Source organism: Haemaphysalis longicornis, unplaced genomic scaffold (assembly GCF_048455015.1).
Source record: "Haemaphysalis longicornis isolate Haplotype H1 unplaced genomic scaffold, Haemaphysalis longicornis Haplotype H1 scaffold_28, whole genome shotgun sequence".
Classification (NCBI taxonomy): domain Eukaryota; kingdom Metazoa; phylum Arthropoda; class Arachnida; order Ixodida; family Ixodidae; genus Haemaphysalis; species Haemaphysalis longicornis.
In genome coordinates this window covers 335344-472684 of record NW_027526329.1, presented here as the reverse complement: position 1 = coordinate 472684, position 137341 = coordinate 335344, and the positions used below count along the sequence as shown (strand labels likewise).

At 48.5% G+C, this 137341-nt stretch overlaps 6 protein-coding genes, 47 non-coding genes and 1 pseudogene across 53 annotated transcripts; all 54 read left to right on the top strand.

The window, feature by feature from the left end:
* The first annotated feature begins 59479 nt into the window (after nt 1-59479).
* Nucleotides 59480-59563, top strand: Trnal-cag (transfer RNA leucine (anticodon CAG)). Its single transcript has one exon. It is a non-coding gene; the product is annotated as a tRNA-Leu (tRNA).
* A 158-nt stretch (nt 59564-59721) lies between these two features.
* On the top strand, nt 59722-59805 carry Trnal-cag (transfer RNA leucine (anticodon CAG)). The gene has a single exon. It is a non-coding gene; the product is annotated as a tRNA-Leu (tRNA).
* A 159-nt stretch (nt 59806-59964) lies between these two features.
* Trnal-cag (transfer RNA leucine (anticodon CAG)) lies at nt 59965-60048 on the top strand. The gene has a single exon. It is a non-coding gene; the product is annotated as a tRNA-Leu (tRNA).
* A 159-nt stretch (nt 60049-60207) lies between these two features.
* Nucleotides 60208-60290, top strand: Trnal-cag (transfer RNA leucine (anticodon CAG)). Its single transcript has one exon. It is a non-coding gene; the product is annotated as a tRNA-Leu (tRNA).
* A 158-nt stretch (nt 60291-60448) lies between these two features.
* Nucleotides 60449-60532, top strand: Trnal-cag (transfer RNA leucine (anticodon CAG)). Its single transcript has one exon. It is a non-coding gene; the product is annotated as a tRNA-Leu (tRNA).
* Nucleotides 60533-60690: 158 nt separating this feature from the next.
* On the top strand, nt 60691-60774 carry Trnal-cag (transfer RNA leucine (anticodon CAG)). The gene has a single exon. It is a non-coding gene; the product is annotated as a tRNA-Leu (tRNA).
* A 158-nt stretch (nt 60775-60932) lies between these two features.
* Trnal-cag (transfer RNA leucine (anticodon CAG)) lies at nt 60933-61016 on the top strand. The gene has a single exon. It is a non-coding gene; the product is annotated as a tRNA-Leu (tRNA).
* Nucleotides 61017-61175: 159 nt separating this feature from the next.
* Nucleotides 61176-61258, top strand: Trnal-cag (transfer RNA leucine (anticodon CAG)). The gene has a single exon. It is a non-coding gene; the product is annotated as a tRNA-Leu (tRNA).
* A 214-nt stretch (nt 61259-61472) lies between these two features.
* LOC144172984 (uncharacterized) lies at nt 61473-66246 on the top strand. Its single transcript, XM_077701579.1, has one exon. It carries the CDS (start codon nt 61473-61475, stop codon nt 62700-62702), a length of 1230 nt encoding a protein of 409 aa, XP_077557705.1. The 3' UTR covers nt 62703-66246.
* A 29-nt stretch (nt 66247-66275) lies between these two features.
* Nucleotides 66276-66359, top strand: Trnal-cag (transfer RNA leucine (anticodon CAG)). The gene has a single exon. It is a non-coding gene; the product is annotated as a tRNA-Leu (tRNA).
* Nucleotides 66360-66518: 159 nt separating this feature from the next.
* On the top strand, nt 66519-66601 carry Trnal-cag (transfer RNA leucine (anticodon CAG)). Its single transcript has one exon. It is a non-coding gene; the product is annotated as a tRNA-Leu (tRNA).
* A 158-nt stretch (nt 66602-66759) lies between these two features.
* Nucleotides 66760-66843, top strand: Trnal-cag (transfer RNA leucine (anticodon CAG)). Its single transcript has one exon. It is a non-coding gene; the product is annotated as a tRNA-Leu (tRNA).
* A 159-nt stretch (nt 66844-67002) lies between these two features.
* Trnal-cag (transfer RNA leucine (anticodon CAG)) lies at nt 67003-67085 on the top strand. The gene has a single exon. It is a non-coding gene; the product is annotated as a tRNA-Leu (tRNA).
* A 159-nt stretch (nt 67086-67244) lies between these two features.
* Nucleotides 67245-67327, top strand: Trnal-cag (transfer RNA leucine (anticodon CAG)). The gene has a single exon. It is a non-coding gene; the product is annotated as a tRNA-Leu (tRNA).
* Nucleotides 67328-67486: 159 nt separating this feature from the next.
* Trnal-cag (transfer RNA leucine (anticodon CAG)) lies at nt 67487-67569 on the top strand. Its single transcript has one exon. It is a non-coding gene; the product is annotated as a tRNA-Leu (tRNA).
* A 159-nt stretch (nt 67570-67728) lies between these two features.
* On the top strand, nt 67729-67811 carry Trnal-cag (transfer RNA leucine (anticodon CAG)). Its single transcript has one exon. It is a non-coding gene; the product is annotated as a tRNA-Leu (tRNA).
* Nucleotides 67812-67970: 159 nt separating this feature from the next.
* Trnal-cag (transfer RNA leucine (anticodon CAG)) lies at nt 67971-68053 on the top strand. Its single transcript has one exon. It is a non-coding gene; the product is annotated as a tRNA-Leu (tRNA).
* Nucleotides 68054-68212: 159 nt separating this feature from the next.
* Nucleotides 68213-68295, top strand: Trnal-cag (transfer RNA leucine (anticodon CAG)). Its single transcript has one exon. It is a non-coding gene; the product is annotated as a tRNA-Leu (tRNA).
* A 159-nt stretch (nt 68296-68454) lies between these two features.
* On the top strand, nt 68455-68537 carry Trnal-cag (transfer RNA leucine (anticodon CAG)). The gene has a single exon. It is a non-coding gene; the product is annotated as a tRNA-Leu (tRNA).
* A 201-nt stretch (nt 68538-68738) lies between these two features.
* On the top strand, nt 68739-69951 carry LOC144172957 (uncharacterized). Its single transcript, XM_077701551.1, has one exon. It carries the CDS (start codon nt 68746-68748, stop codon nt 69949-69951), a length of 1206 nt encoding a protein of 401 aa, XP_077557677.1. The 5' UTR covers nt 68739-68745.
* Nucleotides 69952-73806: 3855 nt separating this feature from the next.
* On the top strand, nt 73807-75162 carry LOC144172955 (uncharacterized). Its single transcript, XM_077701550.1, has one exon. It carries the CDS (start codon nt 73807-73809, stop codon nt 75160-75162), a length of 1356 nt encoding a protein of 451 aa, XP_077557676.1.
* Nucleotides 75163-78661: 3499 nt separating this feature from the next.
* Nucleotides 78662-78745, top strand: Trnal-cag (transfer RNA leucine (anticodon CAG)). Its single transcript has one exon. It is a non-coding gene; the product is annotated as a tRNA-Leu (tRNA).
* A 159-nt stretch (nt 78746-78904) lies between these two features.
* Nucleotides 78905-78988, top strand: Trnal-cag (transfer RNA leucine (anticodon CAG)). Its single transcript has one exon. It is a non-coding gene; the product is annotated as a tRNA-Leu (tRNA).
* Nucleotides 78989-79197: 209 nt separating this feature from the next.
* LOC144172954 (uncharacterized) lies at nt 79198-80409 on the top strand. The gene has a single exon (XM_077701549.1). The coding sequence runs from the start codon at nt 79198-79200 to the stop codon at nt 80407-80409; it is 1212 nt and encodes a 403-aa protein (XP_077557675.1).
* A 3727-nt stretch (nt 80410-84136) lies between these two features.
* Nucleotides 84137-84220, top strand: Trnal-cag (transfer RNA leucine (anticodon CAG)). Its single transcript has one exon. It is a non-coding gene; the product is annotated as a tRNA-Leu (tRNA).
* Nucleotides 84221-84378: 158 nt separating this feature from the next.
* Nucleotides 84379-84462, top strand: Trnal-cag (transfer RNA leucine (anticodon CAG)). Its single transcript has one exon. It is a non-coding gene; the product is annotated as a tRNA-Leu (tRNA).
* Nucleotides 84463-87423: 2961 nt separating this feature from the next.
* On the top strand, nt 87424-88379 carry LOC144172953 (uncharacterized). Its single transcript, XM_077701548.1, has one exon. The coding sequence runs from the start codon at nt 87438-87440 to the stop codon at nt 88377-88379; it is 942 nt and encodes a 313-aa protein (XP_077557674.1). The 5' UTR covers nt 87424-87437.
* A 3858-nt stretch (nt 88380-92237) lies between these two features.
* On the top strand, nt 92238-92321 carry Trnal-cag (transfer RNA leucine (anticodon CAG)). The gene has a single exon. It is a non-coding gene; the product is annotated as a tRNA-Leu (tRNA).
* Nucleotides 92322-92478: 157 nt separating this feature from the next.
* Nucleotides 92479-92562, top strand: Trnal-cag (transfer RNA leucine (anticodon CAG)). The gene has a single exon. It is a non-coding gene; the product is annotated as a tRNA-Leu (tRNA).
* Nucleotides 92563-92962: 400 nt separating this feature from the next.
* Trnal-cag (transfer RNA leucine (anticodon CAG)) lies at nt 92963-93046 on the top strand. Its single transcript has one exon. It is a non-coding gene; the product is annotated as a tRNA-Leu (tRNA).
* Nucleotides 93047-93203: 157 nt separating this feature from the next.
* On the top strand, nt 93204-93287 carry Trnal-cag (transfer RNA leucine (anticodon CAG)). Its single transcript has one exon. It is a non-coding gene; the product is annotated as a tRNA-Leu (tRNA).
* A 158-nt stretch (nt 93288-93445) lies between these two features.
* Nucleotides 93446-93529, top strand: Trnal-cag (transfer RNA leucine (anticodon CAG)). The gene has a single exon. It is a non-coding gene; the product is annotated as a tRNA-Leu (tRNA).
* A 158-nt stretch (nt 93530-93687) lies between these two features.
* Trnal-cag (transfer RNA leucine (anticodon CAG)) lies at nt 93688-93771 on the top strand. The gene has a single exon. It is a non-coding gene; the product is annotated as a tRNA-Leu (tRNA).
* A 157-nt stretch (nt 93772-93928) lies between these two features.
* On the top strand, nt 93929-94012 carry Trnal-cag (transfer RNA leucine (anticodon CAG)). Its single transcript has one exon. It is a non-coding gene; the product is annotated as a tRNA-Leu (tRNA).
* Nucleotides 94013-94169: 157 nt separating this feature from the next.
* On the top strand, nt 94170-94253 carry Trnal-cag (transfer RNA leucine (anticodon CAG)). The gene has a single exon. It is a non-coding gene; the product is annotated as a tRNA-Leu (tRNA).
* A 157-nt stretch (nt 94254-94410) lies between these two features.
* On the top strand, nt 94411-94494 carry Trnal-cag (transfer RNA leucine (anticodon CAG)). Its single transcript has one exon. It is a non-coding gene; the product is annotated as a tRNA-Leu (tRNA).
* Nucleotides 94495-94652: 158 nt separating this feature from the next.
* Nucleotides 94653-94736, top strand: Trnal-cag (transfer RNA leucine (anticodon CAG)). The gene has a single exon. It is a non-coding gene; the product is annotated as a tRNA-Leu (tRNA).
* A 158-nt stretch (nt 94737-94894) lies between these two features.
* Trnal-cag (transfer RNA leucine (anticodon CAG)) lies at nt 94895-94978 on the top strand. Its single transcript has one exon. It is a non-coding gene; the product is annotated as a tRNA-Leu (tRNA).
* Nucleotides 94979-95135: 157 nt separating this feature from the next.
* On the top strand, nt 95136-95219 carry Trnal-cag (transfer RNA leucine (anticodon CAG)). Its single transcript has one exon. It is a non-coding gene; the product is annotated as a tRNA-Leu (tRNA).
* Nucleotides 95220-95377: 158 nt separating this feature from the next.
* On the top strand, nt 95378-95461 carry Trnal-cag (transfer RNA leucine (anticodon CAG)). The gene has a single exon. It is a non-coding gene; the product is annotated as a tRNA-Leu (tRNA).
* A 195-nt stretch (nt 95462-95656) lies between these two features.
* Nucleotides 95657-100621, top strand: LOC144172983 (uncharacterized). Its single transcript, XM_077701578.1, has one exon. The coding sequence runs from the start codon at nt 95689-95691 to the stop codon at nt 96880-96882; it is 1194 nt and encodes a 397-aa protein (XP_077557704.1). The 5' UTR covers nt 95657-95688; the 3' UTR covers nt 96883-100621.
* A 40-nt stretch (nt 100622-100661) lies between these two features.
* Nucleotides 100662-100745, top strand: Trnal-cag (transfer RNA leucine (anticodon CAG)). Its single transcript has one exon. It is a non-coding gene; the product is annotated as a tRNA-Leu (tRNA).
* A 158-nt stretch (nt 100746-100903) lies between these two features.
* Nucleotides 100904-100987, top strand: Trnal-cag (transfer RNA leucine (anticodon CAG)). The gene has a single exon. It is a non-coding gene; the product is annotated as a tRNA-Leu (tRNA).
* Nucleotides 100988-101144: 157 nt separating this feature from the next.
* On the top strand, nt 101145-101228 carry Trnal-cag (transfer RNA leucine (anticodon CAG)). Its single transcript has one exon. It is a non-coding gene; the product is annotated as a tRNA-Leu (tRNA).
* Nucleotides 101229-101386: 158 nt separating this feature from the next.
* Trnal-cag (transfer RNA leucine (anticodon CAG)) lies at nt 101387-101470 on the top strand. The gene has a single exon. It is a non-coding gene; the product is annotated as a tRNA-Leu (tRNA).
* Nucleotides 101471-101627: 157 nt separating this feature from the next.
* Nucleotides 101628-101711, top strand: Trnal-cag (transfer RNA leucine (anticodon CAG)). The gene has a single exon. It is a non-coding gene; the product is annotated as a tRNA-Leu (tRNA).
* Nucleotides 101712-101868: 157 nt separating this feature from the next.
* On the top strand, nt 101869-101952 carry Trnal-cag (transfer RNA leucine (anticodon CAG)). Its single transcript has one exon. It is a non-coding gene; the product is annotated as a tRNA-Leu (tRNA).
* A 1275-nt stretch (nt 101953-103227) lies between these two features.
* Trnal-cag (transfer RNA leucine (anticodon CAG)) lies at nt 103228-103311 on the top strand. The gene has a single exon. It is a non-coding gene; the product is annotated as a tRNA-Leu (tRNA).
* A 157-nt stretch (nt 103312-103468) lies between these two features.
* On the top strand, nt 103469-103552 carry Trnal-cag (transfer RNA leucine (anticodon CAG)). The gene has a single exon. It is a non-coding gene; the product is annotated as a tRNA-Leu (tRNA).
* A 157-nt stretch (nt 103553-103709) lies between these two features.
* Trnal-cag (transfer RNA leucine (anticodon CAG)) lies at nt 103710-103793 on the top strand. The gene has a single exon. It is a non-coding gene; the product is annotated as a tRNA-Leu (tRNA).
* A 157-nt stretch (nt 103794-103950) lies between these two features.
* Trnal-cag (transfer RNA leucine (anticodon CAG)) lies at nt 103951-104034 on the top strand. The gene has a single exon. It is a non-coding gene; the product is annotated as a tRNA-Leu (tRNA).
* A 158-nt stretch (nt 104035-104192) lies between these two features.
* Trnal-cag (transfer RNA leucine (anticodon CAG)) lies at nt 104193-104276 on the top strand. Its single transcript has one exon. It is a non-coding gene; the product is annotated as a tRNA-Leu (tRNA).
* A 2537-nt stretch (nt 104277-106813) lies between these two features.
* Trnal-uag (transfer RNA leucine (anticodon UAG)) lies at nt 106814-106897 on the top strand. The gene has a single exon. It is a non-coding gene; the product is annotated as a tRNA-Leu (tRNA).
* Nucleotides 106898-115943: 9046 nt separating this feature from the next.
* On the top strand, nt 115944-116503 carry LOC144172972 (uncharacterized; annotated as a pseudogene).
* Nucleotides 116504-137341: the final 20838 nt, after the last annotated feature.

Sequence of the window (137341 nt, the reverse complement as noted above, 5' to 3'; positions counted from 1 at the left end):
CTTAGCTTCGATACCCCACCAAGTAAATGAGTATCGGCAAAGAAGATAGTACTAATAATACCAGAATGGGCGACTCGAGCTAAATTTACGATTAAGTAGGTTCAAGGGAAGCCAGACTGTCCATGGTGGGAGGAGAAATATACGAGGGACGTCTGCCGAAGAAAAGCAGCGTGGAAAAAATTACGGTACAGGTGATATTCACTTAAACGTTTAGCGGCCGATTTGTTGACTTCGCAACACTGAAAACCGCCATAACCTTTACAACTGTGCCCGTGATTGCGATTTGCAGGCCGCATCCCGCAGAAAAATTCCCCAGCGTGCATCGTGTACCATGCAATGCAATACCCGCTGGCTCCGTAATCGAATACGCGTGGTAGAACGACGTTAGAGCTGAGGGTGTATTTCGAGGCGGAAACGAATACTTGTTGTATGTACGTGGTTTGGAGTGGAAGGACTAAACCCATGTTTCTCCAGAAGGTAATGCTTTTGATCTCGGTTTGACGGCCTCATGCCTGTGCCGCCATGATGGTGGCAGCGCGTCCCCGTTGCTAAGGCGACACATATGGTTGCCGGCATTCGCGCCATTCCAGTGAATGCAGCCTGTAAACGATGTCCCGAGAATTTGTGCAATTTTAATTATTTTCGCGCTTTGTTTAAACGTACCCGTGTGCTTTGCCTTTGTGTTTAAAACAGAATGGCAAACGAGATAGCTAACACAAGCTGCTTCTCTTTCCTCTCGATAACTTGGAATAGGCGTGCACTCTTTAGCTTCTTGCGGATCAGGAAAAACAGCCTCATTTTACGAAATCTTTATTCCTTCATATACACACAAACAGCCTTGAAAACTCTTTTTGATCAATTGGTGGTATGTCTGCAGGCTCGTTTCGTTTCTCGTTACGAGGTGCTGGCCGCTCTGGCCCCTGTCTCCCCTTTACTAAGCCCGGCTGTAAACATTGAGGAGGTAACAAGTGGTGAGTTATACTACGTGTTGCACCGTGTACCCCATACAGCCCCGGACCCAGATAGAATTATTGTCCCAATGATAAATAAAGATGATGTTCACTGAGTCGCCGGAGGACCTTGTCACGTGATGGAAGGTGAGGTTGTCTCAGAGGTTGAGGTCAGAGAAATGGACGCAGGAGAGCCGTTGATAGGTTTAACAAAACATACATTTATTACACTGTTGTAAAAGAGTTACCCAAATCACTCAAGAATTCAACTGCACACGGTCGCGGGTTCGATTTCAGGCCGCGGCGGCCGCTTTTCGTATGGACGCGAAAAGCAAAAACGCCCGTGTGTACGAGATTGTGGCACACGTTAAAGATTCCCAGGTTGTCAAAATCCGGAGCCCTCCATTAGGCGCGCCTCATCGCCTACGTTGCATCGTTGCGTTGAACCCTACAATCAATCAATCAATCAATCAATCAATCAATCAATCAATCAATCAATCAATCAATCAATCAATCAATCAATCAATCAATCAATCAAATCAACTGCATGCAACCGATAAAGAATCAGACCGCTAACTAAATATCCCAAAATATAATTCAAATCGAATCCCAGAAGTATCTACCACAACGATCTAAACAATTAGTCCAGATACTCATTACATCAAGTCTTAGTTAAATCCTTTCGCACCACAACTCCCCAGTTGTGTCCTACGACTGCATCCCCATTGGATTGGCCTACCCCGGTCGTCGGCGCCGACCTGTCGCACCCTTGCGTGGCCGCGACTCGGTGGCAGCCGTCGTTGTCTCTTGTTGATGCCGGCGTTCGATCAGGGCGGTCGTTTTTTGGACGGCGGGGCCTCCGCGCGTCCCGACGTGTCTCCTCGGTGGCTACCCCCTTGTATCCGCTCCCACTGGATATCACATGTGTGTTACTCACGAACGTAGCCCTTCAAGGCCGTCGAAGCGAAGGTCAACGGAGCGTGGACGCTAAACAGCCGAAGCCGCTCGGGCCACCAAAACACAGGTTGGTGGAGCGCATACGACGCCGAAGCTGATGCGAAGTCGTCCCACGCCTCCCCAGGCTCGAAGGGCATTATGGACGGCCTCGCAGCGTACCCCTGGTTCTTCCCTCACGCGCTTTTTCCGCCTCCTGGTTCCATGTCTCCTCCCTTATCCTCGTGCGGCCCGGTTTTAACCCCTCTGAGCTTGATTGCGGCACACTCTGATTGCCGCCTTGCCTTTCGTGTCAATATTATGTCGTCCCGCCACTGTCTCCTGCGCGGCGTTCTATGACTGGCTGTCCAGTGCGCTACTGTACTTGGCCATGATGCGTCGGTGGTTAGGCGCGGCGTTCGTTCATTGGGGCGTTCCTGGCGCGCTCTTTAAATTTCCGTTTTGTTGTTCTGTTCTTTTCTTTCTCGGGATGTATTGATTTCTCTGTTCTCCGGCGGTGCTCTTGATACATTACAGACCTTTTGCATATTGCAAACCATTCTCTGCGCACCTCTTGTGTTCCTTTTGATTGGCGTCTGTCCGAAGTTGTTCCATTGCCTAAAAACCCTGCGTTATGTTTATAAAGACGATAGTCTTCCTTGGGCTGCTTAAACCCAGAAATTTTGGTCTGTCTGTATGTATGTATGTATGTCTGTCTGTCCGTCTGTCTGTCTGTGACTCGGTTCAGCCACCCGGCCAAAGTAAAACAATGCCTGCGCAATAGTCTTGTATATTCACAGCTAAACGTGCCCGTCTAAGTCCGGTGTAATATTCATACTTTTCAATATTGTTGAAGAACAACAAGACATTACGCATATATAAGACAACAAATTAATACAGAAGTGATATTTGCAGGGTTCCTTTATAAAAAATCGTACATGTTTTGTTTTGGCGAGAATAAATACTTCATCAACTGAAGAAAAAAATATGGCAAAAATTACGAAAGGTTCCACTAGATAGGTTCCACGTTCTGCTTGAAACGCACGTGGACTAGGGAAGCGCGGTTCTGTAAAGGTTGAAGTAGGGCGAATCGAATCCCACGCGTCTTCGCCGTACGGCAGCTTTGGCATCGGGACACCCGGTTTCAAGCAGTGCAACGCGGGAAATTTCAAAATGATTTAAGCAAACCTTTGGCGTCTTTACCTTGGGAGGAGCGCGACGCAACAGGAACAACATGAGAGGTGAGCGGGAAAGTGAAGGGAGAAATTTACTTTGCAAAAGTCGAGAAAGACTATCGTCTTTTGACGACATTTGCAACGAAAGGAGCAGGGTTGGTATTCTCGTAACTGTCCCTTTTGAAAACGTCCTTTTTGCGTCCCTTTCATCGTGACGTACTTCCGGTTATGCAGTAAGTGTTGGCAGTAGGTTTGTTGCGCTTGAGTTTGTCACTTCAGGTTGTTTGCTTTTAGCCAATCAGGGCTCGCCAAAAGGGGCACCTTTAAAAGGGACGCAAAAGGGACAAAACTCGAGAATACCGCCCCAGATACGAGGCCAATTTTTTTCATTGGATTACATTAGGTCGATAAGCTTAACGTCTAACCTTGTAAATATCATTGAGATGATTTTATTGGACAGATTCAAGAAGTTCTTACATAGTGCTAAGGTTATGAGTCCTCGGCAGGTGGACTTAATGCCAGGAGGTTCCATATGTTCTTCTCACATACACCTAGAGAATCGCATTCATCTGGCTCGTCATTCTATGGAGATCGCAGGAGTTGACACGTTGGAAGCAGCAAAAGCATATGATTACGACGAACGTCCTTTTCTGTTAAGAAAAAAATTCTAAGATTATCTTTTTCCAGAACAAATTACTTCCTGGGTTAGGATTTTTTTAATCGGTGCCAACTTCTTCATTGGACAGCACAAAGATTCTTCTTCAAATTACATTAACCCCGAGGCGTATCTCAAGGATCCGTGCTGTTTGCTGTTTTTTTTAATCCGCCAGCGAGGTTCCCGTTGCTTCAGGAATACAGTCATACTTGTATGTGGGCGATCTGGCATTTTATAGCTCGTCAAGTAATGTACATACCTTGTTCCAGTTACTGCAGCGTTATCTGTTAACCTTAGAATTGTGGCTGGACGGCCTCTGCGTAACCTTAAATGTCGACAAGTGTGCCCTCTTGGCATTCCCGGTGAATTTTTAAAGAGCGTAAACCCACTATTAACCCAATTTCACTGAACGACTGCGTGATAGTGAACCCGGGCGCTATTTCAGAAAAATTTAATGAATGTTTCCATAGTGTTTTTTCATCTTCTTCCTTCCTCCAAACCACTGGAGTTGGCTTTCCATCTGCAGACGTTAGTTTTATTTCCCAGGATGGTGTCCTCAATTTGCTCCTGCGACTTAAAGTCAAATCCTCACCTGGTCCAGACAGCATACCAAATGCCTTTTTGCAGTGCTATGCAGAAACTGTGGAAATTTTCTAGTCGGGATATTTCAATGTTCTATCAAATCAGCATCCTTGAAAATTTATTGCAAATTGGGCCGTTTTGCCGATTTTAAAAAAAGGGTGACCTCAACTTATTTCGAACTATCGACCGATTGCTTTGACCTCCCCCTGCTGTAAAATTCTCGAACATATAATGGCAACATGCATTACTAACTTTCTTGATGAACATCACATCTTATCGCCATTTCAGCATGGCTAAAGAAAAGGGTTTTCTGCAGTCACTCAACTTGTTTCTGTTGTTCATTTCTTTGCATCTGTGCTTGATAAGGCTGGCCAGGTTGACGTCATCTTTTTAGATTTCCGCAGTGCTTTCGACCGTGTTCCCACTTATAAATTGATTCACAAACTGCAGCTCACCGGACTTCCAAATTACCTATAATTTAATGGCAAGCGGCTTACTTTTTATTTATTTATTTATTTTACCCTCAGGGCATACAAGCGTAGACAATATGTTGACGTAAACGGGTGATCTTCCGACCTTGTTCCTGTAAATTCCGGAGTCCCACAGGGTAGTGTACTGGGGCGCTTGCTTTTTTAAAATTTATTATAATGATATAGTAGATGTTATGCATGACACAGTCCAAATCCGCCTTTTTGCTGACGATAGCATTCCTTTTTCTAACATTCAGTCCCAAAACAATCAGCTCGCTCTAAACACGGCGCTTAGCAATGTTTTTGCGTGGTGTAGTAAATGGGGTATGGAACTTAACTTCGACAAATCGGTCTTTCTTATAATTTCAAACGAAAACAGACCCTTCTGTTTCAATATTCCGTTTCAAATAATCTTTTAATTGAAGCTAAGCAATATAAATACATTGGGATAACAATACCAAACACCCTAAGCTGGAATACGCAGATTGCTAATGTAGCATCGTCCGCTTTTCGCAAAATGTGCCTTTTAAGGCATAAACTTCGAGAAGCTCCACCTCAGGTCAAGCTGTTAGCGTACAACACAATCATACGGCCGAAAATGAAATACGCGTGCGTTGTCTGGGACTCCCATAAAAAAAGAACATTAACTCACTTGAGAAAATTCAGAGACGTGAAGTGCGCTTCATATATTCCTTATATGATGTAAATTTCTCAGTTACAAAAACAATGCAAGACCATGGGATTGTAACCTTGGAATCACGACGAAAGTTTATTCGCCTTAAGTTTCTTTATTCTCTTACTAACCGCAGGCTTGGTCTTGACCCCTCCCACTTCGTAACCCCTCTATCAACGCGGCGAACTCGTCATTCACACGCGTTATCTCTCACGCCGTTTTTAAAGCAGAGTTTTTTACCTCTACCCCCCATGGGTTCTTTCGCGACCGTTGGTGTCACCAGAAAACTCCAGCAAACAAATAAAAGAATTTACTGGCACTGCCGGGAATCGAACTTGGAGCTAATAGACTAACAAAGCGAGAGCCCGTTGTCTTACCGATTTAGCTTCGAGCCCACGCGAAGACTCGGAAGACAGGTGGTGTACTCACCAAGCACATCTACGGGTTTACCCCCTGCGTTCTCGCCTAATGCCACGTGAAAGCGTCACGCGACCACTCACGCCCGTGTAGCGGCCCTGTGTGCACCTTGCTCATGTTCTAAGAGTTACAAAATTTAAAGGAAGCTCACAGCAATGCATGGCATCTCAGTTCTAGTACGCCAATGTGCTAAAGCCTGTGGCCTCCAGTGCTCACGTAAACAATCACAGCACCTTGTCGTCAAACCACGCCAAACCAAGGAATACGTTCAAATACTCCTTGATGGCCAAGCCATTACTCCAAGCCCCAGCATCAAGATCCTCGGCCTACATCTCCAGGCTAACACCAAGACTGACCTCTCCTTGCAGCGCTTCAAAAACAGCATTATTCAAATCATACACATGATCAGGCGAGTTGCCACCAAGAAGCGAGGCCTAAAGGAATCCGGTACCTTTCGATTAATTGAAGCTTTTGTCGTCTCGAGAGTTACTTACGTCAACCCCCTGTCTTCTTCTCGACAAGGAAGACATAAAGATGTTTTATATAATGATTAGAAAGGCGGTCGAGCAGGCTATTTATCTTCTCATGAGTGCGTCCACACAGAGGCTGCTTAGCACGGGGCTCCACAGCACGGTGGAAGAGCTGATAGAAGGCCATCTTTCTAACCAGAAGGTCCGACTGAGAACTGCGATGGGCAACCGCATGCTTCACCAGATTGGCTGGGTAGCCCAGAATGTCACTCCGCTTGACGTACTCCCAGACTCTTGGCGACTAAAGCTAAAGATGCTCCCTTTGCTTAGAAATATGAACCCCTCACATGACGAGGGTCACCGAAAAGCACGGGCTCAGGCGCTAAACACCACCCTCGGTGGGGATCATGCATTTATCCACACAGACGCCTCCAAACATCGAGGGCAGCAATGCGCCATCATCGCGGCTACCTCCAGAACCAACCTCCTTGAGTGTACCTCAGTTAGGACCCAAGAAATGACCGCAGCAGAATAGGCACCCATCACCTTGGCTCTCGCTCAACCAGGGATTCCGAGGGTAGTCATCGATTTCCAGCAAGCCTACTGGAATTACCAGTAAAGTTGGGTGTCCTGACCTGCACTGCGCGTGCTAAAAAACCACTCCCAAAACGGTTCCATTCAGCTAATCTGGACACCCCCTCACGCTTCAATGGAGGGCTACAAATACGCCAACCCAACAAGCCTGCACTTTTACCTCCCGTGCTATGGAGCTGCACCAGGACAGTCACCCGCTTGTTACGTTCAGGGAGATAACCCAGAATTACTGCCTTCTGAGACAGACCGTACCTACGCCTTACCCTGAACTTTCCAGAGAACAACAAACTACCCTATGACTCATACCATACAAGCTCCTTACCACAGCCTACGCGTCTTCACTTAATGTATCCGAATCGCTACGACACTGAATGTATATTTTGCTCAGAAGTAGGAACCCTCCGCCCTGTAATCCGGGTGTGCGACTTTAGCCCTGAGCACCCTCCTCTCTTTTCGTCAAGTACCCAACAAGAGCAATGGGATATACTACTGCTGTCCCCGGCCGTCTCTACCTACCTAGCTTCAGCGGGTGGACAGAACACAGGCCGCGCGGACTGCATAAGGGCCCCACAGAAGAAGGAATCACTCCCCAGGGCTGCATTCTGGGCCGTTCAGAAATCTGAACAGAAGTATTTCTTGCTCCTCCTCCTTCTCTGCCGGAAATCTCGTCGCATCCGTCCGCGGCGCAGAGACGGAGAAGACAGATCGTCGAACAACGGGTTGGAGCTTACTTATTTTATAAAAAAGTTTCCACTCTTGTGCTACACCAATACAACTCAACCAAACACCGTTCATGCTTCATGCATTGATTTAACCTTAACAAGAATATCTCTTTGAAGTAATAAATGGTGTGGTTAAGAGCATTTCACTTCTCTCTGGTTTTGCTATTTGTAGAGCGATGTGAGTGAATTTAAGTGACATCGCATGGGTAATCGTTATTGGTTCCGTTTACAGCTTTGCTTTCCATCCACATTCACGGGGTGGATTGGCGCGATTTTTTTGCTGGACCGATTTGTTCAAATTTTTCTTCTTCCCGTGAACAGTCAACGACTGGAATAGCACTTCTGTAGAGGACCTGCTATCAGGAAAGCGTTTTTAACCCAATGTTTAAAATGGATACCTGTCATGCTTTAATCGTCATAGCCACTTTTCTGCGTATTGTTTTGCTGACCGCTTTGTTGCATTTCTTCACTATTCTGACCCAGTGTTTTCCTGTTGTTTTGTCAATGAGTTACTGATACTATCGATGTTTTGGCTCGTGTGTATTTTTCAGTATGTACGCAAGATGCTTTGGTTGTTTTTTTGTGTGTGCGATGTATGTACCCCTCGTGCTCGGGCTTTGGCCTGCAGCATTTCTTAAATAAATAAATAAAGACCCTGTTTCGAATTTTGGTATACCGAAAGAAACTAATGCCACAGGTTACACCTCATAGATGTCTATGAGTGACGTTTGAGAGCACTCTGAGTTGGCCTCCTCGTATTGACTTCATTGCGGCCAAAGGGGGGAGAGCGACTTCGTTGTTAAAAGATATTTGCAAAGACAATGCCCTAAGACATCCTCCTAATGCTCTTCAGCCTGTACGTCCGCCCGATTCTAGAATTTCACTGCATCCTGTTTTCCCGTTATCTTTTTCACAATATCCGCCTATTAATTACTTGAGCAAGACAAGCTTTGCGATTGTGTTACGGATTGCCCAAGTACACCCCCGTTCGCCCTCTTTTTCTGATTTCTCACTGCAAGACGTGGACAGTACAGGCATACCTTCGTGCAATGGAATCGCCTATACCACAATCCCTAATGGTTATAGAACTTACCTCAGCGTGCTTTTATGCCCAGCCATGGCCAACGTACAAGCGTCCGCAGGTGATGTCGTCCAGTATTTCCTCCAATCCACGCTGTTAACGTGTTTGGAAAGCAAAGATGTAAACGACACCCACAACAATTACCTTTGTGATGTCAATTGAATTCACACACGGGGCATACAGAGAGTGAAATCAGAGATTCTGCAACCCGTTACCTGGAATTCGGAAGGCCGGCGTCCCAAATGCAGCAGCGTCGCCCACGGCCTCTGAAGCCCGGCCGTGCGTTGGCGGAAAGAAAACGGATAGAAGCGCCTTTCGAAGGGTGAGACAGCGGAACCTAGCCAACCTTATGTTCTTGCTCGGGGCGATATCACCGCGCGACGCAAGCGCAGACACAGAAACAATTCGGCATGTCAGCTTAGTAATTCCCATTGATACCGATGTAAACTAGTTTCTTTCGTAAGTATGAGAATTGCGAGAAAGCTGAGGGAACATTTAAAAACGCTATTTATCAGAACCCGCTGCTCCTTTCGCATTTTGTAATACCGGTTAAAACACAATAGAATTGGTATTCACCGATTTGACAAACCAAGCCCCATTCGTGGTGAACACTCTGCACGAGGTACCGTTTCTTCAGCGGCCAGGTGTCTGTACGCGGTCTCAACATTTTGTTTTCCTACCCCGGCAACCAATCGTTAACGTATCTTTGCCGTGCGACCACTGCATTCCGTCATGTCCGGGTACGCAGGAGGTGATGCCGAACAAGTTAATCCACCCTTACGAAGGAAACGTGCAGTGAACACGAAGCTGCACCAAAACAGGCCCAAAACAACCGTCGCTAAAGCAGACGACAAAGCCGACGGAGTGGTTCCCGCCGACGCGCCGGCCGGGGGGAGCAGGCGTGGCGCCCGGAGAACTCTGTGTAATTATGATAATAATGATTAGAGGCCCTCCCTCTGTATTGGAACGTCTGTTGACACCAACCGACTTGAATGGGTTATTCTAATTATTTGCCTTACTCTTAACTAGCCTATTGGGTAAGCTGCCCTCCCCCGTTTTTAAACTCCAATGGCTCTCTTCTCCTCCTCTTGCACCCCTGTTTACCTCCACCTATTTTGTTCTAAATTCTAATTCGGTATATTACTCCTCCCACGTCCCACTCTATTCCGTACTTTTCTTACACCACCACTCCAGCCGCCTCTTCGTCACCTCTATGAACCTGAAGTTGAGGCTGCCCCTCACACCAAATCTCACAGCTTCCGTCAACATCACTTCCCCATCGTCACGCCGTGGTCGTATTTCTGTGCAGTGTATGACAATATGCTCTAGGGTTTCCAGATCTCTGCCGCAGCACACACAAGTTTCGTCCTGTTGCCTGTAGTTAGCCGTGTATGAGCGTGCTCTCACACTCCCCGCCGTGCTTCAAAGAGCAATGCATCGCCTCGCGTATTGCTATAAAAATATTCCTTCCTAATTTCTAATTTCTCTGTTCGTTATATCTGCAGGTTTTGTTTCACTTCCATTCTCTGCACCCAATTCGTCGTCTCTGTTGCTTTTACCTGCTTTTAAAATAATTTTGATACCCCACCTTCCCCTACCGCATTTCCGCGCCGCCTGGTGAGTTGTCTGGGCCTCCGTCTTCACGGAGTGTCCATGCTTCTCGTATAGAGGTACCTAAACACGTTCGCTGCCAATTTTTCCTCCTCCATGTCAAGTAGTCTCCCGTCAAATTTTATATTTCTCTGAGCCTCTCTTGTCTCAAAGAACGACCAGCACAAATCCCCGTGTATCGCGCCGATTCGCCGCGCCATCTACGCTGCACTCCGTGAGTAAAAAGCACCCTCCCACTCTCCCCAAGCCGCGTAGGGAGTTTCTTGTGTCGCGTGCCACGGTGAAACCGTTGTCTTGCAGAGCTATAAAGCTTTGCTTAAAACATCCCGTTGGCGCCCAATTGTGCGGGTGGATTTCTCCAGACAACCGTTTCATTTACAGGAGGCTGAATCACTGAGATACGACTTTGATCCGCTGCGTTTTTCGACATGAGTAGCTAATTTTAAATGCGGAGCATTTCTTAGGCTCGCCTGGTCCTGCGTCGTTGATGGCGGCGCCGTCCACACGCTCACTGCGCATGCGCAACTCTCCTCCTTATACCCACAGCTCCGCGATACTACACTATAAAAAAATAAATAGTTAGCGGCGCCCGGCTTCGATCCCACAACTCTCTGGCCGCAACGGGAGGTACGCGGTGCTCTTCCCACTACGCTACAAATCCGGGACAGAAGCAAGTGCTACGAACGCGCCTTATGTCCTTGACTCATTCAACCTACGTCAAGAAGCTACTGATACAGCGAAGGCACGCGAAGCTGAACGTCAACGGAAACGACGAACTGAAAACTTTAGAGGGGGATGCTGAATTTCCCGTGGGAAAGCTGTGGCGGGAAGCGCCACGCGCCTTGCAGCCCTACCAGCCCCGTCCGCAGCGCCTCTGATGCTGATTGTGGCAGGATGCCCCTAGGGATTGGCCAACCAAAGAATCCATCACGAGATAGGTTCGCGTTCAACCACCGTCGTCATCTTCCCGTACGGGAACCGCCGAATAAGAAGAAGAACGAGAAGACGAAGCTGCGAAGAGGAGTGCGTGTACAATGCTCTCAGCCGGTGCACCAATGTCAACCTTTACCTCACCAAAGCTGACGGAGACTACCGATTCTACCACAGAGACAACATCGACAAGAACGTGATGGGCGAGTTTCGGCGCCTCGAGAACCACCGCCTACTCACCGTAACACAAGAGCTCTTGCGTGCCTTTGCCACCGGTGTGGACCCGGACGCGGAATTCCCTCTGGCGCTAGTAAAAACCAGATCACTCAACATAACGGCAACACAATGGAAACACACGGAACCGCCAGGATGCTTCGCATCCTCATCAGGGTTCCCCACGGGAAGATGGTGTAATTTTTTCAAGCATACAGCGCACTGACACCTCCGGCATTTAAAGTGTCCGTGTGTCAATTTCTAAGCTGATTGAATAATTTTGTCGAGTCATACCTTAGTTACACGGTGGAAGTAACCGCAGTACGTTTAACTGTGGTTAGTAAATTTTAACCGCGGTTATCGCAAACTGCAGTTTTGGCTGTTACACGCGAAATTCCAAGTGTGTCGACAACGGTCACTTGGTTGTGAGCGCAACAAAAATAAATTAACAAACTTTTATCCTCACGATAAAAAACAAAAGAGAAGCAGTCTATACATAACGAAACATCAAAAAGAAAAGGTGCCAAACGTGACGCTCTCGCGCGCGACGAGAGCGGGCTTCCCCAACAGCTCGCAACCGGCTTGATTTTATCGAGTCGGTCGGTGTTGGGAACTTTTCGCTCAGCATCGCGCTGGATATTGAACCGCCGCTATCTCTACAACTGCGAATTACAATACATAGCACAATTTCTCAGCAAACTAACCTCCAGTTTCTCCCATGTGGAAGTTCTTTTCAGTGATTACATTGATTTCGAAGAGCGGCGACAGACGTTATTGATGTCCCTACAAAAGTTGTATTGTTTTTATTTTCATTTTTTCTTTCTTTTTCTCCAGTGTATAGCCCTGTCTTTGACTGTGTTATTCTTTGTATAATAAATGATATTATAATATTCGTATAATACATGATATTATATTCTTTGTTATTCTTTGTATAATACATGATAGCATGTGCAGTTTGTGTGCCGTAGTACGTGTAGTACCACAGTACGGCTTCTGTGTATTTACTGTGTTGATAGTTAATTTTTGGGGTGTAGACCGAAAGAACCCATTCCCGTTTGACCCCTTCCCGTTTGAACCCATTCCCGAAACGCCCTTCCCGCTTGACCCGTCCCGTGTGCGCCCGTTCTCGAAACGACCTTCCCGCTTGGGCGCTTCCTGTTTCAGCCTGTTCCCAAAACGCCCTTCCCGTTACAACCCGCTCCCAAAGCGCCCTTCTCATTTGAACCCGCATCGTTCCAACCCATTTGAATTTCTGAAAATATGCGTTACCGTCTTCGAAACTGTTCCCCAGAATGTGCTTACAAGCAACGGGTCATGCACTAAAAACTTGTATGCACCAAATTTTCGAGAATCGACCGATATTTTAGGCCGATAAAAGTTTCTGAATGCCTTAGGCCGATACTGCCCTTTTGACACAAAATTTGTAGCGGCGAAAGTGTACTAGAAAGATACCCAATATCTTGTGTAATGCACGCATTGGATTTTTCTGTAGTTGGTGTTCGTACGTGCGGCAGAAATTTATTTATCAGCCCCTCGTATGCTCATTGTTTGGAGCGTAGCTTTGTCTTCGTGTTCGAGAGATCTATAGATCCAAGATGTCCGTACGGGAAACTTTAAAAAAGGCAAAAAAATGTGCAGAAATCTGAGAATTGGCTACTAATGCCTTTCCTACGTGAGTAATGGGCAGATTTTTTATTTATTTACCGATACTTTACGGCCTGGTCGGGCTCATGCAGGAGTGAACATAAAAACACATCAGTATTGGTTGGCGTAGTTTAAAAACGCCCAACACAAACAAATAAGTAAAAGACATAAATATGTAATAGACGCAAAGAGGTCCACCCGCCGCGGTGGCTCAGTGGCTAAGGTGTTGCGCTGCTGAGCACGAGGTCGCGGGTTCGATTCCCGGCCGCGGCGGCCGCTTTTCTGATGGAGGCGAAAAGCAAAAACGCCCATGTGTTCGAGATTTCGGCGCACGTTAAAGATCCCCAGGTGGTCAAAATTAATCCGGAGCCCTCCACTACGGCGCGCCTCATCGCCTGCGTTGCGTCGGCGCGTTAAACCCTAGAATCAATCAATCAATGAATCAGCAAAGAGGTCCGTACGCAGAGGGGTCCGAACAACGATGTGCATTCGCAATGTATTCCAATTTTAAACCACGACGATTCAACCAGAACACACATTTCCAATACGTGGGGAAAATTCTTCTAACGATACCGAGTTCACTGTTCGTTCAGTTAACTTATTCCCGTAAGAAATTGCACGAGGAAACGAAGAGAAGTTTCGAATAGTAATTCAGCTGATTGGCTGCCTAATATTCTTACTAAGATGTCTTCTCGCTAAACGTCTGAAAGGCCCGTGGAGGTAGTATTCCCGCGACAATTTTAAGTTACTGTAGTAAAAAAAATTTAGGCTAGAGACGACCCTGCGCTGCTTAAGTTTCTGAAGGTTTGCTCTATTATGCAAATTGAGTACACTAGAGTGACGGGGATAAACAGAATCAATAAAACGCAAAGCTAAGTTTATAATTTTCGTCGCTTGTAATGACTGCGGTTTTTTATAGCCAGATGCGGAAAATGTATCCAGATACATAGGGTTACTTTATTTATATACATCTTTTTATCTTTTATACTTTTCATCTGTTTCTTTTCGAAATTGATGTACACTTGCGCTATTATAACGATTAAATGTGTTAGTCCGCCAAATACGATTTCTTTCAAAGTGAGGGTGTTTTTGCAATTGTTTATTTGTGCTTCCTCGGCGCTATTCTGCGCTTTTTGATTTTATCATTTTTGTTAACGGAGTATCAGATAGTTTTGATTTATTTAGTTCACTTTTAACATTTGTTGTCTTTTCTGCGGGGGGATTTCAAATATTGGTTTTTATTAGTTATTTACTCGGCCTTTGAGGAATATCTTGAAGCTTGAGTTAAAGTTTGCTCTAGAGTGTGAATAAAATATATGTTTGTGTATAAACCTTTGGTTGATTGTGTGTGTTAGTAGTTCCTCCTCACACTCTTTCGGGACACGGCCATGATGGCTCCATTTTAATGTCATAAAACTTAAGTCCCTGGTGTTTTGGGGGTGGATCTAAAGAAGCTAGAGACGAGAGTGAGTCGACCGAACAAGTGCAAACGAGGGCCGACGCAGGGCGACCCTCGCGAGCGACCTAACTACATTTAGTTAATTAAGTGCATTTAGGTATTTCGCTGTTTTCGTTTTCATAAGGGACGTGTTTGTTAATTTCTCAATTTGTTGTTAATTTGTTAATTGGTTTGTTAATTTAAAAGATTTGTTTGATAATTTGTTAATTGTTCATTTATTTGTTAGGCTTCGTTAATTTAAAAGATTCAAGATTTGTTAATTTGTACGACTTGAATTGTAACCTAATGTAAAAAAATATGAAAATGTTTTTATAATGTTTCATAAACTGGGTACGTTATTCTGGGAATGGGCTAAATAAGAAAATACGAAAAGGGAAGGTTCTTTCGCCCCGGGTTGAAATGGGAAGGAACAAACGGGAAGGTTTAAATGGGCATGGGTTCAAACGGGAACGGGCCAAGTGGGAAAGGGCGAAACGGGAGGGTCGTGTTGCACCGGGTTGAAACGGGAGGGAACAAGCGGGAAGGGTGAAATGGGAATGGGTTCAAACGGGAACCTCCCAATTTTTGGTCCATTTTCCTTAATTTTTTTTCTCTCTCTTTTGCTCTTCTTTTCTTTTCAATATACAAGTTGTATTTTATGTTGCCGCTACGCTGCCCAGTGTTTGGGGGCTTGCAGCTCTGTCAAGCTGTCGATTTTTGACAGCTTTTACTGCTCGCTCCCAGCGTCATGTATGTTGTGCAAGATGCGAATAAAGACAAACAGCGTTGCTGCCGTAGTCCGGGCCAGTTCGAGCCACAGGGCCGTGCGGGCAGGAGCGCTGGCGTGTTTGCAGTCACGGCCGACGTGCGCGAGTCGTTTTCGATTACTGAAAACGCTTCATGATTGCCTGCCTTATCCATTTTCTTGGTGAAGGACGCATGGAATTAACAAATTTGGCACGGTTTTTGTCATAGTTGATCGGGTGGATCGGGAAACGATCCACTGCTCACGGGCAGTCGCGCTGACTGCGAGAGCGACGCGGAGAGCGCAACCGCCTCTTGGGGGGCCGCTTTTGGTGCTGGTTATTTGATGGCCTTCGTCCCCTCCGTCCGCCAGGTGATTTCTTTTTGGCCTCCGCTAATGCGCGCCGCTGCTTGCGTCCGAACTGGCTTGGGCCTGCGGCAACTGCGCTTAGCGTGAGCGAACTGAAGTGGTAAGCTCAATTTGCTCAACCATGGTTATCCGGGTAACCGCAGTTTCGTCTGTCGTGTAACGCAGCAAACTGTGGTTTTGTCTAACCGCGGTTTGCTCAGTCGTGATTACCTGTGCACGTGTAACTAGGGTATCAATGTGATCATTTGAAAAAGGAACTTTATTCACCTAAGAAATATTTGAACGCAATCCTAGTCCCAATACACGGGTTCTCTATATTTTAAAGATGATGTATAGGAAGTAAAAACAAATGCAGGGTTAGTAAATACCGAACCCATTATTTGTTCCACCACGGTCTGTTCGCTGGGATCCCTCGGAAGTCTCTAGGAAGCACACTGCGAAAATGAATGAATAAATTACCTCTTGTTATGATAGGCTTGAGACATTTTGGGGTTATCGGGAGCCACGGAGAAAGGCGAATGCCTTAATCGTACGTGCGTAAACGTATTTCCGGTATTACACGGGCATCAGATCAGTTATGAGGATTCCGCTGGCAGCTGTACTGGCGTGCATTACTTCCGCTATCCAATTCAGAACAACAGTGTAAAAAACCACGCAGCTTTTAAATCTCGGATTGCTAAAAGATCGGATTGCTAAAAACAACGACTATGATTTAACGCGAACCTTTCTCGTGACAGACTCTTTGGTTGTAGTCTACGTTTTGCAAACCGCTTCGAGCTTGTGGATTGGGGGCAATGAGATAGACGCCGGCTTCATTACGCGGGGGACCGAGATTTGATTCCGGCCATGGGAAACTTTTTCAATGCTCAACCCTTTGTTGCCTCTCTCAGGGCTTACAGTGTCGGTGTCGTCGTGACGGAGCGCACGATTGGGAGACCGACGAGTGAAGGAAAAAGCGAACGATGGGAAGACCGACGAGCGAAAGAAAGCACAGGTGGAGAGTGTCGCGAAATTGGGAAGGCGGACGGGTTGCCGTGGCGGCGTTATCCAGCTCCCTCCGAAAGTGTGTGGTGGGGTAGGGAAGGGGGCAGTATGCTGTGCCCGCACGAGACGCTCTATAGCGTGACGTTAGGCGAAGAAATGAGGAGGGCGTCGGGGTGTCTATGAATTGCGTTCGCTTAAGACGCAGTTCGCGGTCTCTTCCTGAGACGAACTTAGCGCCGCCAACGCAGAGGCTCATCATCGCGGCCGACGAGAGAACCCACGATGCTCCCTCATTGCAACGTGATTGTCTGAACCAAACATATTTACCAGGCTTTTTACTTAAAATACATTAGATAAGCGGGCTGATGAACTCACACGTTTTATATACTAAGCGGAATATTTCAGGACTCTCCTACAATACACCTAGAAAGTGACATGCATTAAGCGATTCACGCAACGTTACAGGTATTTGGTGAGAGGTTCAGCAGTTGGGTGAACTTTCGTCGTTTAGGTTCGGAGGGTAGTCAGTTCAATATTACGCTGTTGGTGCCACCCTACAGGTGGTGCCTTCCTGGCGAAGGCCAGTGCAGCCGGGAACGACACAATGCAAGAAGAAATCCAGTGCAGCCACATGCCGGATATTTCGCAGGCACAAGAACTGACATCGCGCATCGCCCACTCAGAGAGCGACGCAGCGGGCAATAGCGGCGACGACACGGCACTGGGCAGTTCAGCACAGACCTTGCCAACTGCAGAGAAACCGGCTGACCCGGAATAAACCTCCTTGGACATGCCTAAGAAAGACGGTGGTGTTGTGGACATCACAGTGAGCCCTGCTGCAGCTACGACAGATAAAAACAAGGCAACGTCCGGGCATACACGGCAGGGTCACACAGCCAGAAAAGAATATCGGCGCCAAAATGGAGATTGCCGGGAAAACGTGGTGCAGTGGAGAAAGGGTAGACCCACACTTTCAAAAAAGAGTAGTGTGAAGGCTCCAGCAAAGGAGAGTGACAATTCACCTGCTGCCCGCATTCAGCGCAAGCAGCGGGGAACTCGCCGGACAAGTCAAGTGGAGTACCATGGCAGCCAGCCTACCAGGCAAGAGAGAGCCAGACAGAAAAGGAGGCAAAGGAGTCTACCCCTGCCCGGAACGCTGCCACAGAGGTGACCCTAGTAGGAGACGCCAACGTCGGCAACTTTGGTGCGGATTCTCAGGAGGCCATCGCCGCACCATGGACAGTTGGTCTGCTGTGAGGCAAGAAAGTGACAGCGGCAACAGCTATCAGGTATGTGGAGACCTACGAGTGCGAAGCTCAGCCTATTCGCCGCGGGTACATTCCCCATGTGGGCCTGGATGACGTCCTTCGTCGAGCACCTGACGAGGTTACGCTCCGCCTCGAAGCCAATTAGGCGGATCGCGGGGGTGACCGGATTGTGACCTCCATCCCTGAGCTAACGACCAGGGGTGGAGAAACACGAGCTGTCATCCTGATGGCCAGTGCAAGGCAAAAGAAGTGGTGAAACCGTACGCGGCCCACTTTTCTCAACCTTAGCAAGGACTAAGAGGCAGGAGTTACGGAAAGGAACGGCCTGCTGTACAGCACGGAGAGGGCTGCCTTCGTTGCGGCGAAGATTGCCCCCTAGGGATGCATAGTCCAAGCATACCCTAGTGGGTATGCTTGGCTTGTGGAACATGCGCCGGGGATGCTACGCGATCGCCGCGAGGTACGGACACATGAGCGGTCCGCTTCTTCTTGTTTTTTTTAACTGTCGGGGGGTCTGCGGAAAGCACAGGCTCACGTGCGCGTGCTTGATGTTTTCTCGATATTTTAACTGCGCACAAGTAAACTTAGGATATGCTAAATAGCTTCGCTGCTAAAGAAATCTTTGTTACCCCCACTACGCTGCAGAGCATTGATTCTGGCGGTGCTGTCACTTATGCAGTAATTCGTTCGAGCAATTTACCGTGTCTTGGGCGCTGCAAAAGCAGCTTTTCTTATGCAGTCGAACCGCCCCTGTAAAGTTGACACCGTTTAGAGTGTTACGGTGCTGTGGACTGTAAGGTTCCACTGAATATTTATGGGTACTGGCTATGTAATGATCGGCAAGTTTGGGGTCTTACTTATCCGCTCTCCTCGTACCGTGCTTGTGGAAAGAGGGGGCAGCGTCCTTTTGGATCTTCCCTACTTACGCCTGTGTGTGCATGTGTGTTTCTATGGGAAATATATGTTAATTATAAACCCTGAAATCACATTCTGCGAAAAACAATCGTTTTTCTTGATGTCTCCTCAAGAAAATGGCCGTCGCATTACAGAGTAAATAGAAATATATATGTGAATTGCTGCGATTTGAACATATGTCTAAACCGTGTACAGCCCAGTGCTCTACAAACCTTGCTTTCAAGAACCTTTTTTGCTGTGTCTATGAACACTTAGGCAACTTTCTTGACTAGTTTCAGTGTTGCGATCGCTGCCTATCAATGGCTGACTTTTAATGTGAGAGATTGGGATGTTACTACTTTTGTTGTAGCTGGGGTATTGTTATGTTTCTTTGTTGCTTGAATCAGTTGATATGCAAATGCGATTCACTTGCCTCTTTCTGGGGTTATTCCAACGGCATTTGCTTCGAAATAATAAAAAGGTGCTATAAAGCAGATTGTTTAGCAGGCTAGCGCAGACTTGCTTTTCAATATATCGCTATAAACACAATGACAAAAAAAAATGAGCACGAGGCATGCATTCGCAAACATAAATCCCGCCGGGGACCGCATCTTCATGTGGCACGTTTCAGGGCCGAAACCTGTCTGAAGCTGGAAAAAGCTACCTAAACAAAATATTAACACGCAATTCCGTCCAAACCAGGGAACACCAAGCCACTCATAACAAAACAACCATGCGCATACGTTTATAGAAGCTAGACTTTGTTCATCTAACTACGGGACAGTTGAAAAAGGCCTGAAACGGACAAAACCAATCAAGATAAAAAATATATGCTAATCAAAACCGTCCTAACCACGCATAAAATCCTACTAATGTGCAAAAAATGTTAACAGAAGTACGCGAAACCTACCTAAAAGTGAAGAAGTCACGGATAATAAAAGAAAACAAATGACAAGTGGCTAATGCCCTAAAGAAAAAAACACCACCCAAAACTTTGTTTTAATTTCCACATTTGTCATAAATAGATACGAAGCGTGATAAAATGAAATAGGTTTCTGGTAAACCAATTTTGTTTGTAATGCACCAATTTGACATAAACAGATACCGCTACGAAGAAAGGAAATCGCTTCACGTAAAACAAACAACTAAAACAAATAATGGGCTTCTGTGGGTTTTGAACCTGGTTCAAGCGAGTGATAGGCGGAAACAGAATCTCCTTGCCACAAAAGCTTTTTTTTTGTTTTCCACATGGTAGTTACTTCACTTCAAGTGAATGTAGGAAGTGGTATTCGCAACACATATTTACAACTATGCACAAATACAGAATAATTGAATACGAAATAACAAAATAAAAATACACATAATATATAATTATGTAATTTGGTTTAATCCAGGAGTAACTAATAAGTAGGGGATACCAGTAAGGCCAAAAATCCATTTGTTCGTAGACATATTTAGGAATAATTATCATTTGGCAAAAGAAAACATTTGTTCACAGTATCTGTCCAACATTGGTGTTTTCGTCAACTATGCAACGCGATTGAAAAGAAAAACATATGGGACATCCCAGAGTTCGTTTAAACAGATTATAATTAAAAAGCACATACGTATGTACTCAAATAGGCCTGTAGATAGCGCCTGGCGTCGTGGTCACGTGTGGGCGCCTACTGGATATTGTGTGTCAATGCCCGTCCCGGCAAGCGCTTGTCCCGTCCTGCTTTACGGGACATCCTAACGCTGGTTAGAGTTGCTCCACTCGCACGCAACGTGCACCCTGAGCATCATGCCCAACGCAGACAAGCTCGGGTACAATTCGTGCTCTGACCGCCTCCAAGTGCGATTCGATGACGCGCCCCACTAAGCTTTCCACCCGGTGACAGCAGTAACAGCAGTAAGCTTCATCGACGTCTCAGGCTATGTCGTTCGCACTGTGACCCTAAAAACCAGAGACATCGTTTAAGCCGAAGAAACGTCCATCACACTGGCGATGACGTCACTAACGTCAAAGAAACCACCTCACACCATCACAGACTACGGCAACGGTCGCATCTCTATATCCACCCTCTGACAATAAAAGCACCAGAATACCCTGAACCCTACGGTACACTAATATGGTACTAATATGGTCACGCAGGGCTCGACGGAAACAACCGAACACAGGCTACAGCCCGAGAATGCATCCGCTGTGCTCGCACCAGTCTCTCCGTCACCCAGAGCTTATCCAGCAGCAGTATCGTACACTTCTGCAACACCCCCGTCTTGCCAGATGTGCCTACCCACCACCCCAACAGAAGCTAACACGAGAGGAAGCTGTAGCCGGTTGGCAACTACAGACTAACTCATACCCCTCACCCCACCCCCACCCCCCAGCCCGCTTAGCTTCCTGCACATCATACAACCCACAGTGTATTCACCAACATGGCCACCCTGCAGCGAACATCCAACAGTGTACCACACCACGTTGGCCTGCCAAAACACACCACCGGCCCCCATTTTTCGCACCCCCACCCTCAAACGGTGAGAGGCCGCGCTGTGCAGTTCGGACCTTGACGACCAGCGACAGTTGGTGGGCGAGCATGCAGCCAATGACGACCTTTAATTACTGTTCTGCATCGCGTGAACACACACGCAAAGTGGGTGCTCTCAGCCGCGAAGCGTTTAGACAAACGCGACCGGGCCCGCAGGATCCCAACCGCCTGAGGGGCCATGGACTACGGGTTTCTCGCGCATTCAAGCGCGGATATTTTTAGTTTCAATAAATGTTTTCCCACCAACACCCTGCATTTCAGAACACCTCTGCTGTCTCTTCACAGGTTGACAGTGTATAACAGAAGTGGTCGTTATTGCTGTTCCCTCTTTGTGGTACATTCCCACTTGCGGGATTGGCCAGGAATAGGGCGCTTTGAGGCGAAATGGGCCGGCTTCACATAATTCACGAAGCTAAGAATTGGGAACTAAAAGTCGTACCGTTAAAATTGGATATAATGAAGTTGACGAAAATCCGGAATTTTTCGTTACATGCAGGTTTTTGTTCTATGCAGTTTTCGAGCTAAGGTTCGTGTGAATGAAGTAGAAACGAAAACAAAATGCTAGACATCGGTGGTGGCGAACTCTTAAAGGACCTATTTCACAGTGAAAGCCGGCGTGATTTGTGCCTGCTGCTTTCCCACGAACTTAGTCCCTACACGGCACTCCAACGCTGCAAAGTAATTTACCACCGTATCAACAAACGCAACTTAAGTATGGCTTTTGCCTTTTGACACTTTTCAGTGCCTAACCCATATCAAGGAACAAACTTATGCTGAAAGGGCGCCTTTTTCCGAACTCGGTGCTCCTTGCCGCAATAAAAAATGTTGAGAGGAGGCTAGCTAGACACTACCGGGAGGCGACGTTCTTGCTTGTCGCCGCCGGGGACAGCCTTGAAAATTGTGAGCTTATCTTGAAAAGACAAAACTTTTCGTTTTCTGGCCGCAGAACTCATCACCGACGCACCGACACCACCGATAGCAGTGGAGACTCGCGACTACATGCCGACAGGCAATTCTAGCACCTAACCGACACCTTATTGAGGCTGTAAACGCACCGTAGTTTGCTGTGCGGGTGAAGTTCGCTAAATTACTGCATTTCTACTGTCGAATTTTCATAAAAAGATAAAAAAAACAAGGGATCATCCCCGTAGCGATTTCGTTACATGAAGGTTAACCGTTGCAACGCCTTAGTTACTTAGAGGTCTCAAACACATGGGTTACAATAGAGTTCGCAAACGGGAATTGAAAAAGTTCGTTAAATTCAGTAATTCGTTGCATAGAGGTTCGTTACATCCAGGTTTAACTGTATAATATGCTCTTCCGCGCCGCACCGGAGTGCCATGGCCAGTGAGTAGAACTTCTGCACACCCCACACGCCAAACCCTATTTCCAAGGAAACTATGGCGTAGGCCACTCTAATTTTGATGTGCGGTTCACGCAGTATGACGAATAAAAGAAATTTTGGACAGAACCACAAACACTGTGTAGCCGAAAAGAAGACGGTTGATGTAACCTGGGCCCAGAGACAAAAAGCGCGAGTAAAGAAAGCCGTGCAAGTACGATGTAGAAAAATCTTAGTTTCAAAAGACTTTCATTAAAAGCGCACAAGCTGACCTCAATGATTCGCGGAAGTTTTGCTTGTTAGCAGAATGCAGGTTGCGCTTCCTTGAGGCAACGATGTCAAATACACCGAAGACTGTTTTCGATGCTACTCGTCCGCTATGTCTCTTACCTGCTCCACTTTGAAGTTTTACCTCAGACCTTCATTTCACAGGACTGTTCGCGCCGCTTTATAAGGAATATTCACTATCGCCGCCCTCATAATCTGCAAAATATAAAATTATGTATCGGATTCCTCTTTAATATGCTACCGCCTCCTAATAATATTCGTTTTTGCATCCGACAGCATAGCAGCGGTTCATTTCCTCAACTGGCTAAAAATAACGTCGTTTGAGGTGGCTGTCTCGGCATTTCTTCAGTTGTACCACACGACACTTTAAAAACCACCTTGAACCCACACGGCGATCCCGGAGGAGGCGATACGGAAGTGCCTGTCTAACGGCAGAGGTTTGTTTTATCGTTTGAGAAGGAGATGGAGCAATGCTGTTGAAAAACAGCGCGGTAGTAGCCAATATGCACTCCCGGTTTAGCTTTTTACATTCTTTCATGATGTCATAAGTTCGCTGGGCCAAAGGTTTATCGCAGAATAATACACCACATTTCTGGCAATAGCCTCTAAATTATAGCAACATATCCGCTACGCGAACAAATACCACGCTCGTAAAGGAGTTCGGAAACCTTGTAAGTTATATATTAGAACTAGAGCTGAAGGGGAGCGACAGCGGTTATACATTTACTCGATGAGTGCTTTGTTTGGTAGCACAGATTATATAATTGTTTTATCTCAGGTTTGTCTGTAGCACGAGTAAAGAAATCCATGCGACCTTCTCTAAATCCCCTCAAAGTACCCATCGCTAAGTTCGTCGGAGTGCAGCGGAACGACAAAGCGGAACGGCAAAAAACTATTGCTTGATCAAGAGCCACACATAGTCGCCATCACGGAAACGTGGTTGACGCCTGGTATCTCAAACGACGAATTCGCTCCCCCGGAGTACACTGTAATCCGGAATAATCGTCCCACACGTGGTGGGGGTGTGGCCCTACTGTTAAGCAAATTGATTCCTTTTGTCGTGCTTCCCTATGTTATGGGCGCAGAGGCGGTATTCTGTAAAATTCATTGCGATTGAATTAGCATAGTAACCGGGTGCGTTTACAGAAGCCCCTCATCAGGAAACGAATGTATTATAGCGATCCAAGAATATCTTCAAAGTCATGCCCATAATTCTCGACTAATCATCATGGGTGACTTTAACCTTCCCGACAGAAATTGGAACAACATGCAGTACACGTCACAGTGATCGGAGACACGTATTGATTTAATTTTAAATTTCAATCTACAACAAATCGCGCTAGACCCAACACGTATAAAAGATCAAACAAAAAGCATGCTCGCCCTTATATTGATTAGTGGCCACTTCCCGTTATATAAAACAGTCGTCAATGTTATTCCGGTGATTTCGGATCCCCGCATATCAGTCTGCCAGCTCCAACGAGGATATGACATAACACCACGTTCATCAGTAACTACTGTAAGAAATTTCTCTAAATGTAATTATGCTAGCATGGTAACTTAGCTCACGAATTTGAAAAGTTTTCAAACATTGCTATCCATCCAACGACTGATGTAAATCATCTATGGTCGTGCTTCAAGACTATTGTTGTGTTCTGCTTTACCCCCGTTGTACCACTGAAAACAAAAAGAAAAAAAACAACATAATCCTTGAGTGAAGATTGAAGTCCCCGAAGTCCGGTGTCGATCAGGAACCCAATCGCCCGGGCTCCGGTTGATTTGGCAGGAGGCTGGCTGGGCGATAGTGTTGAAGTGCTTGGAGGTGGCGGTCGAATTGACGAACTCGAGGCGTTGAAGTTGATTTAGTGAAACGGAAGTTTATGTACAGCTATTTACAGTACGAAAACTGGGTACATGAATAATAAAAAGAAAAACTTCAAACTTCGGCTAGACGCTAGCTCCGAGTGCGCACAAATCACTCGAGCTCCTCAACTTCGTCTAACTCTCCTACTCTCGGAGCGTACACAAACCGCTCGAGAAACAACGGCCGAGACCCTGTCTCGCCGCAAGATCCGTCTAGTTGCCCGGTGCGGCGCTGCACCCTTAACCTCCGACGCGATCTTAACCTCGACTAGGGGGCTCACAAATCCCAACCTAGCGTTAACGGTCGAGACTCCTTGTCTCGCCGGGAACTGCCAGCTCAGCGCTCAGACAAGAACGATTTCCAACGGCCAAGTTGGGTCTTATATAACCTCGAGATCACACTCTCTCGGGAACGCCCCTGTAGCGTTCGTACACGCGTATGGGCGTGCCCAAATACACGTAGACAGCTGTCACTCAGCACGCCACGGAATATTCATTGAGGCGCCGCCACCTTCGGGTCAACGGCACGCTCGTAGACGAGCAAGTTCGAGCGACCCCGCGGGGCGAAAACGAAAGACGGCGACAGTGCGTCATGCTGACCAGGACGCGACAACAATAGAGACACGCCGGTAATCCCAGCGGGTCCGGCAGGCGTTCCTGGAATCCGGCGCCGCCGTCTGCCCTCTCAATGGGGGATTATCCTTGAGGAATGCGAAGGGCCAGACAATCCGTCTCCCGCGCACGCCGCGACGAATTAGCGGTGGTTGCAGCGCAGTGTCGGCAGTGCTACGTCGCCAGACAGAGCGGCGCGTTCTCACGCGCAGCCCGGGCACCTGGCCGCTAATCTCATAAGTGGACCTTACACCTTGGATAACCAGCGAAGTTTTACACGCAAAGCGAAATGTTAAGAGGCTACGCCAAGCAATCAAAAGGAAAGGCAAAATTCTAGTAAGCGCATCTAACCTAGCACGTGCTGTTACAGACTTCAAACAAAAAGCAAACATAGCCAAAAAGCAATATTTTACTTCAACGCTTCCGGGTTACATAAAAAACAACCCTCACCGATTCTGGAAACACTTTCGTCCTGCCACCGAAACAAAGTCGTGTTTAAGCTCATAGCGATAAAACAAACCAGGCCAATATCTTCAACGATTATTTTCAATCTGTCTTTACTGATGACAATGGTACCACTTTTACGGCCATGCCTACAGCCCGAATGCCCATTGAACCATTAATTATAAGCGACACCGGGATTCTTAACCTTCTTTTGAACCTAGACCCGAAGAAAGCCAGTGGCCACGATGATATTGCAAACGAATTTCATTTCCGATACGCAGAACTGTTAAGTAAATACCTCGGCATAATTTATCGCAAATCTATCGAACCAGCTAAACTTTCATCGGAATGGAAAGTAGCAAAGGTGGTACCCATACACAAAACCGGAGATACCGCAGTTCCTTCTAACTTTAGACCTATATCCCTCACCAGTACGTCATGCAAGATACTCGAGCATATCATCTTAAAGCATTTAACTATTTTTCTAGAAAGCAACAATCTTCTGCCCTCCATGCTTCCGGAAAGGATTATCAACAATAATTCAGCTTACCGAGGTTGTCCACGACCTTGCACTTAGTATAAACAACCGTGGCCAAACATAATTCTGCTTGATTTATCAAAAGCGTTCGATCGAGTGTGTCATACCAAACTGATTTCGTAATTGCAGAACATTATCGGGGATAGGGAAATTACGAATTGGGTAAGAGACTTTCTTATAAACCGGTCACAGTTCATTGTTTTTGAAGGGGCATCGTCTTGGACGGCTCCAGTTAAGTCAGGTGTTTCCCACGGCTCCGTCCTAGGGCCATTATTATTTCTAATTTATATAAATGACATCACTGATAACATAGACTGCAAAATTAAACTTTTCGCAGATGACTGCACTATTTACAGAGTGATTAACAGCTCGGATGACCATTTAGCTTTAAATCTTTCATTGAGTAAGATTGCTCACTGGTGTGAGCAGTGGCAAATGTCAATTAACCTAACAAAAACAGTTTGCTTGACGGTAACAAACAAAAAAAAACCGCCGAATTTACCCATACAATTAACGGCGCACCTTTACAAAGAGTTACGCAGCAGAAATATCTCGGTGTTGCCTTGACTTCCGAATTGAGATTGGACGCGCACAATGTTACAGCATCGGCTTTGCGTAAACTGTTTTTTCTACGAAGACGTTTACCCTTCGCGCCGACAGATACTAGGTTCCTAACTTACACCACATTCGTGCGACCAATCTTGGAATACGCTAACACTGCGTGGTTCCCGCAATCTTTTACTAATATAGCAAAAGTTGAACGGGTTTAAAGGGAGGCCATTAGGTTTATACATAACAAGTAAAACGCACCGACTCGCCCACAAACCTTTTAGAAACCTGTGTTCTACCAACGCTTGCAACAAGAGCAAAAATCGCGCGTCTCAAATTTCTGCACCACATTCTGGATAACCACAGCCGGATCGGTGCGTCCAGGTACATATCTTTGGCAGAATCACGAACACTACGACATAAACATGCATACACTATCAAAGAATACGCTCTTAACAACGACTGTTTCAAGCATTCCTTTTCCCCCTGTCATTCAGCGAATGGAATAGGTTAGATCCCCTCCCTTACTAACGCACAATCACTGGCAGAATTTACTTCAAAACTTGAGACTATACTTAGTATATAACAACGGCGTACGCTAACCATGTACTTCATTTTTGTTTTCCAGATGTATTTATTTGGATGTATAAGGGTACACGACGCCTTCTCTGTATAAAACTGTATTGATTCTTTTTATGCAGCAAAAATTCAGTTCGCTGCTTCCGAAGTGTGTGTATTTGGGGTGCATAAATACCTATGTCTCTTGTTTCTATGTAACTAGCGTTGTTATTATCCATTTTAAAATAGATACAGTCTTGTATGCCACCTGTCAGAATGTACTTAGTATTCATTGTATTCTGAAACTCATGCCCTCCTGCTTTGGTGTCGTAAGAGACTGGCAGTATTGTAAATAATAATAATAATAATAATTCGATCAAAGTAAGTGCTTTTGCAATAGGGAGCCCTAAATGGTTTGGCTCATTGTGCTGGATCCTGTGACAATTTCATGCAAGCATGATATTTCCGTTGAGCGATATTTAATGTCCCATTTTTGAATCAATTATGTGCCGTGACTAATATTACGATAACAATTTTTCAGGGATAGATGCTCCCATAGGGACGCGGTGTAGCAGTGCTGACGCAGCTCTGCCATATCCCCTTAATTCCCCCTATGTGCGTAGGCGGGAATTAAGGTGATATGGCACAGCTGATGATGGCTTGGGAACAAAAGACAGAGGCGGCTTACCGGGGTATTATATGTAAATCGCGAAGTGCGCGCCATGAGAAGGGCGATGATTGCCTGTGACTCCATTTCGTCTTGCATAACTAAAAACACCCTCCCGTGCAATTCGCATCTTTATATACATATTTGTTCAAAGATAATGCATAGCCCCTGCGCCAACTGGAGTACAACATTTCTCTCCTTCACCCCACTCTACATGCCCAGGGAAGAAAGTCGCTGAGTTACCCTCAACTTTGAATTCAAGCAAGGAGCTGTCCACATTGTGCATAGTCCCTCCTGGGGCGCCGTTCCCGGAAGACCGGAAAACCGTCAGCGGCTTCCGATCCCATCGCCATCGCACAGGAAGAATTTACACGAACTGTTCACGGCTCGACAGGGTCCGGCGACATGGCAGTGAAGCATTACTCTTGTCCCCGTTCTTGCTCTTGCAGGAACTCGTTTCCAAACTGCACAGCGTCTTGGACACTGCCAACGAAGTTTTTCACGTGCTCCTGAACCTCCGCTATAAACTTCACGTCTTTCACTGTAGAGACTACCGAGGGAAGGCCAGGGTAGAAGTGAGGGCGAGCTGTTCTACGCACGGACCCTGTGGGGAAGCTGTGCAGTGGCCACCTCTTGAGCGTGCTCCTTGAGCAGCCTTGTTACGTCTTCTTCGGCTGGGCGTCGGGCCATTGAGGCGCTCTTGGAACACGTCGAGGAAGTGGGCCCACGTCGAACCGGTAGAGTGCTGGCGTTTGCGAGCTTCGCTGGATGACGACGTTCTGATGGCATCCACTCAGCAGGTGCTGATTCGTCCCAGAACCTACGAGGCGGCTCGGCATCGGACTACTCGTGCACAGAACGGGAGCCCTTAGAGAATCCATCCTACCGTCGGGGCAGGTTTTGGCTGGCGCTCCTGATGATGATAGGATGATGCACTCAATGTTTTCGCGCGTAACCACAATAAGGGATTGGCCAGCGCTAGTCGTATTCAAATTCTTGTTCAGATATTTTAGAAATTCTTATTCAGATACATATTTAAATTTGTGAGAGCCTGAAAATAATCATTTATTTCTGAAACAAGGAAGCCGTAAAATAGAAGTTCATTCTGATTAAAACCCCGATTACCCATTAATTAGTGCCCTTCAGCTATTCAGCGACCAGAAGAAGAAAGATGAACCATGCATTGTGTTTATTTGTGTTTTGCTTTTACCGCCCGGCTGCGCCGGTCTGTGTTATCTCTGTGCCAAGGGAAGCGCGTGTTCCATTTCTTCTTTCTGTGCCGCATGTGTTATCTGTTCTGATAGGGAGAGCATTCCGATATAACGTGAACAGCACAGAATAATCTTCTTGAATCTATAATGTCATAGATGTGAATCGACGGTTCGAGAACCACGCAAGCCGAAAGATAAAAAGACTGCAGAGCAGACACCGGGGTATTCGACTCGCCGTAGCTCGCATGCGTACGTCACTTTGTTGACTGCTGCTTCGCCGCCTCTGTATTCTTTGAGCTGTTAATGGAAAAAAGCTCCCTCCAATAAACGTGTTTTCCTCGAGGACAACTGCGTTGTCTGTGGCTTCGTGACAAAATGTTACCCGACCAACCGATCATGCAGCTGCAGGAAAGATAAATTGGCTGGCGATTGCGATGCGCCTAATGCGAAACTTGCGCGCAGCTGTTTCACTGTTTTGAGTGGACGAAATATGTTGAGGCGACGAGTTTTCGGCAGAATTACTTGTATGGTTACGGAAAAGTTTTATTCGCAGCGGCTGACGTTGCTTCCCTCATTGTTCCGCACTCACTCGGGGTTCTGGCGTCGGTTGTGCTCAGCCGCCGCTCGGGCAGCTTGTTTAGTTGCAGCGGCTGAACAAGCATATGACCGGTTGCCCCACCCGCAGTTCAGCACTCATTCCTGAGTTCTGCAGTGCGCTGAGGCAGCGCTCACTCCTGGGTTTTCTCCACTCGATGGCACCCATGATGAGCCTCGGCATAGGCGGCGCGAAGCGCGTCTCAGGAAGGGCCGCGGCCCGCGTTTTGGGAAGCGATTGATTGATTGATTGATTGATTGATTGTACGGTTTAACGCGCCGACGCAACTCAGGCGATGAGGCGCGCCGTAGTGGAGGGCTCCGGATTAGTTTTGACCACCTGGGGATCTTTAACGTGCGCCGAAATCTCGTACACACGGGCGTTTTTGCTTTTCGCCTCCATCAGAAAAGCGGCCGCCGCGGCCGGGAATCGAACCCGCGACCTCGTGCTCAGCAGCAGTGGGAAGCGAACGCACATCATCGACAAGCACACGCCTCCCTCACCGCCGAGCGTCGCGTGCAGACGAGCTTCTCTTGCGGGCACAGCGTACTGCCCCTCCCCCCCCCCCCCCCCCCCGCCCCCACCGGACACTTTCGGAGAGCGCTCGCGCAGCCACGGCTAACCGCCCTCCCCTCACAATTTCCAAGCAATCTCCTCTTTGATTTCTTTCACTCGTCGGTCTTCCCATCGTTCGCTAGCTTATACGAAGACGGCGCTCCTGGGCGTTGCACTGACTACTGCTGTTCGTGCAACATGAACTTCTAGCCTTGCGGTTACCTATGCAGCCTGCCCCTACTGCCCTGTTTCCGCTGCGGAAGTGACACTAAACCATCGCCTGGGCACATGTGTAGGACTGCTACCAGTCCGAACCCGGCACATGGTAGCCCCAGGACACCGACCAGGCCGCCCGCCCGATATTCGTCGGTGGAAGAATGGTCCTCTTTACAAGTAGCTCTTGGAATTTCTTGCTGAAACTGGCCGATACAGAATTCTGTAGTGCATGAAGCCGCTTTACTCCTGCAACTTTTGTGTTTTTTTTAAATTCCTTTGATGTCCTTGGGCAAAAAGGTGCAATAAAGAAACACTCCAAAAACGCCATCTAGCGGGAGCTCGTGTAAGAATATTCTTACACCGTGAGCGCGAGAGAGGTTTCCCGCGTTTGCTTGCGTGTTGCTTGCGCGTTATCGTCAATACCTGTTGGCCCCGGATACCTCTGCTCGCTGGCTGCATACTTGTCCGGAACTCAGCAGGAGACTTCGTTTCCAGCGGAACCTGAGAAGTCTCCGTCAAGCGCGTTCGTGCAAAGTATCACTGGCCTCTTTTCGCTATCGAGTACCCCCACTTATTCAGTACCTATATCGGGCAGATCTGACAACCTCTCCCTTGTGCAACTTTCGTAACAAAATCGAATCTGATGAGTATTTCTTCCTTTTTTGCCGCCGAGTTTGTAATCATGCAGGAAGGAATCTGGAAGCTCGCCTGCGGCGCCATAGACTGCGATTTACTATCCCAGGGCTTTTATTCTTTGGGTCGCAAAGCTATGTCACTGCCACGGAGCTGTTTGTGCCGCCATCCATTTATTCATTTCGGACACGGCTCGTCGGCCGGGCTAAAATTATTTCGATCAGTCTGCCTTTTGTTTTGCTTTCTCGTTCCCCTTTCCTTAGTTTTTCCCTTTCTCTCTTGAACCTACATGCTAAATCCTTTCTTCTGCTCTACTATTTTCCCTATTGTTATTCATTGCCACGAGGAAAAAAAACTTCTTTTTGGCCAATCTCCCAAAGTGGGTACACGCAGTTCTGGGCCACCACCACCATCACTACATCTGTGGCACTATCTCTGGCGCGAGGCCTTTCAGAACGCCACAGGACACGACACCACTCGCTGGAAACACTTAGGGTTAGACAGACAGGCGGAAACAGAATGAGACCTGACTGAGGACGGACGTTCCCGGAACCAGGGCACCGGGTCCAGCGACCGTGTTACGACCTTTGGATTCGTCGGGAGGAACACTGCCAACCGCAGTGACGCGGAATCAAGCTCTGTATTTAAACGCTGGCCTCCGTGCTAAGGTTAGTGAGAATATCTTTCCTGCCTCGTTTCTGTAGGAGAATCTAGCCACCACAAGTGTGTTTTAAAGAGCTTTTTTAGTTTGTTGGTTTGTCTTAAAACGTTTCTATTGTACGTATGTTTCACTGGGCAAAATTTCCAAAAGCAAGAATTTCATACTACACTCGTGTTCTGTTCCGCATTTCAGTTTCTAATGCGGTGCGCTAGTCAACTCCCGAACGGCGGTTCGATCCCAGCCATGACATAAGACTTCCAAAAAGAACGAAAAATCTTATTTTATTACCCGTTTAGGTACCGACAATAATCTCTAGACCTGCGCTACAGCGCGCCTCATAGCCCATGTATAGGTTCAGTGCGCTAATCCATGGAATACGCATTTGTTTTCTGTTTTACAAATTAGGTATCGAGAAACAGTGCACTGGTATGCAAAAACCACTTCCGGTACCAACAAATGTTTAGATGTCATGTGGGGTACTTGTCCCTTCGTATATATAAAAATAACTACCTCACTGCTTCCGTATTCGCATTTCAATTGCATTCACGTTTTGATAGCTGGGCTCATTGTATTCGAAGTGCATTGAATGAATGAGGCGCGGTTATGGTCTCCGCCATGCACGGAGCATTTTGTGCTCTGCGCCTCTCCATCACTTCCCGCGCGGTGAATGAACGGAAAGGCGTGAATTGTATTATTTCTTTGCGCACGGTTCGATGGGTCATTTTCGTTTCCTATTTACTGACATTTGAAGGAGGCTGCTGGTCTTAGCGGGAGAAGGGGTCCAAGCAGAAAAATATTACCGAGTTTTATCTGACCGTTTTTGACGCTCCACTTTGCTTCCCACGGCCCTCTAAGCACAACCGGAGCTTCGGCGGCAGAAAGGCTTTTAGCTAAGCGATAACCGAATCTCTCTCGACGGGGAATGATTCGCGTCACTGGTCGTGCCCTGCGCGTGGGCAAACTAAAACGTCATCGCAAGACACGAATTCAAATTTAGTCGCTCAAGTATTGTAAAGTGCCGTGTTTAGTGCCGACCTTTTAAAACGATAAATTATTTTAATGAAGCCGATAATCTTCGGAATAGCCACGACAAGGCTGTCTCTCTCGGCGCTGCAAAGAAGCAGCCCCGCGCTTCGGTCGACGTTTTTCGCTTCCGTACTAAAGCTTGTTGAGGAGTGTGGCACCTTTGCCTTTTCGGAAGAGCTTTCGCGAATTCGTCCCTCGCGTTTCAACTACAGAAACGGAGTTCGCGGGCGCGCGCTCCCATCGCGGGGCAACCATGCTGATATTCCGCACGGTAACGTAAGCAGCCGCGACGGTCCGCTAAGAGACCCCGGCTAGCGGGGCGGGGCCCCGCTCCGGTATCGCCGCTAGCACCTTTGCGCGCCACGCATGCGCAATGGCACTCCCGCTGGCTATCGGAGCGGAGCGGACCGTTTGAAACGATCAGCTAAAACTTTCTATTGGTGCGAACACGCTGACGAAAACATTCTTATCAACAGCCGTGTCTTATTATAAGAAGAATGTGTGGCCTCGTATCGTGTCCACCCTGAAGATACTTTCTTCGAGGGTGTCCACCCCCGAAGAAAAAAAAATAGAAAAGGTGAGGCGGAAAGAAAGAACCGCCCCCCCTCACTCTTGGGTACGCTTGAGCCCTTAGAGAGTTTTATAATAACGTACGCAGACGTACGCAAACTGTTAGGGAACGCTATTTTTTGCGTCGTTCGCACTGCGCATGCCCCCCCGTACGTTAAGCTGCTTCTGCGTTTAGCAGACGCTATTTCAACAAAATAGCGTGCGTACGTAAGCCGCTTGCGTTTCCAACATAATGACAAGTAGCGCGACACCCTTCCACGGCTCCGCTCTTCTTTCGACACCAATGTGCTTCGTGTGGACCAAGTTTTTTGCTCCTGTGTTTTTATATACGTGGAATGGTTAGCACGTCACCTTCGTGCAGCTCTGTATCGTCGAAACGTCGCGGACTGTCCGAATGAAGCTTGCAGCCAAGCCAGCGACCGAAGCTGTGTGTGTTTGTGTGTGTGTGTGTGTGTGTGTGTGTGTGTGTGTGTGTGTGTGTGTGTGTGTGTGTGTGTGTGTGTGTGTGTGTGTGTGTGTGTGTGTGTGTGTGTGTGTGTGTGTGTGTGTGTGTGCGCGTGTGTGTGTGCGTGTGTGTGCGTGCGTGTGTGTGTGTTTGCGTGCGTGTGCGTGTGTGCGTGTGCGTGCGTGTGCGTGTGTGCGTGTGCGCGTGTGCGTGTGTGCGCGTGTGCGCGTGTGCGTGTGTGCGTGTGTGCGTGTGTGCGCGCGTGTGTGAGTGTGTGTGTGCGTATGCGTGTTGTAAACGCGGTCTGGATTATCTTTCTCGGGTGACGTACGACTCATCCTCGCATCGGGTATGTGCAGTGAGCGTGGCTAAAAGCCTTCTCGGCTTCTCGGCTTCCTGTGCTTGGGGCTGGTAGCCAGCGCCACAGGTAGCCAGCGCCACAGCGCCACCCCTAAGCACAGGAAAAAATTACATTGATATAAATACCCCAGAAAGTGAAGGAGAAAAATACCCCCGCCGGTAGCGTAGTGGTTATCGCACCAGACCGGTATTTTAGAGGTTGTGGGTTCGGATCCCACCTTGCGGGCATTTTTCTCCACTTTCTTTTTTTCCAAATTCTTTATCTGTTTCAATGAGCCACCATATCCTCCCCTTTGCTTTCCGAGGTTTTCTTGACTGCCAAACTTTACTTTTGTCTTATGTATATATATATATATACGGCAAGTAGAGAAGACAGACACAAAGTAAGACATTAACAAGTCAAATAAAAATTTGCCTTGTTAATTTAACCTTGGGAATTACCTTGTTAATTTTCTTCTGGTTGTTTCTTTTCTTATTTGGCTTTTTTCTCATGTTCGTACCGCGTGACTGTGGGTTCTTGTGGTACTTTTTATTTATTTATTTTGAATTCTAATTTTTTCCCTCCCTCTTCCACTTCTCTCATTCCTTTGCTGCCCACCAACCATGATCCAACTGTACAAATTCTCCTTTCCCTTGCCCTGCCCTCACCCTTGCTACATTTTTTGTATATATATAACCCTGAAACCAACTTATTTTGTACTCTGAAGAAAGGAAGTCCTCTTCCTGAAACGTCAGTAGGCTTTTTATATGTTTAGTGTCTTTCTCGTGTGTTTCTGTGTCTACTTACCTTATTTTTTTCGCGCTCTATGAGAGCTTTCATGTTTCCAGACTATATATATATATATATATATATATATATATATATATATATATATATATATATATATTGAGAAAGGTCGGCATCCGACTGAAACGCCGACAAATAAACAGTTTTGTTAGAAGCTTTACCCATTTATTATTTTAATATATATTGGCTGCCAGTGCTTTTAGGAAATTCTGGTGCAGTAAGTATCCCCAGATTCAGGGTGTAATATTTTTCATAAGCGGAGCTTTTAACGGTTGAGCTTCGTCCGGTAGCGTTAGCAAAAAATACTAAAGAAATTGCGCTGCCTGTACAGGGTGCACCAGCGCACGTTGAATATTATAACAGTGAAACCGGCTTTGCCGTTCACTCGAGAGTTAACACAAGTGGTAAAGGCCCATCTGCAGCCCTTACTATACCATTTTAAAAGTGATAGTCTTTCTTCGGCTACTGCAACGCAAAGAATCGGCGCAGTTTGTGCATAGTGGTGTAACGTTGATGGCGGCGGAAGAACTGTAGGTTGAGCCTCATGATGTGGAAGTGGTCCCTCAGTGAAGGCGATCATGCGACGACTGAGCTGTATCAGCCCTATACACCACAAGTTGGTAGGCATCCAAACTCGCGGTGGTCAGAAACCACGGAGCTGGGGGGGTCGATCTTCATTTTTCCCGTCTGGGATCCGCTGTATGCGTCGAGAACCGACCGGAGCGGCCTTGTAAATTGAGGCTAATCTTGGCCTCACCCCTCAATACTTAGCCTTGCGTAGCCAAAAGATCGAGAAGCCTAACAGAACTTACCAAAGCTTAGGAAAACCTGCCAAGCCTTAGCAATAGCGGAATAAGTTAGGTCTAACTTTAGCTCCGCTGTTTCTCCAGTCTTGCACACCTGGTGCAAATTGCGCCATTTTTTTTAGTTTGTTACAGACCCAAATATTTTTCCCATTCTCAACCACCCGCAATTTACAGGTTGTTTTCATAGATTGGGCATACCGGATGGCTGTCACCAAATGCAAACGGTAATTACTCATTGCGCGACACCACACCAAGAGTTCCCGGACAAGCTCCCTCTCGGAAACAGCAGGAGTATACGGAGGCAGTGCTACTGAACGCATCATCTGGAACAGTTCGGCACTTGAAGAAAGAAGCTGTAAAAAAATTCAGCCCCGGTATTTGTGCGCAGTTATTCCCTCTACATCTCTAAACTCGCACGCGGCTTCCATGTCAGCAATGCCGGCGACCACGACCAATTTTTCTTTTGTTTATTGGTTCGCTTCTGAAGTTGAATGGCTCTAACATAAGTCGTAACAGCTCAAAATTGGTGTGAGGTCAGATATATGCAATACGGACCGCGAGAAGAATTGAGCGGTGTCGAATCGCGTGGTGTCGAACATGAATGCTTGATCTCTCATTGGCGGTATCCGAATCTGTAGTTGAAACCTAGCTGCAAGCAAAGCACATAAGGGTGCTGCAGCCTCCACCCAGTGCCATCGGTCCATATTTGTGGAGCATTTAGAGACGTATTTGCCTTACTATTTGCTCCGTTGTTACTCCAAGTACCTAACATTGTCAGGGCTGCAAGCGGAGGTCATCACCCGCACTACTTTTATAGAGGATGTGGTCGATTTATGTTTGCTTGAACCCGCTGGTCTTACACAACATCATATCGGGAATTATGATTTGCAATAGGCGTTGTCGAGGTAAATATTGCGAGTTTGTTGAAAACTTGTTGACATCATTGGTGAAAACTGTTTTAAGTTAATTTATTTGTTTTTTGTTGCATTCCCTGAAAAATCTATACACGTTTCGTTCTGTTTTAACATTTATAGGGATACCAGAGAGGCTGATTATTTGCACAGTCGGCGCGGCCTTTGAAGATCCGGCGATGCTGCCTTCTGATGACATCTGCAGATTCATCTTCTACACGGATGTATACTTCCGTGAAAGCAAGAAGGAAATATTACCTGTGAACGGCGAAAAATCCTTTAATGTTTTCAAAGATGCTGCTCGGGGAAAAACTAACTTCGGAACCTCCATGAAAATCAGGTGCGTTTTAGACCATCGATCTTTGCAAATATTGAGTTATGCCTAAAATAAAAAAATACAATAAAATGTTGTAGAGTAACCAATAGGCGACTCTTATACTTGTGGTTTTGAAAATGACACATCTGATCTGGAAAAAAGATTTATTTATTTAATCCCTTTTCGGTTCTTTAGGGTAATGCAGAAATATCGTCGCCAAATAGTACCAACAAACTAAAAAAAATAGTTCGAACCCAAGTTACAAACGTAAATCGCATTAGGCATTCAGCACTTCCGTTGCACGGTGTAACCTATTGTCGTTCTTAGAGGCTGCGATGTCCATCAACAACGCTGTTTGTTTTAAATCTGGTTAACCAAATTGTTCTAGTCACGTTAAAAATTTATTCCAAAAGTTGAAGGATACCAATGACAGAAACGACTGTAGATTTCACATAATCAAACACTATGGTGCATACAGCCGCCTAATACTGCCAAACTTGCTTTTATAACTGCTATGACGGCCACCACCCTTTAAGAGGATTTTTTTTAAGGAACCGCAACCGGCGCTAAGACCAAATCTGAGACAAAAAAACACCGCAGTGCTGGCTACAACTGATGCTAGAGCCTTCGTTGCTGTCTCATTTTTGGCGTTAACGCTTGTTTAATCATGCCTCACCAATTCACCCAAACGTCCTCGTTAGATATTTTGTTGACAGAGAACCGTCAAAGAGTGCGTTTTTCTGCGGTGGTATCTAACGTGCTAGGATAAAACACCTTCACCCAGTGCAATATTGATGTATTGCAAAAGACATTGGGCAGTCAATTGGGCACCTCCTATAAGTTCCGCAAGTTGAATCAATCACAACTGGCATCGTCCGCAAAAAGCGTGGCTTGTAAACATGCCGAGTTATTGATAAAACACGTGAGACAAGCTGTGAGTGGCTAAACAAGTGTTTGTACCTGACTTCTTTGAGTTGCGAACTCTTACATATTAGAGGGATGGAAAAACCGAAAGGGGCTTTTGTCTTCCGTTATCGTGGAGAGTTGAATAAGTTTATAGAGGTATCTCGGACAACTAGTCGAAATCTTGGGATAAATTCACAAAATAAAAATTTATCCGTCGCGCCCGGCTGCCTAAGTCAAATCACAGATCTTGTAGCGTATCGGTTATCGCCGAGGATGAATGTTTTCACCCCCCAAGAATTGCTCCGCAAAGGGGTGTTTGCATAATTGTAGGAGTTACCATCACAGTAACTTCTTACAGATGCACAAGGACGGTACAGGCGATAAACAACAAGAAATACAGGTTGCGAGGTTTGTTGTTTTGAGTGCCCAAAATTAATGTGTTGTCGAGGTTTCTAGTCAAAGTTATAGGCATAAAAAATATAGCCCTGTTAAAAAGCCGTCAATATATTCTATTTGCCTGTGCTAAAACTCAGAGATGGACGAGATGATTGTATAATGAAGAATTGACGATGGAAAATGGCAACCTATGAGGCAACCATCAAAACAGAGGTAGTGGAAACGTGAGTCACATCAAATTAGCAGAACTGTTTTATGCGCGAGTATATTGAGTAAACAGGAGAAGCAACTACTGTGGTCACCAACCAACAGTGTATGCCTAACTGAATGTATTGTCACATGTATGCGGATGAGCCGCTTGAATCCAGTTCAGAATGAAACCTCGTAGTGCAAAATGAAAATTCTCAACTGACGCGGCTTCCCCTCAGTGGGTTATTACGGCGAATTTCGCAGATCGCTGCGTTTCACGTTACGCGTTCTACGGTGCCAAAAATCGCCGAGCGCAGCGTAAACGAGTGGCCGTCGTGAAAGCGGCCGTCACACTACAGGCGGTTTCTCACTCCGTCGGCAGGGGTTGACTGTGTTTCATATTCAGGGGAATATTGCGAGGAGACCAATATTGATTACTGGCATCCCTTGTACTAGCACTAGTGCGGCTACCGCAACTCCCATTGCCGCATTTGCGTTTCTCCAGGTTTTTGTGGAAGTGAACCGGGGGAGGTGGGTACAAGATGCTCAATTGCACTTTGAATGCCCACTTTCCATTGCACGCGCAGCGGGTCGTGTCCGCTTTGCGAGGTTACACCATGGGTAGCGGCCAACCCGCAGCTGAGGGCGGCGAAAGGAGGTTTGCTGGAGCCCACCGCTCCGGCCACACCACCCGTCCTCCGCAAGGCATGCGACACGCAAAGCCATGCGTGTTCTCAAGGCGCGCCTCATCTCGGTGGCCTGTAGCATGGACGACATCCACCGGGAGAATCAGGTGTGTCGCTTTCCCAGTCATGTCTTTGATGAGAAACAGCTCCGTTTCCTCCTGTTTTTGGCGGCCTACAGTTAATTTTTAGAATTTTCGAATACGCGTTGTTTTGAAAAACAAGGCGCCCAAAAAACATTTGGCCGCCGTCACAATTGGGATCCGGGGACTGAGGAAACAGACGACGTGGTGGTGTTTGCTATATGTTTTTACCTTGGCTTATCTTAGGTGTCCCTTTTCATACAAGAAAAATGCTTATAAAGCGAGGCTTGCCTAATGCAAACTGAGTTACACCAAACTCTAGTATCCTTTTCTTAAAGTTCAAAATCCCAACTACCAAGTCTAAAGCCACAGTTAACTTCAACTGAGCTGTAGTCCAAATCGGACGCCCGCACTACGAACCCAAAGAAATGTTGTGCCCCCCGAATGTGATGGTAGCGTAATCGGAATTGTGATGGCGATGGGATTTGTGTGAACTCGCTTGTCAGTGCAGCACCTGGGTGATATTTCCCGTAGAAACTTGTGAACGGCGTTATGTCATAACCTTCTCGCTGGGTAACGATACAGAACATGGTATTCAGCCGGCTCTGGGCGAGATGTTAAGAGGGTGAAAAGGATGCGAGTTCAGGCGGGGGCAGTGTCTTTCTCCTTTAAACTCCATACGCAGACACTCACAGCGGAAACGCGGCCGCAACGTGAGTGGTTTGAAGTTATGAGGTGTACAGATGACACAATTTGCAAGCGAACGGATACAATAGAACACGTACTTATATGCTGCTGGATGCCAGTCGTCTCTGGGGGCGTCCTAAAGCGAACACTCCTAAATGAATTTCCATCCAACCCGCATAGCATTCGGTACCTCTCAAATAAAAATGAAGAGGGCGTGTCGCACAATATGCTAATGCTACTGGGCCTTTGCAGTATTTGGAGGGCGCGCATGGCATGGCTTCACGGTAATGTGGATGCTACGCCGGCGCGGCTTTTCTTTTGCGAGAGTATGACGCTTTATGTTGAAGGGCTTAAAGGGACACTGAAGTGAATTTGTCAAGCTCCCGTTTTTGCTTGCACTGCGTAGACTGACTCAAATTAGCACACTTTTCATCGTTTATCCGGTTGACAAATCGGTAATTATTTTTCAAAGCGCGAAAGAACAAAAACTACCATGCGCGGTTTGCGGCGGCCGCACCAACTAAGGCTGTGACGTTGGGAGGAGGGGGCAGCGTGATTGGACGATACTCAAGGTTAGCAATCAAACAAGTTTCGGTTTCGGTTCTGTAAAACACAACCGATGGCGTTGTTGGATGGGCATTCTCAATATCTTAGTAATCATCGTACCGCGCTTCTGCCATGTTGTCGGATGTAAAATGCATATGATAAGCCTCCCTGGACGGCTTGGAATCGTAGCATTCACTAGCCGAGGCCTACGCAGTGCATGAACGCCGTCCGAGTCCCCGCAGACGCTCAAATGCCATGCGCTTTTTCCGCATATTTGGAGCTTGCCTCACTCACGCCTGTATCGTAAAAAGTGTGTTCGCACCAGGCCAAGGGTCTGTTGATTCTGGCCTGTGCCCACTGCCCGAAAGCAGTCGGTGCTTATGGCAACAGCACGCCAACGAGAACTCGCTAGCGCGCCAGTGCCAGCCTGCGCGCGTTCTGTGAACTAGTTCGTGGAGCAGTGAACGTTACGGCACAAAAAAAGGTAAACTCAGTATCGAAAACATCGGCCGAAAACGAAAAAATCAACTTATATACAAAAAAAAACGAAGGTACCCCCGGGGATTCGAACTGGTGACTTGCAAAACAGTTGCGATGACATACATGGCGCTCCGAACCACTCGACCACAGGCGAGCGCTGCCGACCTTGGAAATATAAGGTATATAATGTATAACCAGTTTACAGTTTTATTTAGTTTTAGCATTCCAAGCAGCTTAGGTGACTATTTGTTGTTTTGCGTTCGTGCAGTAAGCATCCCCCAAGTTTCCACAATATCTCACGTCTAGCAATTGCATTTCTTAGACGGAAAAGCATTCGCAGATGCGTAGTCGTGGTGCTGGCCGCTGTGCTTGTTCACCCAGCGCAAAAAAGTGCTTCCCACACCCTAGTTTTACGCTGTAAGGTAAAAATATCAGTGGATTTTATTTCATTAGTATCCATATTGACTTCGCTGACTCTTCCCCGCCTTCAAGAGGCCTTATATTTTCGTACTGGCGTACCAGTCAGCGAAGCGTCGCATGTGCGCTTGTGCAGCGCTTGCGTGAGGCGACCTTGACTCGGAGTTAGATACAGTGTACAAACTAACCAAGTAAAGAAAGGTACATTCTTCCATTCACAAACGTGTTCTGGCTTCGTTTCAACTGAGCGAACGAATTGCGACGACCCGTCGGCTTCCGGCGGACGAAACGCTGGGCCGACTGACTCTGAAGGCCGGCGAGCCGTGCAGTAGCACAGCCAATTGCGAGCTCGTCTCCTCCCGACGTCACACGAAAACGCCACAGAAAATGGGCGAGCGTAAAGAGAGGAAGACAGCATTTTCCAATTAATTTTTCTACTAAATTAAATCGCGTAAATGCGCCCAGAGTGGTCGAACCATGGCCTGGTGACTCCGTACTACAATTTGCGCTAGTAATCCCGCAATGTTTACATATCACTTCAGTGTCCCTTTAAAGTGCAAGACCATGGGCGTGAATGGTTGGCACGCGCAAAACTACTGACCACACTGAAATAGGTTTTTAACGATACAGGCCTCCGAAAGAACCGAATGGCGGCATTGTATTAACTCGTGCTGTCTTGTGTTGTACCGTTTTGGTTCTTGTATATCGCCGTACGGTAATAAATAAAGAAAAGGTAGCGCAAATAGATACACATCGTTTATATGATGCGAAGGACCCAGTTTCGATTATAATCAGGGAAGCGTTTTTTTCTGTATTCAGTTTCTTCTCTTTTGTTTCTTGCGGAGGCGGTAAGGTTAGGCCCAATTTGGGGGTTACGTTATCGCTTTTTTGTTTTCTCATTATCTCTTCCCAATCTCTCAAACCGATGTGTGCATTTGCCTTTCCGTGTCGTGACCAGGTGGCCTGAAGGGGCGAGATAGAATTGCTTTTGTGCACTATGGCCACCTGTATTTATTTCTCAGTTTATTTCATTTTTTACGCTTGCAAATTAACCATTTTGGCTCGAATAATTGTGAAGATTTCTGTCTGGCGTATTTTCTGTGTATGTGTTGAGCACTGCATGCCACTACAGCTTCTTTCCTTTCCAACTGGCTGCACATGTCCCAGTCAAACCCGGTTACAACGAACCCCCTGGTTCAATTTGATTTATTCGCTATACGAAGTAATTCGAAATAACCAAACCCACTTATAACGAACTTCAGTATTAAATTTGTTATAAATATTGTGCCCAGTTGAATGGAAACGCGTTAGACAAAGATAATGTCACTCCCCGTGAATAGTATCCTACTCCAAAAATTATTGCAGAGAAATGTACACCTATTTGAAGTAGGCGGTGATTTTCGCCTTAAGTCTGCGTTCAGTACCATGTATGAGAATCGCAGTCTCAACACGCGATATCAAGTCGACAAACGCCCGCCCTCGTCACTGTATTTTTCTTTCTCTTACCTAAAGCCCGAAAGGTCCCGTGCTGCTTGCAGGTACTTGATCACGTGGCCGGCAGCTGCCGATTTGGAGTGCTTCAAAGCGAGGCAGGCAAAAGCCGTGCATTTCTCCCACTGCTGCGTTTCACGCAAGCGCGGCCGCGCAGGTCAGCGGTGCGGAGGCTAGGCGCAGTCCGGGAAGTCGGAGTGCGTTGGCGGGCGTTCGGGTACAAATCGCGCGCGCTTGGAGTTCGATATATCGAATGTATACAGTCAAAACCGACTGTAACGAACAGGGATAGAGCCAATTATGCTATATATTGAACAAAAATAAAGCAGTTACGGAAATACACCCGAAACATATTCCTTATAACGAACGTCACATCTGATATATTAAACTCGGCGTGCCTAGAATGGCCGCCAAAATGCATGGTCTCAGAGCGGCGATTGAGATGTTGATTGGCCGCGACCACTGAGCAAAGGCCGCGACTGAGACATTGCGCCTAGTATGGAGTGACATCACGCCCGACACTTTCCGTAACTCTTTCCGACGAGCGGAACTCACGACAACACCCGCCCACGCAGTGAGTCCGGACCAAAACGGCAGCTCTCCAACCTTCCCAATGCTGTGCCGAAATGAGTGTCCTTCGAAGATCTCCTTAGTGTCGACGACGACGTTGCCGTCACTGTAAGCCCCTCGGATGCGGGCACCGTCAGCAGCAGAATGCTGATGAAAAGCACCAAGGAGGCAGAGGATGTCCCGAGTGAAATCCGTCCGACGCTTTCGGCAGTCGATGTCTTCGCCAATATTTCTTGAATAATGAAGGACACGGACTCAAACTGGCGCAAACAATGTCTCGTGTAAGGAATCATGTGCTAGTTGACGCTGCCAAAACGAAAGGGAAAACAAAAATCACCGCTTTTTTTTGGAAGTAGGCAGTTAAGGTGTTAAGGCGGGAAGCAGCTTCACCATTTGCAATAAATCGACTGTTTTGTGTGAAGTAATGATATACTTTGTTTTGTTCGTTTCTGCGTTCGGGGATGGCAAGAGGATTTCCGCGTATTGCGAACTCGTAACAATAATCTCGTTATATGTGGGTTCGGCTATATCGAACTATTGGATATATCGAACTAATCGTGGCGCATATTGCAGTTCGCTATAACCAAGTTTGACTTTAATTCGTTAGAAAAATAAATTTTACATACGCAATGCAAGAAGAACCTTCAGTGTTCGCTATAAAGCATAAATCGCTCTATCTGAGTTCGGTACGTTTCGTTGGCTGTTGTCCCCGCCGTTCTTAACCCCGTACCTCTCGGGCGTTTTCGTGTGGCAAAGTTGCTGTTTCACGGCGTAAACATCCCGGGTACGATTCCTGCGACCTCCCTAACCGCGTTTTTTTTCTTGGGACGGACACTTCCAACGCTTGTTCGTGTGGCTCGCCTATCGCCACTTTCCCTCAGACTACGCGGCGTAAGATTTTCCTGTGGTCTACTTAAATATGTACTACCTACTTACACAAGTACTTATATCTTCATTTGATGGAAAGCTTGAAGACGAATGTTGGCACGAAAGTAATTTTTCCGCTTTGGACTGGAGCTATGGAGTTATCTGTGAAATTTGCTAACAGATGGTGTAAACTTTCCGCATCCTTGCATTTATGAACTCGCTATAGCCTTCCTTCGATGCTACAAGTGAAATAGGTACAAGTTCCCCCCCTGGCTCTGGTTCCTCCACCATACCTTTTCGCACACTCGCACACATTTAGTGGGGCGGGGGATACTGCGTGAGCGAAATCTACTGCTCTTCTCCTGCAGAGAGAAATGTCTGCTACCTCTAAAACCTCCGCTGTCATTCGTCGCATCCCAAGTGACCTTCACCTGTCTGCGTGCAAGCTGCGTCATTCTTTGTTAGGCCGGGTTCAGACTGTTGCCGCAGCTGTCATAATGACTTGAAAGAATGACGTCATTTCACGTCTCAGCCACGCAAACTGTGTGACACGCCTTTTTTTTACGTCCATACATCATGATGTTGCTTTTGCGTCGTTAGTCTGAACAGAGCTTTGTCCCTTCGCTAGCTCAGACTGTGGTACGACGTAACTAATCGCTCAACACAGGCTCGGCCGTATGTTAGCTGCTAGGAAACCTTGTGAAAAAGTGGAGAGGTTTTTTGAAAAAGAAAGTCCGAAAAGTGGAAAGCGTAAACTCTAAGTCGGCATTGAACAATAGTAGCGATTGGATAATGCACTTATAAAAAAATACGTAACCATGACGATAGTTTCAGTTACAGTTACTTCGTAAGAATGTAACACTCGTGCAGGTACAAGTTCCTCCAGCTTGAAATTAACTAGTTACAGTTAAAACAAGTTACTGAAAACGTAACTAGTTACCGTTAACGCGTCACAGTAACTAGTTACTGGCCACCACTGGTCACAGGACACCCATCTAAAGCAACGGAAGCACTCAAGGTCTCTAGAATCACCGCGTGCCACAGCTCCGGTTACACTAGGGGTACACTGCTTTGATTAGGAGGAAAAAAACTGCCCAATAGTGCCCTGATTGTCGCGCACTCATTAGTTTGTCATCCTAATTCGGGAATGGCAGTATTCTGTAGTTTAAGGATACTCAGCAAAAGCGACTTCATCAGTTACGTTGAGCCGCACGCTGCATAATTGTGCTGTAATTTTATTTCACATGCATACTTTGCGAACAGCGGGAGTGATACAATTAATTCTCAAGGGAATTCTCGTACAACCTAATCCTAATCATCAAGGCGGGCCTTAGAAACCGCCAGCTACCGCGTTAGCAGTTGTATTCTTATCTATGTTCGAATAAATGCAGCAGTCCGTATCATAGCACAGCCTCTAATCTAGGGCAAAGGGAACTAGCGTGACGCTGTACCATTTCTCGCCCCAACAGGCCATGTTGGCCTGGACCGCCTTCCCAAGAGGGACAGCGACTGGCTGCACGCGGCAACCGCGAAGCACAGGGCCGTGTTTGGAGGTGGCCAGTGCCCCAACGGCAGCGGCACATACCACTGGAGGCCCAAGTGATTCTGTGTCCAGCATCACCCCTGGAGCGGCCCCATCAGTGGCCAGCGTGCTGTGGGGCCTTGGCTTCGTCTACCCCCGCTGTGCTGCTTACCTGAAGCACCGGCTCTCAAACGGCCGTCCAGCCGGGCCCACAACTGCCGACATGGCTCAGTGGCCTAGGCGTCGTGTTGCTGAGCCGACGGTTGCGGGTTGGATTCCCGGCGCCAGCTGCGGCATTTGTGAACGAGGGGGAAAGAAAGAACGCCCTCGTACCGAGATTGAGGCGTGCTCTTGACATCCCAAGCTGGAGAAATTAATTCGCGGCCCATAAATACCGGGCTCCCTAGAGCCGAAATAAAGCTTGTCGCGTAAAACTTCACAATTTGAAGAAAGAAAATATATAGGTGGTGAACGCGAGATTTGTAATCTTCATCGGGCTTTCTTTTGTGTAAAAAAAGTTACCCTTCATATAGTTCTAGTAGGTCTGTATTCCTAAAAGCTGTAAGAAAAGTGTAGAGTTCATTCCTACCGAATAATGTCTATATGCATCCTATTGGGAAAGAATGTACCATAGCCGTTTGCAAAGATGCAGTCCAAGTGAATGGGTGCCTTTTTATTGATCGTGTATTTAAATCAATGTGAGAGGATCGGTACTCATACTATCGCTGATAATTCGCCATAATGGCTGAAAAACAGCCGTTGTCATCAACTATCCTGACTTTCCACAACAGCACAATTATTCATCCCAGCGGGAAACGCGAGGTTTTCAACACGTCACTGAGAAATTGTGTGGTTGTAAGTAACAACCCTGTACGGTCATGATGTCTCGTAACAGACAACAGGGATCATAAAAAAGCGGGAAGTGACCACAGCGAGTTGCTTCTTATTTGGTCCTGAGCTTCAGTTATGAATTTTGTGCGGTTCAAATCGAGATGCTGATCGGAATTGACTGGGTTGAAATGTGTTTCCGTTTTTCTGTTTTTTACCCCATCAAGTAGCTTGAATCAACTTCTTTTTGAAAGTCCCAGGCTTACACTCCATATAATACTTCTGGGAAATAACGTAACTTCATTATTGGCTGCGGGAATTGTTAATAAATGCATTCATTGCATTTCATGTGTGGCTGTGTGGTTAAAATGTAGGAACCCCAGGTATACTCTTTGCAACCCGTCCGAAGCACTGTGCGTTGCATATTACGTTTATGCTCTTTCTTCTCAGATGGGCGTGTTATTCTGGCCGCTTACCTTTTTCTTGCATTTTCGTAGATACGGCGCCAACCTCGGCGCGGCCGGAACGTCTGATGCCCAACCAAATAATTTCAGCTCTCTGGCCAGACGTTTGCCATACTCCCCACTGCCTCACACGTGCCTTGCTGAAGAGTCAGTGACAATGTTGTGCATGTGTGCTACGTTCTGTTTCAGTACAAACCACCGACGTTGCTTCCGTCTTCTCGTCCACTGCACTGCAACAGATATTCGATTCGATTACAGTAGTTCCTATGACCCCTTTGTTCACGGTATCTCACATCAACTAACGAAAATGAGAGCAGTTGATAGCCAAAGTATACCGCTACTTTCCGGCACCTCCTGTTGTTAGCGAATGCTAGTGTAAAGCTGTCATCGCGCCAGAAGTCAAATTATTAGCAAGTAATCATCAAGCGTGATGTTCAGAGAATGGAGTACAGCTCTACTCTTCATGCTTTCAGCTGTTATAAATATTGACAATAGTTTTCGTATTAACATATTACCATCTGAGAAAGGTTCGAAGACGAAAAAACGTACACAAGGTGCCGCTCATTCATACATTACCTTACAGCTTCAGAGTTTGCTTTCTGTTTTAGTTTTTCTTTAACGAGGGATCAGTCTAAATGGCAGCTTTAGGCCACGCTAACTCGTCCTCCTTGGGGAACCATGCAATGACACCTGTTATAGGTGGAGCTAATAGACCGGCGATAATGTGTTCAGTTATTCTTTCTTCCCGAACGACATTTGGACCGTGCAATGATCCTGCGTCGCGAGTGCACAGCCCTACAGAACATTGCTGACTTTCGAATGCTCTGGAAGTGTCCCAGTGTGCTTGCCAGTCGAGAGCCCGGGCAATTATTTTCCTGTTGAGGGTGAGAGCTTCATTTACATTTAACCGCCAAATGACGAGGGCTCCTTTCTAGGCATATGGGGTGGCTTCCGTAATGGATACCTTTCGGCCGGTGCCACGTTGTATGCGTCAAGAATAACGTAACAATGAAGACAGCCCCGTAGCATGTAGAAAACCAACAAATTTCACAAACTCCCTGAATCTCTCGGAAATGCGTGTCACTTCGTGGTATATAATGAACACCTATCATTACGAGTGTCCGAAGGCCCTACCTGTTGGAACATCATGATCGTCATCATCATCACCACCACCAACAACAACAGCAACCTACTCAGGCCCACTGCAGGATGAACATTCCTCGAATATCCTGCGGATTTTCAAGGGCTGGTAAACCCTGAAGGCGGGTGGTTAGTATTCGTAATTCTATAAAACATCGGTGCTCACTGAGAAAGGCACGTGAAACAGTGGAACTTGGCAACTGACGAAGGAAATCAAAACAATCCTGTGATTGATGAGGCAAGAATAATTTGTGACCGTCAGTCGAACGAGTAAAAAAAGAAATATATTATAAATACCTATAGCAGAATCTATGCCACGTATTATGCAGCATAGGTTGAATTTTCGTCATTTTCAATCTACCGACATTCTTACAGCTTCCAATATATCCGGCTACCGCGGGCATTCATAACAAAAAGCAAAGGGATAAAAACTACTCATTTTTCAGAGATCGGAGTTCACCAAGATGAATGTGGCTGTACACACTTGCTCTGAATTGTATTACTGAACTGGCGCACGTGGACACAGCTGCCATCCCACGCATTATCATTCCTGTTGCGCTGCTCCTGCAAGCCCTAACAGAGATCTCGTATCCAGATCGTAGTATCGACAAATAAATAAATAAATAAATAAATAAATAAATAAATAAATAAATAAATAAATAAATAAATAAATACAGAAATAAAACAATGAATACATGAATAAGTTATGAACTCTTCATTTCGTAGGCTACAACTGCGGGCCCCCTTGACATCACGGTCCTCCTGGAGCTTGCTTGGCCCACCTGTTCAGACGGAGCTGTAATAAATATTAGTTATTTATTGGAATCACCACGTCTGTCGCTTTGCTTGCCCCGGTCTTGATTCCGTTCTTTTCACAAAATAACTAACCGTAAAGGAAAGTTTAACATCCACCTTAATGCAGCCATACCGCTACACAGGAAAGCTAAACAGCTTTCTCGAAAACATCGCAATTTTTTCTCAACTGCGAAGTTTCCGAGAAAGCTGCATAGCTTTCCTGTGTAGTGGTTTGGCTGCATTTAGGTGGATGTCAAACTTTCCTTTACAGAAACTTACTCCACATTGGGGATTTCCCCTAAAATCTGGTCGATTAACACCTGTCCTTCGCTTCGAGTTGTTGATCAATTCGCTTTCGCGCTACTAACGAGTAGCCTCGTGGTTAGCTCAGTTGGGAAAGCGACTGCTCCGGTTAGGTAGTGGTCCTGGGTTGAAATTCTGGACCAGTACGAAGTTTTCTTCAACTGCGAAGTTTCCGGAAGCTGTTTAGCTTTCCTGTGTAGCGGTATGGCTGCATTTAGGTGGATGTCAAACTTTCCTTTACAGATACTTTTTCCACCTTGGGGATTTCCCCTAAATCTGGTCGAAAATAAGTAACCCTTCGAAACGGGCCTCGTATAGACTATCGATGGTTCTCACCAGGATTAAAAAGAGTGCCGTTTCCAAATGACGGTACTGACTCAATCAGGCGTTTCCCGCAAGCACAATTATGCTCTAATCGAAAAAACAAGTACGACATGATAATCGTTTAATAAGGAAATGGGACATTTTGCTGTTAGCACAAAAAGTCTATTATGCGACCGACATTCTGTAGTTCTACTGCAGAGATTCCTGTCGCATGACAGACGGTGCGGTAGTACCAACCGAAATCATTGCTCTATGGACGAAATCCTGTTGTACTACAGAAACGTCTGTTGAAAAGAGAAAATTTGTGTTTTTCGAGCCGGCAGTTACTTAACATCGAGCATATCAGTGAATGAAAGTGGTATTATAAGAGCTTATGGCTCTTCTGCAAGGATTTACTGCGAAATTCAAACAAACAGGGTTAGTGAGACGATGCTTTTTTTGCGTGTTGCTGGGAGACAGAGAGAGTAACATATTGGGAACTCGGAAATAGTCTTCATTTCAGCTGATCTCCTCACTCTATGGAGGAAAGAAAGCTTCGGAGAGCTGCGGTGGCGCCGGCGCATTTAGTGAGTTGTGAAGGAAATAAGAGGTTTTTTGACCCCTCAAGAGGACACCTACAACTAAGACGTAGGAGCACACGTATTGACGGCTGAGTTTGAACCCGACGTCGTACAGGTATTTGCGGACGTTAGGGTCACACGACTTGCTGAACAGCAAACTTCAATGTCTTCCTACCCTGCCAAACTTGCTTCTCCGAAATACGCCACGTCCTGCACTATGCTGGACGAGCTTACGTTTATCCGGGACGGCTTTCAAGCACTAAATACTGCTTTTCGTCAAGCACCTTGCGGAACTACTTTACGAATCTATACAAGCTACACGGTGGCCATACGTGATTTATGTGGAGGAAATCACTCGCCTCTTTCTAGGGACATTCATGAGATACTTGACACGTACCTTTGACCACTTCAGCTCTCATGATTCGGACGAAATACTCTCCCCGTTCACATTTCGGCGGATAGTGCATCCCACCAACCATTCGTTCCACGACCATTGCCACTACTGAAAAGCGATGCCCAGGAGCAATTTCTGCAGAGCTTGGAATGGGGCTGTTTGGTTTTTGAATCGAATCTTTGCTGGCACTAAGCTGGAGGAAAGGCGAGGGATTAAGGATTGCATGAACGAGTGGAGCACTCACTGCCAACTGATTTTTTATGCACAACACAGATTATAAGCAAACATTCAGATAACGTGCAAGCAGGGGTTCATCGTTCCGGATTAAACTCAATACAAGGTTCGTCATTGAACATGCGTCGCCTAGCACAGTAGAGTACGCCGCAGCTCTGCCCGCCGGACGCGCAAGTCTTCCAGTCCACTTCTGGAGCTAGCGGCGTCCAGACTAGCCTGAAAGGTCTGCAGCTCCTGGTGCAGATCCTCGCAGGCAGCGTCTCCCGCATCCCTCAGCGCTTGCAGTTTGTCCTCATTTCGGAAGGCAAGGATTGAACTTTGCGCCTGTTGGTAGGGGTTAATTGCATCATCGACTTGTGGTGATGGATTGACCTGCTCTCCTTTGCGCTCGTTGACCATGCAAGCAGCCATTTCAACTGCATCCACGTTTACACCGTCGGTTGAAAACGGCTCCCGCTGAAGTGAACCGCGCTAGAATCCACGGCCACCGGCTTCGCGAACTCAGCGTCGGTGCTCCCCACTTCAGGCGCGAGCGCACGTGAACTGGCGAAGAGTGTAGCACGTGAGAGATTCCGCCAGGAACGATTGACCGACTGTTCTCGAAGGGCGAGCTTGCCGACGCTGGGTGTTCCCCACAAGGCGCACGGTCAGGTGCGATGTCTGTCTTCGTTTGTTCGGGTAGCTCCTCGCTTAGCTCAAGCCCCCGATCACGTGCGCTTGGCTGAGCTGGGTTTTCTGGTAACGCACCACGGTGGAAGTGCAAATTAAACAACTCCGGTGTTGTACAGCAGAGCTAGATAGCAGCAGAAGGTTACGGTTAGAATCATCTGCAGTAGCTAATCATTTACTAACGCGCTCTATAGCGTTTGGCGCGTTTTGTACCGCGCGCACATCAGCAAGAATAAAACAAAAAGAATATCCGGCGCCTTTTTTCTCATAGCATGGATTCGAAAAAGGCCGTGTCTATAGTGCCGTTCGACGGTATTGTAATCACTCCACTATATCGACGTCCACCGGCGTTTTGTGGCAAAATTGGCGCGTCTGGCACTAGATCGCCTTATATAACGTAAATCCAGGCTACCTAACCTAAACATAACATACCATGACCTAACGCACACAAAGAAATAATTTGAAACACCAAAAGTAGCCTAAGGCATAAAAATTGTAGTTGAATTTTAAGATGAAAAAAACAAGGCAAGAGCCGCTCTCGAACCACCGTCCCTGGGTTCAGGAAGCTCAGACGGATCCTGTACACTACAAGGACAGACTTTGTTTTTCTTTAATGCATGGAAATTTTTGAAAACTTCAGAAGATAGGACACGTAACACAACATAAACACTAACAGAGAGCAAAGAGCAAGGACATCAGTCGAACAAAGAATAAAACTCATGCAAGCAAACACACGCATCCAAAAGAGGCAGCCACTCTGGTGGATCACTCTGCGCAGCATAAATGCTCCGCACTAACGCCGCCTGTTCACGAAAAACGCACTTGGTCGGCCTAGTGGGTTCCACATGCCGATAAGTCATGCGGCAATTCCACAAGCTAAACAATCCTACGAGAACGAAAACGTCATATGGCACCCAGATTAACATCTTCAAATGGCAGGAAGCGGATGGTGTACGGGGTTATGTCAATGTCCGTTTTTAGTGTCCGCTGCAAAACGTCCCAGAAGAACACAGCGTCCCGGCACAACACTAAACAATGATCAATTGTCTCTGGTTGATTACGCTTCGGCCGCTGCTAGCCTAGCCTTAAAAAATCGAATGTCTTCGGACGGAACTCTAGCCATGCCTGCAGCGAGCAGCTACAGTGCCGTCGGACGGCACTCTAGACACTGCGTTCGAAAACAGAAACATGACGAAGCGTTCGTCACAGACATTTCAAAAAGTCCACCAGAAGGATGAGAACAACAGGAAGAAGCACTCAGCGCTGGCCAAGTTCTCATTTTCTTATGACGCGTTTTATAGGACGAGTATAACCGAAAAGCACAAAAAGTCTGCAGAAATCCAGAGAATTATCTACTAATGCGCAGCATTCTTATGTCGCTTGTAATGAGTTTTAATTTTTTTTCAGACTATTTTCTGGTGGTTTATTTTCTGGTGGTAAATTGTTCATTTATGAAAATTCTGGCAGACCAATTATCTCCATTTATGGTATTATAAGTATTAGAAGTGGAGTTTACGCGAAATCGGCATTATTGTGGAAATAAAGGGCGTTTCACGGATCGCCAATTTCGGTCTTTTTTTAGCATTTTTCCTATTTTTAGTTTTTCAAAATTTTGCCCGACCAATTATCTCCGTTCACGTTATTACCACGATTACATTTGGAAGTTTCGCGAAATCTGCATAATTGTGGAAATGTAAAATGTTGCACGGTGCGCTATTTTTAGTAATTATTTTACAGTTTTGTTATTTTTTTAGTTTTTAAAAATTTCGTTCGAGCAATTGAGTTGAATCGAATTGAAGTTGAATTGTTTATTATTTCCAACGATTAGAGGTTCAACTTTCGCGAAATCTGCATTTTTGTGGAAATGAGACAGTTACACGGTTCTGGCTGAGGGGGGGGGGTTACTCGGCAAAAAATCCTACGCATTTAAAATCATGCACCCCTCCGCCTAACGACGACGATTGTTGAACACAAAGCTTTCTTGTAATGGATTCTTTGGTCGACCAATCGCACACTGGGAGTAAGTGCTACTCTGTAGGCACGCACCACTTTTTTAGAATACAGAAAGCAACTCTCGGGTGTGCACTCGGTAAGCCTAATGTTTGGGTTTGGGGTGTACGGCGCGAAACGTAGCTGCTGCTTGGTATTCGCTTCCACCATGTAGACATGGAGCAATCGGATAGACGCAGGCTTCTTCATACCTTCAGGGATCCAGGTTCAATTCCGGCCCCGGGAAGCGTTTCGCAGAGCTCTTTAGGAGCTCGCCTTCTCGTCGCAGCTCACGCGCTGGACTCTAGAGCCCCACGGCGTTCCGTCTTAGCGGTTGTCGTCGCGGAGTCTCAAGAAGTCCTCGAAAGCCAAGAGGTTTATGTAGACGTGAGCGCTCCAAACTCGTGATCTGCTGGTGCTAGTAATACATCTACCCGTTGTTTAGCGCAAAGAAAACTGCAGGTACATTTTAGGCAAAAGATACGTACTCAACTGGTTGGGTTGGTTTTTACAATAGTAAGCGTAAAAAACCGGCAGTGCAAGGCCGGCACGTGCGGGAGAAAAAACAAACAGAAGAAGAACAAAACTCCCGCTGGCGCAGTTTCAGACAGGGGCGCGCAAGCACTGCGAAAGCGGGAAATTTGAAATGCGTTGGACATACCTTCTTTTAATTTATCCGGAGAGGATTGAGGGAGTGCGGCGAAGAGTGTGATGGGTGGTAAGAGGTAGCGGATAACGGCGCTACAGCCCATTATGACGAATGACTGCTCTGCCCGTCCGACAGCTTTCACATTGAGTGGAATGGCTTTAATTTTTTTTCTTTCACGTCGTCCACGATTATTCATCTTCACTGTCACGAAATTTGCGTTTCCTGCATGGCGTATTGGCGTACAACGGCATCAGGGAGGATAATAAGGCTTTCCTTTGAAAAACAGCCATGCATCAGTAATTTCTCCCGCACTATTGGTGGCCTTACGTTTCTGTGGAAGCGGTGTCGCAGCATCATGGATGCCGATTTTGGATATTGTCGACTGCGACATCAGGGTCGGCAGCCAACCCATCCGTAGGAAACACTGTTGTGAAAGAATAAGCTGAAAGAACTTGTCCGACTGTTTCTTGCATCTTACTTTCAGTGAACACATCGTACGCGATAACTTTGTTGCGTCCAGCTAAGCAAGACCGGCCGCAGCACGGTGAGAAAAAATTGGCCGCGTATCTGCTCCTTTCGTTGCAAATGCCGTCAAAAGACGATAGTCTTTATCGGCTTTTGCGTGTAAATGCCTCCCTTCGCTTTCCCGCTCACCTCTCATGTTGTTCTTCTTGCGTCGCGCTCCTCCCAACGTAAATACGCCAAATGTTTGCTTAAATCATTTTAAATTTCCCGCGTTCCACTGCTCCAAACCGGGTGTCTCGATGCGAACGCTGCCGTACGGTGAAGACGAGCGTTCACCGAGGCGCCCTACTTAAATGTTTATAGAACCGCGTTTCCCTACTCCACGTGCGTTGCAAGCCGAACGTGAAACCTATCTAGTGGAGCCTTGCGTAACTGTTGCCGGTTGATTTCTTAAAATGGCGCCAGAAGCTGTAGTGGCGCGGGCGACAGCAGGCGACGGCGGAGTGAATTCTTTTTTTTCAGTTGATGAAGTATTTAATTTCGCAAAAGTCAAGCATGGTTCATTTTTTATAAAGGAACACTACAAATATCACTTCTGTATTGATTTGTTGTCTCATATTTGCGTAATGTCTTGTTCTTCTTCAACAACGTTGACAAGTATGGGCATTACACCGGACATAGACGGGTATTTTTAGCTCTAACTATATAAGACTATTGCGCAGGCATTGCTTTGCTTTGGCCGGGTGGCTGAACCGAGTCACAGACAGACAGACATACAGACATACAGACAGACCAAAATTTCTGGGTTTAAGTAGCCCAAGAAAGACTATCGTCTTTGAAATTTATTTTCAGCAGGGTTAGCCGTAGTTCTCACGGCAGGCACGGACATGGGGCAGCTGTCATGCCAGTGTTTGCCATGTGTTAGGGATCTAAGCCACCCCGAGGGAGCTCCTACCAGGGTGATCCATTTATGGTGAAATCGCCACACCCGTGGAGAGTTTGCCATGGAATAATGCTGCCTTCGCTTGAAAAACATCCGCCCAAGAAGTACGGTGGAACCACGCACAGAATGTGCTCTTGGAGCTGTTTTACACAAATTCAACGCTTCCCAGTGAATTGTTTCCCCTTCATAGACGAGCTCCACGTAAAAAGAAGGTTTTCTACGTAAATACAAAATCGATAAAGTCTTGAAATGTTTAAAAGAATAGAAATGATGAAATTGAAGAATGCCAGGCGATCAGGCAAAAATGGTAGCAGAGTCATGAATGCTTAGATGCACAAGTACCTAAGCAATGTTTAAGATACTTGTGTAGCTTGACGTTTGCTTAGCTAAGTAGCGCGTCTAGACTGAACCGTAAATTCTCGGTGCTGGACGGTATTGTATGCACTGGGGCCGAATTCTCTAAAAAGCGGGCGTCGCTTTGAAACGACGGGGTAGCGCCATGCAAATGCATGTGTTCTGGGGTTGGGGCCGTCGCTTTGGGGTTCTCTGCAGGTAGAGTGAGCCGCAGAATAGCGCTGTGGCAAGGGGCGCGAAGCGACAAGTGAAACGACGGGGGGGCAGTGGGTGTCGCTTCGCGCCCCTTGCCACAGCGCTTTTCTACGGCTCACTCTACCTGCAGAGAACCCCAAAGCGACGGCCCCAACCCCAGAACACATGCATTTGCATGGCGCTACCCCGTCGTTTCAAAACGACGCCAAGTCGTTTTAGAGAATTCGGCCCCTGGTCGGTGTATGCAGCATTTATTGGTACGACCAAAAGATTTTATGCGTTTAGTCGTAAATCACACCGTGAGCGAAGCGAAGCTGATGAGGCTAGGGGTTAACTTCAGCATTTCCTGGCGGAGCTCGCAGTCCCTGCACCCAACCTTTCGGCAGGCTGGTTGCCATTGCCGGCAGGTGCGTTGGGCAGGTCGCTATTCATAGAGCCGGTCGTGGTGCAAAGCAAGTCCTTAAAATCTGTGAAGAAATCTTCTTGCAGTTAATGCCAAAGTTAAGTCATGACTCTGCGCAAGCATGGAGGTATCGATCGGTTTTCAGGAGATGATGAAAGCCATCAACGAATTAAGCAAAGGGAAGAGAAGACGCCTGGGCCAGGCCGGTTGGGGGCTGAGTTTTACCAATTCTTCAAGGAAGACATAGCGATACTTTTGAACAGTGTGGTAATGGAAGCGCATGAATCCAATGGAACGCCACCTATATCTGGAAAGCCATGTTTTATTTAAATACTGACGATCCTGAACAGCTGGTGGCTGTAGAGCAGTATCAGACAATCACCCTAACGAATGTTGATTTTTTCATGAAGGTCTTGGCTAGAGGATTCCGAGGAGTCATCAAAATAGTTAAATCTAAGAAAACATGTGGAACCCACGAGCTAACTACTTTTATTCATGTCGCCAGGAGTGCATTATTCATGTTGCGTTACAGGAGGCCACGTGGTGATGCTGTAGAGTGTTCGCAGAAATCGTTTCACCGCGTCCCGAATGCTACTCTTTCCCCGGTGGTAGAGTACGTCAACGTGGGATCCGTTATCCTCGAAGGCGTATTGACGTCGTACGCTCAAAGCATTTATTGTGATCAAGAAATTTGGAGAAAATGCTGTTATTGTGTCATCACTCAAGTAGGGTTGCCCTTTGAACCCTTGTTGTTCGCGATTTACCTTGAGCAATTTTGTTTAAAAATTCCTGAAAACGAAAATAATTGCGGGTGCTGCTTAAACTAAAGTGAAGTTAACATTTTGGGGAAATTTGCAGTTACAACGTTTTCTTTTTCTTTCCTTCAGGAAACGCCTGCAGCGCCGCTGGTAGTACACGACTTAACCTGTAGCCTCTGCCTTTTGGGCAAGTCTTTTTTGGAGTGGCTGGCATGGCACAACTCCAGCCATACCCTCGTACCATCAGGATGGCCGAGCATCACAATATTTCAGGGTGTTAAGATGGCATATTCCGATTGGGTTACACGGATTATAGTGAACAAAAACCTTACCTAAGGCATAAACGTCCGCTCTTCGGTAAGGTAAGGGTGTCCGTTGAGTCCCTTGCTTTTTGCCCTGTTCTTGGAGCCTTTCCTGTTGAGAATGATAAGAAATGAGAATATAAGCGAGTTTCGACTACAGTGGGCCCAAGTTAAGGTTCTGGCCTACGCGGATGATATCGCAGTTTTCTGCACTGACAAAGAGAGCATTGTAGAATTGGTCAAAATTTTGAGACTCCTGTTGCCGTCTAACTGGAAGTGAAATTAACGGGGAAAAATGGACTGGGTTTCGGCACGGCAACTGGGATAACATACCGCATCTTTTCGCTAATACACAATGGACAGCCTTGCCTAAGGGTGTATTTAGGGGTGCCCTTAGAACACTACGTAGACCGTGCGCAATGCTGGGGGGGAAGAAACACAAAAGATAAAGGAAAAAGCAGAAGGTTTGCAAGGTCGAGGCTTATCAGTGTTCACGCGGGCTACAGTATGTAACCTTTTTCTGACCACTGAAGTCTGGTACGTGCTTCAAGTGTTGTGTATGGCACGAGTGAATGTACAAAAATTGCACAGGGCGTTTGCAGTGTTTATATGGGCATCAAGCTCGGAGAGGACCAGCCGAACCAATTTGTTTCGTTCGGTTAAGAGTGGGGGCCTGGGCTTGTCACATTTGTTCATTCACCAACTGCTGTCACGTTTTATGTTTCTTCGAGACCAGACGGACCTTTTTTGCGCACAATAGTGCAGGTGCGTCTTAGAAGATACCTCCCGGAATTTATAGTATCGACAGGTGGTGAGAGCGGTCGGGCCGACAGAGGGTACCTCAGGGAGGTTGTCATGGCTTTCCGTTTCCTAACAGACCGTTTCTCTCTAGAGTATCTGAGTGCAGTAAATCAGAAAAACTTGTATAGAGACCTTGTAGATACGTTGATGCCTGTGCCGCTTTACAGGTCGTTGTACTAAGGCAATACGGGCCAAAATTTCCTTAAGGGCGTTTAAAAGGGGCCTGTAAGACCTTGTGTAAAGTCTTTTTTCTTTAAACTGCACACAAACACTTTGACAGTAAGCACATGGATGGAGAAAAAAAAGTTGTTCGTTCCGTAGACCACAAATTGTAGACTGTGCCGGAAACCCGAAACCATAGAGCATGCATTTATTCAATGTTAGGATCCAATATTTCACTGGGATGTCTTACAAAGATACACTTAAAAAGGAGTTGCCTATAACTCCACACCGTATACGGTACCTTCCCATAGAAAATCAAAATGGCGTACCTTATGACATGTTTATGCTGCTTGGACTGCACAGCCTGTGGAAGACCAGGATAGCTGTGAACAACGCAGATGTGAACGCTCGCTCTGTGCGCGAAAACTTCATTGAGAGCATTGCGTATATTCGAGATATTTTTGTGACCCAGGCTGAGCCGCCTGAGTGGACGGAAATTCTTGATGCTCTTGTTTGTCTGAAAAAGTTTTGATGTCAATATGATCAGCCAAAGATAAGCTGAAGTGTTTGTATTGAATATGTGTACTTTGTAGCAGGCAATAAAAAAAAAAGTCAGGATGGCCGAGCGGTCCAAGGCGCAGCGTTCAGGTCGCAGTCCGGTCTTCCGGGCGTGGGTTCGAATCCCACTTCTGACACGTCTTTTTTTCTTTTCTTTCCCTTCGAAAGAACAACTGCAGTCGGGCTGCAATGCACACCTTTGCCGTCCTCTGTCCCCCTTTGGGCGAATCCTTCTTTTGGAATGACTGGTTGCGGCGTGGCTGGCACGGCACAAGTGCATGCATACCTTCGTACCGTCAGGATGGCCGAGCGGTCCAAGGCGCTGCGTTCAGGTCGCAGTGCGGTCTTCCGGGCGTGGGTTCGAATCCCACTTCTGACACGTCTTTTTTTTCTTTTCTTTCCCTTCGAAAGAACAACTGCAGTCGGGCTGCAATGCACACCTTTGCCGTCCTCTGTCCCCCTTTGGGCGAATCCTTCTTTTGGAATGACTGGTTGCGGCGTGGCTGGCACGGCACAAGTGCATGCATACCTTCGTACCGTCAGGATGGCCGAGCGGTCCAAGGCGCTGCGTTCAGGTCGCAGTCCGGTCTTCCGGGCGTGGGTTCGAATCCCACTTCTGACACGTCTTTTTTTTCTTTTCTTTCCCTTGGAAAGAACAACTGCAGTCCGGCTGCAATGCACACCTTTGCCGTCCTCTCTCCCCCTTTGGGCGAATCCTTCTTTTGGAATGACTGGCTTCGGCGTGGCTGGCACGGCACAACTACATTCATACCTGCGTACCGTAGGATGGCCGAGCGGTCCAAGGCGCTGCGTTCAGGTCGCAGTCCGGTCTTCCGGGCGTGGGTTCGAATCCCACTTCTGACACGTCTTTTTTTCTTTTCTTTCCCTTCGAAAGAACAACTGCAGTCGGGCTGCAATGCACACCTTTGCCGTCCTCTGTCCCCCTTTGGGCGAATCCTTCTTTTGGAATGACTGGTTGCGGCGTGGCTGGCACGGCACAAGTGCATGCATACCTTCGTACCGTCAGGATGGCCGAGCGGTCCAAGGCGCAGCGTTCAGGTCGCAGTCCGGTCTTCCGGGCGTGGGTTCGAATCCCACTTCTGACACGTCTTTTTTTCTTTTCTTTCCCTTCGAAAGAACAACTGCAGTCGGGCTGCAATGCACACCTTTGCCGTCCTCTCTCCCCCTTTGGGCGAATCCTTCTTTTGGAATGACTGGTTGCGGCGTGGCTGGCACGGCACAAGTGCATGCATACCTTCGTACCGTCAGGATGGCCGAGCGGTCCAAGGCGCTGCGTTCAGGTCGCAGTGCGGTCTTCCGGGCGTGGGTTCGAATCCCACTTCTGACACGTCTTTTTTTCTTTTCTTTCCCTTCGAAAGAACAACTGCAGTCGGGCTGCAATGCACACCTTTGCCGTCCTCTGTCCCCCTTTGGGCGAATCCTTCTTTTGGAATGACTGGTTGCGGTGTGGCTGGCACGGCACAAGTGCATGCATACCTTCGTACCGTCAGGATGGCCGAGCGGTCCAAGGCGCTGCGTTCAGGTCGCAGTCCGGTCTTCCGGGCGTGGGTTCGAATCCCACTTCTGACACGTCTTTTTTTTCTTTTCTTTCCCTTGGAAAGAACAACTGCAGTCCGGCTGCAATGCACACCTTTGCCGTCCTCTCTCCCCCTTTGGGCGAATCCTTCTTTTGGAATGACTGGCTTCGGCGTGGCTGGCACGGCACAACTACATTCATACCTGCGTACCGTAGGATGGCCGAGCGGTCCAAGGCGCTGCGTTCAGGTCGCAGTGCGGTCTTCCGGGCGTGGGTTCGAATCCCACTTCTGACACGTCTTTTTTTTCTTTTCTTTCCCTTGGAAAGAACAACTGCAGTCCGGCTGCAATGCACACCTTTGCCGTCCTCTCTCCCCCTTTGGGCGAATCCTTCTTTTGGAATGACTGGCTTCGGCGTGGCTGGCACGGCACAAGTGCATGCATACCTTCGTACCGTCAGGATGGCCGAGCATTCTACTTCCGGCCACCGAAGCGTGCGGACGCAGAATCATGAGCTCCAGCGGAGCGGCGATAGCGGCTCAGCCGAGCCGCGGAAACAGGCCAACGGGTAGAGATAACGAGGAGTACCAGATTATTCTGCCGCAACTGCCTACCGGACGCATCGTTTTAAACACGGTGTTTTTGCACGGCGACGTGAAGGCCAGACCTTTTAAGGTCGAAGATTTTCGGGATGCGCTCGCACGGACTGGTCTGCTCCCCGAGGTTGTCGCCTTGGGGGCATACCAGATAAACCATGTGTGGGCAGTAACGTTCAGCAGCGCCGAAGCAACGAAGAAGATGCTCGCGGTCACGGAACTTCAAGTAAAGGGCCGGCGCTGCGTCGTCATCGACCCGCAAGATCAACAGGTCAGACTGAAGCTGCACTGGCTGCTTCATGGCGTCGCCGACGACGACATCCGGGCTGCCTTTGCGTCGTACGGCAAAGTGACCGAGGTGAACCGGGAGCGGTGGCGCGTCCAGGGCGTCACCGACAAGGGTTCTACGACGAGGACGGTGCTGCTGAAGTTGAAAAGAGGCCTCAAGGTTGACAACCTGCCGCACCAGATAAAGGTTGCAGGGGAGCTCGCCCTCGTCGTGGCACCGGGACGCCCCATGCAGTGCCTTCGTTGCAACGGCCAGGGCCATGTGCGGCGGGACTGCAAGGTGCCCCGTTGTTCCAAGTGTCGGCGTTTTGGTCACGTCGAGACGCAGTGCGTGCCCTCGTACGCGTCAGTGACGGGACCCGCTGACAGCGAGGGTGCTACCGACCACCTTATGGACACCCTCGAGGCAGAGGAAGCAGCCGAAGGCGCTGGTGGTGGCGAGCCCTCCGAAAATACCACCGTGACCCCAAGGGAAGCCTGCCTCGCCCAGGAAGTGAAAACCCCCGAGGCCACCCCAGCAACAACGGCACCACCAGAGGAGGTCTTGGGTGAACGTGACCAAAAGTGCTCGACACCCGAGCCCCCCGCTGCACTGGTGGGGCAACACCCAGAGACGATGGACACCGACGGAGCAGCGGCTTCGGCAGGGTCAGCCAAACGCCCCCACGTTGACGCTGCTGACGAGAACGACAACGTGGGTAGGAAGAACAGCGAGGAGCCGCCGGCGAAAACAACGCAGATACGGCGCCCGTCGTTCAGACCCAAGCCCACCATACCGCCCGAAAGGAAACCCCCGGAAACGCCCCCCCAACAGCTCAACGCAAGGGACAGCGCAGCAGCGGGCGGTAGCGCGTAGCCAGCTCAAGACGCGAAAGGTAAGCGCCATGCTCTCCGCCTCTCATTGAACGAAATTGTCTGACGACCTCGCCCTTAACGTAGCTACACTCAACGTCAGGGGATTGGCTGGGAAAAGAAAACAGAGCCAAGTGTACCGGCTGTTAACCGAGCATGACGTTGATGTGTTGGCGGTTCAGGAAACGAAGGTGCAGGGGGAGGCAGAGACTGAGAGCATGGTGCGGCGTTTCACGTCGAGGTACTTCGCGTGTGTTAGTCACGCAGTCGGCACTTCGGCCGGTTGCGTGCTTTTTGTGCGAAAGCTACCGGGCTTAGCTGTCCAAACCGTGACGTCCTGTTTGTCAGGCCGATTAGTGGTGTGCGATTACTCCTTTCGCAGTGTCGAGTGGCGCGTTTTGTGCATTTATGCCCCCAATTCTGGGGACGAACGTGCCGACTTTTTTGTTAGTATTAGGCAGCACCTTACCACTGATCGGCAAATAATACTATTAGGGGATTTCAATTGCGTGTTAACGGCACGCGACAAGACAAGTAAAAGGCCGTTCAAGGACGTCAGCACTGAGTTGTTGTCTGAGCATATTGTGGAATTCGGTCTGGAGGATGTTGCCGAATGTTTGGAGGGCGCAAGAAGTGTGCAATACACGCACTTTCAAGGCGCTAGCCACGCCCGACTGGACCGGATTTACGTATCCTTGGAAACGGTCGCAATGTGCAGCAATTACAGTGTTTTGCCATTGTCTTTCAGCGATCATTGTCTGGTCGCGTGCAAAATAGGGCACAAAAAACGGCGGAACAATTTTATATGGGAATTATGGAAGTTAAATGAAAAGATCTTAAAAGACGAAAATTTCAGCAACATAGTAAAGGACCAAATTAGCAAAATCGAACAGGCCAGCCAAAATAATATCTTGGAAATGTGGGAACTAACAAAAGAAGCGTCAAAAATTAAAGCGATCGAACGGGCCAGCTGCATAAGGTTCGAACAAAATGAAAAGGAAACGTTGCTCCGAGAATTGCTAAAAACACTGACAGAGCAAGAGGGCAAACAGCCGGGCGTGTACAAAGACGATATCAGGCAAACAAAACAAAAGCTAGAAATAATCGACGAAGAGCGCTATCACGGAGCGCTTGTACGAGCAAGAGCGGTCCAGGCGATAGCGGGGGAAAGACCTACAAAGCGGGCCTTGGGGCTCGAGAAAGCGCATGCTCGTCGTAATCATATAACCGAGATTGAATGGAACGGCGAAACTTCAGGGGATAGCAAGCACATCGAGCGTGCCTTTTTTGAGCACTATCAGTCGCTTTTTGCCTTTCGCTCTGCCGATGTTGAAAGCTTCAAGAAAGAATTCCTCAGCAACATGCCTAAGCTTGACGACGAAACGAAGGAGTGGCTACAACAACCAATAGCATTGAAGGAAGTTGAAGACGCCATTGACAATTTAAACCCAGGCAAATCGCCAGGCCCTGATGGTTTGACTGCGGCGTTTTACAAAGAATTTAAGAGTGAACTATCACCGGTATTAGCTGTTGTTTTTAATGAATCGTTTAAGTTGAAATCACTGCCACCTTCTTACGGAACTGCTCACACGGTGTTAATTCCTAAAACAGAAGATGTTGGAAAACTTAAGCAGGTTACGTCTTACAGGCCCATTTCACTTACGAACGTGGACTATAAAATATTTATGAAGATACTAGCAAGTAGGCTCCAGGGAGTGATACATAAAATAGTCGGTCCTCATCAGACTTGCGGCATACGGGGAAGGTCCATTTGCACCAATATACATAAGGCAAGGTGTGTGCTTGAGTGTTCCGATGCCATGCATGTAGGAGTCGCTGTGCTTCAGCTAGACCTTGAAAAGGCCTTTGATTGTGTATCACACGAAGTATTGTTCTCTATTTTGGACTATATCAACGTCGGTTCTGTTATCAAAGAGGGGGTAGCATTGGCGTACCGGAATTGCACCACGCGGTTAGTTGTGAACAAAGCATTGGGAGCGCCCATTAACGTGCAACGCTCTGTACGCCAGGGCTGCCCCCTCAGTCCACTTTTGTTCTGCATTTATATTGAAACATTGTGTTTACGTATCCTCACAGACGTCGAAATTCGAGGGTTCCGAGTGCATGAGGCCGAGGTAAAAGTATTGGCTTATGCAGACGACATTGCGGTATTCTGTGAGAACAAAGACAGTATCAGTAAAGTAGTTGAGATAACAAAACAGTTTAGTACAATGACAGGGAGCCTTGTAAATTGGGGAAAGTGCCTGGGGTTCTGGCATGGAGAGTGGCAATCAACCCCTGACACTTTCGCCAACGTAAGCTGGGTAACAACACCCGTAAAGTACCTGGGAGCCCCGCTACAGTTTTATAAAGATAGTGAGCCGTATTGGCACGAACTAGCACAGGAGACTCGAGCAAAGGCAGACAAGTGGAGGGGGGCGTGTTTGTCAACCTTTGCTAGGGCAACAGTGTGCAACCTGTTTTTCGTTAGTAAACTGTGGTACGTGATGCAAGTGCTGCACTGTTCGCGTACAAATGTGCAAAAGCTGCATCGGGTCCTTGCTGTTTTCGTGTGGGCCTCGAATTGGGAGAGGTGCAGCCGCACCAACCTGTTCAGGCGAATCAAAGATGGGGGTCTGGGAATGGCGCACTTATTTGTGCGACAGCTTGTAAATAGATTTCTGTTTGTAAGGGATGTAAGGGACCCCTTTCTGAGGACAGTATGTCAGGTAAGGTTGGGCAGGCTTCTGCCTGACTTTGTTGTAACCACTGGGCATATGCATGGAGGCATTTTTGGTTTTTTCAAAGAAGTTGTTGGAAGTGTAAATTTTTTGAACGCGCGGTTTTCAAAAGAATACTTAAGTACGGTAAAAAGGAAAAACCTGTATAACGATATTGTGGATACCGTGTTCCCTGTGCCAATGTACAGAGCTATGTACTCTGGAGGCCCAGGCAAGGACGTCCTTTAGAGGGTGAAAAAGATGCAAATTCAGCCAGGGGTCAAGTCTTTTTTCTTTAGGCTGCATACAGGTACATTATTAGTAAGAACATTTATGGAACAGAGGGGGCTATTTGTACCATGGGGGACAGACTGTTTTAGATGTAAATTACCAGAGACAATCGACCACGTGTTTTTGCATTGTTGTGAGGGGGTGTATTTATGGGATGTTCTACAAAGGACATTACGAAAAGACTTTCCGTTAAACCCTCACGGTATACGATTTCTTGCAGTGGACAATGAGGCTGGAGTGCCTTACGATTTAGTAATGGTACTGGGCCTTCATAGCATATGGCGCTCGCGCACAGCAAGACTGTATAATGATGTCGATGCCCGTTTTGCACTACAGTATTTCAAAGAGAGTGTTGGTCGCTGTGTCGAAATTATTAAGTCTCGGGAGTTATTCCCGGTATGGCTGCCAGAAATGGAGCAGCTGACAAAAATCAGGCTTTTTTAATGACAACGCCAGCCCGTTATTCACTGGCAGCCCCATTTTTCCTGAGTTGAGTGTTTTATTGTGATGATCTGTAATGTTTTGTGTGTTGTCAAAACCAGGCAATAAAGGGAAAAAAAAAAAAAGTCAGGATGGCCGAGCGGTCCAAGGCGCTGCGTTCAGGTCGCAGTGCGGTCTTCCGGGCGTGGGTTCGAATCCCACTTCTGACACGTCTTTTTTTTCTTTTCTTTCCCTTCGAAAGAACAACTGCAGTCCGGCTGCAATGCACACCTTTGCCGTCCTCTCTCCCCCTTTGGGCGAATCCTTCTTTTGGAATGACTGGCTTCGGCGTGGCTGGCACGGCACAACTACATTCATACCTGCGTACCGTAGGATGGCCGAGCGGTCCAAGGCGCTGCGTTCAGGTCGCAGTCCGGTCTTCCGGGCGTGGGTTCGAATCCCACTTCTGACACGTCTTTTTTTCTTTTCTTTCCCTTCGAAAGAACAACTGCAGTCGGGCTGCAATGCACACCTTTGCCGTCCTCTGTCCCCCTTTGGGCGAATCCTTCTTTTGGAATGACTGGTTGCGGCGTGGCTGGCACGGCACAAGTGCATGCATACCTTCGTACCGTCAGGATGGCCGAGCGGTCCAAGGCGCTGCGTTCAGGTCGCAGTGCGGTCTTCCGGGCGTGGGTTCGAATCCCACTTCTGACACGTCTTTTTTTTCTTTTCTTTCCCTTCGAAAGAACAACTGCAGTCCGGCTGCAATGCACACCTTTGCCGTCCTCTCTCCCCCTTTGGGCGAATCCTTCTTTTGGAATGACTGGCTTCGGCGTGGCTGGCACGGCACAACTACATTCATACCTGCGTACCGTAGGATGGCCGAGCGGTCCAAGGCGCTGCGTTCAGGTCGCAGTGCGGTCTTCCGGGCGTGGGTTCGAATCCCACTTCTGACACGTCTATTTTTTCTTTTCTTTCCCTTCGAAAGAACAACTGCAGTCCGGCTGCAATGCACACCTTTGCCGTCCTCTCTCCCCTTTTGGGCGAATCCTTCTTTTGGAATGACTGGCTTCGGCGTGGCTGGCACGGCACAACTACATTCATACCTGCGTACCGTAGGATGGCCGAGCGGTCCAAGGCGCTGCGTTCAGGTCGCAGTGCGGTCTTCCGGGCGTGGGTTCGAATCCCACTTCTGACACGTCTATTTTTTCTTTTCTTTCCCTTCGAAAGAACAACTGCAGTCCGGCTGCAATGCACACCTTTGCCGTCCTCTCTCCCCCTTTGGGCGAATCCTTGTTTTGGAATGACTGGCTTCGGCGTGGCTGGCACGGCACAACTACATTCATACCTGCGTACCGTAGGATGGCCGAGCGGTCCAAGGCGCTGCGTTCAGGTCGCAGTGCGGTCTTCCGGGCGTGGGTTCGAATCCCACTTCTGACACGTCTATTTTTTCTTTTCTTTCCCGTCGAAAGAACAACTGCAGTCCGGCTGCAATGCACACCTTTGCCGTCCTCTCTCCCCCTTTGGGCGAATCCTTCTTTTGGAATGACTGGCTGCGGCGTGGCTGGCACGGCACAACTACATTCATACCTGCGTACCGTAGGATGGCCGAGCGGTCCAAGGCGCTGCGTTCAGGTCGCAGTGCGGTCTTCCGGGCGTGGGTTCGAATCCCACTTCTGACACGTCTTTTTTTTCTTTTCTTTCCCTTCGAAAGAACAACTGCAGTCCGGCTGCAATGCACACCTTTGCCGTCCTCTCTCCCCCTTTGGGCGAATCCTTCTTTTGGAATGACTGGCTTCGGCGTGGCTGGCACGGCACAACTACGTTCATACCTGCGTACCGTAGGATGGCCGAGCGGTCCAAGGCGCTGCGTTCAGGTCGCAGTGCGGTCTTCCGGGCGTGGGTTCGAATCCCACTTCTGACACGTCTTTTTTTTCTTTTCTTTCCCTTCGAAAGAACAACTGCAGTCCGGCTGCAATGCACACCTTTGCCGTCCTCTCTCCCCCTTTGGGCGAATCCTTCTTTTGGAATGACTGGCTTCGGCGTGGCTGGCACGGCACAACTACATTCATACCTGCGTACCGTAGGATGGCCGAGCGGTCCAAGGCGCTGCGTTCAGGTCGCAGTGCGGTCTTCCGGGCGTGGGTTCGAATCCCACTTCTGACACGTCTTTTTTTTCTTTTCTTTCCCTTCGAAAGAACAACTGCAGTCCGGCTGCAATGCACACCTTTGCCGTCCTCTCTCCCCCTTTGGGCGAATCCTTCTTTTGGAATGACTGGCTTCGGCGTGGCTGGCACGGCACAACTACATTCATACCTGCGTACCGTAGGATGGCCGAGCGGTCCAAGGCGCTGCGTTCAGGTCGCAGTGCGGTCTTCCGGGCGTGGGTTCGAATCCCACTTCTGACACGTCTTTTTTTTCTTTTCTTTCCCTTCGAAAGAACAACTGCAGTCCGGCTGCAATGCACACCTTTGCCGTCCTCTCTCCCCCTTTGGGCGAATCCTTCTTTTGGAATGACTGGCTGCGGCGTGGCTGGAACGACACAACTACATTCATACCTTCGTACCGTCAGGATGGCCGATTCTGTTTCCGGTTTCCGTCAGGAGCGGTCGCAGAATGGTTGGCTCCGAAGGAGCAGCGATAGCGGCCGATGCCGGCCGTGGTGTTCCGTCTTTCGCTGTACCCAAGGATTACAGGATTGTTTTGCCCCCGCTGCCAACAGGAGAAGCTATGAGTCGCGCAGTCGTTTTACACTGCGATAATAGCTGTCGACCGTACCGGATTGACGATTTTCGCCAACCGCTGAAAGATTTCGGCGTCATACAGGAAGTGGGCGGCATCGGTGCTTATCAGATGTCGCACGTTTGGCTGGTGAACTTTCGGAGCGACGACGCGAAGAAGAAGCTGCTGGAAGCCGGGAGGCTGGACGTGAAGGGGCGTACGTGTTTGGTCATCGACCCAAAGAAGCAAGAGCTACGGGTGAAGCTTCATTGGGTTTCCTTCGACGTGTCAAACGAAGCGATTCGCCGGGCCTTCGCTGTGTACGGCGAAGTGAAGGATGTGGCGAGCGACCGATGGAGAGCAGCTGATTTTGAAACTGCGGACTCTACCACTCGTGTGCTCCGACTTGTGCTTCGGGAGGGCGTCACCCCGGAATGCCTACCGCATCAGGTGCCGCTTGGAAAGGGGAAATCCCTTGTAGTAGTTCCAGGTAGGGCCCCGGTCTGTCTGCGGTGTCGCAGTGCAGGCCACATCAGACGTGAATGCAGGGTGCCCAAATGCACGGAGTGCCATGCCTTCGGGCACGAGCAGGCTGACTGCACGCGAACGTACGCGCGAGCGGTCGGCCGGGGTGCTGACGCAGACCGGGACGAGCTCTTGATGGACGAAGAGGAGGCGGAGACGGCGGCGACTCCGGAAGAGGACGGGAACGCTGTGAAAGACGTGGTGAGCGACTTTGCAGAGAAGCCGTCCGAAGGCAACTCTACACAAGAGGGTTTAGGGGAAGAACTAACGAAGGAGGTGATGGTTCCGGAAGCCAACCCCTCCACATCGGAGACTGCCCTCGCGGCTTCGCCGGCTGTGGCCACCGAGAGTGGCTCCAAAAAAGACGGCGAGGCAACTGTAAGAGGGACCAGTGTGGTGAAGATGAACCTGCAGGAAGGGTCGGCGAAACGCGGGAGGGAGTGCGTCGACGATGCACCCAAAGCGCAACGTCTACGGCAACTTGAACAGCAGTGGAAGTACGTTGGGAAAAAAAATCGTGTCGTCAACGAGCTGCCTGCGTCACCTCTTACGAGAGGCAGCACACCCAAGTCCTGATTTGAGTCTGAAACGGAATTTCCTGCAAGACGTGCCAACAAAGGTAAACCCTACGCCTTCCGTCTGACACTGCTATTTCATGTTTTACCTCAATAGGCCCATGCGTGTCGCTACGCTTAATGTACGGGGACTAAGTTCCAGAAGAAGGCAGATGCAAGTGTATAGGCTGGCGCTTGAGGAGAACTTGGATATATTAGCAGTTCAAGAGACAAAAATAGAAGACGAGGATCAGACAGAGGCTATGGTACGCTGTTTCCAGTCTCAGTATCATGCATGTGTTTCTCACGCGGTTGGCACGTCGGCAGGGTGCGTACTGTTTATCAGACAAATCATGGGCCTAAATATTGAGCATGTGACTTCTAGCACGGACGGGCGCCTAGTTGTCTGTGATTTTGCGGTGTATGAGTGTAAGTGGCGTGTCTTGTGCTTGTACGCTCCAACAAAGGTGCGGGATAGGAAAGATTTCTTCGACACTGTGGCACCTTACTGCAACAGTGAACGAAGTGTCGTCATGTTAGGTGATTTCAATTGTGTTTGTGCATCACACGACAAGACAAGTGCTACACCGTTCAGGGACGCAAGCACAGAAACGTTACTGTCTATTGTAAATGAATGTGGGCTTGACGACGTAGGAGAAAGTGTAAGTGGAGGAGGAGTTCAGTTTACTCATTTTCAAGGATACAGTCACTCCAGGCTAGATCGAGCGTACGTTTCATTGGAAATTGTACCAGAATGCAGAAATTATCTTGTGCGTCCGGTCCCATTCAGTGACCATTGTTTGGTCGCCTTTTCCATCGGGAGCAAGAAAACGCAACCGAAAGAATTCAGATGGGAACAATGGAAATTAAACTCGAACCTACTAAGCGATGACGTCTTTGTAAAATACGTCCAGAGTACATTGAAGGAAGAAAACAAAAAAGAAAGATATGGGGTCAAATGGAAGCTGCTCAAGCAAAACATAAAAATGAAAGCGCTAGAACGAGCTACATTGCTGAAGCATGAGAAGGACAAGGACGAAAGAATTTTGCGCAACAATCTGCAGGCGCTCGTACAGCTTGAATGTACGCAGCCGGGAGCCTTTGAGGATGACATCTGCGCGATAAAGAAAAAACTAGAAGTGATCGACACCGAGCGATATCGAGGGGCGCTCGTAAGATCAAGAGTTGAACACATTATCGCGGGAGAACAGCCAACGAAGCGAGCGTTAGGAACAGAAAGAAGCCAAGCTCGCCGCAATGATATAAAGGAGGTACAATACAAAGATACGTACGTTACAGAAACTGAAGATATCGAGCATGCCTTTTACGAGTATTACAGCGCCCTTTTCGCTCAAAGCACGGTTAACGTAGAAAAATTCAAGAAGGAGTTTCTTCCCTTGATGCCAGTGTTAGAAGCAGATAGTAAAGAATTTTTAGAACAGCCCATAACAGTTAACGACGTAGAAAAGGCTATAGAAGACTTAAACCCTGGTAAGTCGCCGGGGCCGGATGGCTTGACGGCAGCGTTTTATAAGAAATTTAAAACTGAATGTTCACCCTTGTTAGCGAACGTTCTCAATGAGGCTCTAGAGCTTAGGATCCTTCCTCCGTCATTTCTAAATTCACACACCGTACTTATCCCCAAAACTGAAGACATCACCCAACTTAAACAGGTTACTAGTTACCGTCCCATATGCTTAGCAAACGTAGATTATAAAATTTTCATGAAAATACTAGCAAGAAGGATGCAGACAGTAATGACAGAATTAGTAGGGCCCCACCAAACATGTGGAATAAAGGGAAGGACTATATTTTCTAACACACACAAGGCACGATGTGTCCTAGAGTGTTGCGATGTCACAGGAGGGGGCGTTGCCATGATCCAGTTGGATTTAGAAAAAGCATTTGATCGTGTGCCACATGACCTCCTGTTCCTCATTTTAGAGTATATTAATGTAGGATCTGTGATTCTGGAAGGAGTACGCATGGCGTACAATAGGTGTACGACAAGCCTGATTATAAACAAGCATGTCGGTAAGCGAATACAAGTGGAACGATCTGTGAGGCAGGGATGTCCCTTAAGCCCGCTTTTGTTCTGTATATTTATTGAGTCTTTTTGTTTAAGTGTGATTAAGAGTGAGAACATTCAAGGTTTCCTACTCCATGCGGCTGAAGTTAGAATACTGGCTTACGCGGATGATGTTGCTGTTTTTTGTACAAATTATGAGAGTGTGTTTGAGGTTGTACAAGTGGTCAAACGTTTTTGTGAAGCCAGCGGCAGTTCAGTAAACTGGGGTAAATCTTTAGGGTTTTGGCATGGCAACTGGCCTGCAACTCCAGGCATATTCGCCAACATGCAGTGGGTAACTAGCCCTGTTAAACACCTCGGAGTGCCGCTGTTGTACTATCAGGACAGCGAGCCGTATTGGCGAGAGCAAGCCGCTATGCTCCGCGATAAGGCTGACAAGTGGAAAGGGTGGGGACTGTCTGTGTTCGCGCGTGCCACTGTTTGCAATCTATTTCTTGCCAGCAAGCTTTGGTATGTGCTTCAAGTTTTGCATTGTTCAAGAGTAAACGTGCAGAAGATTCCCCGGGTGTTTGCCGTGTTCGTGTGGGGTTCAACGTGGGAAAGAACAAGCAGAACAAATCTTTTTCGGCCGGTCCGAGAAGGCGGTCTCGGGTTAACTCATCTGTTTTTAAGGCAACTGGTTAATAGGTTTCTTTTTCTTAGAGATGTCACAGACCCTTTTCTTCGAACGGTGTGTCAATTGAGGCTTGGAAGTGTGCTGTCAGAGTATGTCGTGACCACCGAATATTTGAGCGGCGGGGTGAAGGGCTATTTCAAAGAAGTGGTCTTGTCTTTTCGTTTCCTCACCGCACGTTTCTCTTTGGATTATTTGAGTACAGTCACAAGGAAAAGGCTGTACAAAGATATTGTAGACATAGTGCTGCCTATACCATTGTACCGAAGCATGTACACCCTGGGGATCGAGCGTAACGTTCTGAAAAGGGTAAAAAATATGCTTGTTCCATCTGGGGTGAAAAAGTTCTTTTTCAAAATGCACACGGGTACACTTGAGGTAAAGACATGGATGGAGCAGAAACAATTGTTTGTACCATGGGGACCAGACTGTTTTGTATGTAAAAAACCGGAGACGATCGAACACGTTTTTTTAGACTGTTGGGGGGCTGTATTCTTTTGGGATATTTTGCAAAGAACAATCAAAAAAGAATTTCCGCTGGATCCCAAGGGTATAAGGTTCCTCTCTGTAAAAATAGAGGATGGAATCCCGTATGACACCGTCATGCTGTTAGGACTGCACAGCATATGGCGTAACAGATTGGCGGTAAGGTACAGTGATGTTGATGTGAGAAGAATACCGGAATATTTCAAAGAGTCGGTACATCTTTTTGTAGAAATGTATAAAGTGCGAGAGGTTGACCCTGAGTGGATACCTGTTTTCGAAGAGCTGTTGAAATTGAAAGAGTATTGAAGCACCAGCGTCAGTCTAAGTCAGACTGACGTTTTTTTATCAATTGACAGTTCTGCGCGCGGTTTTTGGTTCACATGTAAAAAGGCAATAAAAAAAAAAAAGTCAGGATGGCCGAGCTGTCGCAGTGCGGTCTTCCGGGCGTGGGTTCGAATCCCACTCCTGACACGTCTTTTTTTTCTTTTCTTTCCCTTCGAAAGAACAACTGCAGTCCGGCTGCAAAGCACACCTTTGCCGTCCTCTCTCCTCCTTTGGGCGAATTCTTCTTTTAGAATGACTGGCTGCGGCGTGGCTGGCACGGCACAACTACATTCATACCTTCGTACCGTCAGGATGGCAAAAAAAAAAAGAAGACGACGACGACGGCTGCTACGGCCACGTTTGCAATGCATTCTGCTGGAAACAGCGCATCGGCCTTGGGCCGAGGTACTCAAGTTGCGTCATCTGACGATTCCGAAACCTACAAGGTCGTACTTCCCCGTCTGCCTTCTGGTAACACCGTTCTAAACTCCGTGTTCTTGCATGCTGACCTGTCTGGCCGACCGTACCGTGCCCCGGACTTTCGCGATGCTTTGCTTGCCGTTCTAGACACCAAGGACATTCTTGCTTGTGGTCAATATCAGATGAGTCACTTGTGGCTTGTCACATGCGTCAACGGTGCAGCGAAACAAAAGCTAGTAGAGCGAGGTGAACTTGCGGTCAAAGGCCTCAAGTGCCTGGTCATTGATCCTGAGAGCAGGAATATCAAAATGAAGCTTCTTTGGCTTTCCCCGCACATAGAGCAACGCCGAATTGTAGAAGCGCTGGAACCGTATGGCACGGTTCAGTCTATCACAAGAGAAATGTGGCGGTGTGATGGCATGGAGGCTTGGCAGATGACCAACAGAGACGTGTCATTCACGCTGAAGGATGGAATCTCAGTCAACTCGCTGCCGCACCTACTGGACGTCTACGGTCAACAGTCTCTCATCTTGATTCCTGGGCGTCCGCCACTCTGCTTGCGCTGCAATAGGATAGGCCACATAAGGAGGCAGTGCAAGACTCCGCGTTGCAAGAAATGCCACCGTTACGGCCACTTGTCATCAGCGTGTGTGCAAACCTACGCAGACAAGCTTCGTCCGGGTCGTGAAGCGGAAGATGACACTGTTTCATCTCACATCATGGATGCAAGTGAGGTCGTGGATTCTTCAGGGGAAGCTGTTGCGGAGCAGCGGCGAGAAGATAGGGCTCCTGCGGTGCCCACGGAGGATGCGTCCCGTTTGGTACCGCCTGAAGATCAAGGAGGGGGCGCTAACGTTGTGGTCTTGCCTGCAACATGGCACGAGTCGCCACCTTACCTGGATCGACCACCGTCGACGGAGAATGAAGAAATGGAACTTGACATTGGTACCAAAAAGCGACCTGCGCCCCTTGATGAAGCTGAGGCTTCGGGTGGAAAACCAGAGGTCATGGAGATGAAGCAGGCGAAGAAGTTCCTTGCCAGGGATGCTTCGGATCCTGCTCCTGCTGCTTCGGCGGTGCTATCGACGGCTTTGGCGCCGGGTGCCACATCCTCCTGCGATACAGGCCTCATAAGCTCAGAGGCTCCTCTAGTTGCCGACCCTGCATCATCATCAGGGGCAGCTTTGGCTGCCTCCCCGGCTGCGGAAAGTGCAACTACTGGTCGCCGTCCCGCTGCCCGGCCTCCAGATCCTGACGGAACTGTGGGTAGGCGAGGTAGAGACGCTGCAGTACTGCTGTAGGTTGTCATGGTGGGAGCTCTTTCTTTTCAGTTTGGAACGTTAAATGTCCGTGGCTTACGTAACAAGAGGCGTCAAGGCCAGCTTCTTCACCTAATGCGGGGTTGGAAGCTTGATATATTGGCCATTCAAGAAACAAAAATTCAGTCGGATGAAGGGACTGCGGAAGCTCTAGCTCCTTTTCAATCAGAGTACGAAGTGTGTGTTAGCCACGCCAAAGGGTTATCTGCTGGGTGCATGCTCTTCCTGAAGAAGCGCCTCCAATGCTGTGTGGAATTTGTATCCACTGATTCAGAGGGACGCCTTATCGTATGTGACCTAATGATCGCGGGACAGTCATGGAGATTTATTGTTGTTTATGCACCGTCGCAACCTCGCCAACAGGAAGAATATTTCCTGTCATTACAGAGTCACCTGCGTACTGACCGCCACTTAACGGTCTTAGGGGATTTTAACTGTGTGTGTAATCCGAGTGACAGGTCATGTGAGCACCAACGATCGGACTTAAGCACTATAACATTGGGAAACATTGCTTGTGACTTTCACCTTTGGGACATAGGAGAAAATGTCCGACTGCAAAATTGTTTTACACATTTTCAGGGAGCCTCTCCCGCTAGGCTAGACCGTATTTCTGTTTCTTTAGACTCTCTACCGTGTGTCCATAGCTACTCTGTTCATCCGGTATTTTTTAGCGACCATTGCCTTGTATCTGCTGCGCATGGTAGCCAACAGTGTCGGAGTCGTCGCCTGAATTGGGAATTGTGGAAATTTATAATTCTTTACTATCCCATCAGCCCTTTTTAAATCGTGTGCCAGAAATTATGCAAAATGCAAGAAATCGCTATGATCTGCCAATGCTCGCACGGTGGGAATTATTTAAGCAAGAAGTGAAAGTCACGGCAATTGAAGAGGCTACAGTGATGGCGTTTGAAAAGAAAAACAACATAAATCACCTAAATAAATTGTTGAGAGAACTTTATGAACTTAAAGACCGATGTCCAGGTCAATATATGGATGACATTCGGAATGTCAAGGCGCAGCTACAGGCGTTTGATGTTGAGAAATACCGGGGAGCACTAGTGCGAGCGAGATCACAGCGCTTTGCTGAAGTGCAACCGTGTCGCCGGTCACTAGGTGATGAGCGCCGTCATGCTCTGTCTAAACAAATACTTGAAATTGAGTATAAAGAGAAAATTACTGATGACACTACTGTGATAATGATGGCCTTCGTCGATTACTATAGAACTGTATTCCAAACTCCCAAAAGAGCAGTGAGCGAGGACTCCGTTGACAAATTCATTAGTTTGCTGCCCAAATTAAACCAGGACGAGTGTGAATCCATTGACCAGGAGATTGGCATTCAAGAATTGGTGTCTAGCATTGAATCATTGTCGAAAGGCAAAACCCCGGGACCTGATGGTCTCACTGCAGAATTTTACCACACATTCTGTTCTCTGCTGGCTCCATTTTTACTTGAGGTTTACCGCGAGGCTTACAAGACTGGATTTCTTCCACCTACGCTGTACGAAGGCCACACTGTTCTAATCCCCAAAAGTAATGATCCTGACAAACTGCGTAAAGTAAAAGGATATCGTCCCATTTCCTTGTGTAATGTAGATTATAAAGTCTTCGCTAAGATTTTGGCCAACCGTCTTCAAAATGTAATAGAGCTACTAGTTGGTGACCATCAGACATGTGGCATCCGTGGGCGATCTATTCAAACTAACATACACATAGCAAGGTCTATATTGGAGTGTGTTTCGGGTACGTCAGCCCAGGTAGCCCTAGTACAACTAGATTTGGCGAAGGCATTCGATCGCGTCAGTCACCAATTTCTGTTTCGTGCTCTACAGCATGTGAACGCAGGATCTTGGCTTACCGAAGGTATTCAAATATGTTATGCTAATGGCTCGACAAGAGTGATAGTCAACAATCGACTAACCCAACCAATCCACCTTCTTTCGTCGGTTCGTCAAGGGTGCCCATTATCACCACTCCTGTTTTGCTTATATCTGGAACCATTATGCATGCGCATAATAAAAGACATTAATGTTAGAGGGTTCACGCTATCGTCCTTCGAAGTGAAAATGTTAGCATATGCCGATGATGTCGCTTTATTTTGTACTGACAAGGCCAGCGTGGAGAATGCTCTTGCCATTACACAAGAATTTTGCGAGGTTTCAGGTGCGGCCCTGAATTTCGAGAAAAGCTGCGGATTTCGGTTAGGAGAATGGGGAACCACACCCGATTGTTTCGCCGGAATCAATTGGAATAGAGACCTAACTTATTTAGGAGTACCCCTCTCGCAGTTTCGCAAGACTGACTCGCATTGGTCGGAGCAGGCGGTGAAGCTACAGCGCCAAGTGAATGACTGGCGGGGACGGCAGCTGTCCATCTTTTCTCGTGCTCGGGCGTGTAACACGTTCCTTGTGACCCGACTTCTTTATGTCCTACAGGTGTTACATTGCTCACGACTCTTGATACAGGCTTTACACCGGATTTTTGCAACCTTCATTTGGTGTTCGCGTAGTGAGCCAATGCGTCGAGATAACCTTTTTCTTCCGGTTGTGCGAGGGGGACTTGGGCTTGTTCATCTGTTTCTTTGGCAGCTTCTTTCTCGTTTATTCTACTTTCGAGATGTTCAACATCCTTTTTTGAAAGCTGTACTGCAAATACGTCTTGCACATTTTCTCCCTGATATTGTGGTGTCTTCGCTGACCGTGGACGCAGCCCGAAGCCCGCGAGGTTTCCTCAAAGAAGTGGTTGACACAATTCGCTTCTTACAGGCTCGGTTTAGCCTTGAGTACATATTTACTGCTACGCGCGAGTCTATTTCTGGTGCCCTGGTTTCTGGGCTTTTTCCCACACCTTTATATCGTGTTCTGTACCTACAGTGTCCGTACCAGGATGTCCTCAATAGAGTGTGTTAAATGTGTGTTCCGCCAGGTGTTAAAACATTTTTCTTTAAATTACACACTGGCACGCTCCCTGTTAAAACTTGGATGAAAGATCGGGGTATGTTTATAGCTTGGTCGACAGACTGTCGGCTCTGTACTCGACCAGAGACAATTGATCACTGCTTTGTAGACTGCAGAGATGCTGTCTTTTTCTGGGACATTCTACAGCGAACACTCAAAAAAGACATGGAGATTACGCCTTTCTCTATTCGATTTTTGCCATTCGACTATCCTGGTGAGCCACCTTACGACATGTTCGTGTTGATTGGTTTGTACAGTCTGTGGCGATGCCGCTTATGTGATAGGCATGCTGAGCCACCAAGATCAACTAAGTCTTATTTCCGAGAAACTGTGGCATTTGTACATAGTGTGTATAGTTCGCTTGACCAACCACCTGACTGGTTCCCTCTTTTGAACGCTTGTGTGTGTTTGCCTGAATTTTGATGTATATTTGCTTCTCATAACTTCAGGGTATTCTTTTGTTTGCTTGTATTCCTCGTACTGCAACGTCTGAGCGTATTTTCCCATGTAATAAAGAAAAAAAAATTAGGATGGCCGAGCGGTCCAAGGCGCTGCGTTCAGGTCGCAGTCCGGTCTTCCGGGCGTGGGTTCGAATCCCACTTCTGATACGTCTTTTTTTTCTTTTCTTTCCCTTCGAAAGAACAACTGCAGTCCGGCTGCAATGCACACCTTTGCCGTCCTCTCTTCCTCTTTGGGCGAATCCTTCTTTTGGAATGACTGGCTGCGGCGTGGGTGGCACGGCACAACTACATTCATACCTTCGTACCGTCAGGATGGCCGAGCGGTCCAAGGCGCTGCGTTCAGGTCGCAGTCCGGTCTTCCGGGCGTGGGTTCGAATCCCACTTCTGACACGTCTTTTTTTTTTTCTTTCCCTTCGAAAGAACAACTGCAGTCCGGCTGCAATGCACACCTTTGCCGTCCTCTCTCCCCCTTTGGGCGAATCCTTCATTTGGAATGACTGGCTGCGGCGTGGCTGGCACGGCACAACTACATTCATACCTTCGTACCGTCAGGATGGCCGAGGATTCCACTTCCGGCCACCGCCGAGAGCGGACGCACGATGGAAAGCTCCGCTGGAGCAAGTTTTGCGGCCCTTGAGGGCCGCGGTTCCAGGGTTTCTGCTTCGGACAACGAAGGTTATCGAGTCATGCTGCCAAGTCTTCCTACAGGTCGTACAGTAGTTAATACAGTTTTTTTGCACGGTGACGTTGATGCCAGGCCTTACAGAGTTGAGGATTTTCGTGACGCGCTCGGTCATTTGGCACTGCTCCCGGACGTTATCGCTCTGGGGGCGTATCAAATGAATCACGTGTGGGCTGTCACATTCAAGAGCGCTGAAGCGGTGAAGAAAATCCTCGCTATCACGGAAATGAAAGTGAAAGGCCGGCGCTGCTTGATTATCGACCCGACGAACCAGGACGTAAGGATCAAAATTCACTGGGTGTTGTACGGCGTGACCGACGAAGTGCGCGTCGCCCTGGCCCCGTACGGCAAAGTGACTAACGTGACAAGAGAGCGCTGGCGCGTTCACGGCGTCGTCGACAAGGGATCGACGACTCGATTGGTAACGTTGCAGCTGAAGGCTGGTGATACAGTGGAGGACCTTCCCCATCAGCTTCGAATAGCTGGAGAACAGGCCCTCGTCGTGGTGCCGGGAAGGGCGCCTAAGTGTCTTCGCTGTCACACCACCGGGCATGTGCGTCGCGAGTGTCGCGTACCGCGTTGTGGACTTTGTCGTCGCTTCGGCCACGACGAGTCCAACTGCGTACGCACTTACGCCAACGTAGCTGGACCCGGGGGGCGCGAGGATATGTCCGAGTTCGTAATGGATGAGGCGGAGGCGGAAGACGTCGCCACGGTGGATGGCGACAATGCGAAGAGGGATGAGACGCCCACTGAGGCGGACAACATCGAGCGCGACGTCGAGGCAATGCAAGGACAAGACGAACCAGGGCAATCAAAAGCGGCAGCTACTGAAGCAGCGCATGCCCCTGAAGATGAAGACGGCATGCATATCCAGGCTGAAGAGCCGGGAAAAGGTGACGTCAAGGTCGAGAGGAGTGACGAGGAGGGCGACGACGAAGCAGCTTCAAAGCGGCCGCGTAAAGAAAGAAAAGACACTGCGGGCACAAGGGCCGTCAACGTCAGCGAACAGACGACTGCGAAGGAGCCTTACGTGAGGCGTTCGTCGCTTCACGTAAAGCCCAACGTCAACGCCGACAGGAAACTCGCTGCAACACCGCATTCACAGTGCAAAAATCGTGGAAAGTAGGTGGAACTCAGACTCCTGACAGTGGGCAGCTCCCGACGCTGGTTGTGTGGACGTGCAGCAGTGTACTACCCCACGAGTATGGTGGACCGACGTGGAAAAAAAAAAGCAAGCCCCTTCACAACAGTGATAGTGAATCCTTGTGTCGCCAAGCCAGAGCACGGATGTACGCACCGCTATCAACTGCAAGGTATGCGCAGTTCGAATTGGCTCGCTCGTAACTCGTAATGCCAGTGACGATTACGGAAGCCCTACGGGTCGCGACATTGAATGTGCGCGGTCTATCAGCGAGGCGCCGACAGTACCAGTTGAGCCGCCTGTCTCTTGAGGAAGGGCTAGACGTATTGGCTTTACAAGAGACTAAAGTAGCAACACAAGAGCAGGCCGATCGAATGGTGCAGCCGTTTACAGGACGTTACAATGTTTGTGTGTGTCACGCGGCTGGTACATCGGGGGGGTGCGCCCTTTTGTTTAAGAACAGCTTGGATATGCAAATCGAAGCCGTGTTGGCATGCGAAAGTGGTCGTTTGGTTGTTGCTGATGTTTTGTTCAGTGGCTTAAGTTGGAGGTTCATCTGTGTCTATGCTCCAAACAATTCGAACGAGCGTGCAAACTTTTTTGAGCAGCATGAAGGTTATCTCAAGTGTGATCGATTGATTGTGATACTGGGGGATTTCAACTGTGTATGTTCTGCACACGATCGCTCTGCACACGATCGCTCTACAAACGTGCCTGTACGGGATAGGAGTGTCAACCTGCTTAGTCGCCTGACCCAGGAGTGTCAAATCGAAGACGTGGGTTCGGTGTTTACACCCGGAACTGTGTGTAAATTCACTCACTTCCAACGCGAAAGCAATGCTAGACTAGATAGAGCATACGTGTCCATTGAACTGGTGCCGTCATGCAATAGCTATGACGTAAAACACGTATCTTTTACGGACCACAGCCTTGTGTTGTTTACGTTAGGCAGGAAAAAAGAAAGTGCAAAGTTCAATTGGGAGCTATGGAAATTTAATGAACGGTTGCTCGAGGATGGCGAGTTCGTGAAAAGCGTACAAAGTGAAATAGCGAAAACGTTGTCAGCGGTACCAGAAAGCTACTGCGTCGTATGGGAAGAATTTAAAAGTCGCGTCAAAATTATTGCAATCGAAAGAGGAGGCAGTATCCGGCGCAGTGAACGGAAAGCCGAAAATGAACTACGTAACCAGCTTGACGAACTAATCAGCCTGGAGAACGAGCAGCCAGGAAAATGGTTAGACGAAATAAGGAGTGTGAAAAATAAACTGGAAATAATGGACGACGTTAAGTACCGGGCGGCAATGATAAGAGCACGAGCGGAAAAACTGTGGGCTGGGGAGAAACCTAGCAAGCGTGCTTTAGGCGATGAAAAGAGATACGCAACAAAAAACGAAATAAAACAGATAAACTTCCGAAACGAAGCTACAGGTGACAAAGAAAGCATAGAAAGTGCATTCGTCGAGCACTACAATAAATTGTTTGGGAGAGAGAGACTAATACAGCCTGGTTTTGCGAACTGTTTCCTGGCGCACATGCCGCGATTAGAAGACGACGTACGAACACGATTAGAGGAGCCAATCACGTTGCAGGAAATCGAAGCGGCAATTGACGAATTAGCGGCGGGAAAGTCACCAGGCCCTGACGGCCTGGGAGCAGCGTTTTATCGAGCCTTTAAGAAAGAATTGGCACTTATGGTGTACGCCGTGATCCGGGAAGCATACGAAAAGAAGCGACTACGGAAGTCTTTTCAAGTAGCACACATGGTCTTGATACCAAAAACCGACGACCCAGATAAGCTGTTGTGGGTGGGGTCATATCGCCCGATAAGCCTTACCAACGTGGATTACAAAATATTTACCAAAGTCTTAGCGAAAAGAATTCAAACAGTTATCAAGGACTTAGTGGGGCCGCACCAGACATGCGGAATCAAGGGGCGTACCATTGCTACAAATATACACGTAGCGCGGAGTGTCCTTGAATGTGTTGACGCTTTCGAAAGCCGGGTAGCCATGCTCCAAATAGACTTAGCAAAGGCTTTCGATCTTGTTTCCCACGAAATCTTGTTTTCTGTGTTTGAATTTGTAAATTTAGGCGCCACAATAATACAGGGTGTTAAGATGGCTTATTCCGATTGTGTTACACGGATTATAGTCAATAAAAACCTTACCGAAGGTATAAACGTCCGCTCCTCGGTAAGGAAAGGGTGTCCGTTGAGCCCCTTGCTTTTTGCCCTGTACTTAGAGCCTTTCCTGTTGAGACTGATAAGAGATGAGAATATAAGCGGGTTTCGACTAGAGCAGGCTCAAGTTAAGGTTCTGGCCTACGCGGATGATATCGCAGTTTTCTGCACTGACAAAGAGAGCGTTGTAGAAGTGGTCAGTATTGCAGAATCCTTTTGCCGTCAAACTGGAAGTGAAATAAACTGGGAAAAATGTACTGGGTTTTGGCACGGCAACTGGGATTACACACCGCAACTTTTCGCTAATACACAGTGGACAGCCTTGCCTGGGCGGTATTTAGGGGTGCCCCTAGAACACTACGTAGACACTGCGCAATACTGGGGGGAAGAAATAGAGAAGATAAAGGAAAAAACGGAAGGTTGGCAAGGTCGAGGCTTATCGGTGTTCACGCGGGCTACAGTATGTAACCTTTTTCTGACCGCTAAAGTCTGGTACGTGCTTCAAGTGCTGTGTATGACACGAGTGAATCTACAAAAACTGCACAGGGCGTTTGCAGTGTTTATATGGGCATCAAGCTGGGAGAGGACCAGCCGAACCAATTTGTTTCGTTCGGTTAAGAGTGGGGGCCTGGGCTTGTCGCATTTGTTCATTCGCCAACTAGTGTCACGTTTTATGTTTCTGCGAGACCAGACGGACCTTTTTTTGCGCACAATAGTACAGGTGCGTCTTCGAAGATACCTCCCGGAATTTATAGTATCGACAGGTGGTGAGAGCGGTCGGGCCGTCAGAGGGTACCTCAGGGAGGTTGTCGTGGCTTTCCGGTTCCTAACAGTCCGTTTTTCTATGGAGTATCTGAGTGCAGTAAATCGGAAAAAGTTGTATAGAGACCTTGTAGATACGTTGATGCCTGTGCCGCTTTACAGGTCGTTATACCAAGGCAATACGGGCCAAGATGTTCTTAAGAGAGTTAAAAAGATGCCTGTAAGGCCGTGTGTAAAGTCCTTTTTCTTTAAACTGCACACAAATACTTTGACAGTAAGCACATGGATGGAGGAAAAAGGGTTCTTCGTTCCGTGGACCACAAATTGTAGACTGTGCCGGAAACCGGAAACCATAGAGCATGCATTTATTGAATGTTGGGATCCAATATTTCACTGGGATGTCTTACAAAGGACACTTAAAAAGGAGTTACCTATAACTCCACATGGTATACGGTACCTTCCCATAGAAAATGAAAATGGCGTACCTTATGACATGTTTATGCTGCTGGGACTGCACAGCCTGTGGAAGACAAGGATAGCTGTGAACAACGCAGATGTGAACGCTCGCCCTGTGCGCGAAAACTTCATTGAGAGCATTGCGTATATTCGCGATATTTTTGTGACCCAGGCTGAGCCGCCTGAGTGGACGGAAATTCTTGATGCTCTTGTTTGTCTGAAAAAGTTTTGATGTCAATGATCAGCCAAAGATAGGCTGAAGTGTTTGTATTGAATATGTGTACTTTGTAACAGGCAATAATAAAAAAAAAAAACGTCAGGATGGCCGAGCGGTCCAAGGCGCTGCGTTCAGGTCGCAGTGCGGTCTTCCGGGCGTGGGTTCGAATCCCACTTCTGACACGTCTTTTTTTCTTTTGTTTCCCTTCGAAAGAACAACTGCAGTCCGGCTGCAATGCACACCTTTGCCGTCCTCTCTCCCCCTTTGGGCGAATCCTCCTTTTGGAATGACTGGCTGCGGCGTGGCTGGCACGGCACAACTACATTCATACCTTCGTACCGTCAGGATGGCCGAGCGGTCCAAGGCGCTGCGTTCAGGTCGCAGTCCGGTCTTCCGGGCGTGGGTTCGAATCCCACTTCTGACACGTCTTTTTTTCTTTTGTTTCCCTTCGAAAGAACAATTGCAGTCCGGCTGCAATGCACACCTTTGCCGTCCTCTCTCCCCCTTTGGGCGAATCCTCCTTTTGGAATGACTGGCTGCGGCGTGGCTGGCACGGCACAACTACAATCATACCTTCGTACCGTCACGGGGCGGCCTCTCTCGCATCCACCGTGGTCCCACGTAATTCGCGCCAGCAGCGCCAAATCCTCCCCTAGTAGTACGTGGCCTCTGAGAAACGTTGCATTAATCGCCATGGCAACGAGTGGCGAGGGGGGAAAGGGCGTTTGCTGACGTCGCGGACGCTGCTGACGTCATTTATCCCGCGGCAGCCAGGCCGTGCCGCCGCGCGCCGGCCCCTGAAACCGACGCTCGTCCAACTTTCGCGTCTGCCGCCGGTCGCTGCCTCATGGGCCGCTCGGCAATGGCACCAGGCGCGCGGCAGACGCGATGACTCGAAATGGCCGCCGCCCGTCGTTTGTTATGTGTGCAATAACGTGTTTAATAATTGAACGACGAAAACATGTAGGTAATAGTACGTTTTCTGGTGTCGAATTGTTGTCTTTGTGGAGATAATAATTGGAGTGTTACACAAACATTATTTTTGCTATGCATTTATTCAAAATTCGTATGAGGACGTCTTTGAGTCGAAGTCATGAAAACACATGTACTACACCCATATATTGCACATACATTTTATGTACACAGTATTGGACTAAGCAAAAATATGACATATGCAAGTTTAGGCATACAATATTGTACAATAGGGAAAAAACGTGCTACCTACACATTTACAATAATACGGTTAGGCGGGCTAGTTGGTATTCTGAATTCATGCCTGTAACTTTTGCGCAACTTTACACGGTGACAGGTACAGGTCTTCGAGTCCCTTTTTTGTATCGGTCTCCGTCTAAAGTTGCGCAAAAGTTACAGCCATGAATACACATTTAGGTACACAATACTTGATTACGAAAGAAGAACTTCGAAAGTTCTAGTCCCTACACAGATTTTTTTTTTCGCGCACACCTCGGCGGGAGAAGAAAAGAACTTGAAAGTTCCACTCAATGTGTACTTATTTCTTGGGCTCACCTCGAGACAGAAATGTTCTTTAGACATTAAAAAAATTTGTTTCAGTTCAGAGACACAATAATTGGGAATCTATATGTTAAAAGAAAGCACGCACACGTATGCTTCAAGCCCTGCCTTTCGGGCGAATTAACGCAAACTCTGAAAGAAAGCGTTGACCCGCCCATTAACCTGCATACACTTCCGAGAAATCATGTTCACACCAACAAAATGCAGCCATAAAAAACTGTTGCAACACAATGACCGCACTGTAGACACTCTTTGCTGAATTATATCCACGTACAAAAACAATGCCCAACCATGTGCACGTCGTAGAACACAGAACACAAATCGAACGCACCCGTCTTTTCTTTTAATGGCGCGTGAATTAACGGTCTGCTTACCGGGGGTGGGAGGGAAGGCGGGGGGGGGGGGGAGAAGACACCCAGAAAAAAAAGAAGCTTTCCTGTATATTAAGCCACAGATATCGGCCAGGTTGTTACAGGTTGCTACCCTCTAACTCGTGTCTGGGCAGCGCCTCTTATCTCATCCTGTCCGATACGGCATGACCATTCTAACTTCAGAACTATGGAACACCAAACCCATTCGCGATAAGATGACAAGGCGCGGGCGCGCAGTTTAGACTGAACAGCAAATTAAGCCGGCAATGCTACTTGGTTTTATTTATTTTTTTAATGAGCGAAACGCTTGCAATGGCGGCTGCAGACAACGCATGTATTTCGGTTTGGCCTTACACTGCTTCATGTGAAAATCAACTTGCATTGAACACCGAGGAGTTACGTCAGATTTTTCGGAGCTCTGAAGCAACGCTTGGCAGTAGTTTCGCCGCAAATATACGTTTTGGAGCAAGACGGGGGAGGAAAAAATGCTTACGGCGCAGCACCTCCACGCCATCAATCGATGTGGTAGTAGGTACGCCATGAAAGGCAAGAAGCGCGTACAGTTGAGCTTGCCTTCTTTGTGAGCAGGTGCGTCGTGATGACATTGGATGGATTGAGGAGAGTCACCGGAGGAAACGTCCAATGACGTCGCAAACCGTCCTGGACTTGGGGCCCAAACCTAGACTCATACCTGCTGCACGAAACAACAAAAATACCTTGATAAGTATACTGAATCGACGTTCCAGCAGTTACTAAGGCAATCATCAAAAAACGGCAATGCCACCACAAATTGATCTTGCGAGCAAGTGTGTGCGTGCCAAAGACGCGTTTACTTCTACTAAAACTTTGCGTACCTGCACAGCTGGGATATATTTGCACATTAGTTTCCACTCCAAGACGAGTGACATGTCTCATTAACTTCACGTTACATGCGCGAATTATTTTGAAAACAGAAGAGTGCAATCAGTCGGCTTTTAAGGAATTCACTATAACTTGTACAAAGCTAATTTGCTTACCTGTCGTCTTTGGAGAAGGCGAGAAACTTGGTCGAACTGTACCGCCTGTGTTGCTGCACCACAGAGCTGCGCAGGAGTGGTAACACTCCTTCCTCCGCTGTCCCGTATTTAGAATACATTCGAATGTATTTTATAATGCAGCGAAACTTCCCGCCCGTGGAAGCGTTTAGGCAACCCGCGCAACCCTTCGCACGCCGGCTCGCTCACGCACGTACCGAACTGGCTCGCCGTGCGCGCCGAGAGAAAGAAAAAAAAAATATTGGCGCCGGTGAGCTGTTGCGCATGCGTGAGGAGGCGCGGAAGCGTTGACGGTGTGTAAAGAAAGAAACACTGAGGGAAAGGGAAGGGCCACGCCGCAGCACCGTGCCGCTAGGATCGCCACAATTTCGGAAACCGAAACTAGCCAAAGTCGCCGACCAGTGGTACCGTCAGGATGGCCATTCTGCTTCCGGCCACGCTCGCGGACGGACGTGCGAATCATGAGCTCCAGCGGAGCGGCGATAGCGGCTCAGCCGAGCCGCGGAAACAGGCCAACGGGAAGCGATAACGAGGAGTACCAGATTATACTGCCCCAACTGCCTACTGGACGCATTGTTTTAAACACGTTGTTTTTGCACGGCGACGTGAAGGCCAGACCGTTTAAGGTCGAAGATTTTCGGGATGCGCTCGCACGGACTGGTCTGCTCCCCGAGGTTGTCGCCTTGGGGGCGTACCAGATAAACCACGTGTGGGCAGTAACGTTCAACAGCCCTGAAGCAACGAAGAAGATGGTTGCGGTCACGGAGCTTCAAGTAAAGGGCCGGCGGTGCGTCGTCATCGACCCGCAAGATCAACAGGTCAGACTGAAGCTGCACTGGCTGCTTCACGGCGTCGCCGACGACGACATCCGGGCTGCCCTTGCGTCGTACGGGAAAGTGACCGAGGTGAACCGGGAGCGGTGGCGCGTCCAGGGCGTCACCGACAAGGGTTCCACAACAAGGACGGTGCTGCTGAAGTTAAAAAGAGGCCTCAAGATTGACGACCTGCCGCACCAAATAAAGGTTGCGGGCGAGCTCGCCCTCGTTGTGGCGCCGGGACGTCCCATGCAGTGCCTTCGCTGCAAAGGCCAGGGCCATGTGCGGCGGGAGTGCAGGTTGCCCCGTTGTTCCAAGTGCCGGCGTTTTGGTCACGTCGATACGCAGTGTGTGCCCTCGTATGCGTCAGTAACGGGACCCGTTGACAACGAGGCTACTTCCGAGCACCTTATGGATGTCGTCGAGGCCGAGGAAGCAGCTGAAGGCGCAGGTGGGGGCGAGCCCTCCGAAACTACCACCGTGACCCCAAGGGAAGACTGCCTCACCCATGAAGTTAAAACCCCCGAGGCCACCCCAGCAACGACGGCAGCACCACAGGAGGACTTGGGTAAAAGCGACGAAAAGTGATTGGCACCCGAGCCCCCCGGTGCACTGGTGGGGCAACACCCGGAGAAGATGGACACCGACGGAGCAGCGACTTCGGCGGGGACGGTCAAGCGTTCCCGCGTCGACGCAGCAGACGGGAACGACAACGTGGGTAACAAGAACAGCGAGGAGCCGCCGGCGAAAACAACGCAGATACGGCGGCCGTCGTTCAGACCCAAGCCTACCATCCCGCCCGACAGGAAACCCCCGGATACGCCCCCCCAACAGCGCAACGCAGGGGACAGCGCAGCGGCAGGCGGGAGCGCCTAGCCAGCTCGAGACGTGAAAGGTAAGCGCCATGCTCTCAGCCTCTAATTGAAAGAAACTGTCTGACGATCTCGCACTGACCGTAGCTACTCTCAACGTCAGGGGATTGGCTGGGAAAAGAAAACAGAGCCAAGTGTACCGACTGTTAACCGAACATGACGTTGACGTGTTAGCGGTTCAGGAAACCAAGGTGCAGGGGGAGGCAGAGACTGAGAGCATGGTGCGGCGTTTCACGTCGAGGTACTTCGCAAGTGTTAGTCACGCAGTCGGCACTTCAGCGGGTTGCGTGCTTTTTGTGCGAAAGCTACCTAGCTTAGCTGTCCAAACTGTTTCGTCGTGTTTGTCGGGGCGATTAGTGGTGTGTGATTACTCTTTACGCAGTGTCGAATGGCGCGTTTTGTGCATTTATGCCCCCAATTCTGGGGATGAGCGTGCTGACTTTTTCAATAGTACCAGGCAGCACCTCACCACTGATAGGCAAATAATACTATTAGGGGATTTTAGTTGCGTGTTAACCGCACGTGACAAGACAAGCAAAAGGCTGTTCAAGGACGTCAGCACTGATTTGTTGTCTGAGCACATTGTGGAATTCGGCCTTGAGGATGTTGCCGTATGTTTGGAGGGCGCAAGAAGCGTGCAATACACGCACTTTCAAGGCGCTAGCCTCGCCCGACTGGACCGGATTTACATATCGGTGGAAATGGTTCCAATGTGCAGCAACTATAGTGTTTTGCCATTGTCTTTCTCCGATCATTGTCTTGTCGCGTGCAGAATAGGGCACAAAAAACGGCGGAACAATTTTACATGGGAATTGTGGAAGTTAAATGAAACTGTTTTAAAAGACGAAAATTTCAGCAACACAATAAAGGATCAAATCAGCAAATTTGAACAGGGCAGCCAAAATATCATCTTGGAAATGTGGGAACTAGCAAAAGAAGCGTCTAAAATTAAAGCAATTGAACAGGCAAGCTGCATAAGGTTCGAACAAAAAGAAAAGGAAACGTCGCTCCGAGAATTGCTAAAAACACTGACAGAGCAGGAGGGCAAACAGCCGGGCGTGTACAAAGACATCAGGTAAACAAAACAAAAGCTAGAAATAATCGACGAAGAGCGCTATCACGGAGCGCTTGTAGGAGCAAGAGCGCTCCAGGCGATAGCGGGTGAAAGACCTACAAAGAGAGCCTTGGGGCTCGAGAAAGCGCATGCTCGACGGAATCACATAACCGAGATTGACTGGAACGGCGAAACTTCCGGGGATAACAAGCACATCGAGCGTGCCTTTTTTGAGCACTACCAGTCGCTTTTTGCTTTCCGCTCTGCCGATATCGAAAGCTTCAGGAGAGAATTCCTCAGCAACATGCCGAAGCTTGACGATGAAACGAAGGAGTGGCTACAACAACCAATAACATCGAAAGAAGTTGAAGACGCCATTGATAATTTAAACCCGGGGAAATCGCCAGGCCCGGATGGTTTGAGTGCGGCGTTCTACAAGGAATTTAAGAGTGAAATATCGCCGGTATTAGCGGCTGTTTTCAATGAATCATTTAATTTGAAAACACTGCCACGTTCTTACGGAACTGCTCACACGGTGTTAATCCCCAAAACAGATGATGTCGGAAAACTTAAGCAGGTTACGTCATGTAGGCCCATTTCACTTACGAATGTGGACTACAAAATATTTATGAAGATACTAGCAAGTAGGCTCCAGGGAGTGATTCATAAAATTGTTGGCCCTCAACAGACTTGCGGCATACTTGGAAGGTCCATTTGCACCAATATACACAAGGCAAGGTGTGTGCTTGAGTGTTCCGATGCCATGCATCTAGGAGTCGCTGTGCTTCAGCTAGACCTTGAAAAGGCCTTTGACTGTGTATCGCACGAAGTATTGTTTACTATTTTAGACTATATAAACGTCGGTTCTGTTATCAAAGAGGGGGTAGCATTGGCGTACCGGAATTGCACCACGCGGTTAGTTGTGAACAAGGCATTGGGAGCGCCCATTAACGTGCAACGCTCTGTGCGCCACGGCTGCCCCCTCAGCCCACTTTTGTTTTGCATTTATATTGAAACATTGTGTTTGTGCATACTCAAAGATGTAGAAATTCGAGGGTTCCGATTGCATGAGGCCGAAGTAAAAGTATTGGCTTATGCAGACGACATTGCGGTATTCTGTGAAAACAAGGAAAGTATTATTAAAGTAGTTGAGATAACAAAACAGTTTAGTACAATCACCGGAAGCCTTGTAAATTGGGGTAAGTGCCTGGGGTTCTGGCATGGAGAATGGCAATCAACCCCTGACACTTTTGCCAACGTAAGCTGGTTAACAACCCCCGTAAAGTACCTTGGAGCCCCACTACAGTGTTATAAAGACAGTGAGCCGTATTGGCACGAACAAACACAGGAGACTCGAGCAAAGGCAGACAAGTGGAGGGGGGCGTGTTTGTCAACCTTTGCTAGGGCAACAGTGTGCAACCTGTTTTTCGTTAGTAAACTGTGGTACGTGATGCAAGTGCTGCACTGTTCGCGTACAAATGTGCAAAAGCTGCATCGGGTCCTTGCTGTTTTCGTGTGGGCCTCGAATTGGGAGAGGTGCAGCCGCACCAACCTGTTCAGGCGAATCAAAGATGGGGGACTGGGACTGGCGCACCTATTTGTGCGACAGCTTGTAAATAGATTTCTGTTTGTAAGGGATGTAAGGGACCCCTTTCTGAGGACAGTATGTCAGGTAAGGTTGGGCAGGCTTCTGCCTGACTTTGTTGTAACCACTGGGCATATGCATGGAGGCATTTTTGGTTTTTTCAAAGAAGTTGTTGGAAGTGTAAATTTTTTGAATGCACGTTTTTCAAAAGAATACTTGAGTGCTGTAAAAAGAAAAAAATCTGTATCATGATATTGTGGATACCGTGTTTCCTGTGCCAATGTACAGAGCTATGTACTCTGGAGGCCCAGGCCAGGACGTTCTTAAGAGGGTGAAAAGGATGCAAATTCAGCCAGGGGTCAAGTCCTTTTTCTTTAGGCTGCATACAGGTACATTATTAGTACGAACATATATGGAACAGAGGGGGCTATTTGTACCATGGGGGACAGACTGTTTTAGGTGTAAATTACCAGACACTATAGACCACGTGTTTTTGCATTGTTGTGAGAGAGTGTACTTATGGGATGTGCTGCAAAGGACACCAAGAAAAGACTTTCCCTTAAACCCTCACGGTATACGGTTTCTTGCAGTGGACAATGAGGCTGGAGTGCCTTATGATTTAGTAATGGTACTGGGCCTCCATAGCATATGGCGCTCTCGCACTGCAAAACTGTATAATGATGTCGATGCACGTTTTGCCCGACAGTATTTTAAAGAGAGTATTGGTCGCTTTGTCGAAATTATTAAGTCTGAGGAAGTATTGCCGGTTTGGCTGCCAGAAATAGAGCAGCTGACAAAGCTGAGGCTATTTTAATTGACAATCCCAGCCCTTTATTGGCCGGCAGCCTCACTTTTCCTGAGTTCAGTGTTTTATTGTGATCATCTGTAATGTTGTTTTGTGTGTTGTCAAAACCAGGCAATAAAGAAAAAAAAAAGTCAGGATGGCCGAGCGGTCTAAGGCGCTGCGTTCAGGTCGCAGTCCGGTCTTCCGGGCGTGGGTTCGAATCCCACTTCTGACACGTCTTTTTTTCTTTTGTTTCCCTTCGAAAGAACAACTGCAGTCCGGCTGCAATGCACACCTTTGCCGTCCTCTCTCCCCCTTTGGGCGAATCCTTCTTTTGGAATGACTGGCTGCGGCGTGGCTGGCACGGCACAACTACATTCATACCTTCGTCCGTCAGGATGGCCGAGCGGTCCAAGGCGCTGCGTTCAGATCGCAGTCCGGTCTTCCGGGCGTGGGTTCGAATCCCACTTCTGACACGTCTTTTTTTCTTTTGTTTCCCTTCGAAAGAACAACTGCAGTCCAGCTGCAATGCACACCTTTGCCGTCCTCTCTGCCCCTTTGGGCGAATCCTTCTTTTGGAATGACTGGCTGCGGCGTGGCTGGCACGGCACAACTACATTCATACCTTCGTACCGTCAGGATGGCGGAGCGGTCCAAGGCGCTGCGTTCAGGTCGAAGTCCAGTCTTCCGGGCGTGGGTTCGAATCCCACTTCTGACACGTCTTTTTTTCTTTTGTTTCCCTTCGAAAGAACAACTGCAGTCCGGCTGCAATGCACACCTTTGCCGTCCTCTCTGCCCCTTTGGGCGAATCCTTCTTTTGGAATGACTGGCTGCGGCGTGGCTGGCACGGCACAACTACATTCATACCTTCGTACCGTCAGGATGGCCGAGCGGTCCAAGGCGCTGCGTTCAGGTCGCAGTCCGGTCTTCCGGGCGTGGGTTCGAATCCCACTTCTGACACGTCTTTTTTTCTTTTGTTTCCCTTCGAAAGAACAACTGCAGTCCGGCTGCAATGCACACCTTTGCCGTCCTCTCTCCCCCTTTGGGCGAATCCTTCTTTTGGAATGACTGGCTGCGGCGTGGCTGGCACGGCACAACTACATTCATACCTTCGTCCGTCAGGATGGCCGAGCGGTCCAAGGCGCTGCGTTCAGGTCGCAGTCCGGTCTTCCGGGCGTGGGTTCGAATCCCACTTCTGACACGTCTTTTTTTCTTTTGTTTCCCTTCGAAAGAACAACTGCAGTCCAGCTGCAATGCACACCTTTGCCGTCCTCTCTGCCCCTTTGGGCGAATCCTTCTTTTGGAATGACTGGCTGCGGCGTGGCTGGCACGGCACAACTACATTCATACCTTCGTACCGTCAGGATGGCGGAGCGGTCCAAGGCGCTGCGTTCAGGTCGCAGTCCGGTCTTCCGGGCGTGGGTTCGAATCCCACTTCTGACACGTCTTTTTTTCTTTTGTTTCCCTTCGAAAGAACAACTGCAGTCCGGCTGCAATGCACACCTTTGCCGTCCTCTCTGCCCCTTTGGGCGAATCCTTCTTTTGGAATGACTGGCTGCGGCGTGGCTGGCACGGCACAACTACATTCATACCTTCGTACCGTCAGGATGGCCGAGCGGTCCAAGGCGCTGCGTTCAGGTCGCAGTCCGGTCTTCCGGGCGTGGGTTCGAATCCCACTTCTGACACGTCTTTTTTTCTTTTGTTTCCCTTCGAAAGAACAACTGCAGTCCAGCTGCAATGCACACCTTTGCCGTCCTCTCTGCCCCTTTGGGCGAATCCTTCTTTTGGAATGACTGGCTGCGGCGTGGCTGGCACGGCACAACTACATTCATATCTTCGTCCGTCAGGATGGCCGAGCGGTCCAAGGCGCTGCGTTCAGGTCGCAGTCCGGTCTTCCGGGCGTGGGTTCGAATCCCACTTCTGACACGTCTTTTTTTCTTTTGTTTCCCTTCAAAAGAACAACTGCAGTCCAGCTGCAATGCACACCTTTGCCGTCCTCTCTGCCCCTTTGGGCGAATCCTTCTTTTGGAATGACTGGCTGCGGCGTGGCTGGCACGGCACAACTACATTCATATCTTCGTCCGTCAGGATGGCCGAGCGGTCCAAGGCGCTGCGTTCAGGTCGCAGTCCGGTCTTCCGGGCGTGGGTTCGAATCCCACTTCTGACACGTCTTTTTTTCTTTTGTTTCCCTTCGAAAGAACAACTGCAGTCCAGCTGCAATGCACACCTTTGCTGTCCTCTCTGCCCGCTTGGGCGAATCCTTCTTTTGGAATGACTGGATGCGGCGTGGCTGGCACGGCACAACTACATTCATATCTTCGTCCGTCAGGATGGCCGAGCGGTCCAAGGCGCTGCGTTCAGGTCGCAGTCCGGTCTTCCGGGCGTGGGTTCGAATCCCACTTCTGACACGTCTTTTTTTCTTTTGTTTCCCTTCGAAAGAACAACTGCAGTCCAGCTGCAATGCACACCTTTGCCGTTCTCTCTGCCCCTTTGGGCGAATCCTTCTTTTGGAATGACTGGCTGCGGCGTGGCTGGCACGGCACAACTACATTCATACCTTCGTACCGTCAGGATGGCCGAGCGGTCCAAGGCGCTGCGTTCAGGTCGCAGTCCGGTCTTCCGGGCGTGGGTTCGAATACCACTTCTGACACGTCTTTTTTTCTTTTGTTTCCCTTCGAAAGAACAACTCCAGTCCAGCTGCAATGCACACCTTTGCCGTCCTCTCTGCCCCTTTGGGCGAATCCTTCTTTTGGAATGACTGGCTGCGGCGTGGCTGGCACGGCACAACTACATTCATACCTTCGTACCGTCAGGATGGCCGAGCGGTCCAAGGCGCTGCGTTCAGGTCGCAGTCCGGTCTTCCGGGCGTGGGTTCGAATCCCACTTCGGACACGTCTTTTTTTCTTTTGTTTCCCTTCGAAAGAACAACTGCAGTCCAGCTGCAATGCACACCTTTGCCGTCCTCTCTGCCCCTTTGGGCGAATCCTTCTTTTGGAATGACTGGCTGCGGCGTGGCTGGCACGGCACAACTACATTCATATCTTCGTCCGTCAGGATGGCCGAGCGGTCCAAGGCGCTGCGTTCAGGTCGCAGTCCGGTCTTCCGGGCGTGGGTTCGAATCCCACTTCTGACACGTCTTTTTTTCTTTTGTTTCCCTTCGAAAGAACAACTGCAGTCCAGCTGCAATGCACACCTTTGCCGTCCTCTCTGCCCCTTTGGGCGAATCCTCCTTTTGGAATGACTGGCTGCGGCGTGGCTGGCACGGCACAACTACATTCATACCTTCGTACCGTCAGGATGGCCGAGCGGTCCAAGGCGCTGCGTTCAGGTCGCAGTCCGGTCTTCCGGGCGTGGGTTCGAATCCCACTTCTGACACGTCTTTTTTTCTTTTGTTTCCCTTCGAAAGAACAACTGCAGTCCAGCTGCAATGCACACCTTTGCCGTCCTCTCTGCCCCTTTGGGCGAATCCTTCTTTTGGAATGACTGGCTGCGGCGTGGCTGGCACGGCACAACTACATTCATATCTTCGTCCGTCAGGATGGCCGGGTCGCGTCTGTGGCTTGGGGATTCCACTTCCGGCCACCGTACCGTGCGGACGGGGAATGGCAAGCTCCGTGCAAGGAGCGGTTTTAGCGGGCCCTTCGGCCCGCGGTAACAGGTCTGCTGTTCGTGATATCGATACCCAGGACTACCAAGTTATTCTGCCCCATCTACCATCAGGACCATCTGCCCTTAACACAATATTTTTGCACGCGGACGTCAAAGGAAGACCTTACAAGGTGGAAGATTTTCGTGATATTCTGGTTCGTCTGGCGCTGCTCCCCGAGGTTGTCGCCTTGGGGGCGTACCAGATGAACCATTTGTGGGCGGTGACTTTCAAGGACGCTGAAGGGGCTCGGAAACTTGTTGCCGCCGGAGAACTTCGAGTCAAGGAACGTCGGTGCCTCGTGATCGATCCTCGAAACCAGGATGTCCGTTTAAAGCTCCACTGGGTGCTCCACCACGTCCCCGACGACGACGTGCGAAGCGCCCTGGGGCTTTACGGAAAGGTCACTGAAGTGACCAGGGACCGATGGCGTGTGCCAGGCTGCTCTGCGCAGTCTTCGACGACGCGCCTGGTCACCCTCCGGCTGAAGACGGGTATCAGCGTGGATGACCTCCCTCACCAGGTACGAGTCGCCGGCGAGATGGCCTTGCTGGTGGTGCCCGGGAGGGTGCCCCTGTGTCTTCGCTGCCACCGGAGCGGCCACATTCGGCGCGAGTGCCGGGTGCCGCGCTGCGTTCTTTGTCGTCGCTTCGGCCACGACGAGAGCCAGTGCGTACGCACATATGCCAACGTTGCGGGATCAGGGGAGGACGACCAGCAGTCGGAGTTTATTATGGACGCGGCGGACGCCGAGGAGGCGGCGAAGGGAGGAGGCGACGGACTGCCGCGCGGGGCCACGCCCACCGAGAGGGCCTCGGAAGACGCGGCACAGCAGCCAGCGCCCAAGGAACCCGGAATTATCGATGAGGTGCCTGAAGTGCCGGAAGAAGCATCCACGTTTCAGTCCACAGGCAAAGAAGAAAAGGTGCAACTCGAGGGAGACCAGACTGGGTGCATGGAACTCGGGGACGACGCAGCCAGCTCCTCGGTTGGCAAGCGACCCCGAGCAGAGGTGAGCGACGAAGGCACCGAGGCGCTGAACACCGGGGAACCGCCGTCCAAGGCGGCTCCACAGGTTCGACGCGCATCCCTGAAACCGAAGCCCAACATACCTCCGGATCGTAACAAAGGTCGGCCGTCCGTCACCTGAGTCAGACCGTCGAAAAGGGTGGTGGGAGTGGGGGTACTGAGTGCAATGCTCACGCTACGGGACTTAAGCACGACGCCTGGATGGGACGTTACGCAACGATGGCAAGGTCAGGCCCTGGTAGAGCTGAGCAACCGCGCCACCCGGAAAAAGCACGGACAGCCGCACCCGAAAGGAGCGACACACCGACGGGAATACGAGGAGCATGTAAGCTGACGACACGAACAGTACTGTCTGCTTTGTTTCTTTCCCGTTCTTAAATGGCAGTACTTCAAAGGCCGCTACATATAGCCACGCTAAACGTGCGAGGCCTCGGAGAAAGGCGCAAACAATGTCAATTGCGTAGAATAATGTACGAAAAAGAAATCGATGTTCTGGCGATACAGGAGACGAAGATAGAAAGTGAAGAGAGTACTGAAAAAATGATAAAACCTTTGTCAAACAGCTTTAGTGCGTGTGTAAGCCATGCAGTGGGGTGTGCGGGGGGGTGTTGCATCTTCTTTAGAAACAATGTTGGGATTCAGATTGAGAGTGTTGTATCGTGTGTGTTTGGTAGGTTTATTGTATGCGATTTTGTTTATTTCGGCTATAGTTTTCGCGCTTTGTGTATTTATGCACCAACGGTGTGCCGAGAGAGAAATGTGTTCTTTGAATCTATCGAAGGGTTTTTGGATTGCGAAAGGCATATCATTTTATTAGGTGATTTTAACTGTGTTTGCGAGAGGGTAGACCGATCTGGCGCCAGTAAGTGGCAAGATTCCAGTACTCAGCTGCTGACAGAACTGCTAGAAAAACACGAGTTAGTTGACGTCGCCCATTGCTCTGATAACGTGAACACGCTACGGTTCACGCATTTTCAGGGGGCTAGCCACGCCCGCTTAGATAGGATTTATTTGTCGGGCGATTTAGCTCCCAACTGCAAGGGCTATAACGTTGAGTATGTGTCTTTCAGCGATCACTGTCTCGTTTCTTTCTGGCTAGGGGGGAGGAGGAGCAACTTCAAGACGTTTAGCTGGGACCTATGGAAACTAAATACAAAACTTTTAAGTGATGAAAGGTACAACGATGATGTGATGGAAGCTTTCAACAAACAAAAAAGTAACGAAAGCATGGCCTGGGGAGATAGATGGGAACGTATAAAAGAAGATAGTAAACTGTCCGCTGTAGAAAGGGCAGCGATCATTGCAAGGGCTGAAAGAAAGAATGAGAATGAGCTCAGGAGTAATCTTAAACGCATGCTCCAACTGGAATGTGAAATGCCGGGCGCTTTCAACGACGACATCTCACAAATAAAAAGCAAGTTGGAAGCCATCGATAAAGAGCGATACCGGGGAGCAACAATACGTGCGCGCGCAGAAAGTTTGCTAGCGGGGGAGATGCCCACGAAAAGGGCCTTAAGCGATGAAATGAGGTACGCAAAGCGGAATAAAATTGAAGAAATACTATGGCAGGGACGTTTGACTAAAGATGTAGAAAACATAAAAGCAGCTTTCATTGAACATTACACAAATCTTTTTAGCACAGCTCACCCTTGTAGCGAAAGATTTAGGCAAGATTATCTTAAATTCATGCCAAGACTGGAAGATGAGGTGAAAGTTCAACTGGAAGAACCAATAACATTGCAAGAAATTGAAGCAGCCATAGGCGACTTAAAAGTGGGCAAAGCGCCGGGGCCTGATGGTCTGTCAGCGGAATTTTATAAGAAGTTTATCGGTGTAGTGGCGCCATTCTTATTTCTCGTTTTCCTAGATGCTTTTGAAAAAAACGAACTACCAAAGTCATTTACAAGAACACACACGGTGTTGATTCCCAAATCAGACGATCCTGCTAAACTTCAAAATGTAACGGGTTACCGTCCAATCACCCTTGCTAACGTAGACTATAAGATTTTTATGAAAGTACTGGCAAAAAGATTGCAGAGAATTGTAACATCGCTTGTGGGACCACACCAAACATGTGGAATCCGGGGTCGGAGCATACAGACAAACACACACATTGCTCGCAGTGTGCTGCAGGGCTGCGATATGTTTCAGCAGAAAGTAGCGATGCTACAAATTGATTTCGAAAAAGCATTCGACCGCGTCTCTCATGAAATTTTGTTTTGCATTTTAGAACATGTCAATGTGGGTGACGTGCTTTTCAGGGGTGTCCGAATGGCTTACAAAAATTGCACCACACAGCTCATTATCAACAAGAATGTAACAAAAAGTTTATCTGTAGAATCTTCGGTGAGGCAAGGGTGCCCAGCTTCACCTCTCCTTTTCTGTATTTTCTTAGAGCCTTTCTGTTTAAGAATAATTAATGACAATGACATTCATGGTTTTCGTTTGCACTCAAGTGAAGTGAAGCTATTAACCTACGCCGATGACGTCGCGGTATTTTGTGAGGATAAACAAAGTGTAGAAAAAGTAATAGTTGTCACTAAAGAGTTTTGCGGTGTCACCTGCAGTTCAGTGAACTGGAATAAATGTTGCGGTTTTTGGTACGGAGAGTGGGCAGCAACCCCAGAAGTGTTTCAGAACGTTAGCTGGTCGACAACGCCAGCACGTTACCTAGGAGTGCCTTTGGAATACCATCAGAATAGTGAAGAGTATTGGAGTGGGGAAGTGACGGGTCTACGCGAAAAAGCCAACAAATGGGGAGGCCACGCATTATCCGTTTTCGCACGGGCCACCGTTTGTAACCTTTTCCTCTTGGCGAAACTGTGGTACGTTATGCAGATATTACATTGTTCAAGGACGCATGTCCAGAAGATTCACCGTGTCTTTGCTGTCTTCGTGTGGGGTTCGCTGTGGGAGCGTACAAGCAGAAGTAATCTGTTTCGAAGTGTGAAACACGGAGGAGTCGGTTTGTGCCATGTGTTTTTGAGGCAAATTGTGAACCGTTTTTTGTTCCTAAGGGATGCGGAGGATCCTTTTCTGCGCACGTTTTTGCAGATGACTCTTCCCAATGTACTACCTGAGTTTGTTGTGTCCTCCAGTAACAGAGGACCTATACGATGCAAGGGTTTTTTGAAAGAAGTTGTTGATGCTTTTCGGTTTCTGGCGGTACGTTTCTCTTTGGAATATCTGTCTACTGTGTCCAGGAAAATGCTAACAAAAGATTTGAAGGATATTCTTTTTCCGGTGCCCCGTTACAGGTCAATGTATTGTAAAGGACCTGGTCAAAATGTTTTGTCACGTGTAAAGAAGATGGTTATCCCAGCGTCCGTGAAAACGTTTTTCTTTAAGCTGCACACGAACACTCTTCCAGTAAAGACATGGATGCAGGAAAAGGGATTATACGAGGTTTGGTCCAGCACGTGTTCTTTGTGCAATAAACCAGAGACTGTGGAGCATGTTTTCATGGAGTGCTGGGATGCCATCTTCTTTTGGGATGTCCTGCAAAGAACCCTGAAGAAAGAATTGCCTGTAACACCACAGGGAATACGGTATCTCCCCGTTGAGTGTTCTGATGGTGTGCCGTACGACCTCATAATGGCTGTAGCATTGCATTCAATTTGGAGGTCGCGAATGGCTGTACGCCATGCGGACGTACACGCCCAAACCGTTAGCAAGTATTTTGCACAGAGCATGACTTCGATGTACGATATTGCTACAACCCAGGGTATAGAGCTGGAATGGTTACCAATTTTGGAAGATTTGTGTACTTTTGATGTTTATTTTAAATCTTTCCGCCAGCCAAAGCATGGTCGGCGGTTTTTAACCTATCATTGACGCATTTGTGTTCTGGTGTTCATACAGGCAATAAAGAAAAAAAAAAAAAAAAAAAAAAAAAAAAAAGTCAGGATGGCCGAGCGGTCCAAGGCGCTGCGTTCAGGTCGCAGTCCGGTCTTCCGGGCGTGGGTTCGAATCCCACTTCTGACACGTCTTTTTTTCTTTTGTTTCCCTTCGAAAGAACAACTGCAGTCCAGCTGCAATGCACACCTTTGCCGTCCTCTCTGCCCCTTTGGGCGAATCCTTCTTTTGGAATGACTGGCTGCGGCGTGGCTGGCACGGCACAACTACATTCATACCTTCGTACCGTCAGGATGGCCGAGCGGTCCAAGGCGCTGCGTTCAGGTCGCAGTCCGGTCTTCCGGGCGTGGGTTCGAATCCCACTTCTGACACGTCTTTTTTTCTTTTGTTTCCCTTCGAGAGAACAACTGCAGTCCAGCTGCAATGCACACCTTTGCCGTCCTCTCTGCCCCTTTGGGCGAATCCTTCTTTTGGAATGACTGGCTGCGGCGTGGCTGGCACGGCACAACTACATTCATACCTTCGTCCGTCAGGATGGCCGAGCGGTCCAAGGCGCTGCGTTCAGGTCGCAGTCCGGTCTTCCGGGCGTGGGTTCGAATCCCACTTCTGACACGTCTTTTTTTCTTTTGTTTCCCTTCGATAGAACAACTGCAGTCCAGCTGCAATGCACACCTTTGCCGTCCTCTCTGCCCCTTTGGGCGAATCCTTCTTTTGGAATGACTGGCTGCGGCGTGGCTGGCACGGTACAACTACATTCATACCTTCGTACCGTCAGGATGGCCGAGCGGTCCAAGGCGCTGCGTTCAGGTCGCAGTCCGGTCTTCCGGGCGTGGGTTCGAATCCCACTTCTGACACATTTTTTTTTCTTTTCTTTCCCTTCGAAAGAACAACTGCAGTCCAGCTGCAATGCACACCTTTGCCGTCCTCTCTGCCCCTCTGGGCGAATCCTTCTTTTGGAATGACTGGCTGCGGCGTGGCTGGCACGGCACAACTACATTCATACCTTCGTCCGTCAGGATGGCCGAGCGGTCCAAGGCGCTGCGTTCAGGTCGCAGTCCGGTCTTCCGGGCGTGGGTTCGAATCCCACTTCTGACACGTCTTTTTTTCTTTTGTTTCCCTTCGAAAGAACAACTGCAGTCCGGCTGCAATGCACACCTTTGCCGTCCTCTCTGCCCCTTTGGGCAAATCCTTCTTTTGGAATGACTGGCTGCGGCGTGGCTGGCACGGCACAACTACATTCATACCTTCGTCCGTCAGGATGGCCGAGCGGTCCAAGGCGCTGCGTTCAGGTCGCAGTCCGGTCTTCCGGGCGTGGGTTCGAATCCCACTTCTGACACGTCTTTTTTTCTTTTGTTTCCCTTCGATAGAACAACTGCAGTCCAGCTGCAATGCACACCTTTGCCGTCCTCTCTGCCCCTTTGGGCGAATCCTTCTTTTGGAATGACTGGCTGCGGCGTGGCTGGCACGGTACAACTACATTCATACCTTCGTACCGTCAGGATGGCCGAGCGGTCGAGGTAAAGGACCCCTTCCTGCGCACTGTTATTCAAGTCAGGTTAGGCAGGCTATTGCCCCAATTTATTGTTACGTCATGTCAAAGCTACAATGGAGGAGTACACGGGTATTTAAAAGAAGTTGTTCAAGCGACACAATTTCTTTGTGTACGGTTCTCTATGGAGTACTTGAGTGCCGTGTCGAAGAAAAAGCTGTATAAAGACCTTGCTGAAATCTGTTTTCCTGTTCCTTTATACCGATCCATGTTTCCGGTGGGTCCCGGGCAGAACGTTTTGAAACGTGTTAAAGCTATGGCCATTCCCCCGGGTGTTAAAACATTTTTCTTTAAACTGCACTGTGGCGTGTTACCAGTTAAAACATGGATGTTAGAAAAGGGTCTGTTTGTGCCATGGGGTGTGGACTGTTCTTTGTGTAAAAAGCCCGAGACGGTGGAACATGTTTTTTTGGATTGTTGGGATGGGGTGTTTTTGTGGGACGTTCTTCAGCGAACATTGAAAAAGGAGTTTCCGTTGAGCTCTTATGGCATCCGGTTTTTGGCAGTGCAAAACGATAATGGAGTGCCTTACGACCTAGTGATGTTGCTGGTTCTCCACGGAATATGGAGGTCTCGAATGGCGTTTCGGCACTGTGACGTAGACGGAAGGCCAGCAAGGCAGTATTTCTGTGAGAGTGCCCAACGTATTGTAGAAATGTGGAAGAGTCAGAACTGTACTCCTGAATGGTTGCATGAATTTGAAAAGGTATTGTCTATGCCCCGTTTTTAGTTATGTAGCGCTGGCTTGAGTGAAGTCAGCGATTTTATCATATGTACCGTAGTTTCTGGATTTTGTTTGAAACCGGCAATAAAGAAAAAAAAAAAAAATGGCCGAGCGGTCCAAGGCGCTGCGTTCAGGTCGCAGTCCGGTCTTCCGGGCGTGGGTTCGAATCCCACTTCTGACACATTTTTTTTTCTTTTCTTTCCCTTCGAAAGAACAACTGCAGTCCAGCTGCAATGCACACCTTTGCCGTCCTCTCTGCCCCTCTGGGCGAATCCTTCTTTTGGAATGACTGGCTGCGGCGTGGCTGGCACGGCACAACTACATTCATACCTTCGTCCGTCAGGATGGCCGAGCGGTCCAAGGCGCTGCGTTCAGGTCGCAGTCCGGTCTTCCGGGCGTGGGTTCGAATCCCACTTCTGACACGTCTTTTTTTCTTTTGTTTCCCTTCGAAAGAACAACTGCAGTCCGGCTGCAATGCACACCTTTGCCGTCCTCTCTGCCCCTTTGGGCAAATCCTTCTTTTGGAATGACTGGCTGCGGCGTGGCTGGCACGGCACAACTACATTCATACCTTCGTCCGTCAGGATGGCCGAGCGGTCCAAGGCGCTGCGTTCAGGTCGCAGTCCGGTCTTCCGGGCGTGGGTTCGAATCCCACTTCTGACACATTTTTTTTTCTTTTCTTTCCCTTCGAAAGAACAACTGCAGTGCAGCTGCAATGCACACCTTTGCCGTCCTCTCTGCCCCTTTGGGCGAATCCTTCTTTTGGAATGATTGGCTGCGGCGTGGCTATCACGGCACAACTACATTCATACCTTCGTCCGTCAGGATGGCCGAGCGGTCCAAGGCGCTGCGTTCAGGTCGCAGTCCGGTCTTCCGGGCGTGGGTTCGAATCCCACTTCTGACACATTTTTTTTTCTTTTCTTTCCCTTCGAAAGAACAACTGCAGTGCAGCTGCAATGCACACCTTTGCCGTCTTCTCTGCCCCTTTGGGCGAATCCTTCTTTTGGAATGACTGGCTGCGGCGTGGCTGGCACGGCACAACTACATTCATACCTTCGTCCGTCAGGATGGCCGAGCGGTCCAAGGCACTGCGTTCAGGTCGCAGTCCGGTCTTCCGGGCGTGGGTTCGAATCCCACTTCTGATACGACGTTTTTTCTTTTGTTTTCCTTCGAAAGAACAACTGCAGTCCAGCTGCAATGCACACCTTTGCCGTCCTCTCTGCCCCTTTGGGCGGATCCTTCTTTTGGAATGACTGGCTGCGGCGTGGCTGGCACGGCACAACTACATTCATACCTTCGTACCGTCAGGATGGCCGAGCGGTCCAAGGCGCTGCGTTCAGGTCGCAGTCCGGTCCTCCGGGCGTGGGTTTGAATCCCACTTCTGACACGTCTTTCTTTTCTTTTCTTTCCCTTCGAAAGAACAACTGCAGTCCGGCTGCAATGCACACCTTTGCCGTCCTCTCTCCCCCTTTGGTCGAATCCTTCTTTTGGAATGACTGGCTGCGGCGTGGCTGGCACGGCACAACTACATTCATACCTCCGTACCGTCAGGATGGCCGATCATTCTACTTCCAGCCACCGAAGCGTGCGGACGCAGAATCATGAGCTCCAGCGGAGCGGCGATAGCGGCTCAGCCGAGCCGCGGAAACAGGCCAACGGGTAGAGATAACGAGGAGTACCAGATTATACTGCCGCAACTGCCTACCGGAGGCATCGTTTTAAACACGGTGTTTTTGCACGGCGACGTGAAGGCCAGACCTTTTAAGGTCGAAGATATTCGGGATGCGCTCGCACGGACTGGTCTGCTCCCCGAGGTTGTCGCCTTGGGGGCATACCAGATAAACCATGTGTGGGCAGTAACGTTCAGCAGCGCCGAAGCAACGAAGAAGATGCTCGCGGTCACGGAACTTCAAGTAAAGGGCCGGCTGTGCGTCGTCATCGACCCGCAAGATCAACAGGTCAGACTGAAGCTGCACTGGCTGCTTCATGGCGTCGCCAACGACGACATCCCGGCTGCCTTTGCGTCGTACGGCAAAGTGACCGAGTTGAACCGGGAGCGGTGGCGTGTCCAGGGCGTCAAGGGTTCCACGACGGGGACGGTGCTGCTGAAGTTGAAAATAGGCCTCAAGGTTGACGACCTGCCGCACCAGATAAAGGTTGCAGGGGAGCTCGCCCTCGTCGTGGCACCGGGACGCCCCATGCAGTGCCTTCGCTGCTACGGCCAGGGCCATGTGCGGCGGGACTGCAAGGTGCCCCGTTGTTCCAAGTGTCGGCGTTTTGGTCACGTCGAGACGCAGTACGTGCCCTCGTACGCGTCAGTGACGGGACCCGCTGACAGCGAGGGTGCTACCGACCACCTTATGGACGCCATCGAGGCAGAGGAAGCAGCCGAAGGCGCTGGTGGTGGCGAGCCCTCCGAAAATACCACCGTGGCCCCAAGGGAAGCCTGCCTCACCCAGGAAGTGAAAACGCCCGAGGCCACCCCAGCAACAACGGCACCACCAGAGGAGGACTTGGGTGAACGTGACCAAAAGTGCTCGACACCCGAGCCCCCGTTCAAGAAGCCCTTCATCTCACCAGGCAGTTCTGTAGCGCGTCTGGAGCAGCTGTGAATATGGAAAAAACAAAGAGATTTTGGTTTGGTGAATGGGGTGCGAAACCGTCCTTATTTGGTGGCATTACTTGGGATAAGGATGCACTTCAATACCTAGGTGTACCTTTGCACCAAATACGGAACACCGGGCCTCATTGGTCATTGGCACTCCAAAAAGTCAAGCGAGCCTCTCAGGCATGGATGGGGCGAGAACTTTCTGTGTTTGTGCGTGCGCACGTTTGTAATGTCTTCCTTGTCGCAAAGCTTGTTTATGTGCTGCAAGTACTCCACTGTGTGCGTTCTAAAGTACAAGCTCTACATAGAGTTTTTGCAACATTTGTGTGGGGGTCCTAATGGGAACCTATGCGTAGGGACAATTTGTTTCTTCCATTAGTGTCTGGGGGTGCTGAGCTGATACATTTGTTTGTACACCAGCTTGTATCTCGGTTTTCTTCTATAAGGTGACGCATCATCCACTTCTGCTCAGCGTTATTCAACAGCGCATAAGTTTTCATTTACCGTTTTTGCTTGTCTCCACTGCTGAAGTCTGTACGAAGCCGCCATGGGGGTTTTTAAAGGAGGTGGGCGACACCTTCAATTTCCTTACTGCGAGGTTTTCCCTGCAATATCTGTTTACCCACTCCAGGAAGGCTTTGACGAATACTTTATTAGAGAGTCTGTTCCCAGTGCCGGTTTATCGCCATCCTTACATTGGCCACCATAAGGACAGTATTTTGAAGCGGGTCACACGTATGTGTCTTCGTCAAAATGCAAAAACGTTTTTCTTTAAGCTGCATACATCAACACTCCCAGTGAAAACATGGTTGCGCGAGAAAGGAATGTCTATTCCTTGGTCTGACAATTGCCGTTTATGCAATCAACCTGAAACCTATTGATCATTGTTTTGTTTTGTGCCGGGATGCAGTGTTTTTCTGGGATGTGTTGCAACGAACTCTTAAAGAGGACATGGGCATTACCCCTTATACAATTCGGTTCTTGCCTTTTAGAGATGTTACTGGAGTGCCCAATGATATATTTGTTGTTATCGGATTGTATAGCTTGTGGAAGTGCCGCATGACGGACAGGCACGCGGAACCCCCTCGCCCAACGAAGTCCATTTTTCGGGAGCAAGCTGCGTTGGTGCGGAGCATTTATGCGGCGCAAAGTGACCCACCAGAATGGCTGCATCTGTTGGACGCGTGCGCCTGCTTGCCAGAGTTTTAACGGACAGCTTATTTTAGCTGCAGTGATGTGCATCTTCTTGGATGACTCATAACTTTTGTAGGCTGTATTAAGGGCAGTTTTCCATGTAGTAAAGGAAAAGAAAAACCGTCAGGATGGCCGAACGGTCCAAGGCGCTGCGTTTAGGTCGCAGTCCGGTCTTTCGGGGGTGGGTTCGAATCCCACTTCTCACACGCCTTTTTTTTGTTTGACTTTGAAAGAACGACTGCAGTCCGGCTGGCAATGCACACCTTTGACGTCCTCTCTTTCTCTATGGGCGAATCCTTTTTTTTTGGAATGACCGGCTGCGGCGTGGCTGGCACGGCACAACTCCAGCCATACCCTCGTACCGTCAGGATGGCCGAGCGGTGTTTCTGCTTCCGGTTGCACTAGCATGCGGTCGCAGAATGTCGAGCTCCGCCCAAGGAGCGGCTTCAGCGGGCCTTTCGGCCCGCGGTAACAGGTTTTTTGCCCAGGATGCCGAGGATTATCAAGTACGTTTGCCACAGTTTCCCTCAGGTCAGTCGGTTTTAAACACGGTTTTTCTTCATGCCGACATGCTTGCCCGGCCTTACCGCCTTGAGGACTGTCGGGACGTTTTGCCTCGTCTGGAACTGCTCCCCGACGTCGTAGCCTTGGGGGCGTTCCAGATGAGTCACGTCTGGGCAGTGCCGTTCAAGTCGGCGGATGGTGTGAAGAAGATTTCGTAGCTCACTGATATCAAGGTGAAGGATCGTCGGTGCCTTGTTATCGACCCTTCTAATCAAGAAGCCCGCCTGAAGCTACACTGGCTGCTGCACAATTTGCCGGGCGACGCCGTTCGCGCTGCGCTGGCACCCTGCGAGCGTGTCGACGACGTGCGCAGGGAGCGGTGGCGCGTCGAAGGCATCCAGGACAAGGGCTCGACGTTTCGTACGGTGACCCTCAAGTTGTAGGCGGGCGTTACTGTCGAAGACCTGCCGCATGAACTTCGTGTGGCGGGTGACGAGGTCCTCGTCGTCGTCGCAGGAAGGGCTCCGCAGTGCTTGCGTTTCAACCTCAAGGGGCATGCCTGGCGTGAATGCAAGGTGCCGAAGTGTTCTTCGTGCCGTCGCTTTGGGCATGACGCAAGCAGCTGGGTTAAGTCGTACGCCAGCGTCACCGGCCCAGCGAGGGACGACGACCTTCGCGAAAACCTCATGGACGAGGTAGACGCGGAGGAGATCGCAGCAGGGGCCACCGACCAGGCGGTGAAGGAGCCGACGTCGGCGGGGCGGGTCGATGCCGAGGCTGGCCAGCGCGTTCCTGAAGAGGAGCAGCCGGTCCAGCCGAAGACGCCTTCCCCTCACGTCACGTCAAACGAGGCCAACGGCACCGGACAGGCATGTCAGGAGACGGCGGAGGCGCCGGCTACCGCAGCGGAAGCCGTGCAAAGGACCTCAGTAGTACCGCCGCAAAGCGACAGCGCGAAGGTAATGACACCGGGCAAGATGACGGACTCACCAGCAGCAAGGACCCCTGGCTAAGGCGTTTCCAGGGAGACGACCGAGCTTCAAGCCGAAGCCCAACGTCCTTCCAGACCGAACAAAAACTCCGGCTCCGCCCACTCGCTGCGAAAGGTAGTCGCCATCCTTTTGCTCAGTGTTTGTTGTTGCGCTTTTTGAACTGCCAACGGACTAAACGCAACAGCGTAGTTGGGTCTAGGCAGCATTTTTGGGGTGGGTATTGTGTTCTTGGTGTTTATGGTTTATCCATTAGGTTTAGTTGGCGGGAGGTGGGCAGTGTGTATTGCAGCAGCTGTGAATCCCGCAGACCATATGAAAGTTATATATGTGCGGGTTTTTGGAGTGTGTATGGGATGTTTGTAGTTGACGAAGCGTCGTCCTTTTTTGTGCTGCATAAATGTAAGTGTTGTGTGCGAAGTCTAGCTTCCTACTTAACATGGTTTACTTGAGCAACCCAATACGCATCACCACGCTTAATGTCAGGGGATTTCCGGATCGGAGACGGCAAAATCAGGTGTATCGACTCGTAACAGGTGAGGATTTGGACATCGTGGCTTTGCAAGGATTTGGACATCGTGGCTTTGCAAGAGACCAAGGTTGGGAGGGAGGACCAGACGGATCGTATGGTGCGGCCCTTTATTGCGCGCTGTGATGTGTACGTGTCGTATGCGGTCATGCTTTCTGCGGGTTGCGCACTTTAAATTCGGAGAAACTTAGGGGCCGCTCTAAAGGCCGTCACCGCCTCGGAAAAGGGGCGGTATGTCGTGTGCGACTTAGAGTTTTGTTCCAATGAATGGAGTTTAATGTGTGTCTACGGGCCCACCAATACAGCCGAAAGGAAGGCTTTCTTTGAAGAAATGCGTCCACGGTGTGAGACGGAACGGCTTTTAATTTTAATGGGCATTTATAATTGTGTTTGCTCAGTGCGCGACAAAAGCAGCACGACCAATTTTAGAGACGCCAGTACGGCTGTACTGAATGAGATAGTAGCCGGCTGCGCCCTAGAAGATGCAGGTGATGGCATGAGCAATGCATGGACCGTTCGCTATACGCACTTTCAGGAGAATAGTCATGCGCGGCTCGACAGGGTGTATGTTTCTGTAGAACTCGTACCTGAATGTAAGAATTATAAAGGGACCCCAGTTTCTTTTAGCGACCATTGTCTGGTGTCGTTAACACTAGGCAGGGCCGCTAAACGTGGAAACGCGTTCTCCTCGGGATTGCGGAAAATGAACAACAAACTTCTACAAGATGATCCATTCGTCGAGACCGTTGACGCATGCGCACGGGCCTCATTTAGCAGCGCAGGCGTGACGAGCTTCATTCGGAAGTGGGAGTTGTTTAAACAAGAGGTTAGACTAAAAGCCCTTGAACGTTCTTCCGCAATGAAGAACGACGAGAAAAAAAAAGAAGCCACTCTACGAAGTAATCTCGACGATCTTATGGTACAAGAATGTAAATCGCCGGGACGTACAGAGATGACATACAGAATATTAAAGCACAACTCGAGGTCTTAGATAGGGACAAATATCATGGAGCGCTTGTTTCCGCAAGAGCAGAAAAGATGCTTCTAGGAGAGGCGCCGACCGAAGGAGCCTTATGCTCCGAGAAAAAGTACCCTCGCAGAAATGCGATAGCGGAAACAGAAAGCGAAGGCGTCTTGTGCAAGGACCAAGCCACCATAGAACGCTGTTTTTGTAACTTTTCTGACAAGCTGCTTGCACGTCACGCTATTGATATCGTGGCGTTTAAGGATGAATTTATGAGATTGTTGCCATAACTAAACAAAGAGAGGTCAGCACTGCGCGAAACAGACATTACGGAGAATAAATTAAGAAAAGCTATAGAGGATTTGAGCCCAGGAAAGACGCCTGGCCCCGATGGGCTAAGCGATGCATTCTATAAAAAGTTTAAAGAGTGCCTAAGTCCAGTGTTGTGTACGTTATACGCTGAGGCGAATCAGAATGGTGTGCTACCACCGTCCTTTCTTGAGTCGCACACCATTTTTATTTTTAAGTTAGATGATGACGCCAAACTCCGAGCTATACCTGGGTATCACTCAATCAGTCTCACTAATGTAGACTATAAGATTTTAATGAAAATTCTGGCTAGTCGCTTGCAGTCTGTCATTAGGGACATCGTTGGACCGCATCAAACATGCGGTATAAAAGGGCGGTCAATAGTTACGAACATTCATAATGCTCGAAGTGTTCTTGAGTGTTGCGACAGCACTCGAGGTTCTTTAGCAATGCTCCAGGTAGACCTGGAGAAGGCATTCGATCAGGTATCACACGAGTTCCTTGTAGCCATGTTAGAGCACATAAATGTAGGGACTGTTATTCTTGAGGGAGTGCGCATGGCGTATAGTGGGTGTTCAACTAGCCTTGTTGTGAACAAGTCGCTCAGCAAAGCAGTGCAGGATCAACGTGGCGCACGTCAGGGTTGCCCGTTGTCCCCATTGCTTTTCTGTGTATATGTAGAAGCGTTTTGTTTGAGTAATATCGGAAGCAAAACCGTCAACGGCTTTCAACTGCAGTCGTGTGAGGTACGTGTGTTGGCCTATGCCGACGACATTGCACTTTTCGTTGTTGATAAAAGCAGCATAAGCGGCGTGGCAAAGACACTAAAGCCCTTGTAAGGTCCACATATGAGATTAGCGGCCAGGCGCCCGGGCTGCGCGTGAGAACCCACCACTCTGTCTGGTGGACCAGCACGGTGGACTCTACGCTGCAGCCGCTGCCAATTCGTCACGGAGCGCACGGGAGACGGATTTTCTGGCCCACCGCATACCACAGGGATAATCCCCCATTGAGAAAGCAGACGGCGCCGCAAGGGTTCCGGGAACCGTCTGCGTGACGTGCGGAGGTGGTGGGATTACTGGTGTCGAAGCGCGTGCCGCGTAAGACACCATTGTTAGCGCGCCCCGGCCGGCAGAGTGCACTGTCGCCGTCTTTCGCTCTCACCCCGTGGGGTCGCACACACATGCTCGTCTGCGAGCGTGCTGTTGACCCAAAGATGGCGGCGCCTCATTGAATATTCCACGGCGTGCTGAGTGACAGCTGTCTACGTGAATTTGGGCACTCCCTTACACATGTACGAAAGCTACAGGGGCGTTCCCGAGAGTGGGTGATCTCGAGGTTTTACAAGGCCCAACTTGGCCGTTGGAAATCGTTCTTGTCTGAGCGCCGAGCTGGGCAGTTCCCGGCGGGACAAGGAGTCTCGACCGTTAAAGCTGGGTTGGGATTTGTGAGCCCCCTCGGTTAGAGGTTAAGATCGCGTCGGAGGTTTAGGGTGCAGCGCCGTGCAACGGATGCAACGGATCTTGCATCGGAGGGTGCAACGGATCTTGCGGCGAGACAGAGTCTCGGCCGTCGTTTCTCGAGCGGTTTGTGTACGCTCCGAGGATAGGAGAGCTAGACGAAGTTGAGAAGCTCAAGTGATTTGTGCGTACTTGGAGCTAGCGTCTAGCTGAAGTTTGAAGTTTTCCTTTTATTACTCATGTACCCAGTTTTCCTACTGTAAATAGCTGTATATAAACTCTTCGTTTCATTTAATCAACCTCAACGCCTCGAGTTCGTCAGTTCGACCGCCGTCTCCAAGGACTTCAACACCATCGCCCTGCCAGCCTCCTGGGAAATCAACCGGAGCCCGGGCAATTGGGTTCCTGATCGCCACCTGACTTCGGGGAAACGAACCACAACCATCTTTACTGGCCTCCTGTAAATACAGTGCCAGCAGCGTGAACTCGCAAAAATGTTTAGGTTTCTGGCACGGCCAATGGGATGAATGCTCGGAGGTCTTCAAAACATAAGCTGACAGACGAGAGCGAGCTGGAATATATGTTCAGTGGCCAAATTACACAATAAACAAGGTGAATAAAGGTTCGCTATTCATATCGCTGGCATTTTGTCGTCGGTAACGCGTTACCGTGAGACTGTGATTCGTACGGGCTTCATTCGGGGACGCCGTTCGCAAACCGCTAGTCTCATTGCGTTTAAACGATAAAGCACAAAACAAACAAATAAAACATTTCACTCAACTGTTTATCAGGACGCGAGGAGCACTTGCGCTAGAGCCCTCGCAATCGTCACGTCACGTTAGAAAGGAATGCTACAAAGGCGTCGCTATGCGGTGCTTGAGTGACCGTTGCAGCACCACTGCAGGAAGTGAGAAAATCGGCGTGCCTGCGTGTAAAATAAGACGCGCATGCGCGCCGCGCCGGTCTCGACAACAGGTGCCGGGCCTCCACAGTGCGCATCGATGGCTTTTGCCACGCGCTCGCGTGGTCTGCAAAATTAGGTCCCCGACTGTACAAGACCCCTTTTTGCATACTGTTTGCCAAATGAAGTTGTCTGTGGTGTTACCCGATTTCGTTATAGCGCCAGCACGTTTCCCTTTCTTGACAATGGAAGGATACTTCCGCAAAGTTGTTCAAGCGACCCAGTCTTTGCGTTCCCGCTTCACACTGGAATACCTATCTAGCGTGCCGCGGAGAAGATTGTATAATGTTCTCCTTGACTCTGTATTTCCAGTTCCACTGTACCGACCAATGTACCGTGCAGGGCCAGGCCAGGATGTGTTTAAACGCGTGAAATCTATGGCGGTACCGCCATGGGTTAAAACGTTCTTTTAAGGCTCCACGCTGGTGTCCTACCGGTCAAAACGTGGCAAAAGGAGAAAGGACTGTACGTTCCGTGGGGGGTCGACTGTTACCCGTGCAAAAAGCCGGAGAAAGTAGAACACGTGTTTTTTTTAAATGTTGGGATGGGGTCTTTTTTTGGGACGTGCTTCAGCGGACTTTAAAGAAAGATTTTCCTCTAGACGCCTACGGAATCAGGTTTATACCCAGCGAGAATGACGGCGGGTTGCCGCACGATGTGGTGCTGGTTTTGCCTCTGCACGGCATTTCGAAATCTCGCATGGCCATACGCCACCGCGATGTTGATGCTCGTTCCAAGGAATACTTTGGAGAAACTGTTCGTTTAATTGTAGATGTTTGGAAGACTCAGCCTGACACACCGGAATGGCTTCCGGTAATGGAGTCACTGACAAACCTTAAGCAGTTTTAGCCATTTTCTGCTAGCAAAACACTGTTGGCTGTTATATCAATGTATGTTACATCATTGTCTACCTGTTTTCCTTGGTTTTCGTGCTTGTTTTCTCTCAGAGTATTGCAATAAAGAAAAAAAAAAGCAGTCCGGTTATGCGGGCGTGGGTTCGAATCCCACTCCTGACAAGACTTTTGTTTCTTTTCCTTCCCTTCGAAAGAACGACTGCAGCATGGCTGGCAATGCACACCTTTAACCTTCCGCTCTCCCTCTTTGGGAAAATCCTCTTTTATAATAACCGGCTGCGACACCACTGGCTTAGCAACCTTTTCCTCGTCCTGTCAGGATGGCCGAGCTGGAGCCGCAGACCAGCGACGGGGTTGCAAGTACAGCCGCGGCCACTAAGGAAGACACACCCATCGAGCAGCAGCACGAAGACAGCGCGGACGACGACGGCGCAGTAAGCCAGCACTCATGTGTTTCCACACGGACACTGCATAGCGGAGAGTATCTGATGGAGAACGAGAGCACGAAGGCTCAGAACACCGGACGTCGACACGAATCAGCAAAGCGGCGCCGGGATGCGACATTGAGCGAAGAGCGACGCCTCGCCAGCCTAGAGAGGGAGTGGAAAATATGAACAAGAAAAGAGGAAGTCTGAATCGCACCAACCCCGTTCACAGTCCGCGACGCGTTTTAAGAAGCACTCAGTCTTGTGTTTTCTGCTAAAATGGAAATCATGGTGTCTGTGTGTAACTTATTATCAGTGACAGCCGATACGCCCCTTCAAGTAGCGACGCTAAATGTACGAGGCCTTGGATCAAGGAAGCGTCAACTTCAGGTTCGGAAGCTAATGGAGGAAACACAAACTGATTTGCTAGCTGTACAAGAAACTAAAATGGAATCTGAGCAGTTATACAGACACCATGGTGCAACCTTGATGCGTATTACGTGTGCGTTAGCCTTGCGGCTGGAACTTCTGGAGGCTGCTGTTGGTTTATAAGAAAGGCGAAACACTGCGTGGCTGAAAGTGTTAAGGCCTGCTCAGAGGGGTCTTTCGTCTGCTGAGATTTCGTATTTCACCAACAGCCTTTCAGGGTTGTCTGTGTTTATGCTCCCACAAAGCCCAAAGAACGTCGTATTTTTTTTTTTGAAGGTATAGTTACACTTCTCGAGTGTGACCGGAAGCTTATTTTTCTCGGTGACTTTAACTGTGTTTGTAGGCAAGAGGACCGTTCGAACGAAAACGCCCCCTCTGATCCAATTGCTACTTTTTTGTTGGAAAACATCACCTGCTTGTTACTCGAGGACGTTGCGTGCTTCGCAAATGCTACATGCACAGCAAAATTCACACATTTTCAAGAAGCTAGCCATGTCCATCAGGAAGCTCGCCATGTCCATCTGTCCATCTTTGCTCGTGTCACAATCTGTAATGTTTTTCTAGTGGCCAAGATTTGGTATGTTGATTGATTGAAGTGTTTAACGCGCCGACGCAACGCAGGCGATGAGGCGCGCCGTAGTGGAGGGCTCCGGATTAATTTTGACCACCTGGGGATCTTTAACGTGCGCCGAAATCTCGTACACACGAGCGTTTTTGCTTTTCGCCTCCATCAGAAAAGCGGCCGCCGCGGCCGGGAATCGAACCCGCGACCTCGTGCTCAGATTTGGTATGTTATGGAGTCTTTGTATTGTTCCCGTTTCAATATTCAGAAGTTTCAACGCATTTTTGCGGTGTTCGTTTGGAATTCAACGATCAAAAAAACTTGTCGCAGCAACCTTTTAAGAAAGCTCAAAGGGGTAGGGCTACCTTTGCCCCATCTCTTTGTAAGACTGGTTGTGTCGCGTTTTTTTTTTTTCGTTTTGTGGCACCAGTCTAACCCTTTTTGCGAACTTTTATTCTGTTCTTTGGGTGATGCTTCGCCTGACTTTCTGGTTACTTCTGCTGTTGTGGCTCGGTACAGCGTCAGTCGTTTTTTGAAGGAAGTCTTTTTTTCTTATTGGTTTCTCACGGCACGCTTTTCCCGTGATTTTCTTTGTTCCGTGACACGCAAAACATTGATGGGGGTTTTGATCGAATGTTTATTTCCCGAACCCTTGTATCGTTCTGTTACAATGCGGGCCCAGGTCAGGATGTGTTGCAGAGAGTTAAAAAAATGCCACTGCCGGGGGGAATGAAGACTTTCTTTTTTAAGGTGCACAGAGGAACTCTTCCGGCTATGACGTGGATGGCGGCCAAGGAGATCTTCTTGCCGTGGGGTGCGGACTGTTCGCTCTGCAGGAAACCGGAGAGTATTGAACACGTATTCCTGGACTGCTGGAACGCAGTATTGGGGGGGGGGGGTGTGTATCGCTAGCGCGATCCAAAGAGGCATGACGCAGGGGTACGATGGGAAGAAGGCCGCATCTTTATTGTAGCAGTGTTTATTTACCGAGCCAGACAGGAAAGTGTGCGTACCCTCGCCGCACTACCATTAAAAGAGGGTGGGTTTGACACGAGGCGCATGCTGCGCAAGATATGATACATCCTCCTTGGTGTATAAAACAATTGACACGTGAACACAATTGAAAGGCTCACAAAATGTTAAGCACGCATTCACGGCATTTGAACAACGTTCTCGTTGCAAGCGCGCCGTCTCGGCGCTTCGCGTTGTCGCTGCGAACTTCTTGGAACTTGTGTAGCTGTTGTCCCCAAGATCGGGGCCGCGGGCATGCACCCCGGCAACGCGACTGGAACCTCATGCGCCGTAGCAGACGGTGCTTCGTCCTCACCGCTTTCGGGAAGGTCTGGGCTGAAGTACTCGCTGGTTAGCAGCAAATGTCGACGATTCCGCCGCAGCTGCCGCCCTTCTTCTGTCGTGACGTCGTAGGACCTTAGATGCTCGGAAGGCCTCAGGACTTTAGCTTTCTTCGCCCATGCTCCTTTGGAACGCTGACGAACCGTGGCCCATGTTTTGAGCGGCGCCAGCAGTCTTTCAGGGCGGTTGGTCTGTGAACGTGTTACGATTGGTCGGGTCTCCGGTCCGGCAGCGTGTTGCGGAGTGTTCTGCCTTGCAATATCTCCTCTGGGGCCATGCCGCACTCCAGTGGTGTTGTGCTGTAAGCAAGAAGACCGAGCCAGAAGTCTTGCTTTGCTTCAGGCGTTTTTTTTTTCAGGATTCTCTTGGTAACCTGGACGCCCTTCTCAGCCAAATCATTCGATTTCGGATATCCTGGACTGGATGTGATGTGTCCGACGTCGTATGCCCTTGAAAAGGACCTGAACTCATGACACGAAAATTGCGGGCCATTATCTGTCAGGACGTCCAGGGGAATGCCGTACCTAGAAAATATGGCACTGGTTGCCTGAATAACAGAGCTCGGCGATGTGTCACGCAACTGCTCCACTTCCGGAAAATTTGACAGCGCGTCGTATACGCTGAGGTACGACCATCCACCATACTCACAGATATCGATGCTAACTTTCTGCCACGGCATCTCGGGCACCGGGCGCACCATCAAAGGTAATTGCGGCTGAGTATACGCGTACTTCTTGCACATTGCACATTTCTGCACGAATGCCTCAATGTCGGCGTTAATGCCAGGCCCAAATACAAGACGCCTTGCCCTTTCTTTGCATTTGTTGATGCCCATGTGTCCTTGGTGAATTCTTTTTTAAAGTGTCTTTCCTCAATCTCTTGGGAATTACCACTTTACATCCTTTCAAGAGGACATCTTTCACCTGCGTCAGCTCTCTAGAGAATGGCCTCAGCTGTCCCTCTATGCGTAGCCCGTGTTCCAAACTGTGCAGCACCGCTTTAAGGTACGAGTCCCGACTCGTTTCGGCTGGTAGTTGTTTCCATGTGTCATCACTGACAAGATATGAAACGACACCTACGGCGTGCACATCCACATCATCGCTCCCGACATCACTGGGATAACTTGAGGTGGGCGCCAGTGAGAGCATGTCGGCCAGTAGAAGCTGCTTTCCTGGAACGAATCGCATTTCTGTGTCACAGCGCATCAATCGCAGAAAAAATCGTTGCAGGCGGGCGGCATATCACCAATGGGTTTCTGGGCGATAGCGAGCAAAGGGTGATGGTCGGTCTCTATTTAACCTTTCGGCCATACACGAAGGGGTGAAAGCGTTCGCAGCAGTAAACGCAAGCCATCGCTTCCTTCTCAATTTGCGAATAACGCTGCTCTGCTTTAGTTAGCACACGGGAGGCATAGGCGATCGGATTCCATGTGTCATTGTTGCACTGAAGCAGCGCCGCTCTGATACCGTTCTGCGATGCATCGCACGATACTTTCGTGACATCGAACACTGAAAGTACGGGCTGCCTGCTGAGGTCAACGCAAAGTTGCTCCCACTCGAGCGCGTGGTTTGCACTCCATTCAAACATCGCATCTCGCTTCAGCAGGCTTCGCTAGATACTTGTCCTTTCGGCTAGTAATGGGAGGTATTTGCCGAAATAATTGACTACTCCTGGCATTCTTTGGACCGCCGATTTGTCCTCCGGCGCAGGCGTCTGGAGCATACATTTTATCAAGGAGGGGCTCGGACTGACTGATGCCGTCCTTGCAGATGACGTCACGGAGATACTCTATCTCCTGTACGCCGATTGTGCATTTGGCCGGGTTAAACGTTAAGCCATCATGTTGGGCTACTCGCAGTGCCGACCTCAGGCGCGCGTCATGCTCTTGCCGAGTTGTGCCCCAGATAAGAACGTGATCAACGTACACCAGGACACCCGGAATGCCCTCAAAAATTTCTGTTAATGTTTTCAGAAAAACCTCAGATGCCGATGATATACCAAACGGTAACCGCAAAAAAACGGTACCGACCGAAGGGCGTGGAGAACGTGCAAATTTTAGAAGTTTCTTCATCGAGCGGTATTTGATGGAACCCTGAATTTGTATCTAGTCGAGAGGCCCGTGTCGCGCCAGACAACTTAGCTTCTATGTTCTCTCGCCTACGCATCTCGTAGTGTTCTAGTTTCAGGCATTGATTTATTTTTCTAGGGTCTATGCAAATGCGCAGCTTCCCGTCTTTTTTGCGGGCATTTACGAGTGGACTCACCCATTCCGTTGGTTCGTCTACTTTGGTGATGATGTGGCCCCGTTCCATGAGCTCGAATTGTTCTTTGAGAGGCTTCTGGAGAGTCAGGGGTACGCGCCGAGTTGGTTGGACCACCGGCACCGTTCCCTTGTTGAGGACCATCTTGTAGACACGTTTGACACAACACATACCGGTGAACAAGTGGCGAAATTCATCGACGACTTCTTCAGAGCTTGTAGGAGAGACGGCGTGTACGTGCGGGATCAATCCAAGTTGGTCGCTCGCCTTCAAGCCTAAGATGGCCTGACCCTTGTGTACCACGAAGAAGTCGAGTGCAGTGCTGTGGTCATCCAGCGTCACCTCCATTCGCATCATCCCTGCATGTTTGATTACACCGCCGCCGTATGAGCGAAGCACAGCGCAGCAGGGCTTCAGTGCTGGCCTCGGATGCATCCTGCTAAACACTCTGAAGGGCAGTAAATTTGCCTGTGATCCTGTGTCAATCTTCAGCGCGACTTGGATGCTTTGTACTTGCACCTGAACGACCCAATCACGTTGACTTGTCACTCTCACCGACACATCGAGCACTTCAAAGTCGTCTTCATGCTTTCCCACCACGGCAACGTGCGATGCGTTTCTGCAACATATGGTGAAGTGGTTTTTTCGTTGGCATCTTCGGCATGTCCGTCCGTATGCAGGGCAGTTTCCTATAGGCACCGGACACTGCAGTTTGCGCGCGACTCCAACGCCGCCTCTCGCCGCCGCTTAGCAAGTCTGGGTCGGTGGATGTCGCGATCGGCCGTTCAGCGCACGTAAAAACACACGCGCTGCGTGCGGTTCGACGTTGTGTGGCGGAAGTTTGTTAAGAAACATAGTTATAATTGCAAGTTGCAGGGTCGGAAAGGATCAAAAGGCTGCTGCGCGCAGGACAGCCACAATCGCAAAAGGCAGCCTGCCATCGTTCTGTACAGGTTTCTCGCTCGGGCAGCCGTGGGAGAATAAGCGTCGCAAGAAATATTTTAACAGTAAGAAAAGTCAAGGAAGCCAGAAAGTCATGAAATTTTTTGCCAGTGGAAGGAGTAAACTTATGAATACGATTACCGTTTATGCGCAGCTCAGACACGAAGGGCCGTAAAACTAAAACGTTTGCTTTCAGTGTTCATACACATTACGCGCTGGGATGAATCGCATGCCGTCGTAGTAGTTGCATAACACAAGGTATTACCGCTTCCGCCACTATTGTTTTATCAGCAGTAACCTTTTTAGCGACATTCACGGCGCCCAATGCAAACCAAAAGGCGGCACACGAATATGCATTCACAGCACTTCGCGAGTGATGCCAAAAGCAATGTCAAGACAGTCAATACGCATCCCGCTTACTGCCCTACTTATTTCCCCGAAGTGTACATAGTTCGGCCACGTATTCCAAGTGAGAGCGTGGAAAGCTATTAAAGGCAAGGTTGCATTCACTCGCGCTGACATCTTTAATGCGTTTTGCGTACTCTGAAAGTTGAGGTTATTATTGTTTAAGCAGAGGATGGCGAGGAGGAGGAAATAATTTTTTTTAGAATACTGAACGGCCTGAACAAACTGTATTACAATTAACCGCTAAGACGACTCTAACATTACTCACAAGATAGAAGCCGAAACTAAACTGAATCTTCGTAAAGACAACCGCCGCTCCGCAGCAGATTTCGAACTGTGTGGAACTGCGTTTACTTTGCCAAGAGCTTATAACGTTTGGAATGCTTTGTTAATTAGTGACAACACCAACCGAGCTGAAGAAGGGCAACCGAAAAAGTAACTGTAGTGTGGTTGCGCGAACAGAGGAAACAATAACACAAACACGCTTCTGTCGTGGAGCGCTGTTGTATACGCTGGCTACTGACCTTAATTGGCGCTGTAAATAACCTTCCTTTGCTGAGAATTTGACTTCGCAACGATGTCTGTCCCGTCAATTTCTTTCACGGCGCACACGCGCGCGGGAGCGTACAATCTCTGTAACTTATCGCGCACGCGAGGCCGACAGTAGTAATTCCGCCCCGTAATTGTCCACAAATCGCACAGAAGCACTTGAGACATGGGGAAATTATTTGACAGGACAGTTTTCAAGGTCGAGACAACTTTAAAAAACAATTGCAGAATCGCAAAAACAAAACGAGAGGTGCCCAATATATGAACGCGCGGCCGCCGTCTGCCTCTCACCGACCCAAAGTTAGCTCAAGCTTCCGCGGGGCGGCGCTGGGTGTACTTATTCGTCGCGCCATCTGAGCAGTGACCGGTGCCTATAGGCACCGCACAGTGAAGTTTGCGCGCGACTGCAGCGCCATATCTCGCCGCCGCTTAGCAACTCTGGGTCGGTGGCAGTCGCGACCGGCCGTTCAGCGCACATAAAAATACGCGCGGTGCGTGCGGTTCGACGTTGTGTGGCGGATGTTTTTTAAGAAACAAGGTTATAAATGAAAGTTACAGGGTCCGAAAGGATCAAAATTCTGCAGGAAAGAATTAGTGGCCACGCCGCTACTGCTGCATGAAGGACTGCCACAATCGCGAAAGGCAGCCTGCCATCGTTCTGTACAGGTTTCTCGGGCAGCCGGGGAGGATAAGCATCGCAAGAAATGGATTTTAGCAGTAAGAAAGCCATGACATTTTTTGCCAGTGGAAGGAGTAAAATTATGAGTACGATGACTGTTTATGCGCAGCGCAGACACGAAGGGCCGTAAAACTAACACGTTTGCTTTCAGTGTTCCATACACATCGCGCGTTGCGATGAATCGCGTGCCGTCGTAGTATTTGCATAACCCAAGGTATTATGGCTTCTGCCACTATTATTTTATCAGCAGTAACCTTTATAGCGACATTCACGGCACCGAATGGATGCCAAAAGACGCCACAAGAATATGTTCACACCACTTCGCGGGGGATGCCAAAAGCAATGTCAAGACGGTCTATACGCATCCCGCTTACTGCCCTACTTTGTTCCCCGAAGTGTACAGAGTTCGGCCACGCATTGCAAGCGAGAGCGTGGCAAGCTGTCAAAGGCAAGGTTGCATTCACTCGCGCGGACTTGTTTAATGCGTTTTGCGTACTATATGTAAGTTGAGGTTATATTGTTTAAGCAGAGGACCAGGAGGAGAATTCTTAAATGCGTTTTGCGTACTCTGAAAGTTGAGGTTATTATTGTTTAAGCAGAGGATGGCGAGGAGGAGAAAATAATTTTTTTTAGAATACTGAACGGCCTGAACAAACTGTATCACAATTAGCCGCTAAGATGACTCTAACATTACTCACAAGATAGAAGCCGGAACTAAGCGGAATCTTCGTAAAGAAAGCCGCAGCTCTGCAGCAGATTTCCAACTGTGTACGTGAGCTGCGTTTGCTTTGTGATGAGCTAATAACGTTTGGAATCCGTTTTTAATTACTGACAACACCAACCGAGCTAAACAAGGGCAACTGGAAAGTCTCTACAGTGTGGTTGCGCAAACACAGGAAACAGCACAAACACGCTTCTGTCGTGGAGCGCCCTTGTATATGCTGGAGTCACTTTAATTATTAGGCTGTAAAACAATAAAAAATTAATACTGACCTGAATCGGCGCTGTAAATAAGCTTCCCTTCCTGAGAATGGGACTTCGCAACGATGTATGTGCCATCAATTTCTTCCGCGGCGCACACGCGCGCGTGAACGTACAGTCTCTAACTTCTCGCGCACGCGAGGCCGACCCCGTAATTGCCCGGAAATCGCACAGAAGCACTTCATACAGGGGGAAACTTTTGCCAGAACAGTTTTCAAGCACGGGACACCTTTCAAAAACAATCGCAGAATCGCAAATACAAACAACCAAGAGGTGCCGAATATATGACCGCGAGCCCGTCGTCTGGCTCTCACCGACCCAAAGTTAGCTGAAGCTATTGCCGGGCGGCGCTGGGTGTACTTTATTCTTCGCGCCCTCGGAGCAGTGACCGGTGCCTATAGCGTGCGTGCGTGCGCACTTCTGGCATTTGCGGTTGCCTTGTCGATTTTCACCTTGGCTCTGCTTCGAATTCCGCACAGCGTTTACTGGATTTGGCTGGCTGTACCATACGCCTCGGTGAGCCGCTGTTGCCTCCGCTGCCTTGCAAACTTGCTCTGCCTTATCTAAGGTCAAATTGTTGTCACTGAGCACCTTTTCCCGGGTTTTATCATCGCTTGTTCCAAAAACGAGCTGATCCCGGATCATGGAATCTGTTTTTTTTTATTGTAGGGTTTAACGCGCCGACGCAACGCAGGCGATGAGGCGCGCCGTAGTGGAGGGCTCATGATGAATTTTGACCACCTGGGGATCTTTAACGTGCGCCGAAATCTCGTACACACGGGCGTTTTTGCTTTTCGCCTCCATCAGAAAAGCGGCCGCCGCGGCCGGGAATCGAACCCGCGACCTCGTGCTCAGCAGCGCAACGCCTTAGCCACTGAGCCACCGTGGCATGGAATCATGGAATCACCGCGGCATGGAATCATGGAGCCACCGAATCATGGAATCTGTTAGTGCACCACAGTTGCACTCACGAGCTTCTTTTTCAAGTCTCGCAGGAAGTGTTCCAGGGGCTCATCTGGGCCTTGACTCATATTCCAAAAGACGTAGCGCTCGTGTACTTCGCTGTACTGGGTGGCGCAGTATTCCTCGAACTTCCCCACAATTGTTGCGTAGTCCTCTCTGCTCTCGCTGTCGGCGAACGTGAAGGTGTTGAAAACTTCGAACGCTTCTTCACCGGCGACACTCAGGAGTAAAGCTGCCTTCGTCTTCGCCTATCGAGGTTTTTCAGGTGGGTGGGATGCGGTTAAGAAAAGTTCAAACCTCTGAATAAACAGCTTCCAGTTCTTGGCTGCGTCTCCTGATATGCGCAACGGGTTCGGTGGCCTGAGGAAGTCCATGGCTGTTCCCGTAGTCGCGGTCCTCCGGTGAAGTCGTGAGTTTGACTAGCCACTTCTGGCACCATGTATCGCTAGCGCGATCGAACGACGCATGACACAGGGGTGCGATGGAAAGAAGGCCGCATCTTTATTAGATGCAGAGCATCTCATTCACTCGCCTTGTCCCTCCGGCGTCGTCGTCGTTGTCGTCGTCGTCGTCGGCGTTGTCCACCCCTCCCCCATTCTCCTCGCCGCGCCAGCTGCTCTCTCCGCCGCTCACCCCCTCTCCTCTCCGATAGCGAACACTCTCTCGCGAGCGGCATTGGATTGGATTGGACTGGATTGGATTGGATTTGGATTAAAGTGGATTGTGTTGCGTCATAGCCGCGGCAGACGCGCTGGGGCCGGCGCATGTGCAGTACTCTCTCTTCCGCGGTTTCCTCTCTTTCGGGCGCGCTGCGCATATAACCGGTGTGCCGTTCTCCGGCGAAGCAACATCCACGCTTGGCTCAAACACCTAGAGTCCACGCCGCTTTACAAGTACGCCAACGTCGTCATCGACTGGGACCGGCTTACGCAGTCCCCTCAACGTAATGCGCGCTATAAAACGCGGTTCCTTCGCCGCTTCGCCTATGCGTCGCATCCACACAGGGGTTCCCGCGAGGGGAGGTGTTATCTTTTTTAGCAGTGTTTATATACCGAGCGAGACAAAAAAGGGTGCGTACCCTCCCCGCACTATCGTATCAAAGGGGGTGGGTTTGACACGAGGCGCATGCTGCGCAAGATATGATACAGAATGTCCTGCAGGGCAGCTGAAAAAAAGAACTGCCTTTGACGCCCCATGGAATTCGATACCTCGCTTCAGGTCCAGTTGTTATGCCATACGACCTGTTCTTGCTCCTGGGCCCACATGCTATATGGAAGAGCCGTATGAATGTACGTAATGCAGGTGTAAATGCTCGTTCTGTATGTTTTTATTTTGTAGAAAGCATATGTAACTTACGCGAGGTGTTCCATAAAGCAGGCTATGATGAAGAAATATTGTCTCTTATGGATGACTTGGTTGTCATGAAAGTACAATTCTTTTAACTGTTCGCTCAAAGCGATGCAGTCCCCCTTTGCTTTTCCTTTTTTTTCCTTTCTTGTTTTATCAGTCACTGTGGCTGCTATTGTTGTATATGTGTTGTTTTGTCCTTTTTGACAATAAAGAGAAGAAAGTCAGGATGGCCGAGTGGTCCAAGGCGCTACGTTCAGGTCGCAGTCTGGTCTTCCGGGCGTGGGGTCGAATCCCACTCCGGACAAGACTTTTGTTTCTTTTCCTTCCCTTCGAAAGAACGACTGCAGCATGGCTGGCAATGCACACCTTTAACCTTCCGCTCTCCCTCTTTGGGCAAATCCTCTTTTATAATAACCGGCTGCGACACCACTGGCATGGCAACCTTTCCCTCGTGCCGTCAGAATGGCCGAAAGGATTCCACTTCCGGCCACCGTAGCGGACGGACGTGTGAAGTCGAGCTCCCAAGTTGGAGCGGCCGTTGCGGCCTCGGGCCGGGGTAACAGGACAATGGATGCTGAAACCAGGGACTCATGAGGTAATTGTGCCTCAAATGCCAACAGGTTCGATCGTTTTGAACACCCTATTTTTGCACGCCGATGTTAAAGCGAGACCTTATCGAGTAGAAGATTTCCGCGACACGCTCGCACGCTTGGAACTGCTCCCCCACGTGATAGCGTTGGGGGCCTTCCAAATGAATCACGTGTGGGCGGTGACATTCAAGGACGCCGAGAGTGCCAAGAAATTGGTGGCTTTGCGGGACGTGAAAGTGAAGGACTTGCGCCGCACGGTAATCAACCCGGGTATCCGAGTGCTTCGGGTAAAGGTGCACTGGGTCCTTTATGATGTTCCGGACGACCTCGCGCTTGCGGCTTTTGCCCCTTTTTCGGTGGTGACGAAAGTCGCAAGGTACCGCTGGCATGTGTCCGGATGCAACGAGGAGGGCTCGACGACGCGCCTTGTGTCGCTCAAGCTCAAGGCTGGCGTGACGCCTGACGATGTGCCCCATCAGCTGCGCATCGCCGGTAACAACGTCCTCGTCGTCGTCCCGGGACGACTGCCGCGTTGCCTGCGCTGTCACCGTTCGGGCAACGTACGTCAGGAGTGCCGCGTACCGCGCTGCACGCGTTGTCGACGTTTCGGGCATGACGACAGCCAGTACGTGCAAACGTACACCAGCGTCGCCGGACCCGCGGGGTGTGACGACAAGTCGGAACACCGCATGGACGAAGCAGAAGCGGAACAGGTCGCCGCTGGAGGGGGAGGGGACGTGCCAGCGTCGACACCTGTAGCTCCCCTGCAAGTTGCCGGCAAGGAGCCTGCATTGCAAGAAAACGGGGAGCAGAACCTTAAGCAGATGGTTCTAGCCTTCAAGGAAGTCGTCAAGGAAAGCGCCTCCGAAGACAACCCGGGGGGTGGGGCTAAGGACGACGAAGACGACATCGTGACAACGGACACCAGCAAAGAACCAGCCCTCAGCACCTGCGGTAAACGGGTCCGCGAGAGCAACGCCGGCCCGACCGACGAAGGCATCGCGACTCCCGACGAGCCCCCTCCAAAGGCACCGCCTGGGTGGCGTTCGACACTTCGGCCCAAGCCCAACATTCCACCAGACAAGAGGGAACCTGCGACGAAGCCGGCATGAACGCCGACGTAGCTGCTACATTGTCGTACAGTCGGGGACTTAATTTTGCAGACCACGCGAGCGCGTGGCAAACGCCACCGATACGCGCTCTGGAGGCCCGGCGCCTGTTGTCGAGACCGGTGCGGCGCACATGCGCGTCCTTTTTTACTCGCAGGCACGCGGATTTTCTCGCATCCTGCTGCGGTGCTGCAATGGTCACTCAAGCACCGCATAGCGACGCCTTTGTAGCATTCCTTTCTCCCCATGGCACATTTGGGGCCTAACGTGACGATTGCGAGGGCTCTGGCGCAAGTGCTCCTCGCGTCCTGATAAACAGTTGAGTGAAATGTTTTATTTGTTTGTTTTGTGCTTTATCGTTTAAACGAAATGAGACTAGTGGTTTGCGAACGGCGTCCCCGAATGAAGCGCGTACGAAGCACAGTCTCGCGGTAAGCGCTACGGACGACTAAATTCCAGCTATATGAATAGCGAACCTTTATTCACCTTCTGTATTGTGTAATTTGGCCACTGAACATATATTCCAGCTCGCTCTCCGCTGCCCATAAAGTAGGCGATTTGCAAGTTATATAAAAGAAATTATTTCGGCGGTTTTTCTGCCTACTTCATTACTTGAAAATGATAGAAATACGTACTCACATAAATTGTCTGTTCGCTAGATCTGCCCGTCCCATTCGTAAAAATGGCACCTCGGGCTCCCATTGATGCCGTAAAATTATTTGCTACTTTTCTCCGTAATATTATTCGCTACTTAGGGCCTACCGAATGTTTTTGTCACTATTTAACTGGTGTTTAACCACTGAAAAACAATCAGCTTGTCCTCCTGTTTCGTTGTTGACCTTGTCCTTCAGCGGCAGATCTTGGTTTGGAAGATGTGGGGATGCATTAATATTTAAGACGCAGATCCAGTTCACCCACGTTCAAGGCACGGGCCACGCAAGACTAGACCGAGCATATATTTCTTTAGAACTTCTGCCGTAGTGCTCGGAGTATAGAGTTACACCAGTGTCCTTCAGCGGCCATTGCCTCGTGTTGTCTTGACTGGAAAGCGCAAAGATAAAAAGACGTTCAACTGGGACTTATGGAAATTGAAGAGCTTGTTGAAGAATGAAGAATTTGTAAAACAAGTAACGAAAAGGATTAGGAACCTTGAACAGGATATAGGCGACTGTGCCTCTAAGTGGGAAAACTTCAAAGCAGAAATTAAGCTTACAGCACTGGAAAGGCCAACTGCCTTAAATTATGATAAAAGAAAAAAAGGAAGTCCTGCCTAGAGGAGACCTGGAGACGCTTTCTGCACTAGAGTGCCAGTCACCTGGACTGTTCAAAGAGGACATTAAAACTTTGAAACATCAGTTGGAAGCTATCGAACTAGATAAGTATCATGGTGCGCTAGTGCGCGCCCGTGCGGAAAAGTTCATGTTAGGGGAAGCCACTACAAAGAAAGCATTTAGCTCCGAGAAGAGATACGCTACCCGCAAATCGATTGCGGATTGCGGAAATAGCGTACAAAGGGCAGGTTCTTGATGAACAACGAGCAATTAGCAATGCTTTTTGTGAGTTTTACGATGGTTTCTTTTCATGCCAACCTGTAAACTTAGAATTGTTTAAGGACAACTTTTAAGGTTCTGGTCGACGATAGATGAAGAGGTTAAAGAAAAATTGGAGGTACCAATGACAGTGGAAGAGGTTAGGAAGGCTATCGACGAATTAAGTCCGGAAAAGTCTCCAGGCCCTGACGGGTTGTGCACGGCTTTCTACAAAGCTTTCCGTAATGACCTAAGTCCAGTGTTATGTGACCTGTACACAGAAGCCTACACACTAGAAAGACTTCCCCCTCGTTCTCACAATCGCACACTGTTCTCCTACCCCAAAACAGATGCAAAAGAAGAGCTCAGAAAAGTTACTGCGTATAAGCCGATATCTTCAACGAATGTAGATTATAAAATATTAATGAAAGTCTTAGCAAGGAGGTTACAGAGTGTGGTAATAGAAATAGTAGGCGAACACCAAACATGTTGAATAAAAGGAAGGTCAATAACTAGTTGTTGTTGTATCCGTTTATTTTAGACAATTCAGTACTGCCTTGGATGGCATGGCAAAAGGCAAACAAAACTGCCTGACGGGGCCCTGCCACCCTTAACAATCAGAGGAGCAGCGGGATCACAAGGAAGAACAATTGGAGGAAGAAGATAACAAAAATAAACAAACAAAACAAAAATACAAAAAGCGAGTTACATCCGTTCGCCAAAATAAAATAAAAGGTGCGCACTGGCGTAATCATACCAGAACAAAATATGAACACACAACTGATATCGGAACCAACAAAACAAAAAACAAAGCAATCACAAGCACACATCCTTCAGGCACTGGAAAGTGGCAAAGTTAGAGCGCTAACAACTGCTGTCAGCGGTAATTTTTATTTGCCTCAACAATTTTTCTTTCATAACTTCAGATACTTTGTTTGGGCTACGATATCGAATGATGTCAAGATTATCAGGGTACTGGTTGAGGAGGCGAGGAATCTGCCATTTTAACCTTTGATCCCCATAGCCTGTCCGGGAACTGCATTGTTCTATCAAGCACGTTCTCAGTTCATACGGACTTCTATGTACATGATAGGTTAACTCAAACAATGTTTCATTAGTATTATGCTGGCGGAGTACTTCCAGGGATAATTTTTGGGTGTAAAGTTGCCGTACTGGTAGTATTTCATGTTTGTTAAAGTATGCTGCGCAGCTTGCAGAATACTTTAGGTTTGCAATTGCACGTATGGCTCGTTTTTGAATTATTGAAAGGTTATTGAGGTTTGTTTTCGTTGTGGTGGACCACACTAAAGAGCAATAATTTAATCGCGAATGAAAAAGCGCGTAATAAACTTGACGTTTTACACTCGTAGGCAGGTAGTATCTCAGCTGGTTTAATACACCCACAGCTCGACAAAGGTTTTTTCTAAGGGAAGTTATGTGTGGTGTCCACGAAAGGTATTCATGAAAGGTCACACCAAGGAAACAAATTGTCTCAGACTGTAAGATGCTTCCGTTATTAAAGTTTAACAACAGGTTTGTAGGAATTTGTGTCCCTTTTGGTCTGAATACGAGGTATTTTGTTTTATCTACATTTATTTCTAACCCATTTGATCTGAGCCATACACCTAAATTTACCAACCAATGATTCGCTTTTTTATAGAGGTCTTGAATATGCATACCAGAGAAGAACACGTTTGTGTCGTCTGCATACAATAAAAGTTTTTCTGTGCCCTGAAGATTTGAAATGTCGTTAATATACAAGAGAAACAGAACTGGACCGAGAATCGATCCTTGGGGTACCCGATACTGAATGTACTTGGTGCCTGATTTAATGCCATTTATTTCTGTATACTGGGACCGGGACGTTAAGTAAATTTTAATGAGCGACCATGCGACACCTCTGACTCCATAATACGAAATTTTCCGTAAAAGCACATCATGTTGAACGCTATCAAATGCTTTTCTTAAATCAAGAAATATGCCTAGTGTGAGTACTTTCATCTCAATGTTTTCTAGAATTTGCTCTTTGATTCCCAGAAGTGCCACATCAGTGGATTTTATCTTTTGAAAACCAAATTGCTCAGCTATTAAAATATTGTTTAAACACAAGAACGCTGTTAGCCTTTTGTTTATAAGACGTTCTATGATTTTTGCAAACACTGAGAGCACGGAAATCCGTCGATAGTTATTTAAATTGTTCATTGGGCCTCCTTTATGTATAGCTGTCACTCGAGCAAGTTTCATTTTCTCAGGGAACACTCCTTGAGAAAGAATAAGGTTGCATATATGCACAAGGGGAACACTTAATCCCTCGGCAACAGCCTTTAGTGCTTTAGGTTTAATACCGTCCGCACCTGCGGCACAGCTGTCCTTCAACGAAAAGATTATCTCAAGGATTTCAGATTGGTCGGTAGGAGATAAAAACATGGTATTTGGACAACATTTTGTGATGAACTGCTCGCATGGGACATCGGCAGTGTCCTTAGTAGGCGCACCAACATTAATAAAATGTTCATTAAATGAATCTGAAATCTCAAGTTCAGTTAAATTGTCAGATTTAAATGAAACTTTTTTGGCTTGTGGAGATTTAGAGACTATTTCTTTGACTGTTTGCCACATAAGGCGGGTGTTTCCGGCAGTTTCAAATCTATGCATGTAATATTGGCTTTTGGCTTTTCTCATATCTGCGTTAACATTATTTCTTACGACTTTAAACAATTTGAAATCACTTTCTTTCTTGGTTTTCAAAAACACCTGGAAGAGCTTATTTCTATACTTCATTCGCTCATACAGTTCACGGGTTACCCAAGGTTTACGTGCTTTTTTATGTTTTTTCTGAGGTTCGAGTGGAAAACATGTGTTATATGCTGACAAAAAACACGACAGAAAAGCGTTGTATGCACAATTCGCATCTGTCTTATTTAAAACCACATCCCAATCTTCCCAATAGCTTCGAAATTCGCTATATTTTTCACGGAGTAATGTCGCATCAAGTTGTCTTGTTTGGATTTACATGGTAAACTACGAGGTAATAGAATGTATATAGGCAGGTGATCACTTAAATCACATGAAATAACGCCAGCACTGACATCATTAGGCGATAAACTTGTCAAAAAAAGATCCAGAATTGTCTGAGACTTATGTGTAATTCGAGTTGGCTTATCGATCGCATTAAAGCACCCATACGACTGAAATATTTCTTGAAAACGCAGATAAGATGGATTTTCCGAGGAGGCATTTATGTTAAAGTCCCCGACAAAAACACTATCTAAGTGTGACTCAATGCTCAGTTGGAACACTTTTTCCGAAAAGTCTAAAAAGTTGTTCAACACACCAGCTGGAGGGCGATAACAAAGAGCGAACAAAATGCCGTAGCATTGCACCGCAATACACTCATAATCATCGTTAATGACCTTGAAATCGGCAAGCACATCATAAGGCAAATCATCACGTATGTAAATAGCAATGCCACCCCCGCGTGCATTCGAACGACATATTGATATGCAATCGTAGCCAGCAATAGGAAAGCAATCGTAATCAGGAGTAAACCAAGTTTCACTAAAACAAAGTAGGTCAAATTTAATGCTCAAGTCCGTTAGAAACAACTGTACATAATCAAACTTATTTTTCAAACTCTGCGCATTTAAGTGAAACACTGAGAGCTGGTTGTCACCCTTTAGAATCTCGGAAACCTGGGAGAGATCAGAGGAAGAAATCGCCATAAAAACATTCACAACCTAACACAACACCATGGCAAGAAAAAGAAAGTGCCACAAGGAATAAGTTCAGCATAAAAGAAAATATCAGCGCAAGTCTTCCACACCGATAAATGAACGAGAAGCAATTCGGGCTTCCAAAATTTACTGTCTGTGATAACAGGACACAGAGGAACAAGTCGAAGAACCGAAAAACCAACCGGTCGTGTTTCTTTTTCGCTTGGTGAGTATCATCGCGATAAGAGTTTGTAAAAGATAAAACCATTCGCATTAACGCTGAACAACTTTTAACAAAACGCAGTTGATTTGTTAGCATAACAACGTTATAAGCGTTATAAGGTTTCTTTACTGACAGGCTCATTGTGACAAAACTAGGATAAGCCAGTGCGTAAGGATCTTTAAAGTGACGCCAATAATGCCTTATTTGACAGTACATCTATTCTTACAACATAATTAGCGTAGTGGAACTGGAGGTTTATAGCGGAATTTTTTCAAGGTCGCCAGTGTTCTTAATGAGCCAAGCCTTCTCTCCATCCTGTCTTCGAATGAGAATTCTGTCATTTCTGTGCCATGCATACTCAAAATTGTGGTCCTTAGCCCAACGCTTTACCTCGAAGAGGAGTGCCCGAGCGTGTTTTGTTAGGTTTTCCTGCACAAACACTTCGGGTGAAGCTGTTTTTAGTTCGTGCCTCTTCTCCAGCAATTTGTCTCTCATTTCTTGGTTAGCAAAACGAACTATGATACCTGGGATCTTCCCTGGCTTCGGGGGCAGACGATGGATAGCAACGATGTCATGTTTACTGAGTATGGGTTCCTTTGACTTCTGAACAACATCATTCACTTTGACAAGCAAGTCTTCATCTTTGGTCGGTTTAATTCCATGGAACTCAAGGTTAAACTTACGGTTTCGCCATTCTAGTTCCTGAAGCTGTTCTTTCATGGAAAGTATTTCTGGGTGGTCCATCGATTCAAGAGCCTTAATTCGTGTGTTCATTTGCTTAAGACTTTGTTCATGACGGGACGTAGTGGCAAGCACTTCATCATATTTAGCAGACATGAGCTCCACTGACTTTTCGATGTTCTCTACAGTGGTTTTCAGATCCAATAGGGTGGTTAGCTTAGCCTGAATGTCAAGGAGAACGTCCTTGATCTCAACTTCTTTGTCCACATCATGTCCTCCAGCAGTGGCAGACTTGGGGTTTTCCTTAGAGCCACTTCGGGTTCGACCAACGCTACAAGTCTGACACCGCCACGCCTCTCGGGTTTTTTTACGCATGGACGAAAACTGTGGATTCGTAATACCGGAACATGCTCCTAAGTGGTACACGTAATTGCAATCGCTGCACTCGAGAAACGAGTCACAACTCTTGATCTGCTGGCAACAAACTAAGCATTGCAAGCTTTCAGGATCCGACATATTTCACAGAAGCACTTGGCAGCAGCAGGACACAAAAGAATTGTAAAGACAACCCGTAGGTTGCGAGTCATAAAAAACCAACCTGCAAAGTTTGAGCACAAAACTCAGCCGCGTTGTCGTCGTGTCCCCGCTGCTGCCCAAAAAGCCGGATCCCGCCGTCGACGCCCCTTTTATATGCGCCAGACCATCAGTTGGTGTGACGTCAGCCGGGCTGTTCGTGCGGTGATGCTGCAGTTGATTACTGAAGCCGCATCTTCGTTTTGAAGCCAGCCGTACTTGATAGAACTTGATTATCCCAACGTAAGGTAATATACGCTAGCGTAACCTTATCTAACCTATTCTAACGTAACCTAACATGATGTAACCTTTTCCATACAGCATAGCCGACCATTGATTATGCATAAAACTAAACATCAACAGAAATCAGGAAATAAAATTTAAACACGAAAAACTAAAAAAAGCAAACCCATAGAAGCGAAGAAATGAAACCTTGGCCCTTCAGATCGCGCATCTAAGACTTACCCACTACATCATTATACCAGACGCTGCACATCGCGCCGTCGCATCCTTAAATATGGATACCGGCGGGCGGAGCTGCAGCCATGGCTGTAGCGGTGAGCTGGAGCGACCCTCAAGATACTACGTTCTTGTAAAGAAGAAGTGAATACCATAATAAGGTGTACCCAAAGACCGGTAAAAAATTTCACTCCTTACCTTCTGCTGCGGCTTTGGGTGTAGGAAACTTGGATGGCGTCGTTGCTCCTAAGCTGCTGCCACCCAGGAACAGAAGAACGAGCAAAGATGCTTGTGCTGGCATTTTCCTGTTCTTCACCTTGGTGAATTGTCTCGTATCTACGGGGTGGGATTGGTCAGTGCTTGCTAGCGGCGGCTGCTTGATTACGTAATGAAATGGTAAACGTAGGAATCAAACAAAAATAACCAGATTCACTTCGTAGGGTTGGAGAGGCAGGGATGAAATGATTGTTTCAGCAAAAACGTCTTCCGACGGCCGAAATAAAGCTGATGTAAATTCTTTTTTGTGTGTTTCCGATGTTGCTGGGGCCAGAATGGAAGAAGCACTGCAGCTTCTAGCTCGAGGCCGAGGCGTTTAAAAGGGATAGTGAGACATGTTTTTCTCTGCTCAGAGAAGCGGCGGCATTCAAAAATGTTTTGTTCCAGTGATTCTCTTTGATTGGAAATCATGCAAGCGTCTGTTGGTGCTATCCAGAACTGCCACATACAGGTTGTATTTAGGAAACCGGCACCTGAGGACTGTAAAGGACACTTCACGTTGGCGGAAAGAGCAGAGGGATGCGCTCCACTTATGTTTCAGGTGCTGATACTCTGCCCTATCCACCACAGCGCTGGACTGGCCACTGAGCAAGTAATAGCGTCGTAAGCGGTCCGAAGTTGCAGATGTGATATTGGGGCCAACACGTATTTCTGGGCCTCGCAAAAGAGGAAGCAGCTAAAACGTCTGCAGTTTTATTGAGTACGACACCTGCATATCCAGGGACCCACACAAACACACAGAGATTATGTGTTCGGAGAAGAAAGGCTGAAAAATTTTAAGATGAATACATTTGTTAGGTTTATCAAACTAGGTACAACGAGACAGAGATTCCGTTATAAAAATTACCTTTGAAAAGGAGCTAGGACTTTTTCTCATTGGCAGAATTTTTTCCAGAACTTCTGCCTCAATCAAGGACTCGTATTCGGCTAAACTAAGGGAGAAAATCTAATGACGTGGCGAGAGAAAATTCCCACAGCAGCGTTTGTTTTGTGGTGCAAACCACCAGTGGAAACATTAACGTGGCCAGGAAAGTACGCAAGATGGTCATCTAGAATAGTCGGTAACATGCATCCAGGTAGCAGATTGTAATTTTTCAGCAGTATGCTATCATCCTGGACAAGTACTCGATTACGCCTTGCATACAATGGTTCTATAAAGAAGAGGTGAACGTGAACCCAGGAAAGGTTCAAAGGGTCAACTAAAAGCTCAGTTCGGTGAGAGACCATACAGGTGTCGAGAACGATAGTGGTTGTTACAAAATATGGTCTGAGCTCTTCCAATAGGTGATTCTATAATCCCGAGGTTCGTTTGCACCGACAGTTGTTGCAACCTTCTGATAGTGGTAGCATTTGTGCCTCAAAGTACAGTATCGTGTCAGCGACAAGCTTTGGGAACCCAAGGAATAATCGAAGAGCACGCTTTCCTACCACAAAAGAAGCCGCAGTTTGTAAGCAGCAGAGCCTGAAAAGAGTACGCACCCGAACATGCATATCGTACCAGAGCAGCAGAGTCTCTCGAGGCGTTTCTGATTTGTGGTGAGTGAGCCTTCTAAGCTAATCTAGCGCATGTTCCCCTTTTTCACAGTGGAATTAATGTGACAGCACTAGCTGAGTGTAGGGTCGTACTTTACACCCAAAGCATTTCAATCAAGTCACCTGCCTTGTAGTCTTAAAATTGAACACCATGTTGTACAGCCAAAACTTACAGAGTGCATTTTTGCATTTAGATTTAATCTGAGTGAGTGGAGCCACCTAGTGAGGGTGTCGAGATAATTTTGCAGGCGTTCGTAGAGAGACTGCAGGTCGTTTTCAGGCGCCTAGAAAGCGTTTCCATCCTTACGTACATAGAATGTTGCCCCGGTTCACACAGGATTGAACTGAGTGAAGTATTAAACAGAACGGGGAAATAACGCACCCCTTCGAAACACCTCTGGTTTGTGGAAAGGAGCCCACCTCAGCCTACCACTTGTGCAAAAGCGTATCGGCCTTGCAAAAACTCCTGCGCCAAGGCTTAAATGTAGGGAGGTATGTTACTGTCCTCTAAGCGACGGAGAGAAATTTATATTCTACCTTGTTGTACGCTCACGCCCCGTGCAATGTGGCAAATTTTCTAATCTTCCTAGTCCTGCCAGTGCTGCGTTTTAGATGAGCATGGGAAACCAAATGGATCAACTAGGTCTATAAAGAATCGGGCAAAGGATCAGCATTTTATTGGCATTCACTAAAGCCATCAAGCCGTCATGAAGAACTTTCTCCGCCAATTTCACAAGGTTAGAACTTAAAGCAATCGGCTTAATCGGCTGAATGTGTTTTATATCGTTAACTTGGTTTTTTGAGCCCCAAAATAATGTTTACAAGTTTTCACTGACTTTGGGTCCATGCACTTTAAATTGACGCATTTAAAACACCAAGCAAATGATCAGAGAACTGGGTATCCAATGCTTTTAGCATGCTTCCTCTCAGACCGTCAGGCGCCTTGGCAGAAGGCTGAAAAATTGAGAAGACAGTTTCTAGTTCTTTGTAACGCCACTGGGAATAAACGCAAGTTTGTATAAGAACGAACAATCGCGCGACCCCCTGACGACGAAAGCCTGGTAGTTAGGGGACGGGAAAGTTGGTCATTTCATCTTGCGATTTCGGAGGAGGCAATACAACTGACGGAAGAGAAATCGAGTTTTGATTACGTTGTTTATTTTTCATAGAAAAATACAATGGCTTTGGGAGTTTAGGGTTCTTTCCTAACGATCACTGCGCTCATCAACGGGCCCGGCACAGCCAGTAAAGAGTACATCTAAGGCGAATTTACTTTGCTACTTAAACCTTTAGCGCGCCCAGATTGCCCACGTAGGCCATAGTACACGCCTCCAACACACGACTGTAACTCCAAGGGCAAAATCTATTCATCACGTCTAGTTTCAGTTTCAGTCACATAGAGCTTTCTACCTGTGGTGAATACTGAAGATGCGGGATCTTCTAGCATTGAGGATCTCCAGGGTTCCATTCACAGACCCAAATTTGCCGAATTATCTTTTCAACTCACTTACTTTGGTTGTGTATAGATCTTACATGAAAAATATAGCGCACTCTGGGCAATCTTTTACTTATTTCTTTATGCTTGGAGCCGTGAGCTATTTATTGTGCCATCCATCGGCCATTTTCTGTGCGATCGTTCATGGCTGCAACTTCCGTTCATTTTTTATCTACCGAGTTTACTAAGACTTGAGCATCAAAGGTAAAAATGTACATCTAGGCCGACTGCGGCAGCTGACCTGTTCAGGTGTTTCTAGTTGGGAGATCTAAACTAAACAAGGCCACATTTTTCATTGCTCTAGCCTAGTATTATGTTGCTGTGAGGTCACCTTATACTTTTCAACGCCATGGCGGACTTACTTTATGCCGTCTTGTTAGCGAGCAGCTCACGAGAATTTAAAAAATTCAAAAAAAGGCGTGCTTTTCAGGAGGAGTCGCCTATTTTAGCATGTTAAGTACACCCGATTCCTGACCTATTTTCTTACGCCGTATGCAATAGTGTATCTTCTCCATATTTGAAGCCATCATAAAACTTCGTAGACGGGTGTGCTTTACAGAAAACTTCATGTTTGGATGGCAGCAATTCAGCAATGACGCGCTCCAATTATTCACATGTCTTACCTTACGGTCGACAAATGCAAGCAGGTATGTGTCAAACTTCGCTCGTTCGCCGCACGCCTTACTAGCTTCAGTGAAGAAGAGAACTGTGGTCTAACGCCAACCGCACAAGACAGGCTGAAGTGGATCCCAAGTGGAATGTTTACAAGCTATGCAAACTCAGCAGCGCCGTCGTCTCGATTGAGAAGTCGTTATCGCCAGCGCGACGGCGCCACACTAACCGATGGCGCGAAAGACGCGGGGAGAGCCGGTTGAAGGTGCGTGCTGAATCGCCAAGTAAACTTCGCCCTGCGATGACGGGGGCAGATAGCGCTGCTCATTAGCACTAGAAGCGCTACCTCCTGTACGTCTTTACAATGCACGCTGGCGCCTTCCTACGG

Excerpts from the sequence above, each read along its gene's own strand:
- LOC144172984 (XM_077701579.1), top strand. The coding sequence starts at position 61,473 with ATGAGCTCCAGCGGAGCGGCGATAGCGGCTCAGCCGAGCCGCGGAAAC.
- LOC144172957 (XM_077701551.1), top strand. The coding sequence starts at position 68,746 with ATGGTTGGCTCCGAAGGAGCAGCGATAGCGGCCGATGCCGGCCGTGGT.
- LOC144172955 (XM_077701550.1), top strand. The coding sequence starts at position 73,807 with ATGCATTCTGCTGGAAACAGCGCATCGGCCTTGGGCCGAGGTACTCAA.
- LOC144172954 (XM_077701549.1), top strand. The coding sequence starts at position 79,198 with ATGGAAAGCTCCGCTGGAGCAAGTTTTGCGGCCCTTGAGGGCCGCGGT.
- LOC144172953 (XM_077701548.1), top strand. The coding sequence starts at position 87,438 with ATGAGCTCCAGCGGAGCGGCGATAGCGGCTCAGCCGAGCCGCGGAAAC.
- LOC144172983 (XM_077701578.1), top strand. The coding sequence starts at position 95,689 with ATGGCAAGCTCCGTGCAAGGAGCGGTTTTAGCGGGCCCTTCGGCCCGC.